At 32.3% G+C, this 144179-nt stretch overlaps 8 protein-coding genes, 1 long non-coding RNA gene, 1 other non-coding gene and 2 pseudogenes across 18 annotated transcripts; 5 read left to right on the top strand and 7 right to left on the bottom strand.

The window, feature by feature from the left end:
* Positions 1-4281: 4281 nt before the first annotated feature.
* LOC124846186 (uncharacterized) lies at positions 4282-5969 on the bottom strand. The gene is made up of 2 exons (XM_047323401.2): positions 5106-5969; positions 4282-4687 (listed from the first exon to the last, which is right to left on the bottom strand). Exon 1 carries the CDS (start codon positions 5788-5790, stop codon positions 5110-5112), a length of 681 nt encoding a protein of 226 aa, XP_047179357.2. The 5' UTR covers positions 5791-5969; the 3' UTR covers positions 4282-4687; positions 5106-5109.
* Positions 5970-22238: 16269 nt separating this feature from the next.
* Positions 22239-22319, top strand: TRNAL-AAG (transfer RNA leucine (anticodon AAG)). The gene has a single exon. It is a non-coding gene; the product is annotated as a tRNA-Leu (tRNA).
* Positions 22320-23650: 1331 nt separating this feature from the next.
* On the bottom strand, positions 23651-27145 carry LOC124840804 (pentatricopeptide repeat-containing protein At1g74900, mitochondrial pseudogene; annotated as a pseudogene). Of its 2 annotated transcripts, XR_015784735.1 has the most exons (5): positions 25416-27145; positions 25136-25310; positions 24138-24193; positions 23863-23972; positions 23651-23755 (listed from the first exon to the last, which is right to left on the bottom strand). The product of XR_015784735.1 is annotated as a pentatricopeptide repeat-containing protein At1g74900, mitochondrial pseudogene, transcript variant X2 (transcript). The 2 variants fall into 2 exon arrangements; XR_015784734.1 differs by having other exon boundaries at positions 23863-24193.
* Positions 27146-40092: 12947 nt separating this feature from the next.
* LOC124840802 (arogenate dehydratase/prephenate dehydratase 6, chloroplastic pseudogene) lies at positions 40093-42022 on the bottom strand (annotated as a pseudogene).
* Positions 42023-48220: 6198 nt separating this feature from the next.
* Positions 48221-60116, bottom strand: LOC124840797 (nucleobase-ascorbate transporter 12-like). 2 transcript variants are annotated; one of them, XM_047316921.2, is made up of 10 exons: positions 59331-60115; positions 59124-59221; positions 58862-59032; positions 58365-58465; positions 55949-56084; positions 55751-55801; positions 55366-55653; positions 54194-54428; positions 48999-49285; positions 48221-48619 (listed from the first exon to the last, which is right to left on the bottom strand). In XM_047316921.2, the coding sequence occupies exons 1-10, from the start codon at positions 59806-59808 to the stop codon at positions 48398-48400; spliced, it is 2067 nt and encodes a 688-aa protein (XP_047172877.1). In that variant the 5' UTR covers positions 59809-60115; the 3' UTR covers positions 48221-48397. The 2 variants fall into 2 exon arrangements, with proteins under 2 accessions (XP_047172877.1, XP_047172878.1); XM_047316922.2 differs by lacking the exon at positions 55751-55801 and having other exon boundaries at positions 59331-60116.
* A 9505-nt stretch (positions 60117-69621) lies between these two features.
* Positions 69622-71857, top strand: LOC148201706 (uncharacterized). The gene is made up of 2 exons (XR_015784826.1): positions 69622-71377; positions 71491-71857. It is a non-coding gene; the product is annotated as an uncharacterized LOC148201706 (long non-coding RNA).
* Positions 71858-74472: 2615 nt separating this feature from the next.
* Positions 74473-78612, top strand: LOC124840803 (putative 2-carboxy-D-arabinitol-1-phosphatase). Its single transcript, XM_047316928.2, has 9 exons — positions 74473-74889; positions 75022-75127; positions 75706-75922; positions 76030-76148; positions 76344-76442; positions 77008-77061; positions 77131-77229; positions 77452-77559; positions 77944-78612. The coding sequence occupies exons 1-9, from the start codon at positions 74537-74539 to the stop codon at positions 78316-78318; spliced, it is 1530 nt and encodes a 509-aa protein (XP_047172884.2). The 5' UTR covers positions 74473-74536; the 3' UTR covers positions 78319-78612.
* A 12648-nt stretch (positions 78613-91260) lies between these two features.
* Positions 91261-92883, top strand: LOC124840794 (uncharacterized). Its single transcript, XM_047316915.2, has one exon. It carries the CDS (start codon positions 91558-91560, stop codon positions 92518-92520), a length of 963 nt encoding a protein of 320 aa, XP_047172871.1. The 5' UTR covers positions 91261-91557; the 3' UTR covers positions 92521-92883.
* A 7083-nt stretch (positions 92884-99966) lies between these two features.
* LOC124840795 (uncharacterized) lies at positions 99967-110506 on the bottom strand. Of its 5 annotated transcripts, none has more exons than XR_015784932.1 (7): positions 110337-110506; positions 110084-110221; positions 108983-109076; positions 108187-108252; positions 100909-106133; positions 100674-100823; positions 99967-100208 (listed from the first exon to the last, which is right to left on the bottom strand). XR_015784932.1 is itself a non-coding variant. In XM_088109210.1 (5 exons), exon 5 carries the CDS (start codon positions 106115-106117, stop codon positions 103460-103462), a length of 2658 nt encoding a protein of 885 aa, XP_087965336.1. In that variant the 5' UTR covers positions 106118-106133; positions 108187-108252; positions 108983-109076; positions 110084-110221; positions 110337-110506; the 3' UTR covers positions 100458-103459. The 5 variants fall into 5 exon arrangements, 1 of the variants encoding a protein (XP_087965336.1); XR_015784933.1 differs by lacking the exon at positions 99967-100208 and having other exon boundaries at positions 100458-100823; positions 100909-101067; positions 101968-106133; XR_015784931.1 differs by lacking the exon at positions 99967-100208 and having other exon boundaries at positions 100458-100823.
* Positions 110507-116255: 5749 nt separating this feature from the next.
* Positions 116256-119426, bottom strand: LOC124840798 (protein kinase G11A). Its single transcript, XM_047316923.2, has 2 exons — positions 118747-119426; positions 116256-117075 (listed from the first exon to the last, which is right to left on the bottom strand). Exons 1-2 carry the CDS (start codon positions 119286-119288, stop codon positions 116277-116279), a joined length of 1341 nt encoding a protein of 446 aa, XP_047172879.1. The 5' UTR covers positions 119289-119426; the 3' UTR covers positions 116256-116276.
* A 6339-nt stretch (positions 119427-125765) lies between these two features.
* LOC148201705 (uncharacterized) lies at positions 125766-127509 on the top strand. 2 transcript variants are annotated; one of them, XR_015785125.1, is made up of 3 exons: positions 126009-126149; positions 126260-126302; positions 126741-127509. XR_015785125.1 is itself a non-coding variant. In XM_088110372.1 (2 exons), the coding sequence occupies exons 1-2, from the start codon at positions 125814-125816 to the stop codon at positions 126756-126758; spliced, it is 507 nt and encodes a 168-aa protein (XP_087966498.1). In that variant the 5' UTR covers positions 125766-125813; the 3' UTR covers positions 126759-127509. The 2 variants fall into 2 exon arrangements, 1 of the variants encoding a protein (XP_087966498.1); XM_088110372.1 differs by having other exon boundaries at positions 125766-126302.
* A 1724-nt stretch (positions 127510-129233) lies between these two features.
* Positions 129234-138438, bottom strand: HDA9 (histone deacetylase 9). The gene is made up of 14 exons (XM_047316918.2): positions 138244-138438; positions 137071-137183; positions 136840-136957; positions 136298-136372; positions 135992-136211; positions 135804-135867; positions 135493-135585; positions 135245-135353; positions 135028-135077; positions 134860-134950; positions 134091-134161; positions 133795-133893; positions 133178-133244; positions 129234-129513 (listed from the first exon to the last, which is right to left on the bottom strand). The coding sequence occupies exons 1-14, from the start codon at positions 138278-138280 to the stop codon at positions 129431-129433; spliced, it is 1290 nt and encodes a 429-aa protein (XP_047172874.1). The 5' UTR covers positions 138281-138438; the 3' UTR covers positions 129234-129430.
* Between the last annotated feature and the right edge of the window lie 5741 nt (positions 138439-144179).

The following is a 144179-nucleotide window of genomic DNA, read 5'->3' as shown; positions in this document are numbered from 1 at the left end:
CCAACATCAGAATACTGATGAACATCAGCTTAAGTAGACACTTTGGAAATACCCATGATGTTAATCCTTGGCCTGCCCCTCCGCATGACCTGTTCATGCAGAAGTTGCATGATTTGATTCAGAACAAAACCCAAGATAAGCTAACTTGCAGTGACTTTTGGAACATTTGATATACAATGCTGAATTACAATAACAAGCATTAAACATGACAAACAAATCTTAAAATGAGGGTTAAAGATGAAGTTACCCATCATGATATAAAGGAAAAAGGGGAGCAAGTACCTTGACTGCGGAGGACTCACTGACATAAGTTATGGACAACCCACTGTGGAGTACCTTGGATACTGAAAGAGAAGAATGAACGGAAAAGGGAGAGAAGGAAGAAGAAAAACTCAAACGGAAATGAAAAGAGAATAGAGAATTTGTGAAAGATGTGACGGTGGGGTGCAGTCTGCGCAAGTGAATAAGTGAGGTAAAATTAGAATTTTGAAATATTTTAAAAAATCTTAAATGATAAAAGTAAATAAATTTTAACAAAAGAATAGTTTTGAAAATTAAATAAATCTGGGAGATGGAGGGAGAAAAGGGTGGTGGTGCGGAGTTTATTGGGCCGACCGGTGTGCTTGTGGTTCGAATCAGAAAATCAAAGGGTGTTGCTCCCTCCACCACCACACCTTTCTCCCTTCATCTCCTCAATTTTTTTTAATTCCAATTATATCCTCAAATTAAAATTTTTTACTTATACTATTTTAATTTATTTCAAACCTAGTTCTCCTACTTTACTCCCTGCACTCAATCTTTCCATCTTTCAATTCCGTTTAACAATTTGTCTTTAGTTTTACTCTACAACTCCATTTGTCTTCTTCGTTTCACTTCTCCTCATCTGTTTCTTTCTTCTTCATTTTCCTTACATTATTAAAATACATTAAAAATATATTCAAAAATAATAAATCAAAACATTTAAATTAAATTATTAAAATATTTCTAAAATAAAGAATAAACTAATAAAACAAACCCTAAAATTAAAAATGACATCCTTGATGTCGATATCCGTTTAAGGAAAAAACGGATGTCAACATATGTTTAAGGAAAAAACGGATGTCAACATCCGTTTAAGGAAAAAACGGATGTCAACATCCGTTTAAGGAAAAAATGGATCCATTTTTTCTTTAAACGGATGTTGACATCCGTTTTTTCCTTAAACGGATGTTGACATCCGTTGAAGGATGTTGACATCCGTTGAAGGATGTCACCTCTGTTTGAAGGTTACGTTTTTTATTTTAGGGTTTTATTTGAAGGTTTATTCGAATATGCACCTTGAGGAAGTAACACACGCACTGCACCACTCCACACATTGCACCACGAGAGCGACGCTGCACCACGAGAGGGAGACTGCTTGATAATTCTTTCCACCACCATCAACCTTTACAACTTGTAGTATCTCACACCGACAAAAGAAAGAGAGGAAGAAATATAATGTTAAAATAAAAGAAAAATATTTTACTCATATACAAAGGACTGGAATAAGTTATTAGTGGAATAGGTTGTGAATGGGTAAAATTAAAAAATAATCCTAAAAAAGATTTTACTTAGGGGCAAAATAGTAAATGGGAGGTGGAGGGAGAAAGGTGTGGTGGTGGAGGGAGCAACTCCCAAAATCAAATTAATAGGTCCAGCACAAATTCGTGTAACAAAGAGTCTCAATTTCTATCTTTACAATTTCATGATGGAAAGAACTGTACATCCAATTAACTCATACTGTAGTCAAAATTTTTATCAAAAAGATTATTTCAATCGTCTTGAAATATTTTAACTACAAGTCAATTATTATTTAATATTTGGACAGTTATTGTTTAGAAAAACAAATTCAAAATAACAAATTGTCTCAACTTTTATAGCTAAAACATAAAATTAAGAGAAATAACAGTCATATAATTCTTTCTATAGTAGATTCTATTTTTATAATATTTATAGAAAAATTATAAACCCTAATTTTGAATCCAAGGCTAAAAATGTCTTATTTAAAAAAAATACTTATTTAATCAATATTAAACCTAACTCCATGTTTATAAATACAAAAGTTATTTTTTTATGACTGTTGTTTTTTTATACGAAACAATTTTTTTCCTGTGTTCTTGATGCAAAAGGTCCTACATTCCATAATTCTTGTTGAATCTACAAAAAATAGGGCTCGATGGTCATTTACTTTTATAAAGTAGAGGAAGGTGAACAACGAAAATGACATTGTTAAAAAGATTCCTGTGAGTGGTCTACCATGTGGGTTTTAATGTGAATCTTTGGCTTGTCTTATGTTTTTTTTTTATTGCATGTAGTGACTAAATTGACCAAAAATCTTTAATACAAGAGACAATTTCAAAAACTAAAGTTATAATGATGTGTATATTCAAGAACTACATAAAATTTCACAAAATTTCACCAATTGTCAGCAATAGATCAATACGTGTGTGTCAATAGGGCATTTAAGAAATCAAACCTATGTATCCAACATTGTTACTCTTAAATTTCAAGAACTATATTTAAATTCATGTAATTTCGGAAACTAAATTTGAATAAGGCTCAAAATCTTTTCTATTATCATATTACTTTTAAAATGCGTGTTTCATTTCTAAAACAAATCATATAACTATTTCATTTCTATAATTTATAAAAAGTATATAAAATATTTTTCTCGTTTAATTAAAAAACAAAATATAATATTTTACATAATTTAGATATAAAAAAATATATTTTTTTTCCAAATTACATGTTTTAAATACTCTATGTTTTGTAAGTTGATGGATGTGAACGAATTTATAATTAAAAAACATAAAATTATTGATTTTTAACGAATACAGTATGAAGGTTAACACACATATATCTTCATAGTAAAATATTGTTTGTTTTAAGTTAAATCTTTATAAATTTGCTTTCGATATAAGATCTCTTATTAATAAATAAACCATATAAAAGAAAGAGTATTATTTTATATAACCATAAATATAAATGGAGGATGGAATAAATTTATGTAAACATTTAAAAAATAAAGACAAAGCACATGGTATTGAAGAGTATAGTAATATATGCAAATGCAGAGAAGATAACGTGGTGGCTGCCACAGTGATTAATGCATAACAAAAATTTGCTGAAAAGAGTGAGTCATGATGAGCTAAGCCATGAATGGTGACAGAGAAAAGGAAAAATATGCGTTGATAGTGTAAATGATGGTGGCATGACAAAAGATAAGGATGGAAGGAATGGAAAAGAAATAGAAATTTCAAAGTGTTTGCTTCTCAACACACAAAAGGGAAAGTTGCCATGAATGGGTATCAGAAAAACATAGCAAAAAATTCAGCATGCATGCTTCTATGATGTAGTTTATTTACCTTAAAATATCTTCTCCTGTTTAGAACGTTGTCAACAATCTTTTCGCTATCATTTACATTTCCATGTTTATTATATCTCACAGTGTTTGCCTTCAGAATCATCATTAAATCATCCACATAAAACACATCGCTAATTTTCATTAATTTATCCAATTAAAAGTTTAAGTCACCAATCAATCATTATTATATTTCAAATTATATTTTAGGTTTGATATATATTTTTTTTATTAAATTTATGTGATGTTATTATCAAAATTAAAAATATTTTAAAGTATAAAATAATTCAATTTTCTTTTGGCACACGATAGATTTATATTATATTTTGATTTATGACATATTTAGATTTTGGAATGCGATATTTTTTAAATAAAATTAATGTCATTTTAAATATTTTTTAAAAATAAAAACTCAATTGAATTATAATTAAATATATTTTGTCATAAATTTTTACACAAAATTAAAATTCATATATATTCTAAATTTTGATATAATTTAATTCTCAAAACTTTATAAATAAATAAATATAATCATCTTAATTCAACCACAATAAATAATTTTAATATATTAAATTAAGTTATTTTAACTAATATTTAAATAGTTTACATTATTTATGTTATTTTGAAATGTTATCCAATAATTAAAAAAGAATAACATTACTAAATTAAAAAATATATATTTATTTTATTTAAAATTTAAAATTTATCCAAAGTTAAAATAATAATAAATTTTAATTTTGCATTTAAATTTAAAAATTACGACCATATTTAATTAAAAAATAAAAAAAGAATAAAATAAACGAAATAGCAAAAGATAAAAATTACTATTTATAAGGTTATGATTTTTATGGGAGAAAGACAGAAGAAGAAAATGTAAATCGAAGCAACACCCACCAGCCAAAGAGAGAAATAAATCATAGCCCCATTTTTCTGTCACATCACATCACATGCAGATACCATTGAATCGAATTCAATTCCCTAAACTACACAGTTCGCAGTGTTCATAATCAGAAGTTATGGCAGCTTGAAAGATCGTACCTTGTAAGTTCTAACACAGTAACCCAAAACAATAAAAACCTTTCTACCTTACTTTCTTTACATGTGTGAACTTTGAACCCGACAACATACATTGTTCTCGCAGATCAAATAAATACAACTATAAAATTCCAATGACTTAAACACATGCATTTTCCCACCACTGTTTCTCTGTCTCCCCTGTTTTTATCAGATTTCCAAAATCACTTCCATATCGTAGCTGCAAACGGGCTTCCGGAAGAACCATCACCGAAACATAACCATCCATTCATGCTTCAAAACAAACACACTAACGTTATTTTTTTCTTCTTCGTGTTTATCATTGTCCTTTACAATGTAATGTCGTGTCGTGAGAAATAATATCACGATGAGATGTGATGATGTACAATTATTTATAATCTGCAACTCTTTTAGTACCATAAGTTGGCTCTACGAAGCATCACGACAACATGCGAAGCCTATGCCTACCATTTTCCACTTTAGCAACTCTTTCATTCCTATTTTCGATGCAGAGTAAGCATGGCTTAATTTTTTTAATAATAAAAGAAAACCTCAAAACGATGTGTCGTTTTCGCCAGAAGCACTTTTTTTTACCTTACGTAACGCAGACTTTTCCGACGATAACCTAGCTATTATAATAATAATACAGTGATAAATAAATAAATAATAAAAAAAGAATAATGAGGTTTACCGTTTTACGTTGTGGATGACGACCTAAGAAGTCGTTTTGTAAGGTGTGAGGTTGACGACGGTCTCTGAGAACGAGTGGCGCGTTTCAACGGTTCGACCACCGAGTCTCTGAACCGGTACGGCAACGCTTGGTTCCTCCCTCGCTTGGACCGGACCACCGGTTCTCTCTCCTCCAAAACGTCGCCGTATATATCAACAACCACCCACCTTTCTTTCCGTTTCTCTTGATTTCCTTTCCGAGTCGTTGACTCGGTACCGCGTCCCCTCTCTTCCTCCGAGTCGGACTCGTCTTTTCCAGAGACGACTCTCGCCGCTTCTATAAGCAAATCGAGAAAATTACTATCGCATCCCTGAAACGACGCTGTTTGAACGTCGTTAACTTCGTTGTTAAGATTTTGGTTGTGGTCAAGTTTCTCTGAAAGTTGAAAGCTCTTATCTGGAAACCCTTCTTCTTGCTCTTCTTCGATGCTGTTTTGAAGCGTGGCGGAGGCGCTGTCGGTTCTAGAAGATTCTGATTCCGTGAGGGAAGAGAATCTGAGATTCAAATCGATGCCAACCCCTTTGCTGGGAAAGGATTCTTGTTGTTCTTGCCGTTGTTCTGTAGAGGGTGGAGTGGAAGAAATTATGTGGAGAATTTTGAAGAAGCACATTTGGGTCTTCGAATAGCCGCGGCACAAGGAAGCCATGAAGAAACTTTTATTTTTTTCTCAGCGAACGGTTTTATCGATAGAGTTGTGGGTGAAATCTAAGCTTTGATGACGCTGATGTGAGTCTTTTGCAGGGAAAGAGAATTGGAAGAAGATTCTGGGCAATAAAACCTTTATTTGTTATGTTTTTTCAAAATTATTAAAATTATTACCTTTTGTTGGAGAGAGAAGGTGACAACAGGGATGCTTTTTCTTCTTCTCCTTCCCAATCTTATTTTATTTGGTTCATAATTTTTTAAAAATAATATATATATATTTTAAAAACAATAACACAAATAATTATTTAAAGATCATAATTTGAAGACAACAATTATTTAAATATGACGCAAAACATTCGTTTTAGAGCTTAAAAAAATAAAAGTCTAAAAAATTAGTATTAATATTTATTATTAAATTAATTATAAAATTATGTTTAAGAAAAAAATTCAACACATATTATTTAGTATTAATATACTCTATTAAATTAGTGATAAAATTATATTTTAGAAAAAAACTTAACTTTTATAGTATTAATATACTTTTATAGTATTAATTATATTTTATCTTTGGAAATGAAATTTAATTAAATTATTATTAATGTCTAATTTTTTTATATCAAAAATAATATTTAATGAGTTAATTTTTAAAATAAATTGTAATTTTGTAAAGAAGAAAAAACTCATTGGTTATTTATTAAGTTATAATCAATTTCTTTTTTATTTTTTCTTTTATTTTTAAGTGGTTTTTCATATACTAATATACTCATTACATTTCTTTTATTTTCTTTTATTTTAGAGTATTTAAGTTTTAACTTATTACATTTCTCAAATATTTCAAGATATTTTTGTTTCTTATTTATGATTAATATATATATTTTAATTTGTATTAATATTATTTTTATTTTATTGTTTGATGTAAAGAAATAAAAAATGTTATTTTAGAAATAATAATAGTTTAAAAATAACGAGAATCATTTATTTTAATATTAGATGATTTTGATATGAATAATTTTGTAAAGAATAATTTCATTATTTTAAAACATCCAATATTTCAAAAAACTACTTTCTTATATCTTTCTAACTTTTATTTAGTAGATCTCATCTCTTATTCATTTACTTGAAGAAGTGAATACCTAACTGATTATCGTAATCTTTAAGTCTAACAAATCATATTTTCAAAGTAAGTTGATTTTCTATTCCTTTATTTGGTCAGTTTTGTTTTTCTTATATGCTAGCTACCTTTGTTTTCGTGAAGTTTGAGTTTTATATAAGACTCTATGCTAATTAGTGGTTCTAACGGAAAACTCTGATTGTGTTTTTGCGGTTCGTAGGAGTAAATAGATTTTTTTGTAAGTTGAAATTGTTTTAGGATTTTTAAAACAGTTTGGTCTTTTGTCATATAAAGGAAGTTAATACTTGTTTTATTTTATGTTAAAAAATATGAAATTATGTTTGCTAGGTTGGGAGAATGATGTTTGATTGAATGTTATTATTTGAGACGATTATTTGGTAATAATTGTATATGATGCGTGAAGTTGGATTATTGATGAATGATTGTGAATTGGTACTCCCTTGAACCTTGAATGATGTTGTTTTAGAGTCTTGAGAGGTCTAAATCTGTTACAATGTTGATGATAGTAAATATAGAGTGTTGATGAGTTGGTTTCCGATTTAAATTGGAATTTTGGTAGGTGAAGTTTTATAAAAATGATTTTGGAGCTATAATTGATGTTTGTGAGCTATTTTTAGGTTATTTCAAACTTGTCTATAACTTCAAATAACCATAAATTTGATGTTGGGTTGGTAAATAGTTAATAAGTTGAGTTTGAATTGTTTTTGGTTCATTGTTAAGAGTTTTAATAGATAAAAATCTAGAAGAACAAATGTTTTAAGTGAAGATTTAAGGTTTGTTTATAACTCAATTGTAATTTGTTTAAATTTTGATTTATAATGTGTAGAAATTGTTTCAAGTGTTTTAAGTTTATCTAATGCATATATTAAATAATATTTAAAATCATAAATTTAAACAAAATTATAAAATTAAAAAATAGTGACTTTTTTGCGTGAGATAAAACAGATCATATAATAATTGTAAATGGTGTGAGCATATTAAAACTAAAAATAAAAGTAAAAGAGCATTATTTATTGCTGCCATGTGTATTGTGTGATTGAACCTTACAAAGCATTAGGGTTTATTTTATTTTATTTTGTGATTGAAAATGTTGTTTGGGATGTAATGTAATGAGTGTCCCTTTGTGCAGTTGAGGAAGGTTGTCGGAGGGTAATTGGGTTGAGACAAACATGTCATGAGATGCGACACGTGGCAAACTGGGATTACTGAAATAAAAAACAGAAAAAGAGTCTGCAACTGGCCTTGGCCCCCCTCCACGCAGTGTGCAAATATACTTCTTTTCTCTCTCTCTTTTCTGAACTCTTATGTTATGCCTCAATCTCAACCACATTCACCACCATCCCCATAACTTCATCCTTCTATTTACTCTATTTATTTAGGGCAATAATGCTTTGATTTTTTCCAATATTTTAATGAAATACATATATTATTTTCTTATATTAAATTTAGAGTATGTTAATGAGATAATAAATAAACGGTTAAATACGTTTTTAGTCCCTAAATTTGGTCCTCATTCTTTTTGAAACTCTATTTTAGTCCTCGAAAATTACCACATTTTTTAACGGTGTTAGTTTTCAAGGACTAAAACCAAAATTTTGAAAAACGGTCAATAGTTTAGGGACTAAAAATATATTTAACCCATAAATAAATAATAACTTGTTTCGCTATTAGTCAAGAATCACACCTTCACAATTTTATCTCACATGTTTATCAATTTGGTTTTTCTCTCTTTTTTAGTATGTTTGTTTCCTCCTAGTTCAGTTCAAATCGGAACAGTTGTTATAGACACTTTAATACTTAAGTTAAATTTACATTACCAAATCGACTATCACAATTAAATGTTAAATGTTCAATAAATATTATCATCTACCTCTTTTCTTTACCTTTATATATATAAGCTTCCAAGTGGATCTTTTCGATTAAGACTTATCCAATTACCACCCAATATCTTTTTAAACGTGATTTTATTTGCTAATCATAAAATAAGATCATTGTATCATACGGTTGTAGCTTTAAAATTTCACCATTCAATGTAAATAAGAATTGACTTTTCTGTATCGATCAATCCTTACATTACATAAACTAATAAAACATAATACGTACAATATATTAAAGTATTATTAAAAGATTTATATTAAAATATCTTTTTTACTAACTAATAAATAATGATAATAATATGATGAAAAATATTTATATTTATTTGGCACATACTTTTAAGATAAAATAATCATGACAAATTAAATTTTTATACTTTAAAAATAAAATATAAAATATAGAAAATATTAATATCAAATAAATATAAAAAATTTATATATTAGCATATAATTTCTTATTAAAAAATTTATGAAGAGATTGGTACGATGCAAAAAGATGTTTCAATTCAATCTAATGTCTAGAGATTGAACAATGAAAAAGTGAAATATTTAAATTTTTTATTTGATACACAAATTAAATTTCACTTATAATCTTTTTAGTTATTAAAAAGAAGACATCCAAAAACATACAGTGATGTTGGAGAAAAGAATTGAAGAGAGGATAGAGAGGGTGGTTAGAGTAGGGAACATAACGCAACTGTGGTGGAGCCTACTTTCTTTATGCCAGAGAATAACCTTTTTATTTCACTTAATTTTAGAAAAAAATCATTTAGTACAAAATTAGTAAAACTAATTATTCTTATTATTTTATACCAGTAAAAACATATCCTATATGTGTAGTTATGTATATGTATATTTCCTTTTTTATAACAAAATATAATAAAATAATAATTATAAAAATAAATATAAATAACTTTTACAATTTAATTATAAATAATTTTTATTTATTTAATTTAGAAAAATAATTAAATTAAAAAATACTTAGTTTAAATAAAACGATCATTTAGAAAAATGAAAAAATGTACACAAAATAAATTCCCTTCAAGGTATAAATAATATATATGTATGTGAAAATGATTAAAAAAAAGACAAATTAAAAAGTAGAAAAAATGGTCATACACGATATGCTATTTTACTTTTTCTATTTTTTAAATAATAAAATTCTCACTTTCATATTTTTCTGCATTGGGATTACTATTCTCACCGGACTATCTAATAACAGAGGCTGTGTAATTTCTTTATACAAAATATAAAAAAAAAAACTAAATACATATATTATTGGAAGTATAATGATACAGAAAGATCTTCATTTTATATTTTTCTCTTTTTATCACATCATATAATCATACATATCATTTTTATTCTGTGTTAAAATACCTATTTAATATCCGTGAATATTTTTGTTATAAGAACGTGACAGTTAATTTTGTTATACTTAAAAATAACATTTTAATATATATATATATATATATATATATATATATATATATATATATATATATTTTAAAATGTATATATTATATTTGATGTTACTGTTTTGTAAGATGTTTTTGTTTATACTGTTTTTGATATGACATGTTATGGACTGGAATCGGATGAGTGGTGGTTGGCAAACAAAGTTCATCATAGCTTACAAGGAATCAAGGTAGAAGGTAGTTGAACTTTTACTTTCCACCTTTAATTTCTCAAGTACTACTATTTCATAGACTCATAGCTGCTAAATGTTGAGTATCAAGTCCAACTTTGTTAAAACTGTTGGGTTTTACCCGTTAACTTTTCTTATTACTCTGTTATTTCGTTTTTGTCTGTTGGATTATATGTTGCATTGTATAAAAAGCTGCATTGGCTTTTTATCTAATATACGAAGTATTCCTTTCAATCTTTCTCTGCTGTTAGAAGTTCTCTTCCAATTCTCCAACAGAATTGGTATCCAGAGCCAGGTTGTGTATAGACCTGTGGTGCTTCAAGAATATCATAACACAGTGCGGTGTGTCTGTGTGTGGCTGAAGCAAGAAGAGAAAAGGTGACTGTCAAGAATTGAGTTCTTGCAGAGTAGGTGTTTGAAGAATGGCCGGAAGCGATATCTCCACAGCAAATCTTCCAATACTCACGGAGAAGAACTGGACAAGGTGGAGCACACAGATGAGAGTATTGTTCAAGTTTCAAGATGTGAGTGAAGTGATTGAAGGTGGTAATCGTGAGCTTGGTGTTGGTGCAACTGAAGAGCAGAAGTCTGTGTTCAAGAAGAAGGATAACAAAGCTCTCTTCATCATCCATCAATGTGTTGATGATGCCCATTTCGAGAAGATTCAGAATGTTAGTACTGCCAGAGAAGCCTGGGAAATCCTTGTACGTTGTCATACAGGAGGGGAGAGGATCAAGAAAGTGAAGCTTCAGACTCTTCGAAGGCAGTATGAATTACTGCAAATGGAGGACAATGACAAGGTTGGTGAATATTTCAATAAGATACTCACCATTACGAATCAGATGAAAGGGTGCGGGGAAGTCATCAACGATCTTGTTATCATGGAGAAGATCATGAGATCACTCCCACGAAAGTTCGACTACATAGTAGTTGCGATAGAAGAATCAAAAGACCTCTCCAAGATGAAGATTGAAGAGCTTCAGAGTTCGCTGGAAGCTCATGAAATGAGGATGATGGAGTGGAACCCAGCCAAGAACAACGAACAGGCTCTAAAAGTGCACCATTTCAAACATGATGAGAAGAAAAATTCAAAGAAATGGAAAGGGAAACGATCAAAGGGAAATTGGAAGTCTGACAAAAACAAGACTGAGAATGGGTCTGTGTCAATGGAGAAAGATGAAAAGGCAGAGAAGAGTTATCCAAAGAAGGATAAAAGAAACATAAAGTGTTTCAACTGCAACAGGTATGGGCATTATGCATCAGAGTGTTATGCAGATGAAGGGAAACAGAAGCGACCTCAGATTAAAGAAGCAAACGTCGCTCAAGAAGATTCAGATTCAGAGCCTCTAACTCTGATGGTGACTACTTCAGGTGAAAGCTCCAACTCTCAAAGCGATATGTGGTATCTTGATTCAGGGTGCTCGAATCATATGACATATCATCGGGACTGGCTAATCAACTTTGATGAGACAAAGAAGAGTAGAGTCAAGTTTGGCGATGACAGCACTTTGAGAGTTGAAGGCGTGGGAGATGTCATGATTCGGAGGAAGAATGGGTCGCATGCTGTAATCATGGGTGTGATGTATGTTCCAGATATGAAGTGTAACCTTTTGAGTATTGGACAACTGACCAAAAAGGGGTTTAAGGTGGTGATGGAGAGTAATAATGTTGAGCTTTTTGACAATGATAAGAACCTGATCTTGAGAAACAAGATCTCCAAGAACAATACCTTTCAGGTTAGCCTGGAAGCTGTAGAACACTCCGAGTGCTTGGCTACTGTAAAGAACGATGATGAGAGTTGGCTGTGGCATTTTAGATATGGCCACCTTAACTTTAGAAGTCTGCAACAACTTAGTGCAAAGAAAATGGTCCATGGCTTGCCTGAGATTGCCCCACCAGAAACAGTGTGCGGAAACTGTATGGTGGGGAAACAAACGAGAAAACCGTTTAAGAATGAATTGAGAATGAGAGCAAAAGCTTGCTTAGGTGTGGTACATTCGGACATATGTGGTCCAGTTGAGGTGCCAACAATTGCTGGAAACAGATACTTCATCTCTTTTGTCGATGAGTTCAGTAGAATGATTTGGGTGTATCTGATTAAGGCAAAGAGCGACGCACTGGAGACATTTGTTCGATTCAAAACACATGTCGAAAGAGAAAGTGGAAATCAACTGAAGATACTCAGGACAGACGGAGGAGGAGAATACACCTCTGTGGCTTTTGAAGATCACTGTCGGTTGCATGGGATTGTACATGAAGTCACTGCCCCATACACTCCTCAGCATAACGGACTGGCAGAGAGGAGGAATCGCATGATTTTTGATTTGGCCAGAAGTATGCTGAAGGGGAAGGATCTACCACGAAAGCTGTGGGGCGAGGCAGTGTCCACAGCTGTTCACATACTTAATAGGTGTCCCACGAAGAGGTTAGAAGGAAAAGTTCCACTTGAGGCGTGGACAGGAGAAAAACCGACAGTTGGCCACCTGAGAGTATTTGGCTCACTAGCACACATGCATGTTCCAGACCAGAGACGATCGAAATTGGATGATAAAAGTAAAGTGATGGTGTTCATTGGTTATCATCCAACTGGGGCGTACAAACTCTTCGACCCAGTTGAAGAAAGGGTTACGTTGAGTAGGGATGTGGTGATCATGGAAGACAAATGCTGGGACTGGAATCGAAAGAGTATCAGTTTAATGAAACCCAGGGTGATGGAAGATGAGAATAACCCTATCACAGCAGAGTCGACATCGACTATGGAAGATAGGGGTCATGTCCAGGGTGATGAACCTGACAGACCAAGAAGACTGCGAACACAACCGCAGAAGTTTGGCGATTGTGTGGTTTATTCAGACTCACAGATAGGTGATGAAGGGGATTTGGTACACATGGCTCTGCTGGCTGGGGCAGAGCCCATAAACGAATCTGATGCACTAAAGGAACCCGTGTGGCAGAGCGCAATGAAGGAAGAAATCGAATCCATAGAGAAGAATCAAACTTGGCAACTTGTTAATCTTCCTGCTGGGAAGAAAAGTATTGGAGTGAAATGGGTGTTCAAACGGAAGTTGAAGCCTGATGGATCGGTTTCGAAGTATAAAGCCAGACTAGTGGCAAAGGGCTTTCTCCAGAAGCAAGGACTGGACTTCACTGAAGTGTTTGCACCGGTGGCACGAATGGAAACCATTCGACTAGTGATAGCAGTGGCATGTGCATTGAGTTGGTCGCTGTTTCAGCTAGACGTGAAGTCCGCCTTCCTGCATGGTCCTTTGGAGGAAGAAGTGTATATCCAGCAACCACCGGGATTCATCTGCAAAGGTAAAGAACAATATGTGTATAAGCTGAAGAAAGCTTTATACGGGTTGAGACAAGCTCCTAGAGCTTGGAACAAACGCATAGATGCGTTCTTGCTTAAACTTGGTTTCACAAGATGTGTTGTGGAGCACGGTGTATACGTAAGGAAAGGTGAGGAAGATGAGTTGCTGATCATTTGTCTATATGTAGATGACCTACTCATTACAGGCTCAAATCCAGTGAAAATAAGCGAATTGAAAAAACTGATGCACTCGGAGTTTGAAATGACAGACCTTGGAAAGCTGAGTTATTTTTTTGGGTATGGAGTTCACCTACACTAAAGCAGGTTTGATCTTGCATCAGAAGAAGTACGTAAAGGAGCTGCTTGCAAGATTTAACATGTCTGAATGTAACCCAGCAAAGAGTCCGTTGGAGGTGAATCTAAGATTGACAAATGATGAGAATGAAGCAGAGGCTGAAGAAACCAAGTTTAAGCAGATTGTAGGTTCACTGCGTTTTCTGTGCAATAGTAGACCAGATCTCTCATTCAGTGTGGGGCTGATAAGCAGGTTTATGGGAAAACCAAAGAAGACACATATGCTTGCAGCCAAGAGGGTGCTAAGGTACGTGAAAGGCACTTCAGATTTTGGCATTCTGTTCCCGGTTGGAAGACGCAAAGCTGATGAGGAATTTCTAGAACTTGTTGGGTTCACAGATTCTGACCATGGTGGAGACTGTGTTGACAGAAAAAGCACGTCAGGTTACTTGTTCATGTTAAATGGGTCTCCCATTTCTTGGTGTTCCAAAAAGCAACCAGTGGTGGCTCTGTCCAGCTGCGAAGCGGAGTATATAGCAGGCAGTTATGCAGCCTGTCAGGCGGTATGGCTGAAGGAGGTGCTGAGAGAGATGATGATTCCTACGAAAACACCATTACAGTTGTTGATAGATAATGTGTCTGCAATAAACCTCTCCAAAAATCCGGTAAGCCACGGCAGAAGTAAACATATAGAAGTACGGTATCACTTCCTCAGAGATTTGGTGAATAGAGGAAGAATCGGGCTTGTGTATTGTAACACTGAAACCCAGCTGGCTGATGCATTTACGAAGGCTATGAACATTGAGAGGTTCTGTTGGCTTAGGAAAGAAATTGGAATAAGATCTCTGTGTGAGTGTTAGACTTGAGGTGGTGTGTTGAGTATCAAGTCAAACTCTGTTAAAACTGTTGGGTTTTACCCGTTAACTTTTCTTATTACTCTGTTATTTCGTTTTTGTCTGTTGGATTATATGTTGCATTGTATAAAAAGCTGCATTGGCTTTTTATCTAATATACGAAGTATTCCTTTCAATCTTTCTCTGCTGTTAGAAGTTCTCTTCCAATTCTCCAACACTAAATACTATACTTATTTTAAGGGAAATAATAATTTCACATACAAATTTTTACTTTGATATTATTTTTTATTGCTTTTTTTAATGAGTCACATACATAGAAATATATACATTATTTTTATTCTAAATGATTAAGATTACTATTTGAAATGGGAGAATATATTATTTTTAGGTTTTTTATTGTAATATCCCAATATACACTGTAAACTATAATAAAGAGAAGCAACATGAATAATAAAGTAGTACAATGATCCATTTAAAATATAAAGTGATATCTTTACAGTCATCCAAAAACAACTATAAATTTAAAATTTTATATACAAACTGAAAACTATTCCAAAACTATATACCAGGCTCTAACTAACAAAAACAACTACTCAGCAGCATCACTTCCATCCAATGCTTGCTCCAAAGAGACCTCTTCTTCTGCTCACATCCAAAGGATGATCATCGCAAAAGAAGAACAACAGAACATACAAAACATAAGCACACAACAGGGTAAGCTAGTTTAAACAAAGATTAATCATACAAAAATTTATTTAACTTCATACAAACATATTATACATTCCCATCATTTAAACTTTTCACACCTAACACACACTGACTCTGACTGTCCGGACTTAGAATGATTGCCGAGCTATGGCGGGTCGTGCACTCGTGGTGGCTTCTACTGCTTTGCAAAGCCGTTGCCAATGGGTTTCACCCTACCACACTCACGAGGTTAGTCCGTTATCACTCACCTTGGGCCATACTGGAAGCACCCAAGACTAGGACCTCATGCTACTCCTCATGACATGGATCAATCCTCTCTACTTGAGAATGAAAGACCATTGGAGTTTCAGGATAACCCCCAGTACTAAGCTCCTGCATCCATTCTAAACTTACTTGAATCTCAATTAGAGATTTCACTTTGAATCACAACATAGGGCACCACCATGTCTCCTCTCCTTGAGGATCATGGAATTACGTCCATACCATACTTGAACTTTACACTTTTGATTACAACATACCACAATCACCACAGATAATACATGATACAACTTCAACTTGCTTCATACAACATTCATTGATGCATATCAAACAACATAAGAATACACAAGACTGGAACTATAACGTCTCGCACAGCGCACACCTTCGCATAGCGAAACCATAAGCCTCTCGCACAACGACCTAACTCGCCTTGCGAAAGCCCTAGACAGAGACCAACTACTCTGGATCTCTCGCATAGCGACTAAACTTGTTATGTGAATAAAATTGTAAAATACAACAGACCCCAACCCCTCGCATAGCGACCCAATTCGCTACGCAAGAACCTCATCCAGAGACTTGCCCCCCAAACACTCGCAGAGCGAGACCCACTCGCTGATCGAATAAACTCAATAATGGTTCTAGACCCCAACCAGTCGCATAGCGACTAGACTCGCTATGCGGATTGACAAACAGAGAGCAACCCTCTCAATTCACTCGCACAGCGCACCCATTCACTATGCGATTACATTGGCAGAGAGCACCTCGCCAAGATAACTCGCTATGAGAATCCATTCGCACAGCGAGTTTGCATAATCTGCAGAACAAAATTCTGCAGAACAAAATTCTGCAGAATTATACAACTCAACCACTCCTTACCAATTCTACTCAACTTGGCCAACTTCTAACACTCCTAATTCGATGTATATACTAAATTAGACTTGACTAAAGGATTCTAAACATTCCTAACACCAATCTAAAGTGTTTATGTACCAAACTCTACTCTAAAACCTCCAATTCATCAACTTAGAGACTCAAAACCAATTCTACCACTTTGAACCTATTTTTGACCATTTTGATGACTCAAACCAGTCACATATGACCTATCTACACTACCCCAACAGTCACCAACAACCTTTGCCCACTAATCCTCAATTTCACTATCTCACTTCCTCTAAAATACACTAAACTAGCCCAATTCACTTTACACTTTACTTCCTCATCCCCCACAACAGATCTCATACAGCAACAACATCCAATTTACACAATCACAGCACATAGATTCATCCAAACCAGTTCATCAACAACATATTATAGTTTCATAATTTCATCCTTTCAACACATTCAATTCACATTACTCTAGAACTAACAATTTAGTCTCAAGCAGTCAAATACTGTCAAATTTAACACATATACAGTTCATACAACCATTCAATACAGTGGCTAGCTCCCCTTACCTCAGAGACAGACAATCAGCTCACAGAAACGCTTCAACCGTACCTTGCACAGCAAGGAAACTCAACAGAAACCTACAACTCACAAATTGGTGATAGAGAACCACACTTAGAACCTAAATTGAGCTAGAAATGGAAGGAATAACTACTAATCACATGCAACCCGAAACATTGCATGCTCACAGTACATAGAGGAACAGGCAGAAAAGAGAGACCACTTACCCAGTTGAAGAACAAGAAATTGATCGGTCCAAAATCAAGCCCTCAACGTCAGGATCGCTTAGACACCTCCTGATCGTTGAACAGATAACTCAGCAAGAAGAAATTGTAGAGAGAATTCAGAGAACTCTGAGGAATAGAGTTCTAGAGAGATGAAATGTTCTTAGAATAATGAGAAGTGTTATAAAAATTCTATTTATATTATAAGATTATTTTAAAGTAAAATAATCTATCTCATTATTCTAATACACCAATCTGCTCTATAACACTCTATTTTTCAGATCTTTACATTTATTCTCTTCTAGACGTCACATATCTCTAGTTACATCAAATTTAAGAATATTCTCTAGGTTCTAATTAATTTTAAATGGTTTTTTTTGCCATTTTTCATTTAAAAAATATCTACATTTTAGCTAACATAAATTTTTTTTTTTTCAAAAACATGATAAAAAGAACCAGTTATTTCGATAGTTTATTCCAGTTACTTAAATTTAAAAATAAACCAAAAAAAAAATTCAATTGTATTGTGTAATAAATGTGGTTGTACGTGTGAACTGTGACATTGTGGATAATCTGCGAAACTTCCTCTCTGCGTAAGGTCTTTTTTTGGATAACTTAAATATTAATTCCTTATCCTAAGATACAATTTTAATTTTAATTGCGAAGCTTTTATTTTCCGAACTTTGAGGATAGTATATGTCTCATGAAACCACCTAACTCTTGTCATTTTCTGTACTGGTGGAGCATCTAATTGCAGATGATCTAGTAGTAATAATAATAATTTATCAGTTAGTTAAGATTTTACAGAAACTTTAATTTATTTTTCTTATTTTAAAAGGTGACATATATGCATTATTTATTTATGATACTATAATATGATTATGTCACTAAAATTTATTCAATCTATGTTTCTACTTTCTAATATGAGATTTGTTTTTTATTTTTTTAATATATGTTATTTGTTCTTTCATTTTATACTTTTCCTTTTTTATTGTCTAATAAATCGTATTAAGAATTTAGATTTATTCATATTTCCAACATGGAATAGAAGTCAACATTATGTTATTTTATAGGTTGAAAAATGTTTTACTGTTAGGCAGTAAAAAGTAGTCTGATGTGAAAATCTATAAATATATAATATTTCAAACAATTAATATATATTAAATATCATTACCTATTCTTTTATCATATTCATATTTTGTGTTAAGTTAATTAGTTTATAAAGATAATTTCTTGGTAGTTTGATTGTTTGACTATTGATCTAGCCACACAATCATAAAAATGACTCAATGACTACGTTTGTAGCATATTTTTACATGCATGACGACATGATTCATTATTCCACCCATTAAATCATTAATACTTCAATTTGTAGTAGTATTAAAAGTTCCGTGTAGATAATATTTCCCCTTTTACAACCACAATATATATTATTTATTCTAATAATAAAAGAGACTCAATGCACAATTTTTCTTTTCATATTTATTCTTTCAATAATGAATTTTTAAAATTTAAATAATTATGTATAATAAAAATATTATTTTTCAACTTTACCTTTTTAATAACTATCATTTTAATTAATCATTATTCTTAATAAAATTTATAAAAATTAGTTTACAGTTTATTAATATTTTTATTTTAATAATTAAAAATCATTTTATATTTTAATAAAAAAATTATATAATAAAAAAAATATTCGAAACACTTAGTACATATAAAGAATATAAATTTTAAATATTAACCATTTTTTTTCAATTTGATTAACATGGTAAAACTTAAAATTCATAAGCTCAAGACCTTACCGGTCCAAGCCCAACCCGCTGTCCACAAAGTCAGTTTCTTCCTCCGTATATTTCTTTCTGCACTCCTATCTAAACAAATTTTCTTCTTGCATTCTTTTGAATAATGCAATTTAGAATTAAAAAATATTTCTACATTATACAATCCGAAAAATAAAAATAATTTTCAAATCGCATAATTAATTTTTTTTTCTAAAAAGACTTTTTGAATTGTTTAATTCGAAAATATTTTAACTTTCAAATTAGATGCTCTCATGCCAAGTCTAATAACTTTCAAATTGTGAAATTCAAAATCAAATAATTTGAAATTGTATAATCTCTTTTTTAATCTTCCTTAATTTTTAGAATCTATTCTTATTTTTTAATTGTACATTCCAAAAATAGTCTTGACTTCAAGATTAACCTAGAAAGTATTGATAATATTTACTTGATATTTTTTTTTAAATTAGTTCTTAGGAAACATTTCAGTTTTAATAATATGTTCCTTCTTAGAAATTATTTATTATTTTAGATTAAGATCAAAATATTATAAATATTTTATATTTCATGTTCAGTTACATTTTTCTTTATATATATATATATATATATATATATATATTTCAAAATAAAAATATCTTCTACAACATATATTATTTTTAAAGACATATCACTGTACCAAATGCAAGCATAATCGTAACCTTAATTACAAAACATATTTACTTAACAAACTTTTTACAATTTAAAACCATTTTTATGATGGAATCAAATTTTGTTAGAAATTACTAATTTTAATAACCCTTACTCCTAAGGAGGAGAAAGACTAAAATGATACTCGTTAAAATAGTCCATTTTCAATATATCTCACCCAATCATAAAATAAGTTTTGAGAACGAACAATTAAAGAGAGGATAATTCTATTAGTAAGTTGATAAATTAAGTAGTAAACGTATTTATTGTACATAAATACTTCCAAATCATGATGTATTACTATCTTACTTATATTTAATTCAGAAATATAATTATGAATTGAAATTCTTATATTAAACATATAGTCGCTAAAAAAATCATAAAGATTAATCATTGAAAATAACATTAAATATTTTGTATAAACAACTCGTAATTTAAAAACATTAATCTCTCTCATGTATAGTTTTAAAAACTTCGCAACATATGTAATATAAAGTTAACCATGATTGATGCATTTGAAATAGAAGATATTCCATTTTTCATACAGCTCATGGTTTTGTAAAAGATAAAGAAATTGTTGCTCCACTTTTGAACTTAGAGTCAACGAGTCCCGTTTTCTTTTCCATGTAATTAATGGATTATAGACTAAAAGAGTAAATCATATGCTTCTTTCAAATTTTGGTGTTTCTGAATTTAATGTAGTTAGATGATGGTCACATTTGTCATTTCTATGTAATTAGTGGAGTGTTAGTTAGAATGCTAAATCATGCTTCCACTTTTAAGGATTTAATACATTTTCAAAGGATGTTTTGATTTATATATTTAGTTTGTCTTCGTCTCAAATCCAACCTAACAAATTATTGTATTTATCACTTTTGTTTTTTTTTTATTTTGATTACAGTATTATATAATTGTTCAATCAGTTATAGATTGGACAGTTAATTTGTCATTGAAACGTACAAATAAACAACTATCCGAATTGAAAAGTCAAATCGATTAATTAATGGTCAAGACTATTAACTTTAATACTAAATTACTTAAAGATAAAGTGTGATTATTAACCATCAAACTATAATAGGTCGTTATTAATTAAAAATGCATTTACCATGCTATTAATATTTCAACTATCAAATATTAAGCTAAATTTGACATTTAAGTGCGTTCGTATCCTCCCAAATGTTTAAACAAATGATTACAAAAAAATTTGAAATTAAAAACAACATTGAACGTTATTTTGGACCATAAATCCCAAAACAATTACATTATTAATTAATATTTATTATTATTTATTCTTGCATTCAACATTATGTATTTTAAACCATTATTAGGATATCTTGAACCTTATTAAAATTTAAATTAGTATTTAATTTATCCCAAAAAAAATAATCATAAACCAAAAGTGATACAATTCTCCCTGTGAATTTGAATGAGTAAAGGGAGTTTGTTTTACCGGCATTCAAATTTGAATGAATTTTAATTCTTAGATCTTTCTTCAGTTATGAATTGACAAGGTAACCTAATGATATTTTAAACAGATTTGTAGTAAGTGATTACACAAAAATAAAAGAAAACAATAAAACTGTGAAAGTGTTTATAACTACTAATTTGAATTATGATTACATTTTTAAGGATGAAATATAGTTTGAGTTTGCAATATCATAGAATGATGAATTTTCTCAAATCCTAATCATAATACCACTTCTAAAAAAAACTCTTAATTTATGAAATGAAAAAAATGGATGGAAGTATCACCATTTCCAAACATATTTGAGAAAAGGAAAAAAAAAAGGTTAGAAAATTATAAACCTAATATTTACAATTAGAACAATGTACCATAAATAATTAATTATTATTACTAACTTGATTTGTTAACAACATTGGATGCTGGATTAAACAAGACCGAAAAGACACACCTAAATTTGTTGAATTATTTGTCCAACTTGGATTCAAGATATTTTCCTCTTATAAGCTTCACTTTCTTTCATCATCAAAGAAGAATAAAATTATTGTATGAACTAAATCAACCGATACCTATTATGCGCAAAAGAAAATCCTACAATATAATTAAAATCTCATTTTGGAAAATCATATATCAATAAATATTGAAATGTTAAATCTTTTTCATTGTTTTCGTCTATCAATAAAGTAGACCCTGGTAAAGAAAGTATCATCATGGCTAATTGAAAACTAATTGAGTTTAATATATTATCTAAAGGATAGAAATAAATAATATCAAGTTGAGATGGCCGAGTTGGTCTAAGGCGCCAGATTAAGGTTCTGGTCCGAAAGGGCGTGGGTTCAAATCCCACTCTCAACAATTTCATATGGTTTTTTGATTTTCAGACTAACCTTGCGTTTTTTGTTGGGCCCTTTGTTTGTGACTGAAAAATTTCTATCTAAATCCAGCTTCTTAAACCCTACATTTTTAGGGGAATTTCATAAATTTCATTTTGAATTGAAAGTACAACGATATTTTAATCAATACATAATCAGTATTATTTTGGTGAAAAACGAAATTAAGAAAAAAGAAAAGTCTCATTTTTTTTTTCTCAAAACCGACACACCAGTAAAGTGTCATCTTGAACAACAATTTCTAGGACAAGTTGTGATGGTGTGTTTAGAATACAAAAATCTTCACTACTTCAATTAAATTCCCCATGTTTATGAGGCTTTTTATTTTAATAGAGTAATTAAATTAATTATATAGCACAATGCATCTATACAACCTAGAGAGAAATGAGGGAATGAGGATGGATACTAGGATGATTATCCCTTTTGTCTAAAAAATTTGTTATACATTTTTTTTAATTCAAATATTTTATTTATTTTTCTAATTTTAAATAAAATTGTTCAAAAAAAATTCTTTAAACTATAAATTAAAAAAATTAAGTATAATTAAAATTTTCATAATAAAATGTTAATGTAAATATATTTTATTAAATATATTTTATCTTAAAAAAACAAAATTTAATAAATTACACCATAAAATATAAATTATTTAAAATTAAGTATTTTGAAAGATAAATTCAATTTAAAAAGTATAAACACAAAATTAAACTCGAAACTAATTTTGGAATATTTCTCCTACCAATAAATGCAATCAATATCTTTTTAGCAACTTTATCCATGGAAAATAATAAATTTTGGTAAATCTTATCATCAAAATTGTAGAATTACCAGGTGAAAAATAGTAGAGGAAAAGAAGAAATACTTTAACATTATAAAAATAAATCTATCTAAGAATAATATCTTAAAACAATAGTTTCTTTTGCTAAATCCAATTACTTTCGCAATTAGCATAACAAACTTTACCTTCCATTATAAGGTTATTAGTGATTTGCTGTAAGACTTGTAGAATTGTAAAATCCTATATATTGTGGTAAAATAAATTTATAAATTTTATGGGTATTTGTTTCATGAGAAGAACATTTTCACATACATTAAAGTAAATGACTAATTTAGTTTTTAAACGTGTCAGAGGTTAATTTAGTGTCTAAAATAATAAGAGAGTCTAATTTAGTTAACAAATGTTGGTGATTAAATAATGAATAGTTTCGTCATCACCCACCACCCTCCACTTGAAGATTTGATCAAATACCACAATTTGATTTCCACACAATTACTTCTTCCTAACAAATAATACAGAGAGATTACAAAGAACTCTTAATTCAAAAATGGTTGAATTTACATCAGAGGCAAGGAAGATGAATCGTTGATTAAAGAGCTCCATCATTATCTTGCCCAACATCATCCCTGCAAAGGCAATTACGCAATATTAGATTGATGAAGCTTATTCCAAGTTACAATGGAGTACTGGCAAAAGAAAGTGACAATAACAGCTATTGTATTAAAGAATCCACCTATATTCTGAAGGATGGTGCAACTGGATCATCTGCAGAACTCTTATGAAAAGCAATTGGTGAATTCTGTGTATGCTTGAAGGAACCAAAACGGGCAACAAAATTGGCCCCTGTTAAGCATTGTTCATGCATAAACAAGTTTCCCAGAGTCAGGTTGAAAGCCGGCCGAACCGGCCGACCTATTCCGTTAAATTTGGCCGGGTCGGAGTCAACAAGACCCATATGCTCATCTTTTTCAACATGCTAGAGTGACCAAACTCAGAATTCATCCTTACCTCTTCATCCAGAAAATGTCAAGCCAATCTTGTAGCATCAACCCAATGCAGCAAAGCTGTTGCAGGCAATAGATTTCAATGTTTAGGCATCTTCAGGCCTCAAATAGGATCAAATTGTAGACACTAGCTTAGCACTCACTCATAGTTGGCTAACTTGTAGTAAAATTTAAAATTCGGGTAACTAGCAACCTATTGATTAATATGAATAATGGTGAATTTTGGCCTTCAATATCTTTTTTATATTGTAGAGCAAAAGGTATATAATCTTCTAAACAAGCAAGCTTATAACCAGATAGGTCCCTAAATGCACATTCATCTGGGCAATTTATCTCTTCTTCATTCAATTTATGTCCTCTAAAACAGAATTTCAAACTCAAAGTGGAGTTATTTGCATATCTAACATCTCTGATCTTCACACAAGCTCTTATATATGCAACTTTTTTCTTAAATAGTAACAACATTAACTATAAACCTTTCAACCTTCCAGCTTTCTTTAAATCTAAAACATGACTACCATGAAAGTTGAAAAAAAATCACGGTGACAACAAATGGTGCACCTATAACCTTCATCAGCTAAAATTTTAGTTTAAAAACAGTAACTCATGGCCACATGATAACTAACTACATTGTCAGCCACTTAAATTTGCAACCATTTTTGCCCATTTTGCAAGTGCCCTCTAACCACTGACAATCGTCTAGGTTTTCACATATCGATTTTGTTAAAAAATATCTACGTAATCTCTGTCAATTAACCAAGTCCATACCCTTGTATTATATATGCAGATCTTGGGATAACATGGGAGAAAAATGCTCATAAAATATAACTTTTTCAGCAACATGTCACATTGAAACTTGAAATATACCAAGGTTAGAAGAATCAATGAAACTGAAATTCAACATACAGTGTCAGAAACACATTGAGTTCGACACTTAAATTAATTATTTGTTCAAAAACAAAAATAGAAAAAAGGAAATCAAAATGGAATAATGAAACGAACCTGGATGAGAAGACCCTGAAAGCAAGATTTTCAGCAATGGTGGGTTCATCATCCACCAGTGAGTTCCCCACACTAGATCACAGAAACTTCGTCCAAATTACAGAATGAGGAACATGCTCTCCAATACCATGCACCATGCACTTTCAACTGCTGAAAAAACATGTGGGTTGTGTTCCTGCAAGTACATACATTACACATCAGCACAAATGAAGCAAATAAGCATAGATCAATATGATCTCAAGAACAAAAAACAATAACGCCAGAAAAGGAAACAACTTACCAAACCCAACTATTGAAAATCTCACAATTTCAAACGCCGAACAATACGGCCACACCTGCTCTGCATTCTCAGAATCTCCTTAGCAAAATCCTGATTCCCAGTAATAACAAGTCCATTCAACACCCTATTGAAAGTAAACTTCCGCGGCAAGAACCCTCTATCAACCATCTCCATCAACAATTTCCCAGCCACCACCAAATCCTCCGATTTCTTCCTCAAAAACATGGCACTGATCAGAACATTGTAAGTATCCAAATTGGGCAAGCAAGGCTCGTCCCTCATCTTCTCAAACATCTCCAAACCCTTCTCAATCTCCCCAGCATCACAAAAGTACCTAATCACAACATTATAAGTCTGAACAGAACACCTCAAACCATGTTCCCCCATTCTACTCATAAACCCTAATGCCCTCTCCATGTCCCCAACATGACAATAACCTCTGATAACAATGTTGTAAGTAACCACATTCGGCACACACAACCCCTTCCTCACAATCTCCTCAAAAACCACCACCGCATTCTCCACGCTATCCTTCTTACACAAAACCTGAATCAACGCATTACACGTGGCGACACTAGGATCCACACCCTCCTTCACCATCGCATCAAAAACCCTACGAGATTTCTTGACCTCACCCGCCACCCCAAACCCGTGAATCACAGTAGTGTAAGTCACAACATCAATCTCGCACTTCCTCTTCTTCATCTCCAAGTAAAACTCCCAAGCCTCCTTAATCTGATTACTCCGAAAATACCCTTTCAGCAATGTGTTGTAGGTGACCATCGTAGGGTTTATCCCTCGCTGCACCATATCCTTCAGAACCTGCAACGCCATCGGCGTGCGTTTAATTAAGCAATAACCGTTTGCGATTATGTTGTAGCTCACGCAATCGAGTTTGAATCTGGATCGGAACGTTTTGAGCAAGGTGTGCGCCATTTCCACGCGCTTCGATTTGCAGAGGATGTCGAGGACGGTGTTGAATTTGTTCAGGTCCTGGCGGCAACCGTGCTCGTGCATGGAAAGGAAGGTTCTGACGGCGCGGTGGGGTTTTCCGTTAGCGGCGTAGCGTTCGGCGAGGATGGCGAAGGTTCGGGGAGTTGGGCCGCGGCGGAGAGATCGCATGCGGCCTACTAAGGCCCATGCGGCGTTGTAGTCGTGCATGCGGGCCGCAATGTCGATGGCGTGGTCGAACGACGAGGCGCAGTGGATGTAGGCAGGGTGGCGGTCCAGGTGTTTGAAGAATTGAAGGGCCTTGGGCCCGTGGTTCCAGAGGCGCTTCAGGACCTTGTTCACGAGCTCGGGCGCCCATTGGATTGTGGGCTTGAATAGGGCCTCGGAGAGAGTGAGTGGGTCTGATTCGAGGACCAGATTGGCTATGGTGGCGTCTGAGGGCTGTTGAACTCCGTCACAGACGGTAACCACGTTACGTGGAAGAGGAAACTGACGATGCTTCTTCGACAGAGGGAGGAGGTGGAGACGAAAACGCTTCTGGAACATTTTAGGGGCTTTTTCGGATTTTCTCTCAAACGCACCTTTCGTTGAAGCCTTAGATAGTGCCTTCAGTTTTACATTGAGGTCATTGTGACCGCACGGTGATTGTATTAATCTGTCTTGTTTTTCAAAATTACATTTTAGTCCTTCTAATTATTTTATTTGTGAGTGTCCATGTGAAATTTTGAATGTGGTTCTTCCTTCAAAGTGTAGATCAAATTTAAACCAGGGAATTTTCTTTATCCATTTTAGAACTATATTTTATTCTTTTAGTTATTGTGAATATGTACTATAGTGTGTTATTAAATTTTAGTCCACGATGTATTTGGTTTTCCAAATATTTGTATTGGTATTCTAACATACGAATTATTAATCATATTTAAATTTAATAAAAAATAAATTTAATTTTGAAGAATATTTGATTTTTTTTTGTTTTAATTAATAAATTTATACTATATAAACGGTTGACTATCTTATAAAAAAATAATTTTTGATTGTAACATTCAAATATTTATCATATAAATAATATCTTATGTATTATGTATAATTGTAACATTTTCTTTTATGTTAATTATCTTTATTTTTTTAAAATTAATATTTTTTTATAAGTATATTGAGAAATAATTGAAAAGAGTTTTATAAAGAATTAAAAGAAGATTTTGAGGTGTTAACTATTTATTAATCATAATTTATTTAAGTAAAATTGTTATCACATCTTTATAAATCATTAGATTATATTGAATTTTTTATAAAGTATTATTAGAGTATTGTTCTCTCATATTACCAATGAGATTTACAAATAGAAGTTTATGTTAAGAAAAATAATTCTTGCGTTTTAGTGTAAAAGTTAGATCTCAACATGTTGTTTAGTTCTGAGTTATTTTAGTAAAAAATTTATTCTTACTTTGTTAATCATTAGATTGTGATGAAAATTTTATTCCAAGCTCATAAGATATAGTATTTCATTTTGACCGTGGAGATTTCTATCTAGAGATTTGTGGTTAAAGAAAAAAATTACAATTTAAATTAACGTTGCTTATTTTCTATTTTGAGTTATTTTGGTAATAATTCGTCTCCAAATGGTTGTATACAAATAAAAATTTTACGGCATGTTTTTAAAATGATGATTTAGATTTACATTTAAAGGTTAATAATAAGAAGTATTTGAGATAACAACAACTATTCTAAAGAGTCAACAAGTCAAATGTGAAATACTCTTATAACATTTAAATTGTGGTTTTACTATTACATACTTGTAAATGTATTGAAAATAAAATAATATCAAAATAATAACATAATTTTTTGTATATAACGTTAAGAAAAGAAGTGAAATTACATTGTTTTTGGTAGTTGTATCCACCAATATATTTTACTCATTCTTCACTATTTCTATTTTCTTTCTCTATTGATAAAAAAAGATTAAAGTAGTTTGAAGAAATTATTCAATCTAATTGAGAATTAGTATTACTTGAACAAGTTGTTTTAAGGGAAGAGAAGCAATAATTTATCATTTTATATTTTTCACTTATCAATATTTATTGATTTATTTATTTTATTTTGGTGTCATTGTTTTTATTTATTTATTATTATTATTTTATTAGTGAGATGTTTATAATTTCATTTGTATTTATTTATTATTACTATTTTATTCCTGAGGTGGTGTTATAATCTCATTTTTATTTACTTTATTTTATTTGCTTTATTTTATTAGTGAGGTGTTTATAACCTTATTTATTTATTATTATTATTTATTTGTGAGGTGTTGACCACTTATTTTTATTTAGTGATGTATTTATAACCTCATTTTTATTTATTTGTTATTATTATTATTTTATTAGTGAAGTATTTATAATTTCATTTTTATTTATTTATTGTCATTATTTTTATTTTATTAGTGAGGTATTTATATTCATTTATTTATTTATTTATTATTATCATTTTATTAAAGGGGGAATTTATAACTTCATTTTTATTTAATTTTTATTGTTATTTTATTAAGTGAGATATTCATAATTTTATTTTTATTTATTTATTATTTTTATTTTTATTTTTATTTTATTCGTGGTGTTTATAAATTCATTCACATTTTTTTATTGTCATTATTTTATTATGAAATGTTTATAATCACATTTTTATTTATCTATTCTTATTTTTTATTTATTTAGTGAGGTGTCATAATCTCATTTTTATTTATACTTATTTATTTAAGTGAGATGTTCTTAACCTCATTTTTATTTATTTATTAATATTATTGTAATTATTTGTATTATTTGCGGTATTAATAACCTCGTTCTATCTCACTTTTACATATGAAATACTTCAACAAAAAATGAACATTTTTCATTTGTAGAATAAATTAAGCGAAACTAATATATTGTTTGGAAAGTGAGGAACCTTCTAAATCAATGAGACTTATCCCATTCATTTGTAGAATAAATTAAGCAAAACTAGTATATTGTTTGGAAAGTGAGGAACCTTCGAAATCAATGAGACTTTTAAGCTTATCTCATGCACTTGCCATTCATAAGGCTAAGATGCAAAATGTCTTGTAATAGGTTTATAATGATAATAATTTTAATTCACAAAGAAAAAATTAGTTTGAGTTTTAATAATCAAAATAACATGGTTTAGAAGTCTTAAATCTGTTAGGTAAAATGAGTAACTGCTTTGAAATTGAAGTATGTCGTGTGACTGATAAATATATGGAATTATTGTATTAATATATGTTGGATGAATTGTATGAATATTATTTTTTATTTCTACGGAGAAATTATCATATTATAAAGTGTAGTGTATACATTTGTATAAAGTATTCTAGAATGAAATCATCGTGACTCTACTAAATTCTCATACTCACATAGAGAATGAGGTTTAGGCCGTGAGAGTTGAAGAATGTTTCTTGTCTGTGGAATCTTACAAAATAATACTGTGACTTAAAGGATAAAAAGGAACTAACCTTGTCATGGTTATTTTTTGTGATAAGAATGATGGTTTTGGAATAAGGAAAAATATTATTGTTAATGTTGAATCCATTGTATTAACAATTTATGACAGCTGCAAGACTTTACAGGAATATCGACACTATAGCATATGTCTCCAAAACCAAAGTCGTGTAGGTTTATTTATGTTTAGTGTTAAAACATGAATTGAATGATTAATATTTGTTGCAAGTTGACTAATATGATAATAATGACTTAAATTAAGTTGATGATAATAAAATTATATGTATTGATGTAATGTCAATTGATTACCCTTACCTATCGTGGTTAATTTTTACCATTGTTGATAGTATATGTATGTTTATATATATAAAGTAGATATTTCATAAATAGTAGCGAAAATCGACAACATTCTTGTAATGTTATTATAAACTGAAATGGACACAAATATGCAATTATGTGATCATATCTTCGACAATATTTCATTGTTAATATGAAATGTTAGGATTTGAAATAAATTATTTAATTTTTTTGGAAGAATATGAATACGTAATATATAAGATTTATAGTTCTGTACTAATATTATTATTTAAAAATAACATGTTTTGGATAGTTACACATAATATGTTAATGGTTTCAACTATTTAACAATTCAACCAAACTCAATGTAATTATATTATATTTATAATTCAAGTCAAATATGTTTTCTTATAAATTATTCTTATTGTTTGGTTAAATTATTATGTTCTAATTGCAATATTTTTTAATTAGTTCAATACTTAAAAATTATAATTTTCAATATAAAAGAATTAAGATTTTAATTCAATTAATTTAACTCAAACCAATTCACACCAAAAGTGAGTTTCATTACATTCTATTTATATATATATAAAAGTAAAATTTCAATCCAAAGTGGGCTGGATATTCAATTAGCAAACACTCTTATTCAGTATGGTTTTAATCTTTATTATTTAATTTAAAAATAAATGCATATGTTTAAAAATAAATAACTCATAAAATAATGTATTTTCTAAAAAAAACTCGAATTCAATTAAATAGTTTTTAAAAGCAAATGGAAATATATTATAATATATTAGTAATTAAGGAGGTGTAGATTTACTTATGCTACAATGATAATGAGCCACAAATCATACAACTAATGATGAATAGCAAAGCACATCCCTCACCTACCACACTACACACACAACCCTTTCATCTTCCTCACCAAACCCTCGTTCTCAACCCAACCTGCCGCCAACAAATTACAATATTACTTTCTTCTCTTTTTCTTTTCATTTCACTCTTTTACGGTTAATTAATTCGATAATAATACTTTAACAACATTTTAACATCTTTTACGTATCATTCTCTAATTGGTCTACGTTTTATTATGTTAATGTTTATGATTATTATTATTGATTCTGAAATAATTTTGAATCAATAACAAAATAATATGTAAATAGTATTAAAATATTATAAAAAAGAATGTTGTCAAAGTATTATTATCTTAATTAATTTATGTCTTCTTCACAAGAACACTAGAATCAACATGTTAGTTTACATAATATTTCATTCATTAAAGTTTATTCAAAGTAATAATCATTATTAAATTTTAATATTTTAATTAATAAAAATATAAGTTTAAAAAAGAATGAGCTTGAAAACGTGTTTCTAACATCTCCCTAAATTCATTATTGTTACATCATCATCTACCATTCAATTTATACATAATTTGATTATTTGAATCAACGTAACACGTAATCTATAACTGTTGTTTTATAAATGTACACATGATCACAAAAATTATGACAGTTAAAAAATGCCTTTTTCATACAATAACCAATGTTAAGGTTTAAATAGTTTTAGTGCTGGTTTATATATATATATATATATATATATATATATATATATATATATATATATAAATATATATATATATATATTATATATATATATATATTATATTTATTTATTTATTTTTTACTTTTTTATTCTTATAAAATTTGAAATCAGTTTTTAGTCTTTATTATAATCTTTTATCCATTCAAAATTTTAATAATTATCTTTTGTTTTTATTTAAGGATTTTTCCAATTTGCATTATATTATAATAGCACTAGTAAGTTTCCACTTTTTGTTTTCAACATATAAATAGTTAATTAATATCATATATAATACTAAGATTATAAAAATAACAATTCATAATTGTCTAGTAATCAAAAGTGAAATAAGAAAAAATTATAAAAGGATAAAAAATCAAAACTCATTCGTCTTTCTTATACTAAATTATATTTAGGTCTAAAATCTATAACTTTATATAAAGTGGATACAACTTAAATCTCTGAAATTGGTTACTTTGATAGATAATAAAAATATTTGTATAGAAACAGTAGTTATATATGTTTTAGGATCGGGATTACTTAATAGTTTAGTCATGATAAGTTTTTTACATGATTGATTACTTATTATGTTATACTTTAATAATTATTATAAAACTATAGAATTTTGGCTAACACAGCAATAAAACATTAGTGGTTGTCATAAAAGTTGTTTACTCTATTAATTTATATAATTCAGTGAAATAATTAATTAAAATGTTAAATATCAATACAAAAAAAAATGTAACAACTTGGAGGCTTGGAGTGCTTACATCGTAAATTTAAGACAGAATAAACAATCTATTCAGTTTTTATATTATAATAATTGATGTTAACTTAATTCTTCAAAGCCGTTAACATTAAAATTAATTTAATTAGTTCCACCATCACTTTCAAAAGTAGCATCAAAATCATTTCTTTTATATATATATATATATATATATATATATATATATATATATATATATATATATATATATATATATTATATAAAGATTATATAAAGATTGATGAACACGGTTGACTTTAGCTTTCACTGATTGATTAAAGGATTAAATTGATTTCATTTTTTTAGAAGAACGCTGTTGTTATGTGTCTTTCGATAGGAGCACAAGTTGAGAAATTAAAAAAAACAGAAACTACACATAACGAATACTATAAGTACTTTCTTGTATTAGTAAATAAGATACTTTAGTTAATAATTAATATCATTTATATTCCTTAATTAATACATACTCTTAACTATACATTTCCAAAATAAATATATGTAATAAAATAAATAAATATCATTTTCAAAGAATAATTTGGTGCCTAAAGTATTAAATTAACGTCATTTTCCTTAGGGGTATTTTTGTTTAGTATTTATCATTATTGTTAATTTTTTTTTTTTGTGTTTTCGAAATACTGTGATAACATAACTATTTTTCATACGAAGGTTGATGAGTTGAAACATGGCGGGTATTAAAATAGTTTCAAAGAGTGAATAAAAAAAAAATCAAATGATTGACTCAAAGACAAGAAACAAACAAGAAACAATCCATCAAAACACATAGGCTAAATAATATTAACTACACTGTGTTTAAAAAACATGGGATTAAGTTAAAAGTACCAACATTTCTCTATTTATTTTCAAAGAGGAACGAGAAGGAAGAACATTTTCGACTTGCCAGATTATTGTCCATATAATCCTAAGGATATTTCTCTTAGTTTTAAGAAAATAAGTTTTATAACATAAATAATATATATATTTTATTCATTTGCTTCACTATTTTTCATGTGTAAATAAGGATAATGTTCCATTTTCTTTCTTTTTTTTATTTATGTAAATAAAATTAATTTATTTTTATTTTTATCGCTTTTTTTTTTATGTCTCTCAATTCAAAAAGTGTCCTCGGACAATTTTAGCTTTTCCAAGTCTTGTCAAGAGCTGTTTATAAAAGTCTATTTGCTGTGTTAAAGATGGGTTGGATGTAAAAGGAAAAATATTAGAAAAAAAGGGTAGAAGTTTGATTGAATTTTGAATAACTACAAATAGGATGAAATTGATGTATTCCTAACTTGGATGGATATTTTCTTAAGTTAAAACGTGAGAAAGTTAAGACACATAACACAACTTTAACTGTATAATTGCTCCGAGATTATTTTTTTTCTCATCGTGGTTTTAAAGCTTTAAGTGCAATTTCTAGAGATAGATAACACGCAATTAAAGTGCATTAAAGTGTTTTTCATACAAGAGATGTGTGATTAATATTATACGAAGAATATTTAACGTGATAAGAATTTCTTTTTGTGTCAATGATTCTGAAAATTTGTAATGATTATTTCTTTTTCACATCTATATAAAGAAATTCTATCGAAGAAAAAACTTGGCAAAAACCTATCTATAAATCTTTCGTTATGTTTAGCAATCCTTAACTTTATGTTTGTAAAAAAAAAAATATATCGTGTTTATAATTATTTAGTATAATGTGTTTAAACTTCTAGTTCTTTTATAATGTTAATTTAGTGAGTAAATAAATAAAGAAAAAAACAAGGATAAGTTAGTGATATAAAACAAATCATAATATATAATAATATTTTACACATGAATTATATTTATCATAAAACAATCCACACATTTTAAATATGTCTAAGACCTAGGTTATACTATCCGGATTTAGTATGAATGTCGAACTGTGGTGGGTCGTACACTTGTGGTAGCTTCTACGGCTTTGCAGAGCCATTGCTAATGGGTTTCACCTTACCATACACACAAGGTTACATCTTAGACCATATTGAAAGTATCTAAACTAAGACCTTCTACTATTCTCACCACCATGTAACCTCTCCCCAAGGGTCATAAAGTTACGTCCATCAACTACTCACATTATCAACCACTTATTCATCATCATCATCATATATCCCATATAATCATATATATAACATATCAAAACACATATAAAACAATCTCACGTTCCTTAAGAAAACCAAAATAGTGCACCAAAGATCATAGGACAACACATAAAAAAAGGAAAACCAAAAACCTACAAGAAGGGCTCCTAAGCGGCAACTCACTATAATGGGACGCCTAGGGGGAGCTCAAGGCCAACCCCACTGGAGGGAGTCAGGGGGCACTCGAGCTCCATGATAGCAAACTGCACACTTCTAAAATTGGCCTTTGATGCACTTGAGCTTTGTTATAATGATCAAATGGATTCATTACACCCTATAATGGATGGAAAATTACATTTAGAATTATAGTAAAATACTCCTTTGATCATTAGACTCAAAACTAGGTGCACTCAACCATTTGACACCTCCATAAGTACCTAAACTCGGATTTACACCTTCTATACCTAGTTTTTGTAACCTAACAACTTACACAAGTCCTAATAGACTCAATGACATATTACAAACAATCACATTTAGCCCATACCTTCTAATTCAAAATCTAACTATTTCAAACCTCCAATTTTGCACTTAAATTTATCCAAAACACCACCAATGGAATATCCCTTACTTAGTTTTAAATCATATTTCAATTAATTCATACTTCTAACAAGTCTCAAATAACATATAATACAACCTGAAACATCAAGTTTCTCAATCAAAACCCTATGTCACAGACTTGCCATTAAAACCTTTATTTTCAACCATAAAACCTATGTATTTGACAACTTCTTACTCCTTACCCTAACATCCAATTCCAATAATCATATTCAACTTAATCACATACAATTCATATATTCAATAATCATCAAAATCACATTAGGTCAAACATTACATCAACATACCATCAACTAACATCATGCAAACACAATAAAATACTAGAACAAATATCACAATTTAAATTAAATCTTATTATCCATCCAAATAATCACAAATCATACTTATAAATTAACAGTTAATAAGAAATACTAGATTCCTTTACCTTTTTAGTAGCTCAAACCAATTCTAAAGAACCATACTCTGCTCTCTGAGCTAAAAGACACAAAAGAACACCTACAAACAACGAAAACATAATCAATGTATACACTAGAACCATTGATCAATAGAGAACTGAAGGGAAGACTCATATCATACATGCGATAGAGATAATGCGTTTTAAAATAATAAAACTCGTTTATAACAATTTTTTTTATATTAAAACTTTTTCCTATTAAAACAATAAAGTCTCATTATTTTTAATTCAATACCACTTTTAAATACAATTTTTCCAAGTCTTCACACATCAAGCATTTTTAATAAATATGATCAATACTAAAAGTTAAAAAAATAAAAATTAGTCAAATACACCTATGATTCAGAGTACAAATTATTCCTTATTAATATTTGGTATTTTATCTCCAAAATACATAATACATTGATTTTGATAACTTAAATTGTTATAGTATATTTTAAAATATTAAAATTAATATGTTTTAAAAACTAGTAAATAAATAACACAGTAAATCTAGTACACAATCAAATTCTATAATTAATCTATAGTAACTTAAAAAGGAAAATTAATTGAAATGATTATCACTTACAAATTAGAATATGATATACAAGTTAAAATCCATAAAAAAGTATATATATTTTTTATATAAAAAGCTTTTTATTTTTAAATTTGTTTTTGCTAAAATGGGACGAGGATCTCAGCCGAACGTCCTCCTGTCGCGTCTTGCTTCTTCTAGCTTCAGTTAACCGAACACTGAATGAGGGGTGACCTGCAGAAGACACTCTGACGCTCAAGTCAGAAATTTTCTGTGTAGGCTTTTTATAATTTAGTAGTGAGTAAAACGTGATTTTACCTCAAACCTAAACCCTTATTTATAGAGTTTAAAGGAATCTGACCAATTAATTTACCTCTTAATGGTCATTAATGCAAACCTTAACTATTTAACGGTAGCCGTTATCACATTTATTTGTGCATTAACTCTGCTAAACGGTTGTCGGAATCGAACGGCTGAGAGGCTCTACCCTGCACATTGACTGTTCGGTTCCTTAGGATTGTATGTCATCCTAACCGATTGGTAGTGTATGAGCCCAAAATAATGTAGAGGCTCTCCTACACCTTTACCGTTCGGTCCGCAATGAGCCCATAGTAACATAAGCCCCCTAAGCCCTAGCAAAATCTTTGATATTGCGTTGGGTTTGTCAAGTTATACCGATCGACACAGGATTTTACCCGAGTTTTCAAGGGTCATGACGATTCATACAATAAGATGCGTTCCTTACCAGCCGAGAGGTGTTTACACCAGGAGTTCATTTGGAGCGTTCCCTAAAATCAAGGGGAGAGTTCACGAAGAGTGTTGCTCACTATTCGGTTTAGATCTTAGGAGTTCACTTGGAGCATTCCCTAAGATCAAGGTGAGAGTTCGCAAAAAGCGTTCCTCACCGTTCGATTTAGATCTTAGGAGTTCACTTGGAACGTGCCCTAAGAACAGGGTGAGAGTTCACGAAGATCGTTCCTCACCGTTCAGTTTAGATCTTAGGAGTTCACTTGGAGTGTGCCCTAAGATATAGGTGAGAGTTCACGAAGAGCGTTCCTCACCGTTCGGTTTAGATCTTAGAAGTTTACTTGGAGCGTGCCCTAAGATCAGGGTGAGAGTTCACGAAGAGCGTTCCTCACCGTTTGGTTTAGATCTTAGGAGTTCATGAAGAGCGTTCCTCACTGTTCGATTTAAATCTTAGGAGTTCACTTGGAGCATTCCCTAAGATCAAGGTGAGAGTTCATGAAGAGCGGTCTTCACCGTTCGGTTTAGATCTTAGGAGTTCATTTGGAGCGTTCCCTAAGATCAAGGTGAGAGTTCACGAAGAGCGTTCCTCACCGTTCGGTTTAGATCTTAGGAGTTCACTTGGAGCGTGCCCCAAGATCAAGGTGAGAGTTCACGAAGAGTGTTCCTTACCGTTCAGTTTAAATCTTAGGAGTTCACTTGGTGGCGCGCCCTAAGATCAAGGTGAGAGTTCACGAAGAGCGTTCCTCACTGTTCGGTCGACTAGGAGTTCACTTGGAGCATTCCCTAGGTCGAAGATGCCAATGTGAGCAATTGATAAGAGTTCTCTTTAGAACTTAGTTCTTTTTAGAATCCTTTCTTTGAGTCGGGCGGTAGATTGAAGTTCTTTTTATAACTTTTTCCTTTGGTTGAACGGTTGACATAATTTGCTCAAAATTTTGATGGAAATCATTTGATACTAATATCAGATTTGCAAATTACATCACACTTTTTAAACTGGAAAAAAGCAAGTATAAAGCTTATCTCTATTCTTGCCACGACTATGCCGTTCGATCCCGCATGAACGCTTGCTTGTCGTCCTTTCGCTCCTGGCCTGCCGAGGGTGAATCATTCTCTTCGTGCTGCCTTTTTTGGACAGCCCGCATCTCCCTGATTCGAATGAACTCAGCGGCCCTCTCCTACACTTCTCCCATGGTTAAAGGTGGCCGAGCAAATAAGCTATCCGCAAAGGAGCACGACCTTAAGGCTGTTGACAGGGTGCTGATGATGAACTTCTTGCCAACACCCCTCACTTGTCGTGCGGTCCGGTTGAACCGGTCCATGAAGTCCTTCAGGTCTTCATCTTTTCCCTGTTTGATTTTAGTATGCTCCATGTAGGTAAGGTCTTGCGACTTACTCGAAGCGAACTGCCGTTCAAACATGTGTCTCAAAGTCGTAAAACTATTAATGGTCTTTGGACGAAGAGAGTGAAACCATTCTAAAGCTTCTCCTTTAACTGACAGGGAAAAAGCCATACACCAAACCCTTTTCGTGGGTGAGTAGATTGCCATGGCGTCAACAAATGACCTCAGGTGTTCCTCCGGTTCTCCCGATTCATCATACCTTTCCAGAACTAGGAGCGCCCTTTCCGACATTTTCTCTTCCATGACTGCAATTGTAAAGGGATGAAGTGCCCTAGCCCAAGCGGCATGAACCGGATGGTTAGGACTCCTCTGGGAACTATTTTTCCCCTGATCAGTGCCTTCCTGATCAGAGTCTGAGAATTCCACTGTGGGCGTCCTAGTAGCTGTAGCCAACCTTTGACTGGGCGGGCCCTCCGCCCTGCGCCGCGGTCCCTATGTGCTGCATCCCGCTCGACCCTTAGAGTTTCAATTTCAGCCTGCATGGCTTCCATCCTCCTTTTCATCTCCTGCATAAACGCCGCTAGGTCTTGAGCCATCCTTATGGTCTTGCTAGGGTGTCTTTGAAAATCCTCGGCCCCATGGTGGACGCCAAAATGTTTCTGCTAAAATGGACGAGGATCTCTGCTGAACGTCCTCCCGTCGCTGTCGAGCGTCTTGTTGTCGCTGCCGAGCGTCCTGCTTCTCCTAGCTCCAGTTAACCGAACACCGAATGGGGGGTGACCTGCAGAAGACACCCTGACGCTCAAGTCAGAAATTTTCTCTATAGGTCTTTTATAATTTAGTAGTGAGTAAAACATGAATTTCCCTCGAACCTAAACCCTTATTTATAGAGTTTTACAGGAATCTGACTAGTTAATTTACCTCTTAATGGTCATTAATGAAAATCTTAACTGTTTAACGGTAGCTGTTATCACATTTATTTGTGCATTAAGTCTCCTCAACGGTTGTCGAGACCGAACGACTGAGAGACTCTATCCTACTTGTTGAGTATTCGATATAAGCCTAAAGTAATGTAGAGACTCTCGTACACCTTTACCTCTACAGTGAGTCGATAGTAACAAAATCTTTTTACTCGTTTCATTTCAATCAAACTACCACTTTTTTTTCATTTATTTTTTAATATTTCTCTTTTAATTCTTTATTTATTTCCTTTCTATAGTCTTTTCAGTGTTTTAGTCAGGATGGATGTTATCCGTTAATTTTGTTTTACTGGATGTTACCTTTACAAACAAAAGTTACTTTAGTAATTATCATCAAGCTATTCAATCTTGACTGTAATTTATATATAACATAAACGTTCGAACTCAGTAGTAACCAGTTGAAAATACGTGTACTTCCCCTTCTATAAATCTAGTATTTAAATTTGAATATTGTAAATGATCGATGTTTACATAGTATATTTAATTTTTTAAAATATATAATTTATAAATTACACTTTTAATAAAATAATTAAATTTTGATATTAGAATACGTTTTTGACAAATAATTGAAATTCAATTTAGAAAAAAACAAAAAGAAGATTGAATACAGGAGTACCTAGTAAGATGCCAAATCGAATATTTGATACCCTTTACCGTACACGTGCAAAAACTTCTATGATAAAATAGTCATCACGCAATGGAAACATCAAACGCAAGAGACCATTTTAGTGATGCCAATTACTGAATATTTATCTAACCACGAAAATTGAACACCATTTCTTTTACCCAAAATATGCAAAAGTAAAAATAAAAATTGTGTAAAATAAATTTAATTTAAATAGAATATAAAATTAAAAAAATATAAACCTTAACCAGATAAAAATAGAAATACGAAAGATCTTAATTTTCACACATTGTAAACTAATTAGAAATAATTAAGTGACAGTATTTATACTGTCGACTGGATACTCCATACAGTATATACGGGATAGAAACAATTTGGTGTTTCCGTCACAAATGGAAGATGGAGAGTGGTGGATGTATGATAACATGTGGAATGCAGGAGAAAATTGCAATGTTAATATTCTCGGGGACAAGAAGGGTTCCAGGGAGTCATATCTATAGGGTAACTGCCCAAGACTCGGAGGAAAGAGGTGAATTCTTGAACCTCAGCGAGGGCGTTCTGAGCCCTAACTTCCGCCATAGAAGCCTCAAAATCGATGTAAAACAAATACTCGAAGTGTTTGGCGGTTCCTTCGCTCTCATCATCGACAACGCGAATCGGACGGCTACGGTGAGGCCTGGACTCGATCTTCGTCAAGCTAATGTTTCTAAACGCGAACGCGGAAAGCACTTTAAAAAGCACAGAGGTTCCCTTATCGTGAGCGAACACGATGCTCGTCTTGAACGGCCGATCCGTGCGCGGAATGATCGGTTCGCGCGCCAGCATCACGAACCGCGTCACGTTGTTTGGATCGTCCTGGATTCCGTCTGCGAGGACCTGCAAACCGTAGAGCTCTGCGGCGCGGGCACTCGCGATTGCCGCCGTGTCGCGGAGGCCGTTTGCCGCGACGAACTCCGCAGCGCCGGCAGTGTCGTCGACTGCCTCACGCGCCACGTTGAGGCCGAGTTTCGTGAGTGAGTGCTCGCACTGCGCTAAGGCCTGCGGATGCGAGATCACGCGCGTGAGGAACTCCTTGCGGACGCCGGGGAGTGCCAGGAGGCAGTGGTGCACCGGGAGCTGGACCTCGCCGACGATGTGGAGGCGGTGGCGGAGGAGGAGGTCGTAGTTCCGGTGTATAGAGCCGCCGAGGGAGTTTTCAACCGGCAACACCGCGCGATCCGCGATCCAGAGCTCCACCGCCTGGAAAGCCACCTCGAACTGGTCGCACGGTATGGCTTCCCCGTTCGGATACGCTTTTCCCGCTGCGGCCTCAGAGTACGCTCCGGGAACGCCTTGGTACGCCACGCGCAGCTGCGAGCCGTGCATCGGTGCCGGGGAGAGGTCGGTGATCGAGAGCGGCTTCGGAGGAAGCGGCTTGCTGTTGCCGCCGTCGTGTTTGACAGGTACGATATTTAGATTCGTTACGGCAGCGTTATTGCCGTTCACGGCGGCGGGGTTGTTGTCACCGGCGGGAGAATCCTCCTTCTGCGACATAATTTTACTGGCTAAGATGGCGTTCGAGCTTTGCCAATCGGCTCGAGTGGCGCCGAATCCTTGCGAGAAACCCGCGGTTTCGAAGCCGTAACCGCATTTGACCCTAAATCGGATCGGAGCGACCCGAATAAGCGAGTGAGATGGCCGATTGAGATAGTTGATGGGGTTAGCGCACGGCGGAGTGAGGGTCTGCATATTAAAGGGCTTAAAGTGAAATTATTATTAAGAAAAAATAAAGCTGAGGTTTGGTAATTGGAATGGGGAATTTTGTTGAAATTGCTTATTGGGGCTGTGTAGTGTGTAGCTTGGTGTTCTCTTGAGAAAGGAACGAACAAGCTGAGAGCAGAGAGGGAAGGGTTGGGGAGATTATATATTGGTTGGTGGTTTTATATTTTTAAGAGAAAATGGAACATGACATGTCTTGAGGGGATGGTGTATGCGTGAAGGAGGTTCGGTCAATCCCACACCTACCCCCTCCCTTTCTCTTTCAATCTCTCATTTTCCACACTCACACCGTTTTTTGTTTTTTATTTGTTTTTATTCTATCTGTAAATCTGTAAATTATGTTTTATCTTGCTGTTGAGTCATCTTGTCATTACAGAATTTCTGCCTTGCCATGATTGTTTTCTGTTTTTTTATAATCATTTTTAGTTTTCAATAATCACCAGAAATGCAAAAATAAAATATGTTTGGTGAACTGATTCTTTTCTGTTTTTAGCTAAAACTTACTATGAAGTTGGTTATAATTCTTGTATTTTATTAATGCTTTCTCTCCTATTATTTTAATTTCTTTTAATCTCCTAAAGACATTACAAATTATAAACATTTAGATTAAAAGATATTTTTTAACTACACAACTTAAGTAGTAAGTTCAAAACTTTCTTAAATTTTCTTAAAAATTAAGTTAATTTTTAATATAAATATTTTGTATACATAAATCTAAAGATTAAATCCTTAATTGTATATACCTAAAAAGTAAGATTATCTCTGAACGATTCCAAGTGATGACGGAAACAGAATTTTTTAAAATGTTATGAAAAGAGATCTGAGAAGGGTAAAAGGAAAGAAGAAAAGTGAAGAAAATTGTACATGTTTTAAATTGTGTTTCTGCAATGATACCTGCTACCTAGGGCCATGAAATTGGACCAAAGGTCCACTTGGCCCGATGACCTCGAAAAACATTTAAAATTTGATTTGTCTAATTTATAAGTTGGTCTTTCCGAGTTGAATTTGTAGTGGATTAAGCTGTCCACCTATCTGACCCAAGAAGAATTGTTTTATGGGTGTTGCTCTCTCCACCACCACCTCTTGCTTCCCCTACCTCTCTTTTCCTCTTTTATCCCTTATTCCATCTCTCTATTCCTATTTTATCCATCTCTCTAAAATTTTATTTTTAAGATTAATATTTTATAATTTCTATTAATAGCATCGTCACAGAACCTCTTCATAACGGATGTCAACATCACACAACCTTGCGGATGTCAACATCCGTTTAAGGCGAAACGGATGTCGACATCCGTTTTATCAAGCAACAGTAACAAACAGTATAATTTTTATCAAAATTGTTCTTTTTGAAGAAGCCTTTTCATTATCATAAATTTTGAGGAAGGTTAGTTGGAAGTTGTTTGATCTATGAAATTCTGGAGAGAAGTGTGAAAGTTGCATTGTGCAGAAGCTGGGCCCGCTCACACTGCTGCACAAATTGACTACCACCACCGTAACCTTTCCATTCCCATCATGCATTTACTTTACTCATCAAACCTGGTCACTTCATACTTCTTTTCAACCTTTTTTTCTTCTTAATTCACATTTCCCAACCTTTTCATTCCCATGCATTTATTTTACTCATCAAACCTGGTCACTTCACACTTCTTTTCAACCTTTTTTTTTTTAATTCACACTTCCCAGTTTTCTATCGGTGAACTCCTCCATCACCGGCTGAATCAAAGTTCCCTCCGGAAGACGTGATCAAAGCCAAGAGGCCACCCCTGCTTGCTCCGCACCGTCTCACCGCCGCACCGTCAAATGACCACCGCAAACACCCAGCACCATGAAACCCAAACAGACATGGAGGAAACGAACGAACGAATATGAAAGAGAAATAACGGATCTGAGAGTTGGAGGGGTGGGAACGGATCTTGGAGGAGATGGGAACGGATGTGAGAGTGAGAGTTGGAGGAGCTCTGGAAAGAGAGAAAAGAGAAAGTGAGATTTGCAAGAGAGGTGGGACTCCGAAGGACAAATGGATGAGAGAATATAAATAGAAATCAGAGTTTCAAAAAGGTAAATAAATAAAGTTAAAAAATAAAAAAGGTTAATTTTGTAATTAAAAAAAAATATAAAAAGTTGGGGAGGTGAAGGAAGAAAAGGTGGTGGTGGAGGGAACAATACCCTTGTTTTATTACTAAGAATATTCCCTTCTCACTTCCTTGGGTATTACTACGTTCAATCCACCTTAGCCCTCCCCATCCTCCTCAGGACTTCTCACCTCATACCACTCTCTTTTAGTGGAACTCCCACTTTCTCTCTCATATAAACAACAAATGAAATGGTAGTAATGGATACGACACAAATATTCTCTACTTCGATCCACAATAAAAGATACTGGTTTGCTTTGTTATTTATTGAATATTTATGTGTATTTTAAAACTTGTATATATAATAAATACTTGTAGATATTTTAAAAAATATATTTTATAAATTTTAAATTAAAATTAAAAATATGTAAAATATAATTTAAATTTTTAAATTTAATAAATATAAATTAATTTTAATTTTAAATCAGTTTAATTTAATAAAATATAAATTTAATCTTAATTTTAATTTTTTATATATATTTATTATTATGATATATATATATATATATATATATATATATATATATATATATATATATATATTATATCAATATTAAAATACTCATTATTTATTATTATTATATGTATATATTTATTATTTACGGATATCTTTTATCATCCCTAAAATGAATTTTTGGTGAGCAAATGATAGACATCAAAGTGCTGGTGGTAAGCAAATGAAGACATTTTTGATAGAAAACCTCACTTAGTTTTTTTAAAATATAATTTTCTCATCCAAAGACCTTTTTATTCATTCTATGACAGATAAAAACTCACTTGTTTTAAAAAAATAGTGATAAATAAGAATATTTATTTTTTTATTCTTTAATTTCATATGGGAACTTTTTCCATGGAAGCTATAATATAATCTCATATGACTTTTCATTCGATTAACGGGTTGAGTTCCTTTACTGAAAGAACTCTAATATGTCTTGAAGATTGAATAGATTTTTTAATGGTTCTTCTTAATCCAAGTTACGTTGTTCACTCATCTTACTTCTTATCTAAATCGTTTACTGTCAAATACATTATGACGCTCAAGTCAATAATATGACTGATCGTTTAACACAACAAGTGATGCATATTATGTGCATGATGGTCTGAAGTCATACTTAGGACCTTTCTTTATAGTAGTTGGGATGAACTTTTACCTTCTTTTGACCTTTACCTTTTGTTAGTCTAATGAAAATCCAATCATATCTTAATCTGCATTAAGAGCTTAATGGGTCATTACCACTGCTATTCTCACCATATTGTGTCTGATCAGTCACGTTGTTCAACCATACTAGGCAGAGTAGAGGAACTCGACACAAAGGAGCTCGACACAGAGGAGCTCGACCTTGAAGGAGGACGACTTGGATGGACCGTTTGGGTGGATGACCTAGTGGTCTAGGTGGTCAATCTGGGTGGTCGGTCTGAGTAGATGGGAGGGTGGTGCTAAATCATACGATATACATGGATGGATGGTGTGGGTGGATGACCTGGTGGACTATCAGGATGGTCTACTTTGGTGGGCAGTAGGGTGGTGCTAGAAACTTGAGTGGTCTGGTGGACCTTGGTTGACGACAGGGTGGGGCCATATCCTACTCCAATCCGATTTGTCAAATCTTGCCTAATTACTCGACACACTTTATCATTCTTACGATTAAACTTTAAAATCGTTAAGAGAATTTCATATCAAACTTATAGGCTATAAATATGTTATATAAAACTAAATTGATGGTTTTAACTGTTATAGAATTCAATTCATTGCCTTAGGTAACAACTAGAAAATGGAATTTATTATGATGAGAGACATCTATACTTGTTTTCCAAATGGCAATTGGTAAAACTTCCTCCTCATTACACACCTATGACAATTTGAGAATTGTTATTTTTCTTCCTTAAGTTGATATGGTTATTATTGTCTTTGATTAGGCATCATCAAGAAACTTAATCAAAAGGTACAAATCACATTTCATAGATCTTAGTCTTGAGGTACATTTCTCTCTCAAGCTAATTTGGTGTATACTACTTGTAAAGTTAATGTTAAATATTACTACTATCCTTTATTTTATCAATAACTTGTGGATAGTCTTAATTACTTAATGGGTTAAATATGTTTTTCCTTCCTTAAGTATCACACGATTTTGGTTTTAGTCCCTACTCGAAACTTTGATGGTTTTTAGTCCTTATAGTTTTGAAACTCTTACTATTAGTCCTTAAAATTGGATGACGTTAACTTTCAGTAGATGTGGCTAACGGCCAACCCACGTGTGATGCCACCTTTCCTGACTACTTTTAATTGACGTGGCAGTAAAGGTGTGGTGGTCGTCGGCCTGGTGGGTGGTCAGCCAAAATGTCTAGTGGTCGGTCGGCCTGGTGGGTATTGCGCAAAGACCAAACGGTGTTTGGTAAAGACCGAACGATTATTGTGACGTGTGGAGTGCAATATATGAAAGACCGAACGGTATTGGGAAAAGACCGAACGGTGTTGATCAAAGACCGAACGGTGTTCCGCAAAGACCGAACGGTGTTCCGCAAAGACTGAGCGTTGTTTGTCAAAGACCGAACGATTATGGTGACGGGTGGAGTGCAATGTATGAAAGACCGAACGATATTGGGCAAAGACCGAACGATTATGGTGACGGGTGGAGTGCAATATATGAAAGACCGAACGATATTGGGTAAAGACCGAACGATAATGGTGACGGGTGGAGTACAATACATGAAAGACCGAACGGTGTTGGGAAAAGGCCGAAGGGTTATGGGCAAAGACCACCATGCTGACCACCAGACTAAGTGGCCGACCACCCACCAGGCCGATCGACCACCACACATTTACTGCCACGTCAATTAAAAGTAGTCAGGTGACATCACACGTGGGCTGGCCGTTAGCCACGTCAAACAAAAGTTAAGGACTAATAGTAAGAGTTTGAAAACTATGAGGACTAAAAACCATCAAAGTTTTGAGTAGAAACTAAAACTAAAATCGTGTGATACTTAAGAGACGGAAAACATATTTAACCATTGTTTAATCAATATTCGACTTGACATATCTTTACTATTCAACAAGTGAGTGTGTTTACGTATTGTCGTCGCTATATACACGTGACAACCATCCATCATATAATTTGCTACTTTAAAAAATCTGTCAACAAGGTTTATTCTTTTTCATTGGAACAAGTCTTACATTCATTATTTATAGTAATATTGATTGAGTTGAATGTCTTGATATTCCATGATCCGTCATTGGTTGGTGTATAGTTCTTAGCTCCTCGTTGATCCCGGGGAAAAATAAGAAACATATACAAATCTATAGAGCATCTATTGAATCAAAATATTATCATGTCTGCTACTTATTTTGAAATAATAACATGATTTTTTTGCCTGAAATTGAATTTCCTCAATTAGATCGAATGCTTCTTCATGTTGCAATATAAGTTTTGTTCATATTGTTGCAATTTTAGTATAACATTAGCAAACGAAACATAGATGTAAATTTAAGTTGCGAATATTTTCAACTAAAGTTATTTCTAGTTTGCGTCATTACTTTCTAATTAACAAATTAACGCCCCCAAATAGCACCAATTTGAGAGGGGATGTAGGTCATAAATTATTTTCGTCTCCCTATGTATACTACTATGTTTTCCTAAGAAGATACGACAAATAGTTGATTAAATTGCTATCTTAGTTGTATAAAATAGTCTTCGTAAAATAGGCTAGACAAACTAGACAATAAAATGTATGATTTATTAATAATAATTACACGTAAAGACTTGTATCATTATTTCTATAAAAAAAATTAAAAATATTAAATCATTTTCACTGGCTGAGTTGGTGATGCTTTAATTGAAGCCACCAAAAAGATATCCTGACCAAACTTAACCTGAAAGTTCTAATGTTAGCCACAAATATATTGATTAAAGGCACAAACAAAAGAATACTCCGTCTAATACTCAGTTGAAGATTCTCATTCATGCATGACCTACATAAATATTTCCTTGTAGAGGATTAATCAATGATTCCTCAACAAAGTTCGGACCAAATATATCTTTATAGAGAAAGTAATATGGTTTCTCCCAAGACCAATACTTAAATATCTTATCTAAACTATGTCTACTCTACATTGAATTTGTCTTCTTTTTTTCAAATCGAAAACACAGTTTCAATCCATATCCAATTAAATGGTGAATTTAAAATAATAAAAATGACTTAAATATGAATTCAAAATATTAAAATGATTTGACTTCATTTGGTTATAAATTAATTTTAATTATTTGGAGCCGTACCTTTTAGCACAGCATTTTTCGTAATGAATTTAAATAACACTGTAAAATGAGCTGCCTTTATATTCATTCTTACAGATTGTTCACGCAATGAATATTACACTAGAGATATTGACAACAGCACAAACCTTTCATGACAATTATAATTATATATAGTTAGTCTCAACTAGGAATTGCAAATGAAGCTTGAGAGAGCTACAAAAAAAAGTATATATACATTGAAAATGATTTGTCAAATCTCTCGCCTCTATGAAAAAATAGACCTGGATATTTGGAATGAATAAAAAACTAGCTACAAGTTTAATCTAATAACTTACAACACAAAGATGCATTACCAATTACTAGTACACTCAAGAAACACATGCGTTCTACATTACAGGCCAACCCACTTGACCCATCGAAAAATCCGACCAATTCTGAAAGGCAACTCATAGTCATTAGCAACAGCAGGTTCTCTTCTAGCAATCTCAGCTTCGGACCAAACATATACCCCACGTTCCATCTTACTGCCAGGTACGGTATTATCCAGAATAACAGCCACAAGAAAGGCTATCACCATGTGTAGCGAAAAAAGCGTGTTCAACACATAGTTCAACTGCAAAAGGAGTAACAGTAATTTTTAACCAGCATTCAAGTGTTAAAATAAATTAATACCAATTCCAGAGACATAATGAATTGAATACTTTTTAGCTTAACAGTTTCACCACATAATGAATACTTGGTAAAAACTATGGAGTAACAGGCAATTTGACCTTACAATAAGAAACCAAATACATATTCCCTATTAAGCATGGGTAGTTTCAATGTCCATTCACAGTATCATGGAAATAAACATGTAATGAGAGTTTCATGAGCCACACACCCATCTAGAGAGATGAAAGTGGCCTTTGGATTACTTTCTATCTTTTCTGAAAATTTGACATAAATTCAAGCACCATATACATGCCAGTAAAACATAAAAGACACAGGCATACCCCTCCATATTTGCTGTGGATAGGACCGTGAGAAGCCACAATGTAGGGCTGAAAGTAATTTGGTACAGACAGGTTGGAATTTGGAGAGATGCCGTATTGTTGAAAGTAAGCAGGTATTGAAAGCGAGAAAAACAGTGATAGCCCAACTATGATGATATTGCGAGAGCTTCCAGCCTCACTGTAGCGTAGATTTGACAAGCCTAATGCAGTGAGCATTGCCCACATAAAGCAGAGGAGACCCGCAACCATAACTTCAGGTATTGAAGCAATGAATCCTCCAACCTTACCTGTTGTGCAGCATAAGCAAAATTAAACACATAATTTGTAAAAGAAGTTGTTTCACAGATGAGAGCATAAAACTACAAAAACTATATAAAATGGGCATAAGGCAGCAAAAAGAAGACTGAATAAATCACACATCCTAACTGTATTATGACTCATTTAGTCACAAAAATGGGTACAGACATCCGAGAAATCAACAACTTATTTATTGTTTCAATGTAAGTTGATGGACTTTGTGATGAACAGTGGTTAAATGGCATTGGTAACACTGGTTATCAATAACCACTCTTATATGCCAAAAATATGGATAGGAGAACAGAGAAAGTATCTCAGAGAAGCTTCAAAACCACTTTTTCGGTTAGAATTGAGATTTTATGCAATGCCAGTAGCTTCAAAGCACTACATGTTCAACAGACAAATTGAAAACAAGAAAGGTTCTTTCACTTGGAAGATACAAATCTCTCTAGATCATTATTCAAAAAGGGATAACTAGCATCCAGTTAAATAAAGCCCCATTGAAGCATTTAGCTGCAACGAAATATGAAGCAAGAATACCTCAGAAGTAGCTGGGTCAGTCAAATATGTATCAAATCCAACACAAATTTTAATATAATTGAGCATTTTCGAGTTATTTACATATCTCACGATGATGCTAAAATAATATTGCTATCATAAAATATTATGGTAGTTAGTAATTTGGAAATATGCAACTTAGGAAAAGCATTTGTAAATGCAGGGAAAACTGAATATTAAAGGTTGCAAAATTATCTAATCATATGTATGTAAACAATCTAAGCAATGTTGAGATTCTCTAACCTTTCATTTAGCACAGTTAACTTAAAAACCAGCTCCTCTGAGTGCATTATTTAGCACAGTTAAACACATAAAGCTGTTAGTGCCCTTAGGCATACCTTAAATGGCAACACAAAATCATGTAAGAAAATGAATCTCATGATTCATATTTCAAATGTATGAAATTAATACTGATGCGTATTACTGAAATGCTGAACAGATTCATGAAAAAGTTGACGAAAATTATCTACAGAGCTTGAGCAAGAAAATCTTTTCTTTCCAAAGATTGTAAGGGATGAGATCATGAAATCAATAAAAACAGTTTCAGATATTATAGAATCAAACTCTAAGTTCAAATTTTTAGAAAACATACCATATGCATCAAAGTATGAGTTCAAGAGAGAATAAAAGGAAAGAATATACAAAGACTTTTGTACTGGTTCATTCTTAACTCTAGGGAGCTATATCCAGTTTTTTAATCAGCTAAGTATGATTCTATTAAATTTTCAAACTTTGAAAACACCTCACATGCAAACTTAGAAAAGCTAACCAAGAATGTTTCTTGAACACTACCAGAACACTTTCAAACCCACTTGTGAAACTCTACTGTAAGCTATACACCTCAACACAACCCGTCTTAAGGATTTAGAAACCCACATTGCAAAAGAAAAAGTTCATAACAACATCATTTGGAAAAAAGTCTTGCCAAAAAACAATTGGCAATCTTGCATAGGATGTCAAACTTCTTTGCTCTTTATCCACAAATAATTCTTGATGATCTTCTGCAAAGAAGCTAGACCATTGTAGAAGAACTTGATTTCTCTCACAAAAACCTATTTGATCATTTGTTGGAATGATTTGATATATAGAAAAAAGAGTTTTCAAACCTTTATATTTGCTGCCCTTTGAGTTTTGAAGAAAAGACTTACACATTTTAATGGATTAAAATGATTTTAAGAGTGTCTTTTAAGACCAATAAATTACTAGCTTTAAGATAGTTTGACCAACATAAAAGTCTACTGTGAGTACCTCAAAATAACTTATTGAAGAGTTTCTAGCTTATAACTTACAACCTACTCCAGCTGGCTTCTAGTTTGCAATTTGTTTAATTTTCTTCCATTACTACTCCTTAGACAACTAATTATTGCACTATTTTTAGTATTTGATGGCTTGCTTTTTAATTTTTTTATCTAGTTCAAATTAAAAAAGATTTATTATAAATTGAAGTAACTAATGTTTTATTTCATGATGCAATGTGAAAATTAGAGATTGAAAATTGTTAAAAAAATCATGTTACAGGAGTTTAAATAGAGAAGGATGAAATTTTAAATTTAATTAATACTCATCACATCAACTTAAAAAAAAATTACTTTTTCAAATAAAAAAGTCTATACAACTTTAAAAAAAAGTACTAAAAAGATTAATAATAATTTAGTTAGTTGAAAAATGTAAATTATAATTACATAACATTATATTCTTGTTAAAAAACATAAATTTCATTTATATAATAAAACTTATGTAGTTATATCCTTTATTTTACATTTACCAACTAGTTTATCATCTAGTTTACCAAGCACTTGTAATCCAATAAGCTAGTTTCGAAACTTTTAGGTATGAGCTTAGCAACTAGTTTTGCCAAACATACTCTAAATAGATTAAATCAATTAAATCATATAACCTTCACATTTACATTCTCCATTTTATTATGTTAAATCCAATCATATAATCTCTTTGATAATAACTTTAATGGATTAAACTAGAAATTAACAAAAGAACATTTAAAATCTTTCTAAAGTGTATAAAACAAAAAATAAAAGGAAAAACACATCACCACTATATCTAAAAAGTCAAATACAAGGTTTGAATCTACAACACTTCTAAGAGGTATTGCATCACTTGCCAACAAACTCTTCATATGTGATAATGACAAACTTTCCTTTATCATTATATACTTTGGGTTGATCAAGTCATCAGGTTGTGTAAAACAATAAAATATTTTTCTCCCTTTCTAATATCATCAAATCTAATTATATGTTAATGAAAAAGAATGAAGCATTTAAAAAAATCACAAACATTTTCATTAATGAATGAGATTATAAAACATGACATTAAATAAATAAACTCACATTACATTGGAACCAAGATGACAAACTTTCCTTTATCATTATATACTTTGTGTCGATGAAGTCTTCAGGTTTTGTAAAGCAATAAAATATTTTTCTCCCTTTAGATATCACCAAATATAATTATATGCTAATGAAAAAGAATGAAGCAATGAAAAAATTACACAACATTGTCATTAATGAATGAGACTACAAAATACAACATTCAATAAATAAACTCATACATTACATTGAAAACTTCGAGAATAGACAAACTCAAATTGCATTGAAACCAAGGAAACATTAGAGCAATACATAGAACACACTTAAAGCATGGAAAACCAATTAACTCTGGTTCTCAAGAATTGTCTGTCTTGCTGAAGGACAATCGAAAACTCAAGAAGAATTAACTATCTTGTGCTGAAGGATAATGGAAAACACAAGAAGATTGCACTATTAGTTTTCAAAATCTTAGGCAGCAAATTGTTGAGATCAAGGAATAAATTGCACAACTTCAATTAGCAAGGAATAATTAGTTTTCCATGCTTTGAGTGAATTCAATGGGTTGCTCTAATGTCTAATCCACTAATGAATATGTTTTGTTTTGTGACAACTTTTTTTAAATGCTTCAATTTTTTCTCCTTCTTACATTTGATGATGATGTTAGAGGGAAGAAAAAGTTTCTCTTTTGTTAGATTTAACAGACTAAAAGACAGAAGGGTAACACGTGGGGGTTGTCTGGTTTAATCCATTAAATCAGCTTGATTAAATAATGAATGTATTAAAATTACTTTAATATATAAACATGCACGAGGCTTTGTTCCTTCAGAAGTCACATAGCATTTTAACATTAAATTCGACAGCCAACAACTATTAAAGGTTTGAAAACTCCCTTTTCTCCACATAAAATCGTTTTCAGATAAAGACCAACGAGATTTTTGAGAGAGAAATCAAGTTCATACACAGTGGTTTAACATCTTTTCAAAAGTATATCAGGAAATTTTTGTGGATCAAGATGAAAGAAGTTCAACATTCCTATGAAAGATTAGTGTTTTGCTTATGAAGGTTTACTCAGATGATATTCTAAACTTTTTTCTTTTGCATGATGGGTTTGTAAATCTTTCAGACAGGGGCTGTGTTAAAGTGTATAACTCATGTTAGATTTTCATAAGTGAATTTGAAAGTGTTCTTTTGGGGATCAAGAAACTTTCGTGGTTAAACTTTCTATCTAAGTTTGCATGTGAAGTGTGTTTATAATATAAACTTTTAAAAATTTGGTGGAATCCTAATCAATTGATTGAAAGACTAGATGGGTTAAAAGTGAACCAGTATACAAATCTCGTTATGTTACTTTCTCTTTACCCCTTGAACTCATAAGTTTGGGGCATATGACATGTTTTCTTAAAAATGTGAAGATTTTTAAACCTGATACAGCAATAGCTGAAAGTGCATATTGCTTTGAAGACCTCGTCGTACCTTACAATCTTATAAAAGAGAAATTCTTCCTTGATCATTGAAACCATTTGACTCAAAGGAAATAATACTCAGTAAATTTCAAACCCAATTGAGTTCAACCCCCTCCCCTCTTGCTGGACCATTTTTCTAACCCAACTCAAATTGATATATTTGGAAACTTTGCACTGGTCAAATTTTGCCCCAAAAGACATATTTCTTTATTCACATAATAGGAAATCATTGATCAAGTGAAAATAGAAGTAGACATTTGTTTGGACAAGAACTTACATAGGATTAGATTAATAATTCAGTTTGGACATCATAATGAACTACGATAAGGCAAATTTTTATTCTACACCCTGTAATTCTTCTGGAAGCTTGATTTCCAGAATGATGTTTACAAACATTATATGTTTCACATAAATAATTGTACTAATTGCTGGAGACCAGAAAAATGAATTTTGAGAATCACTGGGAAACCAAAGAAATTTCATGATAAAGAATAAGTGTACATCGGAAGAAGGTTAGACTAGATCCAAGCACAGAAAAATTACAGAAACTTACCCACAAGAGACAACACTATCAGAAAGCATGCACCCAGTTGAACTGCCCGGCGGCTTCCCATTTTAGTCACAGCAATTGTGTGAACATTTTCAGTTAAAGTTATAGATCCGGTTCCAGTTCCCCACAGACCAGCCAAGACACTAGAAAGACCTTCAACGCCAATTCCTCGACTAAGAACTCCTGTAGTCGGTGGTCTGGATGCAACCAATAACGAAGATGCATGGTATGTGCCAACCTGCAAAGATTAAAATAAATAAATATCAATGACACGGTACAATGATTTCTTATAATCCTGCATACAGAGAAAAATACAAGGAACATATCATTTTACTTGAGATATTACACCGTTGTTCTCAACTAGAGCAACACATATTTTTATTTGATAACCACCTTGCAGCATCAGAATTCTTAAAACTTTATCAATTAAATAGTTATTGTCATTGATGTAGTAAATTCGTAAGTCTTGAGATAGAACCAATGCAATATTACTCACCTTACACTTGGTGTTTACTTGATGTTAATAGATAATGGGCACAAGAAAAAACAGTGATCATATAAATTATAACAAGATGAAAATCATGAATTTTAAGTTTGGATCCCATAATGTGTAATTTCAATAGCAAAAGTTTTTCACCTTTATTGACGAAGTTTTCAGTTAAAAATTAACTTACAATAGTATATGCAAGGTTCATATTTTTCCCTCCAAAGGAGCATTTTTATTAAATGTATATCATAGTAGTAGGTGCAAATCCAAGAAAAAGAATGGTCTTGTAAATACAATACAACCAGAACAAAGTTATGAAGTTGGTAGTAGATACAAATCACAATTTCCCATCAAAGCCTGTACCACGTCAAAGAAAAAGAGAAGCCTTATTGTTAAAGGAAACAAGAGAAGAAAGGGAAAGAAAATACTTTCATAAAAGCTTACTGAAAATACAAAGAATACAAGCCTTATATAGACTGAAAAACAGAGGATAAAAGGTTAAACCTAACCGACTTTATATCTATCATTTACACTTATAAATACAATATTGCTAGAAATGGCTATGAAGATGCTATAAGGGCCCCGAAGATAACTAGGTTTTTTTTTTCTGAAATAGCATATATCAAGTGATCAACATATTCATAGTAAGATAAAATACAGCCCAGGAAGAGAAAGACAAGAAACTCACCGAATCTACTGATGAGATTAAGGAAACCACACACATTACAAGAGCCATTTTCCAATGGAAGACAGGGGTACCCCATTGTAATGGATAAGGAAACCTAAACCATGGAGAGGATAACAGTGCTTGAGATGTATCAACCCGACAACGCCTCATCCTTGAAAAATGTTTTCTGCAATGCTCTGAAACCATATTTGAGGCAGGTATATTTATATCGCACCCTTTGTAGCTGTAAGCTCCGGCTTCAGTCAGCAAGAAAGCAAATGCCCATGTAATTGCCAGTCCCAGAGGAACCTGGCAATTAGGCAAAGAAAACACAAATCATTTGCTACAGCCAGAATTTATTTCAACGACTAAAGAGTTACGTAAGATATTGTAGCAGTCAACTTACTGCATAAATTAGAAATATGCGATGCCCAAGAACAGATATCTTACGAAGATACTGTGGAAATAAAGAAATAACAGATTACAAATTCTAGTCCAGTGCACCAAGCAATACTATACACACTCCAGGATTTTTTAAATAAAGAATAAATGAGTGAATCCATATCAAAAGAAATAACACTCAAGGTCAATTAAACAAACTTACAAGAGAAAAAACAATAGCCACTAATATTTGAACTGCACCGATCTCAATACATGTACCAACTAATGGGAAACCATAACTGTAAAATGAAAGTCCAACAGCAGCAATAGTTGGGGCTACAACTACAGGATTTATCAACCTGTAAGGAAACACATAAAATGAGGCTCATTATCAACTACACTGAACAGAAAGTAAGACCGAAATTTGATGTTTTTATTTCAGTCAACTCAGGCAATGAAGTGACTTAATTTTAAATTGTGACGAAAGGATTGAAAATTTTAAGATGTGACTAAAGGCCAAAGACAGTTTTATATTGCATAAAACAACAACGGGGGGTATAGGTGGGAGGAATCATATTCATAGAAGGTATACGTAAAACTATTAAAAAAAAACATGTTTTGATGGTACAATTATCTCAGCATCTTAATTATGGGAACTGACGGTATCAATACCATAAACCAACAAAAAATACTCAAACTATTCTAAAAGTATATTGCTTATCTAGCAATTTTTGGTTAATATATTCACCAGTTCTATTATGGAAGAGGAGAAATTTTTTAGATCTACATAAATCATCATCTAATGATTGTTAGCATGAGAACACCATTATTAATATTATTATAGACCATATTTAAATTTTATATAACCTTCTGTAGTGTTGAATTTGGCAATTATTTATTATAAGAAATGCTGTCAGGAGTTAGCTCAACTAGTACGATGATTGCGTCAGGGATACAGAAACATTTTTAAAATATGAGGTACAACAGGGTCAGGATATGTTAACGCAAGCCTTGCATATACGTACACAAACACATGTATGTATATACATGTGTGTGTGTGTGTTTCACTGAAATGTCAGTGTAGTGTCTGGTCTAAATTAAATCATATAACTAATAACCAGTCAAAGAAAAAAAAAACTGGTCAAAACTCCTAAAATCATATAACTAATAACCAGTCAAAGAAAAAAAAAACTGGTCAAAACTTCCAAAGATTGATTTATAGTGGGTTATTGAAATTCTTGATATGAGGCCATTTTCATTTTTTTTTTTCATTAAAAGGTGGGGAGAAAAACAAAAGAAAAAAAATGATATTTCCCTTTTTATTTTACACGTAAACCTGCTATTTGTTAATGAACATTGTTGTGTACTTGTGTTTGTTAAAACTTAAATCTAAGTACGACTTTATACTTTTGAATGTTATTAAACTATAGAATGATATTGTCTTTGTATTTTTGGTGTCATAAGTTGTGATATTATATTTTTTTAATACTATTTTACATATTACTTTGTTAATACTGGTTCGATTATGAGTGAACAATTGATCCTTGAACTAGTGTCATGAGCAATTCAATGAATGGCTCAGTTTTAAAAACATTCATACTGTCATAAATATTCATGTATGAAGTCCATATGTAATATGGTCAATAATCTTGGATCTTCTATGTGTTTTTAACCAATTAAATATAATTAGGAGTGACAAACTTGATGAATCAGATAAAACTAAATTGTTAACTTATTTTTTTATTTATTTAAAAAAAATCTAATTCATTCCTTAACAATTTTCTCATGAATGGATATCCAATTCATCAACAAAAATAATGCTTTATATAATAAACAAATATTTATTTCATCGACAAAAGTAGTTAAAGTGGTTAGTTTTAATTAATATTAATGTCACGATTATAATTTTATTTCAGAAATATTCATAAAATTAAAAATTTTAAGGGGTGATTGATCTAACTACTCATACTCAACTCAATGAATTGTTTTTCAAAATGACTTATGTTATTCATGACCAATAATGCATCTGTTTTCATTAAAAAAAATGGGTGGATATCCCACTGATATAGTTCACAATAAATAGAGTATAAAAAAAATTAACAATTAATGTAATTGAAATTAGACGTATGTTTTTTAAAATATATATTTTTTAAAACAATTTTTTGAATATTTTAAAAAATAGTTTAAGAAAGATTTAAATATGAAAAAAATAGGTAAGTTAATTTTGATTCATTAAGAATTGATTAAATGGTCCATTATATTTTGAAAATAATAGATGAATCATTAGCCATTCATAAAATTAAATGGATCCATCCATTTTTTATTTTCATATTATATATTGTATTGAATGAATTGGATTGATCTGTCACCCCTAAACATAAAAAAAAAAAAAAAAAAAAAAAAAAAAAAAAAAAACAAAAAAACAAAACTAAGAAATGAAATCTTATGCGATAATATTTTTGCCTCTCCATAACTACACTTTTGTCTAAGTTCCACTTACGATTCGGGTAACGTGAATTTCTCAGCTTTTAGCACACCACTTGCATTAATGCACAATTATTTAGTTTGGTGAAAAGTTGAATTGTGCATATGTAAAATCAAATAAAAGCAACCAAGTAGAGAAAATCCCAAAATCATACCTTACTAACAGTGACATAAGTCCAGTATATCCAAGTAAAGCTTGAAAAGCTGAACCAATAATTATAGCCCCCTGGAGCTCCTTCATTATATGCTTGAATTTCTGCAAATAGAGAAATAAACCTCATCATCTTTTTTTTTTCAATCATTCCATCAGAAAATCTAAAATGTGACATAACTCCCCAATTATGAGTAACTAAACAAAATTAGAAACTGCTGCAACACCCGACAACTTTGTTATAGACAAAACCAATATACAGACAGCAATCAATATCTTCTGGGAGTCAGATTTCCTGTTGTTTGTTGAACGAAAATCAGACAGCTCATACTTGATCTTGTAAGTAAATATGTGAATCATATAAACTTCATCCCGCATCAACAATCGCAATTCATGTTTGCAGGGAATAAAATTCCTAGATTCTGAAAAATAAACGAAAGGAATTGCAGGGAATAAAATTCCTAGATTCTGAAAAATAAACGAAAGGGTAAAGATACAAACATTTCCATTCAATCCTTGAAACTCCGGGGAGTTGATTATGGCGAGCGCTGGCGCCAGATAGACAAAAGAAGGGCCCTGAATCAAGGGTAACCTGGAGCCAAAAGCAACATGCAAGAGAGTAGTCACCCCCGAGACAAAGAGCACGGTCGATACCACCATAGAAGTTTCCTCCTACACTCACTAACACATCAAGAACTTCGCCACCAAAACCAAACACCACACAACACGAAAACACAGACTAAGCCGGATGAAAACAACTCACATGAGTGCCTCCCATGGCAGGAACAATCACAAGCGGAATCAGAACCAACGAACCTAACATCGAAAGGTAGTGTTGAACACCGTATACGCCAATAGGAACTACAGTAACACATACGAAAATCGAAATCATAGTTTAATTCCAACCATAACCAAATCAAATCAACGAGCATTCAATTATTCAAATCCAAATTAAAAAATATTTCAATACCTAAACCAGGTGAATCTCTGAGCTCGTACTTCATATGCGCGTGCCTTGACACGAACTCGTCGACCTCCACCGGCAAGCCGTCCACCACTTCCTCGTGCCTCGCGTTTCTCCTCGGCGGCTGTTCCGCCGCCGCCGCCGCCGCCGCCGCCGCCTGTCCGTTGGTGCTAGGAATTGAATTCTTCGGCACGCCGTCGGAGTCTCCCCGCTTCTTTGCCATAGCAGGCCGAGGCGGAACCGGAACGGGAGGCTTGTCGCCTTGTGCGACGCCGTTAGCAGTTGCCGGAGTTCGAACGCGACCGGCCTCAATATCGCCGTTGGGCGTAGGGATGGTTATCGGGCCCGAATCGGTGGCATTGGTCTCGCCGGAGAATTTGGGCCTGAAACCTGTTTTCTTGGCCCAGGAAGAAGGCGGCATTGGCTTTGGCTCCGGCGGCGACGGAGCCAGGCTGTTACGGTTGTTAGAATCAGAATTGGACATGTTTGTTAGAAGCTATATGCTATGCGGTATGCGCAGTGGTGTGCATAGCTTAACGGTTGCAGATCTGGCACGTGGAGTTGCAGGAATGAAGAAGCGAAGGTGCTAGGGTTTTACACGCGAATGGAACTGAGAGCGAAAATGGAAAATGGAAAATGGAAAATGTGTGAGATTTGGAAAGGGAAGAGTAAGGAAAGAGTGTGAGAGTTGAGTGTGGAGTGAAGGTGAACGTTGGAATTTAAGAGAGATATTTTATCTATCCATTTCTCGTGTTTATTTTGTTCTTTCTTTCCTAGACAAACGGTGGAGTTCAAAATTCTATTACCTGGCTTACGAAGAAAAGACAGAAACAAACAAAACGGAAGGAACTTTGTTGCCCTGCTTAAACGGAGCATCGTCAGGGATTATTATTCCCCTTTTTCTTTTAGTAAGGCCTACTATTAATATTTTTTTTTACAATATCTATTCAAATATAATAAACTTAATAAATTATCAATCATAATAAATTTTAGAACTAAAAATATTATTAGATATAAAATTTGAATTTGCTTATTTAATTTTTTTATGCAATTTAATTTTTAGATTTTAAAGATAAATAAATCTAATCTTTTATTTTTATTAATTTTTTATATATTAAACAAAATTTTAAATTAGTATTTGAATTAAAATGTGTAAAGCAGTTGTGTAAACAATTACCCCCACCTACATTAACTATTCAGTGAGGAAACTCAATTTAATTCACTAATTATTTAGTGAAAAAAATTCAATTTGACAGGTCCACGTAGTTGATAGGTTAAACTTGACTCACTAAAATCACTTAATAATAAGTTTTCATTTTTCAATTTCAAAAAAAAATAACAAATATTTTTTAATTTAAATTTAAATAAATTTGAATGCAAAATAAATAAAAAATATAATATAATCCAAATCATTTTCTTGAAATATTCAAAATTAACCTTATCAAAATTTTAATTTTTTTTTACCCAATCTAATTTGAACTCTTAATGAATTAAACTGATTTATAAGTTTTAACTCATTGATAAGACTAATTTATATCAAATTTAAAACATATACAATTTTAATTTCATTTTAAAATTTATTATAGGTGAATATATATTTTTGTTAAGTAGATAATAATACTCACACCGTATTAATTATATGATTAAAAAAACTATGACCACTATTAAATATGAAATATTACATATTTATTATATGGCATATTTAATTATTATACTCACCCATGGAGTATTTTATTGTGTCGCATTAAGAGCGTTTCTGTTGTAGTGTGGTGTGTTATTATTTAATGTGTCATCTTCTTCAGATAATATAAGTGCTACTCCCCCACCCCATTGAAAATAGTTTAAAAAAAGAAGGTATGTTTTTAAATAATAAAGCTCATTTATAACAAATAATATACATAAACTATTTGATCCAATTTACACATTCTGTTCCTAGTTAAATATATATATATATATATATATATATATATATATATATATATATATATATATATATATATATATATTTAATAGCCCATTGTATAGATTAGAATTTATATAATATATTTTTTAAATATTGAAAAAATATTTATATTATTGTTATTTCATTCAAAAAGTAATATGCTTAGTCATGATGAAATGAAAATGTGATTTCGTAGTTAGATTGAAAACAAATTATAAAAATTTATTAATTGTATAATATTGATAAAATCGCATGATTAGATATTTCTTTATATATATATATATATATATATATATATATATATATATATATATATATATATATATATATATATATATATATGGCTTTAATAAACTATTTTTCTAGAGTTTTCTACTTTTTTTCTAAGAGTTTTATCTTTTGAGTAATCTTTTTGACAATCAGGAGGTGTCTAATCGATCACGGCGACGAGATCTAAATTTCTAGTCGATCAATTTATGTTATAGAGCAAGTAAGTTTCGACTCCATTTTCTTCTCCTGTCCCTAATCTGTTTTTGGAAGAAGCAAGTGTTGTTACATGTGTAATCTTGTTTCCTCTACTCATTCTTGGTTAATCTAAAGTCCCAAGGACTCTGTCCGCTTTCAATTTGATGTTTCATAGGTCTGTCTAAAAATTCCTTATGTTTCAAGTAATCGACGAGACGTTCTTTAGAGTTAGGAAATTCTTTGTGAGGTAAAGGAAGATAGAACTTGCCTATATTATGTTTGTCGTGCTAAAATAGTATCTATGAGAATAATATGATGAATTGAATGCAATCGTGATAATAATGTAGTATTTTCTATGTTTAAATAATGATATTGGTAGTTTGATGTGTGTATAAATAGAATGGTGTGAAATTGATGTTTTATGTTGTCATGAATGTGTGTGATGAATTTGTATTGTTGCTTGAAATTGAATTCAAAGTGTTTGGGATGAGTAGTGGTCAAATTCTTGAGTTTTAAGTCTAAAAAAGGGGGTTTGGATGGGTGAGTTTGAGAAAGAGAGGCTGAGGTAAGAAAGTAATTGTCTTGGTGTAGTCATGAGATACTTTGAGACTTGTTAGAGGTGTTGTTAGATTGAAATCTGTTATGAAACAAGATGGTAGTTCATTTATGAGTTTTGGTGTTTGGGGTTGTGTTAGAGTGTAAAAAAATTGAGGTTTGGAGTTGTGAGATTTTGAATTAGAAAGTATTGACTAAAGTGGACAATTTGAGATTTGTAATGGAGTCATTTAGGATTTCTCTAGGCCTTTAGTTGCTGTAATTGGTGTAAGAAGTGGTAGAAGTGAGTTTAGGTAGTCTAGAAAGGCTAGTTTGGGTTTGGAGTGGTCAATTTGAGTTAAAGGTGTGTTTTCCGAGGTGTTTTAGTGCCTAAGGGGTTGTAGGAAACATTTAAACTTGTATAGAGGGTCACCAAAGTTAGAATAAGAAAGTTCTCAATCAGGTGTGGTGCCGAGGCGCCCCCAAGCGCCCTCTTTATAGTGGTCTGGCACTCGAGCGCCCTTTTCGGGGGGTCTCACTGCCACTCACCAGTTTTAGGTTTTTCATGTTTGGAAATCTCAAATTTAGGGTTCTCGATATCACTTTTGGACATGTTTCCGTCGTTTTGGACCCTTTTGGAGCAGTTGGTGAGGGTTTCAAAGCTATTTTTCTTACCTAAGTGTGAGTATCAAGTTATTATGAAGAAAATTGTGTTATTGTGTGATTTCTGATAACTTGTATGAGTGTTTTTATTTCTTTAATGTATGATAAGTAGTCTCATGTATTGGTATACTATGTGAATGTGAAGTGATCTCATTGGTTTCAAGGTTGGAAAGGTTGGTTCCAAGGTGAAACTTCTTGGTGTGGTTAAAGTGTTTAGAATGAATGTAGGTAGCTCAATTTTGGGAGTTTTCCTGACACTCTAATGGTCATACATTCTCATATAGAGAGGTTTGACGCATGTGATGAAAGTAGCATGAGGTCTTAATATAGGTGCTTCTAGTATGGCATATGATGCGATACAGACTAACCTTGTAATGTGTGGTAGGGTAAAACCCAATTAGCAAAGGCTTTGCAAAGCAATCACCACAAGTGCATAACTCATCATATCTCGACATTCATTCTAGGTCCGGACAGTCAGTTTAGGTCTTTATTGCTAAGCTTTTGAGTTTATCTATATTATATATATGATTATTATGTATGTTTATTATGTGCATAATATAAATTATAATGGAATGTTTATTATATTATGAAGAAATGTTTTACCACTAGTTTATCCTTGTTTTTGTGTTGTTTGTCTTTGTTTATATTTTTTCTTTTGCGATGATCACCTAAGGGGTGTGAGCTTAGGAAAGACATCTCTCAGGGGATTCAACGTTTGGTTGAGAGAGAAAAGCAACATGATAGATAATCTTTGGTCCATCAAAGATAAGATCTCTTATTATAGTAGCTTCAAATTCTTTGTAAGTTCTCATCTTATTTTTGTAGTTTTATACTAATTGAGATTTACATTATGTTGATTAAAAAAATAAAATTAATATATAATTAATCTTCAAAACAATTGGCTTTTAATCTTAATTTCTCTTAAACACATGAAAACTATAAAAAAAACGAAATATATGTTAAATTCCCTTATAATCAGTGAAATTCAAAAGATAAAATTAACATAATTAAAAATTTTAGTGCTAACTAAAATTATAATTTTTTTCTAATTATTTTCAAAATAAAATATAGCAATACTTAATCTACTGTTTACTTATTTAATTTTATAAACAATTTAAATTGCGCAATAATATTATAATACGTGATAAAAAGAAGAAAAAGAAATTGTGGTGGGGTGCAAAGATTAAAGCATCACGAGAGATAATATCTGCACAAACTATCCCTTCGCTCCATCCCATTCATCAATGCCATCTTCTGTCAAGAAAAATTCACATTTCTCATGACTATTTCAAGTTTTGCAATAAATTCATAAATCTCAATATTTCCACAATTTTTTTTCCTGGTAATAAACTACAACATTTTTTGAATTTCAAATTATCCATTTTAAACATAGTTTTTAATTTAATTAAATCTTAAGTATTTATAAATTTGAATAATTTTAATTATTTTTTATCAAAAATATTACTCGGTTAAATGTTTAATTCTTTTTAATTTGATTTAAATATTTCCTCGTTAAATCTTTATATAATTAGATGACATAAATATTATTTTTATTTTTAACTTATAAACTTATTTATTTATTTCTTCTTCAATTTCCTCCAACTAATTAATAAGACTAATTTGACCTAAACTTTTACTCTTATAGTAAAACTTATATTTATTGATGGGCTTAACTAAAACATTTTTAAAAACATATTCAGTTTTATATATACTTATCATTTATTTTTTTTTATGAGAAACATTTTCTTTAACTTAAAACATATCCCCAACGGTATAGAATGTATCTTTTTCATTCTTTTACTGGATTCTTCCTTCAAATGTATGGTTACAAATTTCAAATGATAGATAATTTTTTATTATATTATTTTATGTGGTGATGAATTAAAAAATAGTATTACAGTAACATATACTTGACGTTGACGTGTAGATAATGTATATAAATAATATATTGGAGATATTTGAGAAAGTATTTTTAATAAATAATAATTATGTTTAACTCCAGTTTTTATTTTTAGAGAGTTTGAGTGTTTACATTATCGTAAGTCTTTCCATACGAGAGCAGTGGGTAACTCTGCATAACTGTATCATAAGTGAATTTCGCTGAAAAAACTTTTGAGGAAAGAATGATGAAAAGTAATACCATTATACTAACAGATAAAGCTCTCTAGAAAAGAGTGATGACAAGTAATACCTTTATACGGGAAAAATTATCAGTTCTGTTAAATAGATTTGGGGAGAGTGATTGAAATAATTTAAAATAAATTTTTTTATTGTTTATTTGAATAGATTTGGAGTCAAGTGAGACTGAATTTGGAAGTAAAGTTTGTAAGAATTAGTGTAAGATTTGATTGATGTGACAGATTAAAAAAATTTACTTCCATATTCACTCTCACTTACCTCCAAATCTACTCAAATAAACAACAATAAAATTTACCTTCAAATTTCCTTAATCACTATTCCCCAAACTCCTTTAAGTGAACAAAGCCTAAGAATGATGGAAAATGGAATTTGTTTAGAAAAACCTTGTGTTAAGTTGGATGAGTAACTTTTATAATGATGAGTGGTTGTTGATAGGTTACATGTGAGAGTTGCAAATTGATTCCTTATGCTGAGAGATTACTGGTGGTTGTATCATATGTTATAATGTTATGTTTTGAACAAGCGATGATATGTTGGAATAAGTGATGATATATATTGAATATGTGATGATATGTTTTGAATTATTGTTTAAGACAATTGATTTTGTAACTGGCTTGATAGAGTATAATGGTGTTGTGAGACACCATGGTTTGAAAAATTTTTTATATTATTATTAATATATATTATTGATTAAGATGTTTTATGTTTCTCTGTGCTCATTTTTCTTGGGTATTTGACTACGATGATCTTTTTTTATACACGAGCAAATATTAATGTAAATGTGGGTGAAAATACACAATTGTGAGAAGATGTGTCGAGATTTAGTGAAAAAAATGTTATTAAAAAATGCTATGGATTAATGTAATAAAATTTGTAAGGTTTTATAAACATTGAATTTATTTTATAGATTTTATGTAATGAAAAGTCAAATTAATTTTAAGTTTGAGAAATAAATAAATTTCAAAATTATAGTTTCATAGTAAATTAAGCAATTATTCAATATAGGAGTGTTACATCAATATTCATGTAAGTCTCGTATATATTTTGTGAATATATTTTTAAAATTTAAATGTATTTTTTAAATATGATCTAAAATAAAGTAAATGATATTAACAAATCTAGTTAATAAAATTATATTAGAAAATGTCTGTATAAATATTTTTTTTTCTAAAAAATAAATTTAAATAAATTAAAAAAATTGTATTGGTTAATGAAAAGATGGGTTGGTGTGAATAAGTGAGAAAAGACATAACGGTGGTGGGGTAGACTTCACAAGTTATCAAGAGGTATAATAATTATTGAGAAAAAAGATAAAGAAAATAAAAGTATAAAATATAAAATGCTAGCTGTGAACAATGGCTTCTTTTGAATATTAGATTGGTGAGTTTTCTCTACATTATCCAAACACCGAGTGAAAGCAACTAGGCAGCACGCCAACGAAGCTTTTATATATATATATATATATATATATATATATATATATATATATATATATATATATATATATATATATATATATATATAGGGTTTGCTAACGCGCGTACCAGGTTTTAGTAGACAAAAATATCCTTATATATTATGGATTCTAAGTTTTAAGGTTAAGGGTATTTTAATAATTTTCATTTTCAAAACTAAAAAAAAAAACCCAAAGTCTTACTCACCTCTCTCGTTCCTCTCAACCCTTTCTCTTTTCTCTTTCTCACTCCAATCTTTCTCTGTCATCCCTAACCCCAATTGAAAAAAATCAGAAACACTTGCCGTTAAATAATCTTATAATTTTTGTCTTATCTAATTTTATCCAATTTTCACAAGCAGAATTGGTAATTGACCTGGAAAAAAAATCAGAAATAGTCGCTGTTAAACAATTTCTTACAAAAAAATGATTTTATAATGAGTTTTTATTTTATAATTTTTGTCTTATCTAATTTTATCTAATTTTCACAAGCATAATGACATCAAAGGAATTGGTAATTGGCCTGGAAAAAAAATCAGAATCACTCAGTTGTTAAACAATTTCTTACAAAAAATGACTTTATAATGAGTTTTCATTTTATAATTTTTGTCGTATATAATTTTATCTAATTTTCACAAGCATAATGACATCCGAAAGAATTGGTAATTGGCCTGAAGGGTTTTTTTAGAGATGATGATTCAACATATGCAGATGATGAAATTAGAGAGGTTAGTGAAGATGGTGAAATTGAAGAGATCTTGAATGAACCTTTGCCTGAAGGTGAATATGTGAATGACTCAACTCTTTACAAAGACAAATTTTTTAAAGACAAGTGTTTCTGATTTTTTTCAATTGGGGCCAAAGTAGAATGACAGAGAAAAGGTTGAAGTGAGAGAGATGAAAGAGAAAGGATTGAGAGGAATGAAAGAGGTGAGTAAGGGTTTTGGGGGTTTCTTTTTTTTTTTTTTAAGTTTTGAAAATGGAAATTATTAAAATACCCTTAACCTTAAAATTTAGAATACATGATATATAAGGATATTTTTGTCTACTAAAATCCGGTACACATTGCTAAAATGTACCAACTGAAAAACAGGCGTACGCGCGTTAGTAAACCTATATATATATATATATATATATATATATATATATATAAACTAAAAAAAAATCTCAAATTATTATGAATTCTAAGTTTTAAGTTCAAGAATATTCGAATAATTTTCATTCTCAAAACTAAAAAGAAAAAAAAAATCCTGAAACCCTTGCTGACTTCTCTCGTTCCTCTCCACCATTTCTCTTTCATATTTTTCAATCCAACATTTTCTCTATCATCTTATGGTAGCCTTAACTGAAAAAAATTAGAAACACTCGCCTTTAAACAATTTGCCTTTGTAAAGAGTTGAGTCATTGACATATTCGACTTTAGGCAAAGGTTCATTCAAGATCTCTTCAAATTCATCATTTTCATTAACTTCTCTAATTTCATCATCTGCACATGTTGAATCATCATCTCCAAGAAAACCCTCTAGGCCAATTACTAATTCCATCTTATGTCATTATGCTTGTGAAAATTAGATAAAATTAGATAAGACAAAAATTATAAAATGAAAACTCATTATAAAATCATTTTTGTAAGAAATTGTTTAATAACGAGTATTTCTGATTTTTTTCCCAGCCAATTACCAATTTCTTTGATGTCATTATACTTGTGAAAATTAAATAAAATTAGATAAGAAAAAAATTATAAAATGAAAATTCATTATAAAATCATTTTTTGTAAGAAATTGTTTAACAACGAGTATTTCTGATTTTTTTCAGGCGAATTACCAATTTCTTCATATGTCATTATGCTTGTAAAAATTGGATAAGACAAAAATTATAAAATGAAAACTCATTATAAAATTATTTTTTGTGAGAATTTGTTTAACCGTCAGTGTTTCTGATTTTTTTTCAATTGGGACTACCATATGGTAGGATGACAGAGAAAATGTTGATATGAAAGAGAAATGGTTGAGAGGAATGAGAGAGGTCAGCAAGGGTTTCGAGGTTTTTTGTCTTTTTTTTAGTTTTGGATCAGGCGACTGACTGTCAACATTTATTGACAATTAATAGAAATAATGAGTCAGACCTAATAGTAAGCTCCCCCACGGCTAGGACAAGGAGTGTCTTTTGCAAGCACCCTTCCTCACGGCTAGGATAAGGAGATGAGTGATTCTCCTTGGACCTCACCTAGTTCATCCTGCACCTCCTAATTTTTTTTAAGGGTTAAATATATTTTTAGTCCCTAAACTATTGGCCGTTTCTGGTTTTCGTCCCTCTTCCAAAGTAAGGTACAATTTGGTCCTCATTCTTTATAAAAACGTTCGTTTTAGTCCTCAAAATTTTGTTTTTAGTCCTCGTTTTAGTCCTCAAAACGTTCGTTAGTTCGACTAAAACGAACGTTTTTTAAAGATTGAGGACTAAATTGTACCTTACTTTGGAAGAGGGACGAAAACCAGAAACGGTCAATAGTTTAGGGACTAAAAACATATTTAACCCTTTTTTTAATTCCAATTGTACCCCTACCCCTAACTCTACTTCTGTTGTGTCAGTGAGTATTGATTTTCTAAAAATGTTGACTCATCCACTCATAAAATTGAAACTTTTCCTTAGCTACATCTCACTTTAAACCCCACACCCCTGCTTCTTTCTCCCGTCTGCCGCATCTCATGTGAAACTCTACCCTTGAGTCTTTCTTCTTTCTCCTCTCTACCCTACTCCCTCGTTTTTCACAATTTTTTGAACGTGAGTGCTCTTCCTTCCCCTCTGTTCAGTTTTTTGCTCACTATTTTTCGTGTTTGTGCCTTAGCTCTCGTCTCTCATTTCTTCAATCGTCGGTGTCGTGGTTGTAGGGTGTCTTCTTCTCGTACATCAATGTCCAGGTTAGTTTGCAGGCCAAACCGCACATGGAACTGCAGTTAATGGCCGCCGCACTTAGAAGTGCGGATATGGTTGCACCGCAGTTGGATCTGTGTGAGACAATAACCGCAGGTGGATTTGCGTTTAGTTTTTGGAGGGCGCACTTGGAAGTGCGGATATGAGTTTTCCGCAGTTCGAGCTGCGCTAAGGCCAACCATTCGATTTGCGACTGTATTTTTCGATTTAGGGTCTCTACGGGGTCCTGGACTATGTTATTTTGTTATTAAGTTAGTATATTTTAGGTTTAATACCTCTTTTGGTCCCTCGAAAGGGGGCCAAAGTTCAATGTGGTCCTACCTTTTTTTAGAAGTTCAATGTGGTCCCACCTTTTGTAAAAAGTGTGCAATCAAGTCCTTTTTGAAAACGACGTTAAGTTTTTAACGGAGCAGCTGACAGGGTGGACTAAAGTTAGCTACGTGGCTGTGTGTGGGTAATACGTGGTTGTGAGAGGGGGTACGTGGCTGTGAGAGGGTAAATGTGATAAATGTGATAATATTACTCCTTCTCTTTTCCTCTTCAGAATCCCACAAACCCTAAGGAGAGCCTCTGCAGGAGTGCGGTCGGCGGGTGGCGGCGTTGATGGTAAGGAAGAGAAGAGGTTTCTCCCGACGGGAAGAGAGGAGGATAATGCAACTATGACCATTGGAAGTTGGGACTTGGAAGCGAGAAAATTTGAAAGTGTGTTATTCCAACCTCATTACTTTCTTAAAATATCTCAGTGAAGTGCTGCACCTCTCGCTTCTTACTGCACCTCTCAAAAGATCTTTTTGTCCTTTGAATGAAAACGAAAAATAAAACACAAAAATATAAATAAAAAAAACATAATTAATAAATAATCCTTTCTTTTTTATCGTATTTATTTTATATTATTTCATTTAATTTATTTTGATTCGATAGATTTTATTTGGTTTGATTTTTATTATATTTTTATTTTATTTTATTCCTTTTGAATTTATTTTGATTTGATTTGTTTTATGTGATTAGATTTTATTTTATGGATTTTATTTTTATTTTGTTTGAGTTGTTTTGATTTTATGTTATTCTATGGTGTTTTATTTCATTTTATTTTATTTTGTATGATTTTATTTTATTTTGTTTGATTTTACTTATTATGTTTGATTTGATTTCATTATTTTGTTTTATTTGATTTTAGTCTTTTTACGGTTTCTTTCTGCATTTTGGGAAAGAAGTAATGAACTCTTACTGTTTATTCCACTGTTCTTCCACTTTTACTTGATACCATTTCCAGCCAAATTTTCTTTCGCAAGAAGGAATTGAAGCAATCAAAACAGAAAGAGCCTAGAAGAAATGAAAGGGCCTAGAAGAAAAACAAAAAGAGTCTGGAACAGAGGGGAGAATTAGAGAAGGAAAGAGTGATGGTACAAGATAGAACGCGAACCCTCTCGCCAGCCACCCAATCGCGACCTTATCTCCTTCTCAGAACTGCAGAGCCACCACGAAGGCTGTTTCGCGAGAACGTCGCACCTCCGTTCAACTCCACCATCGCGCCACCTTCGGCCATCTCCTCCACATCTGTCCCCTCCTAACTCCAATGTTCACTCACGTCGATTTCGGTCGCCGTAACTTCCGTCATAACCGTCGTCTCCGTCCATGCGGCGCCGCTCTTGCTTCGGTCACGAAGAATGAAGGAGAGGCTCTCCTTAGGGTTTGTGGGATTCTGAAGAGGAAAAGAGAAGGCGTAATATTATCACATTTATCACATTTATCCTCTCACAGCCACGTATCACCCTCTCACAGCCACGTATTACCCACACACTGCCACGTAGCTAACTTCAGTCCACCCTGTCAGCTGCTCCGTTAAAAACTCAACGCCGTTTCCAAAAAGGACTTGATTGCATACTTTTTACAAAAGGTGGGACCACATTGAACTTCTAAAAAAAGGTAGGACCACATTGAACTTTGGCCCCCTTTCGAGGGACCAAAAGAGGTATTAAACCTATATTTTATTTTAAGAATTTTTTGTTTTGTTTGTAAAATTTGATTTTTTTTGTTAGGGTTTAATGTTAAATGAAGAACTGAAGAAAACAATATAACAGTGCATTGAAGAACTGAAGGAGTGAAAAATGAAAATTAGAAAAATAACAGTGAAGGGGTGCATGTACAATAACAATGATATTTAGGGTTGTTGAAGGTTAGGAAGATTGCTGGTGGTTGAGAAACCATTAAGTAAAGAGGGAAAAAGTGTAAAATGGGAGGTGTAGGGAGAAGGAGGTGAGGTGCAGGGAGAACTGCTATTGGATGATAGGACAGACAACTTTAAATACTTTGAATTAGAGATCTCAACCCTACCTCTCTATATATAATATGAAATAATATGCAAAAAAAATTGTAAGAGTTTTAATATATTTATAGTACAATGTCGATCTTGATTCCTTTAAGAATTGTCTCTAGTTAAAATGGAGACGTTTGGACAACTCACCTTAGTTGGTTTAAAAGCAATCTTCAATCTAGTTTGAGTGGTTTTAATGTTTTATACTATGAGGAAGAACAAATCTTAAAATATATCCATTATATTACTTAATTTATTTTAAATATCTATAGTTGCATTCTAAACTTGTAATAAAAGTACACTCCACTAGTTTCCGTAAAGTGTAGGAACTATTTATTGATAAATAATATATATATATATATATATATATATATATATATATATATATATATATATATAAAAGTTGAATTCAGTAACTCACAATACTTGAAAATATCTTAAGATTTAAAATATTTATAAATCATTTATTAATTAATTTTTTTAGTTAACAAGATTATTAAGATACTATTTTTGTTAAGTTTATACTTATTCGTATACTCTAAATTATCTTATTTTTTGGACTTCTAATATATCTTTTTTATGTTTAAATTTTAATTATAACTTTAATATTATGTTAATAAATGAAACTTAATATTATAAAATTTGTTTGTAAAATAAAATTTATATCTATTTATATATTCAAAATTGATATTATTTTTAATATACACGTAACTTTCAATCCATAGTTCTTATTATCTGTAAATTTTGTCAACATGTTAAAAGAGAATAACAATCTTTCATTGTTTCTTATAAAAAAGTGTTTCTCTTTGTGTATGACTTTGATGTTATATCACTAGAATGTATTCGACTTAATCAATCATTACTTTTGGTTTTTTTAGTTATGAACACATATGATTACTTTTAAATGTATTATAAGCGTCAATGATTTTGTATATACGATTATTCTGATTTTATTTATACTATTTTTTAATGCAACTCACATAAAATTATAATATTTCTGATTTCATTGTTTTATCATTTCACACTTTTATGTTTGTGACAGTGAAAATAATATCTTTACCTCATTGTTCATATTTCTCTTCCATCAAAATAACTTTCACATTGATCCTCATAACTTAAAATTGTTCTTGTCAATTTTTTATATTAAATTAAATAATTTAATTTTATCCGACTCAATAAAATCATTTAAAGTTGTTTGTGTTTAGTGTGTTCTGTTTTGAAATGGATTCATGGTGTGTTGTGTTTGAGAAAAGCAGAGCATGAAGCAGACAAGTAATGTGGTTGGCACTGAAAGAAGCAAATTATAAGAAAAAATCATAATAGTTTTATCTGGAGATTCAACACAGTCATCGATTGATTTTGAGTATTATAGCCGCGAATCAGGAAAGTTGAGTATCTTTAAACATGACACCATCCGCCACAGAGGTTTTCTTCCTAATAATTCAATTCACTCATCATTTTCTCATTTTTGCTTCTTTCTATTAAATTTCAAGCTTTTATATATTAAATACATAGATAACTAATAATAAAAAACTTAGTAATTAAATATAATATTTAATAGTTTAACATACTAATATATATAAGATTATGTCATATTAGAATAGTAGAATATAATCAAATGGAATGAAATCTTGAATTGATAGCTACCGAAACATTTTGGGATTTTGTGTGACCGAGACATTTATTTTTGACTTGTGTGATCCGCTTGTATGTTATCAGTTTAGACCGTTCGGTTATCTTTAGTATTGACTATTTGGTGGACTTCAGTTTTGATAGCTCGATTTACTTCATGGAAAAAAAGGGAAATACCTGTAAAAGACACCCTCAAGTTAGGAGCGATTTTTATGAACGGTTCATTAAAGTTAAATAACTGTTTATCAAGTGTGAGTTGAACGTGAGTTTACTTCGAACCTAAATCCTTATTTATAGAGTTTAAAATAATCTAACCAATTAATTTAATTCTTAATGGTCATTAATGCAAACCTTAACGATAACCATTATCACATTTATTTGTGCATTAATTTTGCTCAACATCGGGACCGAACAGCTGAGAAGCTTGTCGGGATCGAACGGTAGCATATAAGCCCAAAATAACGTAAAGGCTCTCTTGCATTTTTACCGATCGGTCGGCTATGAACCCATAGTAACATAGTTCAGCTTTTGTAGATGATGATGAGGATCTCTGTAAGTCCTTAGAGGAAGGAAGAAGATTGGGTCTTAAAAATCATGAGGAAGAGGTGTTGTAGCTCTTAAAAACCATGAGGAAGAGGTGTTGCGTTGTTTGCTACCTCAAAATCATAATAATGAGACTGATGGTCAAAACCCTACGGCTAGATGGAAGAATGTCTGGGGTATACTAATATCCATGTAAGCTTAGAAGTTGGATCCATAGTGTTCATCTATTCTGCTGCTGACTTCTGAAGATTTGCAGCTGAATTTATAGTGTTAATTTCCTTATTAAAACTTCATTTTCTTGAAAGATATATGTTCGTGGAAATTTATAGTTGTTTGAATTAAATTTGGTCTTTATCGGTAAATTTTTTATTAATCTTTAAAAGTTAGACTATCTTAAAAAATTATACATAATAAGATTTTTAAGATAGAGGCTTGGTTCTTGGACCACGTGTCTTTCCGCAGGCATCTCCCTCCACGCAGAGCGATATGGAAACAACTGCAACCAACCATATTATTACATAATAATAACTTAAAAAATTAAAAAGAAACAGAATATGAAGTTCCAACCCAATTAGAGTGGCAGCAGACACAGTACGATGTTTTTGGTGGTAAGACCATGTGGTTCTTCTTCTGCGGGTATTCATCGTCTTCACCCCACTCCCACATCGCACCGTAGCAGAAACGTCGTCATTCGATGCTCGCTCAGCAGCGTGCAGGAGAAGAAGGAGAAAGCTGAATTGGATTCGGAGCTGCAGCCTTCGCTGGCATTTCCACCGATCAGGGCGGCGAAGAGGGTGGTTCTGGTGAGGCACGGGCAAAGCACGTGGAACGCAGAGGGGAGAATCCAAGGAAGCTCTAATTTCTCTGTTCTGACGAAGAAGGGGGAGTCTCAGGCTGAGACCTCACGCCAAATGCTCATCGACGACCACTTCGATGCCTGCTTTGCCAGGTTTCTTCATCATCATCATCATCATTATCATCGTCTTCCATTGCTTAATGCAATTGTTAGTTATTATGATTATGGCTCTTCGTGACACTGGATTTTCTTCTTTGTGCTCTTTATTGTTCCAATAATGTGTAGTCCTTTGGCTCGATCCAAGAAAACCGCCGAAATCATTTGGGGATCTCGCCAGGACCCCATCATTACCGACTTTGATTTGAGGGAAATCGATTTGTACTCCTTTCAAGTATGCTATGCTCCACTCTCACACAATTATCATTTTTTTTAGTTCAATTTCTACTTAATGTCTGTTTAGCAACTTTTATAGTCAGTGTTGACCAATTGTAAATCATGCTCACTGTGATTGTTTATATTCTATTTTCTCTCTTTATGTTCCCTGGTAATTAAAAAAAGAACATAATTAGAGTGCACTGTGTTGACTTAATGGTCAGATACCTGCGCTCATACATGCTGGTGATAATTCATTTAGTGAAAAATTCATAAAGTGAAGGATTCTCCTTGTGCATGAAAGCACGTTGAGCCGACGATACTAGTGTATCCAATAGGCTGGAGAAAACCAGTTGTATGAAAAAATAGAATAACTGTTTAAGAAAACGTTTTGCTTTCATTCTTTTGTTGCTTTACATGTAGTCATAAAACGTGTCACGTTTTCGTGATGTCAAAGATTTATATACGAAATAGTTTTACTATTTGTTGCACAAATTAAATAAGCCTGTATCTTTTTAAGTACTACAATGGTGTTTGTATTGTACCGAGGTATAGCTTGTGACTTGGTGAGGTGTGACTGATATTGTGTTACTTTAGGGTCTGCTGAAGCATGAGGGGAAAGCAAAATTTGGTTCTGCTTATCGTCAATGGCAGGTGGATGCTGAGAATTTCATCATTGATGGTCATTATCCAGTTAGAGAATTGTGGGAACGTGCTAGAAGCTGCTGGACTAAAATCTTAGCTCATGATAGCAGGTCTGTTCTTGTGGTTGCTCACAATGCTGTTAATCAGGCTCTTGTTGCCACAGCAATTGGTACCGGTTTCTCCCTCTGAGGAAATTTTGATGATGAAAAGAAAAGATCAAATTTTTGTCAATTTGAATAGTATGCTCAGTTTTTTTCTTCCATTCCTAAAAATCAGGTCTGGGGTCTGAGTATTTCAGAACATTACTTCAGAGCAATTGTGGTGTTAGTGTGCTGGACTTCATCCCAAGATCTGATGATGGATCTCCGCATATTTGCCTTAACCGCTTAAATCAGGTATATGCCCCATTTACTTGGTACAATGCCACAAAGTGGACCATCTGAGGTTAAATGTGGAATTGGCTTTGCTATCCTCTGCCATAACTTCAAAGTTAATGTGAATGAAGAGTGTGTTATTCCCTCTTTATTAACAAAAAAAATGTTTTTTATTATAAAAAACTGTTCTACAAACAGAGTTGAACTTTAATGCAGACCCCTGGTTCACCTATTGCTGGTGGGAAATCTGGAGGTCGAGAGACAAGTAAGAGGATCGTACTTGTTTGTAATGGATCAACACAAGGAAATACAGAGGTATGAAACAATGGCTAAAATGTATTTGATAAATTTCTAAAAATTGAGTCTTTATTTAACTTACTTCTGTGAAGTTAAAACTGATATGCTGCTGCGGATACTCTACCCTTTTGAGCCATTTCTTTTCTAGTACTTGCAGCGAAGTACTTTCTTATGAACCAAGCAATGTCAGTTGAAACATTAAGTAATTACCGAGCGTTCTTATGACTCATTCTAATATCCAATGCAAGTTGCCTTGAAATGAAAATTGTGAGATATAAAACCATTTGTATGCTTTCACCCAAAAATCTTCATGTGAGATACAAAATCATTTTTGTTTTAATAAAATTTTCATGTGATGGCAGTGATGCATATCATGAACTTATTTGGGGATATTTTACCCAAAAAGCTTAAGGTTTTGGAGTAGATAGTTCATCTTTCAGGTTTTCATATAGTCAACCATGTGGTTTAGAGTTGTGCTTTCACCAAATAATTTAAGTTTTTGGGATGATCGATTGATCTGGTCTATGATCCCAAATGCATTTCTTCACATCCAGGTTCTAAACAAACTACCTTATGTTAACAGGATGGTTTTCCTTTGGGTGGTGATCAACCATTGAACATGCTTGGTGTCATACAGGTATTACATCCAATAATCAGAAATAGATGGGGAAAAGTTATTTCATCTGACCTTTTGCATGTATAACAGTCCCAGAAATCTGCAGAGCTACTACTTGATTTGAGAGTGAGTTCCATAATTAGCAGTCCTAATAAAGCCTGTGTTGGGACAGCCTCGGTAATCTCCCAGGTAGGCTCACTTTTGGTACTTTGTAGTTAGTTCCTTCACGCCAAATTCCTAGTTCTATCATGTCAAATTCCTATTTCCTAGTTTAATCTATTAATTGCAAGTACTTGCATCTACTTCTACACTGACTCTGGTTTTATACACACATTCTCCTCTGGAGAGTTTTGGTTTCTTTTTCTATTTATATTTGTTCTCTTCTGATTAAATTGTTAGATTTAAATTTAGGTACAAGAAGCTGCAGACTGCTTGGGAGCTGACTGTGTGCCTCGATATGTTGAGATGAAGCAGATGGGGGACCTTGATGTTGAAGCTATCTTCAAACAATCTGAAACGGCAAGTAATGTTTGAATGTGGAAACGTGGATCAATCATTTGTTCACATTTTCCTTTCACTGAAATGGATACCTTAGTCAATGTAGTATTTTCTGTACTGGGAGGATGTTTACAAAGGAATGATCACAAAAACTTGCTAAATACCAATTGAAGATATAGATAAAAAGCGTGATGACAAACAATGTTGAGAAGTAGAAGGAAATTGTGACCATCTCAATGTACCAAGAAATTCAACTAGAAAAAGGTTTTGCCAAGTGTTTGGTACCAATAGCTGCTTGTAATTTCAATATCCATCTTTTTAGTCTTCTTAAACAACAAGAATTGGCTAACAGTTTATGTGTGCATTATTAGTATTTTCTGTCTAATTTTCATTTATTTACTGCAGGATATATCCAATTTTCCGCCATTTCAACCTGGTTGGTTAAATAGAGTAGATGATGGACTGAGAACAACATTATGGAATCAATCTGGAAAAGCCTGGCTATCTTTGTTGGATGAAATATCTGGTGAATCTAAGCCAGGAGAAGTTATAGTGGCAGTTGGTCATCCTGCAATCAACATAGCACTAATGGGGCACTGCCTTAATTTGAGCAAAGAATGGTTGGGATCATTTCATCTTGATGCAGGTAGCGTTAGTGTTCTTGACTTCCCTGATGGAGCTAAGGGAAAAGGTGTCATCAGATGCATAAATTATACTGCACATTTGGGGAGATGGTCCATACCTATCACAAGATCAACAGAAGATGGTGAAGAGTTTTAAGTGTAAACATGTGATTCTAAAATGGAATTGAAATAACACCCATATCTGAATTGTAGAGTTTCAGAGGTTCAACATGGTCAAGATGGTTGAAATTTCAAGGCATGATATGATGACTGCAAAAGTGAAATCTTATAAGGTATTTCGCTTATAAGATCACTTCAAGATATAGATATTGCTTGATGTGATACGTACAGTTCATAACACCAATCATCCAAGATTACTTTCTCAATTGTGCTGCATTTTTCTTTTCATATAGCAATTTAGAATATAGAATTTTATGTTGATTCGTGACTATTTTTCTGTCTAGAAACAAAATCAATGAACTGTGCTCTTTGGCAGAATTCAAAAGATACAGCAAAAAATGCTACGACTCTGATGAAATTCGTTATTGGAGAGGCATTGAACATGTTATAGAACAAAAGTTGTTCTGTCTAGTATTTTTTATTCTCCTTTCTTCTACAGATAAGTAGTAAAAGAAAACGTGTTCTATATGTCGTTTTAATATAATGAATCCAGAGAAATATGAAAGGGAAAACAAGTTTCTTAATATTATATACTTTTAGATCCAACTATCAAGGGTGTTTTAAATTTCCATTGAACCAATCTTCAATTCTCGTTTAACAATGCTTTAACATGTTCAACACTCTTTTCTTTTTTTATGTATATATAGTAAGTCAAATTTACCTGAAATTTCACTTCACTTCCAACATTGAGTTTCTTTATTTTTTTTTTTTATGTTTTTTAACTTCAACTCAATTTAATTTCCTAAATAAAATAATAATTTTAATTGTGTTATGAATTTAAATTAAGTTTAGGCATAAATGCAATCCAGAAACAAAAGCATTTCAACCAAACACCACTCATAATTAAAGAAAAGTGATCAAATTCAGGAAGAAAAAAAAAGAAAAAACAATTTTTTTGAAAATTCAAATATAAATCTAAGTCTTGCATTAAATAAAAATTAAAAATTAAAAATCATTTAAAAAAATGTATATACTCATTATCTTGAAAATTGAAATAATTTTAATCTTTTATGTAAAGTAGGCTCATATATTGTATGTCTTTAATGAATAACGTAGAAAGATCCATACAAACATAAAAAGAAATAAACTTTTTTCTTAAGAAACTCCAATAAACTGTTAAATAAGTTTTCTCCCTTAAATAACTAGAAAGAAAAATTCACTGAATTATGACATTTATAAATCTTTGTATCATCATGATATATATACAATTATGTACATATTAAAGAGAATTATATTCCGAGTATTTCATTTCTTAAATGGTTTCAAGCAACTTTATTTATACATTACGAAATAAAAGTTTTAATGGTTAGAGAATAATATAAAAAAAATCATACATTACCGTTTTTCATTTCATTGGTAAAATAGTAAAAATATTACTTAAAACAACTATAAAAAGAACAGGTATGATTAAATTTATTGGATAAGATACACATGTTTTAAAACGTGAGAATAATAACGTTATGCGATATTTAACTATCACTCATTGTCACAAGAATAAGGTGAATAGTGTCAGAAACAGTGGTAATTGGGTATAGTTTTAAATAATGTAGTTGAGCATTAATCTATTCCTCTGTTTCTCTAGCTGCATAAATTTGTAGAATCTTGTTATAGCAAAATTTGTATAATTCTGCCATGAGATGGTGAATTTTTAGACTTAAGAAGATTGAATATGTAACATCCTTAATATTTGTACAAAACTGAATAAACACATTCTTTTTTTTTAATATGACTAATAACATGCTAATATATATATATATATATATATATATATATATATATATATATATATATATATATATATATATATATATATATATATATATTAACCAAATAAAAAACGCATTCACATTCAATTACATAACACGTGATTTTACCACATAATGTTTTATCAAAATCAATATTTTATTTCTTTCACTAATTCATGCATTATTTTAATTTCTTTCAAGAAAATTAGTATTTCTTTTAGTCATTATAACTTTAAATATTTAACTCTCCTTACTTCAATGAGAGTATTTTCACTGAATTTTATTTTGAGCACAATCAATTTTCTCTCAAATTTGTCTTATATATATACAATTAAACCTTAAAATAATCAATTTTTTAGATTATAAGGAAAAAATAAAATTAATCTTTAGAATGTTGCATGCATTAAAAAAACTAAAAACAAAAAACAACTCTAAAGACAGATTTCACCTATCTTATCTTAAATTATTTGGAGTAGATTAAAAGATTTCTCACATAAATTTCTTTTGTTGTGTCCAATATTTAAAAATGACGAAAAAATACTAAAGTTTTTAAAAGAAAAAATTTCTAAACTAGAAAGCAACCAATACATCAAATGGATGAACTCTAATAATGTACTTAAGTCAGAACAATATGATAATACAAATTGAACATATTCAACTATTTTACTTACCAAAGTAAAGAAGTTCCAAACTTAAAAAACAAATAATATCTAAAACGAGTAATTGACTTAATAATATTATCCCAATAAGATAATACAAATCGAACATATTGAAGCATTTTCAGTCACCAAAATTCTTCAATGGAAGCCGTTGTTTGTTCATTTTGAACTGAAAGAGATATAGAATTTCACAAATTGAAAACTGTGATTCATGTTTAAACTTGTTCAATGATTTAGTATACCATTTGATCCGTCCCATCACACGGAACTAGTCGTTGATTTTGCCGACACTGTCAGATATGATATTCTGATTATCTTTGAGAAAGAAAAGAAAAGGGTGTTCAGAGTTTTAAGTGTCACTTTCATCAATCAAGTTAATTAAAGCTTGTGTTGTTGGAAGTCCCACATCGACTAGAGATAAGGCCAATTTATAATATATAAGTGAGGTGCAAACCTCACCTTAAAAGCCGGTTTTGTGGGGTTGAGTTAGGCTTAAAACCCACTTTCTAATATGGTATCAGAGCCATGGTTAGTGCCTATGTCTATACCTCGGCGTGAAGGGGGTGTGTTGGAAGTCTCACATCGACTAGAGATAAGGCCAATTTATAATATATAAGTGAGGTGCAAACCTCACCTTAAAAGCCGGTTTTGTGGGGTTGAGTTAGGCTTAAAACCCACTTTCTAACATGTGTTAATGAGAAAATGAACCCTTAACCAAACTTCCCTAAAGCAACACAAAAATCCCATGTAAAGGAACATTTTTTTATTCCTAGTTGTCTTTGCAGCAAAGATTCATTTATTACTTTTAGGTATCTTATTTCCAGTTTTTTACTTATCTCTGGTGATATTGACATAGGACTAATTGCACAGGCTTATCAGAGAAAAAAAAAGTTATACAGAGCACTAACTGAAAAAATAAATGGTCACACTGCATCAAAATTTTAAACAATTAACTCATACATTGTGTTTATAATTAAGTTTCTTCTGTTAATAAAGGTTAGAAACTAACTTTGAATCCTCGATAATTTATAATCATGTTGGTGAATAGGATATGCATCGTAAAATCTTGTATATGCAATTGTTTATATACTTAAATACTTTATAGGGTTTCATCTCACTAGGTCTAAGTCCATTCATTTTTGTCAAATGTTTTGGATATTCTAAAAGAAACATGAATGTTAAGCGGTGAGTTATGTTCTACTCTTTTTCTAATTAACATAAATTCTCATAATAAAATAAAAAGTTATTTAGACAATTTCAACTTCTATTGCATATTGAAAGAAAAGTTGTTTTATATTATCAAGACTTATATTTTTTTTCAATTTATTAAGTTAATTTATGCAATCATTTACTAATTATATCATTATTGACCTTTGTAATATATCTTTAGGTATATGAAGTCTAGTCCTTCAGAAGGATTTTTCTTTGTTGTTGATTTCCATATTTAGATAAAGGCTTTCAGTGATTCAGATTGGACCACTTTCCCTAACACTAGAAGGTCCACCACAAGTTTCTGCATTTTTCCTAGGTTCATCTCTCATCTCATGAAAGTATAAGAAACATAACATTATTTTCAGGTCCTTCACTGAAGTCGAGTATCGTGCTCTAGCTGTTTCGTTTATGAGATACAATAGCTTCACTATCTCTTTCATGATCTCCACATCCAGACTGCTAGCTTTTTATCGTAACAATAAATCCGTCAAGCATATAGCTCACAACATGACTTGGAGTGTCATGTTGTACGCGAGAAGAACCAAGTCAATATCTTACATCTTCTCCCAATTCGTTCAAATGAACAATTTGTTGACATCTTCATCAAGTTTCTCACTGTGTTCACTTTCGATCTATCATCCTCAAGCTTGGATTAGTCAACATACATCATCCAATTCAATGGGAGGCTATCAAAACAGTTAGGTTAGTTGAGATTACTGCTTAGAGATAGTAATCGTTAGTTCCTTTTCTCCCATGTAAGAAAGTAATAGACAATTTCAATAAGAGATTCGTGTTTCCCTTACCTATTTCTAGCTTATCGCTCTACTTCTATGTCTTCCTCCTCTACTGTAGCCATGAGCGCCTCTCCCACTGTAGGTCTTCTTCCTTCATACCATCTCTGATACACAACTTGATGCTTTTAGGTTCTTGTAGGTGTTGGGTTATTGTGATTTGTGTGAGTAGTGCTAGTTAGTCTTGTCAGGTAGTTAGTGGTTGATACTTTTTCAAAATTTAGAGTGTGAAAGAGATGGATAATATATTCTTCTTTGAAGTTTCATATGCCTTGGGATTGCTTACAAGATCATGATCAGGGAAAACCATCTACCTTTAAATATTCTTCAAATGTGTGTACAAATGAAATAGTTAATTACTAGTTTTTTAATCTTCAAGGAAACTTACTTTTTTTTAAGAATTGTGAAAATGACTTTTAAATTGAATAATATGCTTGATAAAAGCATGATTATAATAACTAAGTATTATGAGTTTATTCATACTACAAATAAACTTAGTAGAGATAAGTGAAAGAAAATTAACTAAATCTATGAAAGTAAAGATTTCTAAAATGCAATAGTAAATTTTAAAGGTCTTTTAAAATATGAGAGAGATCAATAATGATAAATCTTGTAATATACTAATGAATTTGATTATTAAATTGTTTGGTGTTGTATTTGTTTACTATCTTTTATCAATATATTTACTTAATTTTTCTTTTCATAGAATTTTTGTGTGCATGGATATAATGTAATTTTATCATATTTAATATGATTCTTCGTATCTTTTTGTTCTTTTTTATTTTTAATAAATCTTTTATATAATTATCGTGATGCCTAACGTAATTCTATTTTGAAAAAAAAAACGGTAACACTTAAACATTAAAATGTATAATTAAATCTAAAATATGTTTTCAAAAGTTAAAACTAATAACATTATTTTATAACCCAAAAATTATATATATATATATATATATATATATATATATATATATATATATATATATATATATATATATATAGGTATAATACTTATTTTGGTTGGGAATATTCGTCCTAATTTTTTTAGTGTTCAATGTTGTCCTAAAGAATGTAATTTATGTTCAATTTAGTCATTTTTTGCAAACGACGTTTAAATCGTTAACAACCATGGAAATATTCGAAATGGTCCTAATTTTTTTTAGTGTTCAATGTTGTCCTAAAGAACGTAATTTATGTTCAATTTAGTCCTTTTTTGCAAACGGCGTTTAAATCGTTAACGGCCAGATGTTCAGATGTTCAATAAATGACACATCACCCTTGACACATCATCATCATCTCCTACCTCCAGAAGCCATAATTTCCCCTACATAGAAACGCTAGCCACCACTTAACCCTAACTGCCGCCGTCACGGTCACGGCCAACCACCATCTTTGCACCTCCATCATCTTCTCCACCACCTAAGCCCTAATTATTGAAAATATATTTCTGATTAGGGTCTCAGCTCGACAGACCACCATCTTCGCGCATCATCTTCCTCGCACTTCCAAAACTTTAGGCTGCCACCACCACTGCGCAGCAAAGCCCATTTTAGGTCGTCGTCGCTGTAACAATCGTGCCACTCAACGCGAGAACCTGCAACCACCACATCTCCATCTGCGACGCCATCCAACCTGCAGCAAATCACGAGTCTTCCTCCTCTAGCATCAACCTAAATCGCGATTTTCGTACAACATTCATATCCAACAGCGGAATCTCCATGGCCACCACTACTACTACCACTCTCCCTTCTTCAACGCGTCGCCGTGGCACACACCTCCATCATCCTTGCCAACCCCAAACCTGCAAACCACAAGAACCAGAAATTCGTCGCGGCACACACCTCCATCACCTCCACTGTTTGGTAGCCTCACCCCTTCAGCCGTTCGGTTCCCTTCTTCTTCTCCTTCACTGCTCGGCCATTCAACTCACAACGCCACAAAGGACTCCACATAAGTCAATACATGACATTTCACTCTGTAATTGCACATATGGACATCTGGCCATTAACGATTTAAACGGCGTTTGCAAAAAAGACCAAATTGAACACAAACTACATTCTTTAGACTACATTAAACAGCAAAAAAAAATTGGGACCATTTCGAATATTTTCAACCAAAATTGGGACAAAAATAGGTATTATATCATATATATATATATATATATATATATATATATATATATTATGTTTAAAAATTATAATTATTTTAACGTATACACTATATTAAAAAATATAATTAAAAAGTTCAGTACAACGCAACGGATCTAGACTAGGAACATCTGAACTCAAAATAAATAAAAAAAATGGGAAATTTAGTCCACAATCCTGGGCCATTGACTTTGTACTTAGCACATGATTTTTATACAATAGATAAAATATTTAATAAAAGAAATAAAATTGCCAAAAATAGTCATTTATTTCAATTGCTGGTTGGTCTGTTGTCGTTATCGCCAAAACCAATCGCTTAACTTAATTAGAATAAGAATAAAGTCAATTGTCTATTATTCTAAATAAAGAAATCATATAACCAAACCAAAACGAGTTAAATTCAATTTGTAAAAAAGCTCTCATTTTTTTATTAGTTTACAATCAATTCATTTTTTCTTTGCTTAAAAGCCTTTTTTTAATTTAAAAAGTATATATTAATACTTACCGACGGTTTGATTAAAAATTCGTTAAAAATTTATTTAAAATAAAAAATAAAAAATATTTAACCACGATTTTGCTTAGTAAATTATTGAAACATTATTTAAAAAAGGGCAAAACTTAATTGTGATTTTCTATCAAAATCGTAAAAAATTGATGAAGAGTTTTTTGAGAAAGTCCTTCTATATTACATTATTTTTTTTTAATTTTACTAGTGACATACAATTTATCATTTTAATTTTTTTAATTCACTTTAAACAAAATAAAGTATAATTAATGACATTTAAAATAGTAAGATTAAGTTAAAAAGATAAATAAAAAGAGTTATGAATTTTTTATTTTTTTTAAACTTTATTTCAGAGGTAAGCCCCAAATCATGTTTGAAGCACAAACTTGTAACCGAAGAAAGTGATGAAACAAAACTATTCTTTAATGTAACATAGACATTACATCAGCATATGCATTTATAATGTTTTGATGTACCCTTCTAATAATTCTCTCAATTTAACAAAAATATTAATCAAAGATTGCTCATTTAATAATTTTAAACGGATGTTTTAGTTAAACATTCACCTATATCATTGAATATCATATTTAAAGAACTGTACTCTAAAGTCCATTGGTTTTAAGACATTTAATAATCTGTGACTCATCGAATCCAACGTTAGACTACTCACTGTATTATTGTACAATCCAAGAAACAGATGGTTTATACAAGACAGCTACTTCAAAATATGTTACAATAAACATGTTTTTAATGAGAAGAACATTTACAAGTAGGTCAATATCATAAATTATGGTAATTATTTTTAGAATTAATAAGTTTTCATCCTCAAATTATTATAAAAACTTACATTTTATCTTTAAACGAAATTATAAAATATCTTTTTCTTTACACTTGATGAAAGTCGAGTATATACACGGAGGATTGTGTTTGTCTACTATCAAATGATACTTAACATTTTTTTTATAATATTTTAACATATTATGTGATTGATCCAAAATTACTGCACAATTAATAATAATAATCATAAATATTAATATAGACCAATCACAGAATGACACGTAAATAGTGTTAAAATGTTATTAAAAAATGTTGTGAAAGTATTATTATTCTTTAAATATTGATAGAGTGATGTAGATTGCGAGAGAATTTTTGGTATTAAAATATTGACATTTTTTAAGAAGTGGAATAAAAGTATAACCTTTTCAGGTTTATAAAAAGGATTCGTATAGGAGTGTTGTAAAATGGAATTTCCTTACCTTTAAATGTCAACTTATTAAAAAAGTTATATAATAATTGACTATAAATATACTTTTAAAAGAAGTTGGATAATAACTATACATATTTTTATGATTCTATAATTTCTTTCAGAAAGTTTATTCTTGGTATATTTTCATTTTTAAGCAAGTAATTTGAATTTCTTGTAACAAATGACTTCCAAGAATCGATAAAAAAACCAAAAAACTTAAATATCTCTGAAATTAGTTATACGAAGGGTTGTAAAATTAAAAGAAAAAAAAACCCAGAAATTGTTGTGTACTCCTTGGTTAACAGTGATTGTGCAGAATGTGTTCAATAATGGAGAGAACATGTTGGCTAGGGCAAGGAGAGTTTGCCTAGTCCACAGCCTCATCATTCTTATCAGTTTCAAATTGTTTGTCTGCATAATTCAGTTTCTGCATAATATTAATATTCGTTTTGGATTTGAAGTTTGAATTGCCCTTAGGAAAGAACCAAAGAAAAAGTTGAGAAAAAAGGTTAAGGCTGGCCCAATCTCTTTATTAAATTACCAATATTCCCGCAGATGGGTAACACCTTCCTTCAACTTTCATCAACACATAAAGTCTAACATCTATTGCTACCAAGTCTGCATTGCATTATTATCTGTCAAAAATTCAAATTCAAATTCATCAACAGATTTCATTGTTATTGTTTTTGTAGAATGAATTCTCATCTCAAAACTCTCATCATTGGTCACCATCACACTCACTTTGAGTTAAATTATATGTATCATCATAATCATGATCCTTTAGAATCTCAATCTAACTACTCTTTAGCATGAAAAGGGAAAGAAGAAAACAGTGAGGTTACTCTAGAAAAAGAGTAGAGTTTATGGGGTCGCATTACTAATTTATTGTTTTACAAAGTGTGTCTATATGACACATGGATTATAATTGGTTAATCATAACACATCGATTTGATTCATGAGTCCCTACCATGGATCTGTAGTCTCTGTTTCAGTTACCAGCTATCTGCTACAATGAACTTTTCAAAAGCTAATTAGATGGGATAGGATAAGTTAGCTTTGTGGCTTACTGCTTCTAAGCAAACAAAAAGACTCAAGAAATTTCAAGGTTTCTAAATTCAAATACGTACCTTTTCTCAGCTAGCTTCGTGCACAACCAACCTGAAAATGTTGTTTTAACAATTTTTTACGTAAGTGTGATCGATCCGTTTCAAATATTTGTAAAGAGTTAATAAAATAATGATAAATATAATATAATATATAATATGATATGATTATGTTATTTTACTTATGGATTTGCTTGCATTTGCATTGAGTGCAAGTTGTAGCTAGCTAATATTATGGTGAGAGAAACATATGGTTTGTGAGGAATATGGTTATTCCCCTTTGTTAGGGAAAAGTTGAAAATGTAGATGAAAAAGAAAAAGAAAAGTTAACATGGCTTCTTTATAAACGAGGAAAGTCACAAGAAGCATGCATTCTATTAACCTTTTTGTTGCTTCTCCTTTCCCCTCTTAAATAACAAGTAAAATTGTTGTTCGTATGAATTTGCCATGGCACTTTACAGAGTGATTTGTAGATGCAGTTTCACAGAAAGAATCCTTACGTTTACCATAAGCAAGTTTGAATGTTGGATTCATAATGAGGAAGGGAGAACATGCTCCCAACAGGACCAGAGTTTTTGGGGTCCATGGCCCAAAACAACATGCCCTTACACTTGTACCTCAACCAGAGAAAGTAATGATGCCCCTTATGCGCTGTTTCATATTGTTTGTGACAGAATCCACCATTCCCTTTTTTCACTTCTCTTTTACCTCTTCACACTTTCAACAATAATTCAACCATAACCTAACACACAAAACACCTATGTCAATTTACTTCTCTTTTTCACTTCAAACCAAATCAAATTTCAACTTTATGAAATTGGTTGTCACCTTTATGTAAAAAAAAAAAAATTTAAATTTTTTTTTACAAATCTCATTTGTTAAAAATGAAGTTTGTTCTCAATACATTCATGTGAGGAGGGTCACCGACATTTGAGACTAATAATATAAAGGATTAACCTACTCTCTACCCAAAACCTTAAAATAATGGATTAATAAATCTTTCATCTTTGTATAATGTTCTACTTTCTCATTTCTATCTAGTATGAGACTTAGACTCATACTTATATTTGTGATGATGATTTTAATATATAATTATCTGTTGGTCTAGTCTAGAAGCGGTGGTCAATCGATCGAAAAACAACTTTGCTTTGGATTTAAGAAATTTTCATTCTTTTTGGAGGAACAATTATACAATACAAAATAAGTTTTCTAAAAAAATAATTGAAACATAAACTTATCTCACAACCGTTTTTAATTCAAAACCTTAAAACAATAAATTTATAAATTTTCACAATTTTTATAAAATATTTAACTTTGTTATTTTTATTTATATTTAACGTGCACTTGTACTCCAACAGAGTACTTTATGTTTGGTTTGATAAAACTTCCGAAAAGTGTAACATGAGGGGATAGAAACTGGATGATCAGTTATGCTTTAATACTTCATGTGCTTGTGTTGATTGAAGTGCTCTTCTTTCCCAACCGAAACCACATGATGCTTTGTATTGTTCTGATGTAACGATTAGATCATAATGCTGATTAAGTTATTGGTACATAACTCCTTCATGCATCTATGGCTTCTTAAATATTTCTCATTGATGATGAGTTTATGTTGGGATGAGTTCAAAATCCAGATTTATTTTGTGGGACCAACATTCACTGTTGCATATTCATGCCACCTCTGTTCACTTTGCTGGTTTATTGCAAGAAACAGATATGGAGTTTTTGGTAGCAGAAAGAAAGAAAAAACAATGACATATTTATCCCAGCATACTTTTTCTCCCATGCTTTCCTAAGAAAACTTCTATTTAACGACTTTTTTTTTTTTCTTTTCTTAGTTTTTTCTTTTTACTGTATTAGATTAAATATGTTTTTAGTCCCTAAACTATTGGCCATTTCTAATGAGTTTCTAATGAGTTTTTTCTTAGATTAAATATGTTTTCGTCCCTCTTTCAAAGTAAGGTACAATTTGTTACTCATTCTTTTCGAAACGTTCGTTTTAGTCCTCAAAAACTAAACAATGTTTAAAAATTTGGTCCTCATTTAGCAACAAATGAGGACTAAAACTAAAATTCCGAAGACTAAAACGAACGTTTTGAAAAGAATGAGGACCAAATTGTACCTTACTTTAAAAGAGGGACAAAAACCAGAAACGACCAATAGTTTAGGGACTAAAAACATATTTAACCCTACTGTATTTTATAAAATATACTATTTTAGGTTATGTTGTTTTTTTAATATATTTTAAAACGTCAATATTTTTAAAATGTAACAGACAATATATATTAAAAAAAACTCATTAGAAAATTCAAATCTGTATTTAACAAAGTAAAAAATATTGTTTTTTTTTATTGAGTTATGTCTTTTATTTTTATATGGGAAGTGATAACCAATGTTGTAATAGTACTGATTAAAGAATTAAAAAAATTTATGGGGTATTTGGAAGAGTCCACAGATATTTAATAAATGGAATTAACGACACATTGGAGCTAAAACTTAATTAACATATAAGAGTTGACAAAGGAAACTTCCCAAAAAAAAAAAAAAAATAGTAAAATCCACTGCTGTCATCTCACGTTATTTCTCTGCTAAATATAAGGGTATAATGATTAACTACACATGATAAAACTGACTGATTTTTCAAATAAAGATATTCTTATAAGAAAGAATTAGTGAATTATCCTTTTTTTTATAAGGCTCAGTGATTATTGTTGAAACATAGTTGATATAATTAATTATATCACATTTTGTTCAATTTATATCTTTTTCAAAGTTATTCCTATCCTAACTAACACTAATGGGGGCATATTTTATTTTTTGAAATACTTATATTGATGTTAATTCTTGTAATCTCTTTCTTCATTAATAGATATTAAATTCAAAAAGCGGATCTTAATTAAATAAGTAATGCAAAGATTAATTTTAAATTAAGTTTTACAAAGTTATTGAAGTTAATTTCTAATGTGATTCTTGCAAAAATGAATGGAATGGAATGGAATGAAGGATGACTGAGTATGAGAATAAGTATGTAAGAAAAATATTAACAAGAGGAATTCATTTAAGTGTACTCTATTAATTTTTTAAAATAATATATATTTTAAATAAAGTAAAATAGAAAACAAAAAAACAGGTGAGAAAGGAACCAAAGGAGATTTCTCTCTTTTTTTTATTTTGACCAATATTTTAACAACTTATTATTTTAACCATAGATTATGTGTCATATTTGAAACGAATCCATCACGTTAATTATTATTAAAAAATTATTAAAAAAATTGTTAAAATTTTTTTTTTTATTAAGCTGATTCATTCTCATTTATGTCACTTTGATGTTTTCCATCTTTATCACTCATACCTGATGAGGCTAATAAATTGTTCATAACGTGTTTTATTTAATTGGAGTTATTTATTAATAATCATCAAACCCAAGACATGAACAATAAATAAACAGAAAAATAAAATAAAAAACCGGTGTTGAATTGAAACACACATGGTGAACTTTTTTTCTCTCATCTTTTTCTTTTCTTTTTAAATTGCAGTTTCAGCTGCTGGCAACTCAGATTAAAAAAGCACAGCACCAAGGTTTCTCTTTCCTCTCATTAGACGCACAATATTCTAAGAAGAGAGAGACATTGTGCCATGTTAAATGCAAAGTCTTCTTCCTCTGAATTTCCCCTTTCACAAACCCAAGACACATGAAAATGCAACCATAACCTCCATTTTTTCTCCGACCTCAGTTTCTCCAAAAACTTCAGATCTTTCTGTGAGAACTGAAAATCCCACATTGATCTTCGCTAGTTGAAACGTGAAAATGAGAGACTTTGTTACTTGCTTCAGCGAGAACGCTGTAGGCGTGTCTCATTCTTCAATCTCGTGTTCTTCTTATTCGAACAACGCATGCATCTCTCCCTCCAACGTTGCACCCTCCACCCAGAACTCTGTTTCCAGCGTCTACAAGCTTGTTCTCTCCACGTTAAAGCAAATTCTGGTCACAGTCTCATGGTGTAGGAGCCACTCCAACCAAGGACTCGCCATAACCTTCAACCACGAGGACCCTCCACCCTTTAGACTCAACACCACCAATTCACGTTTTTTCAGGAAGAAAAAGGGCACCAAAATCCTCGAACCCTTTTCTTCTGACTCGTCCAAGGTCGAAATTTTGTGGGATCTTTCAAACGCCAGGTACGAATCCGGCCCCGAACCCGTTCAAGGCTTTCACCTTGTGATCATCATTGACTCGGAAATTGGCCTGGTTCTCGGTGACACCGCTGAAGAAACAGTTCTTTCCAAGAAGCTCAATTTCAGAAGCAACAACATAAACACGGGTTTGGCTAAGGTTTCTCTTTTGTCACGAACAGAGCATTGTTCTGGGAGCACCCTTTACTCGACCAAGGCTCAGTTCTGCGACACCGGCACGTGCCACGATGTTATGATCAGATGCAGTATGGAGAAGGAGAATGAAGGGTTGTTCAAGTCACCGGTTTTGTGCGTGTGCATAGATAAGAAGACCGTGATTCGTGTGAAGAGGCTGCAGTGGAATTTCAGGGGGAATCAAACGATTTTCGTTGATGGGTTGCTGGTTGATTTGCTTTGGGATGTTCATGACTGGTTCTTCACCCCTTCTTCTTCTTCATCTTCTTCTGGGTATGCAGTGTTCATGTTCAGGACTAGGAGTGGCATGGATAGCAGGTTGTGGTTGGAGGAAAAGAATGCACAGAAAGATAAAGACAGGGTTGAATTCTCCTTGTTGATCTATGCATGTAAGACTACATAAAGGAACTCAAATTGTTCTTCTCATTCGCTTTTTCTTAACTTCTTTTTTCGTCTCTTTAGTTTTTCCTTGCCTTAACTCTTCTTTTCTTTCCTTTCCTCTCGTAAGGAAACATACCCTTTTTTTCTAAGAGAAACACAATAATTTTCAGCATCAGAAGTTTTAGTTATACAAGAAAAAATTGTATTTTTCTCCCTAGTTTAGTTTGGTGTCGAAACTGTCAAACTCTGGCAAACCATCTTTGATATATCTGTCATGTAATTTAGAATCCATAACCTTTGAACTCGAAATTTCCATCGGAATCATCCAATCCCCAAGACTAGGTCCACTCTATCAAATTAACAACTACAACTTATTATCTTATCAGTCATTGTAATTTGTAAAATGCTGTCGTTTTTCTGACCCGTTTGGAGCTGATTGTGTTATAATGTTGAATTGGTCTTCAACTGAACATGAGCATGAAGCAGTAGGAAAAAGGTCCAAGTTTTATTCTTTTCTGGTTTATGACTTGGACACAGACGAAATTCAGCTAAAAGGGTAATAATGGAAGAGTTTGATTGTCATGGTTAAATTGGCAAGCCTTTTATGGGAAACAAAGTTAAAAGAGTATTGTGAGTGGAAATGGAATGAAGCATATCTTGACCAGTCTTCTCTCCTTGGTCTTTACGATTCTGTTCCTCACTGTAATGTTTGGTTGAAAGATGAAAACTTGATTTTGATGATAACCGTTGAAGTATAATAAATAAAGGGGAAGATAGATGTTACACGACAGGGTACGATGTGGATCTTTCTTAGCATTTGGTTGCGATAGCACTTTATTTAAAACCTTAAAAGTGTAAGTGAAGTGTTTGCAAAGGATTTAAGCATGGATTAGTTCCGCGATAATGATACTTTCAAAATATTTTTTTTTACAATATGTACATATTATTTCGTGGGTGGTCCAAAATTATTATACAATCAATAATAATAATCACAAATATCAATATGAATCAATCAATAATACATAAATGATGTTAAAATATTGTAAAAAATTATTGTCAAATTATCATTATCTTGAAAGGAAAAAGAAGGTTTGGTTTGGTCGGGTCACTTTCATTCGAAAATGATTCAAAGGGAGGAAGCTACAAGATTTTAAATGTTGGGTTTGTCTTTACTGAGGTGGTGGAACCTTTGATTTTGCATCATGGTCTATTCCTCTGTCCTGAGATGCCTTGGCATGTGTTTATGGCTCTTGGTCCCTCCAAAGTTCCACTTCACTCTCTCAACCCAATCATCCTCATCACCTACTTTCTCTATGCATGCGTTATAAAAGAGATGCAAAGTGGGTGACAAATGATACAGTTCATTTGGATAAAACCAGTTTCAAATGAAACATTTATACTTTTATATGAAATTCCAATTTGAAGATTGAATATAATTTTAGTTTTTATATTTTTATGCAAAATTAAAATTTATTTTTTTCTCAAATTTTGATAGAGTTTAGTCTTCCAAACGTTAAAAATAAATAAACATGATTCTTCTAGCATGACATAGGTCATTTGAATTATTTATATCGTTAAATTAAAAAATATTAACTAGAAACATAGTTTAACATCTAATCAATTTAATATCATTAAATTAAAAAAATTATATTCATTTATTTTTAAAATTACAAATATAAGGTTAACTTCATATAATTCATAAAGGAAAATTTTATGTAAATCTTTCCTTTTATGAGTGATGAGTTTTGTTTGTTATATACCTTAGACTTTTCATATTAAAGTTTAAAAATTACAAATATAAGGTTAACTACGTATAATTTATAAAGGAAAATTTTATGTAAATCTTTCCTTTTATGTATGATGAGTTTTGTTTGTTATATACCTTAGACTTTTCATATTTTTCATATTTGAAGTATTATCGGTAAACTATATGTATTTTTATGGCTTTGTTTGTTTTTTAGAAAGTATAAATATGTGTTTGTGAAATTTAAACGGCTTTAATTTTTAAATAACTGTGACACTTGTAAATGAGATAACTAGTTAAATAAAAAAATGATTTTTAGTAATTTCTTTAAGAAAACCAAAGGAAATGATAAATATGTAACAAAAATGAATGAAAAAATGGGTTTGGAAAAGGTAAACAAGTGATATATATACCAAGATTTTTTATAATACATTTTGTTAGACCCATAAAAACCCCAACTTAGTGGAGTACATGTGTAAGCGAAAGGGATGTCTGAAATTCAGAAAGTAGAAGATAGGTGTGTGATGAAGTTTGGATGAACGGTTTTAACGGTAGGAGTAAAACTGAAACTTTCAAATTTTCGTGCCACTTCTCTGCATGCACCATTCATCTTCAACCTTCTGAATCTCCTCCTTCTCTCTACCATCTCCACCTTCTCTCTAAGAAAATCTCATCTTTTCTTCTTCCGATCACCTCTCAGGCACCGTTTGAACTCTCCCGGCGTTAAGGGCTTTCGTTTAAACCGATCGAGTTGTGGCTCTAAGCCAGTGAGTTACTTTCTCCTTAGCACGTTCGTTTCTTTTCGCATGAAAACCCAGATTTCTGGTTGCTTGAGCGGATCATCTTATTCTGAGTATTTCTGGTCTTCTGTTTGGTTCAGTTTCTTAAAGCGTGATTGTCAAACGTTAAGATCTTTGGTAGTGGTGAGCTATATTCTGCATCTGTGAGCGTTCGGTTACGTTTAGAGGTAAGGGAAGCTTATATAATTTGATTAAGATTCTGTTTTGAATGGTTGTATGTTTGTATGATACTTTGTTTGATTATTTGATGAATATGAAGTATTCGTGTTACTGCATGTTTGGATGTGTGGATGAATGATTGATAAATGGTGTGAACTGAGTTCAAATAGGTTTTGATATTCAAACTGCAGTATTATGAGTAAATGCTGTAAGTATGGTCGAGCGTCATTCGTGATCGTTCGATTCTTCATGGAAGTGTATGGTTTTAATTGATTTCTCATGTTTTAGGGATATTGTCTGAGAGTCATTCTGTAATACTCTGTAGAATTATGTAAACTGTAACCGAGAGTCAGTATTGGTCGTTCAGTTTTCCTTTCAGCGTCCATCTAAACTAAATTCTTCTTCTGGAGAGAATTTCGTTCATGAAGATCATTTTATAACATTAGATATATGTAAATGAGCGTTCGGCCTAGGTGTAGTTCTCCTTTAGGTTTCCTAAACAGTTTAGTTAATGTATTCTATACTACTTAAAATCGTAGATGATATCGTTATTTTTCATTAAAAATAAGGGTGGCGCAATTGTGTGTATATATATATATATATATATATATATATATATATATATATATATAAATTCATTCATTTTATTTAAAGTTTAGTAGTGCTTGGTCTTGGACCAAGCGTTCGGTCTCAATAACGCTCGTTCTTGATAAGTGTTTGGTCTTAAACCAGCGCTTGTTCAATAGTGTTCGGTTTCTACAGGGCTCGGTCTTAAACCAAGCGTTCGGTCTCGTTTCAGTAATCTATTATTACCGTTTTTAAAATAAGAGTCTTCAGTCAAACTCAATAGCGTTCGTTTCTTCATAATATCTCATCAGTTATTAGTATTTAGTGTCAAACAGTTTTGGTCTTTAAAAGGTGTTCGGCCTAGAGTCTTAGTACTCGGCCTAGGCTTCGTGGCGTCCGGTTTGAACTCTTAAGGGTTTGTTCATTGAAGTGGATAAATTCGTAAATAACGCTCGGTCATGTTAGTTTTTAAGAAGTGTTATTCCATTCGGACTTGTGCTATGATGAGAAAGTGTGATCTTATTTCAGTTGAATATATTGATGATGAAGTATAAGAGAATTTGAAATGTGATGCGAATGAAATAGTTTGGTTATGAAAGAGTATTCCACGGAGGAATATCTCAGAAAGTAGTTATTGATTGGTAAAGTATGAATGTGGGCAAAGCTTAGCGGGCGTTTATCCTGATATTCCGTGATTACTCATTCTCACGTAGAGAGGAGTAAGTCATGTGTGGGAATGGCAGGAGGTCCTAGTCCATAAGGTTAACTTGGACGGAACAGATTAACCTCGGGTGGCAGCTGTTGAGGGTATCCCAGTTACTACATCACCCGGGTGTACAAACGTCGTAGCTACACAGGATTCATGCAGTCCGGACAGTCAGAGTCAAGTGGTCGGTCTTTGCATGCCATGATGTATGAATTATGATTTGGTTGTTGTTTAATTTAATCACGAAAATTGTATGTTTTATTGAATTAATTAAATTACATAAGCTTACCCTATTTATCATTTTGTTTGTGTTGTACGTTCGGTTGTTGTCCTGTTGCAATGATCATTCGTGTGGATGTGAGCAGAAGGAAAAGAGTTGCTGGAAGAAGCACTGGAATAGGTGGAAGTGAAGGCCGAACCTTAGTAACGTTCGGTTAGTTGTTGACCTCTTCTTTTGTAGGATCGTTCGTTATAAGTTTATTTTGTAAACCGTTCGGTCTAGTTATAGCCATTGTACAGTTTTAAATTATGTAGGATTTTGTAAGGCCGTTCGGCCATAACTGTGTTTCCGATCTTTTGTAAGACTAATCTGTCATATTATTAATATGTGATTATTCTCATATATGGTTTATACTGTATTTTTGGGATGTTACACATTTAACAATATAACTTTGGAATTTTGTATCATAAGTTGGAAGACCACACCGACTAGAGATAAGGCCAATTCATAATTTAGAAATTGGTGCAAATCTCATCCTATAAGTTGGTTTTATGGGATTGAGTTAGGCTTAACCTCTACTTCTATCATGATATTAGAGTCATGATTAGAACCTATCCTAGTGATATTTATTATTTGTTGGACATATTGTTCCACCCGCTGCTACCCACCCATTAAAAATGTTTAATTCTACGTTGGAGATGTATGTACTTGACTTAGACTCACATCTATCAATATAAATTTTGTTGTGGTTTGAAGATATAACCTGCATCTCACTTTAACTGGTGAGATTGTGTACTGAAATTTATTGGAATGGAAGGGTTTGATTTCCTTTCTGGGTAGTATTCTGGCTTTTCCTTTGAACTTTGTTGAAAATAAAGTGCAAAGATGCGTTCAGTATTACTACTATTCAGTAACAGTGTCAGTCATCTTTCGAATTTATTTCCCTTTCTTTTTTCATTTACATGACAGAGTACGTTTCAATTATGCTTTCCATGTTACTTTGCTGTTTGGTGGATGTTACTTTCGCACTTCCTTCTTCTTCCTTCCCCATTTCTATTACACTTTATTCTTTTCTCCTATTAATTTATGTCCTTAAGCCTAACCTTCTCAATTAACATACTAACTCTAATCTATTCAAATTGTTTAATAGTTCCATAATATTATCTTAATACTGAGTTTATGTCCAACTAAACCAATTTATAAAGTGACTTATACTTTTCATTTATATATTATAATTTTATTTTATCTTTAATTGATACAAAATCTTTTAATAATTAAAATGAAATTAGTCAATAAAAAAAAGTGTTTAAAATAATTGTGGATTTGTACAAAATTACTTAATCAATATTTTTGTTCTAATATTTCTTATTAATTTGATGTGATCCTTTATGTTTTTTTTTCTTGAATTCAGTTCTCATTTATTTAAAATAATTTAGTGTCGTGTCTAATGTTAAATTAATGTTAACAATGTTAATCCTAATTTAAGGAAATGAACCACATTAAATCATTATAAATAAAATAGAAATTGAATTGAAGGCAAAACAAATTAGGAAATCATATTGAATCAATTTATCGAATATTATAACCAAACTACTAGCTAAACTAAAAATAAATATTAGAAAAAGTGAAGAATGTTATAAAGTATAAAACTAGATGATATTCAAAGTAAAATAGTGCATGAAACTAAATTTAAACACTAAAAAACAAATCTTAATTATTCAAATATTATGACTTGAATTATTAGAATTGTGTTTAATTTTATTATGAAATATACGAGTTGAGTATTTATCGATGAATATAATTGTGTATTGACTGAATTTTTGTTAAAGATTAATATATGTTAATCACAAACTTATAAGATGAACTACATAAAATATTGAATATGAAACTAAATAAATAGGTTTAAAATAAATATATAATACATGTGAGGTTTTTTCAATGGAAGATAGAAAGACTTGACACTATTATGATAGATATTAATAAAATGTAAACAAATTTACACAAAAAATCAAAATATTATTTCAAGCAAAAACTTTAAAACAATACGTTTATGGTCATTTTGCTTAGTCAACTTATTCTTTTTATTAATAACTTTGAAAACCCAAATTCCAAGCCATAGATGCATCTATGAGAAGTATGATGATAGATGTATAAAAAGAAAATAATGGAAAAGTTTCTAGCATTGAAAATAATAGGCTGGAATGAGATAATTGATGATTAGCATTGAGAATGGGGTAGGTATAGGTGGTGCTGAAGGCCAACAAGTTGGAAGGTTTAACATTAAAAAATGAGACATTGAAGCTTCTTGAATCTCGCCACCATTGCCCCCACCTAGTGCTTCTTCTAATATTTGGACTCCAGATAACAAAAATCTGTTAATAATCTCTTTTCTTCAACTTCATTGGTGATATGTTTCATTGGCAATGACCATACACACTAAGATGCATTGACTTTCGTGCTCTTTGTGTTAATTTAGTATTGGGAATGGAACAATCTTAGATGTTAATATGAGCTAGGTGAAGTGTTAGGCTTAAACTACTTTTGAAACGTTGAAGTCCAAATTACTCCTACAGTGTTTCTACGCCCTTTTATGTTAGTGAGATGAAAATTACTCATTCGTAAGGATGACTTTTATCGTCTCGCTGTTGTTTTTTTCTGCACTTTTTATATATTCCATTTTACCATTGAAATAGAAACAGTGACAAAAAAAATGGATAACTGTTTTTGAGTGGTTTCTGCCAAACAAAATTCTTGACCACATGTATATTGTGGAGTATTTAATTTGTTTTTTTACAGCATAGATTGATTTTCAATCTATTAAATCCTAGCTTACACTTGCTTTTACAAAGATGGGGATGATTTTACAAGTTCAATTTTTCTTATTTATATGTTTAATACAGTAGAATATGTTCCTTTGTCCTAAATGTGTTCTTCTAACTTTTGTTCCTTGGGCGGGTATGCATAAGATACTTTATATTCAATTTTTTTAAGATTGAGAACGAAGAATAAGTGTGTAATTAATGAAGGATTTATCATACTTATAGTCTCTTAATAAGCTTTTATCTTAATTGGTCCAAATTAAGTGTCCAAACAACTACCTTAATACATTATTAGTGTTTAAGTGGGTGATCATCATCTTAGTTGTAGATTATATTGATAGGGATAAGATGGTAATATCCTGTATTCTTATATCATCAAGGAATTATTAATATCTTAAATAAAGTTTTTCATACTTCAAAATTATTAATATACTAAGTGTAAGAAATTGAATATCTAAATATAAAATCGACATTTGAATATTGAGCTTGTAGAACTCAAGTAATCAAGATGAAGTGTGTTACGAGTAGCTAAACTTAATGGTAATTTCTTCTGATCAAGTGTATATACCCAAAAGAAGTGCATCACTTTCATTTACTGTTACAAATAGTGTAGCATTAACTTGTACTGAATTTGATTACCCCATGTAAATTTACATGTGTGCTGCAAGAAGATTCTGCTAAGGATTTCAATGTATCTACAAGTAACAAAAGATTGGTGATCACTACAAAATTATGGTTGTCAAATCATGTTGCAATGCCACAAAATTAAATGCAAGAAATTATGCCATTCAAGTGAGACATTGCAAGCGAGACAATCAAGTGAAAGGATACAAATACGAATTATACAGAAGGTTGTGCACTGCTAGACATAAAAGCATTGTTCGTAACCACTGTTTCATGGTTATACGAGGTATAAAGACATCATTTATCACTGGAGTGTATAATGACCATGTTCAACGACAAACCATGTCATACATTTCCATATAAATATATGCTTGAAAAGTGTATACAATTAAAGACAGTGATATTGGATTGTAGGGCTAAACCTTGGACCACAAAAATGAAAGAAAAAGTAAAAAATTTAACCTGTAATAATCTAATTACGAAATTTGGACATCCAAATAATCACGAAGGGGCAAGTATATACATCAAAACAATACCTTTCTTTCACTCTTTGCTTGTATCCAAAAATAAGGTCTATCCAGTGATGCAAATTTTCTGAGAAAGTCTGGATCACGAGCTTCCCAATGCTTACTGATGAACTCTCGAGGGCTACCTTTGGCCCATGGAGGTAGGGCAGCATCCCCAGCCTGAAGAAACACCATAATAATTAAATTTACTATTCAACTCACCAGCATATTTGGCTCTTAGAATTTAAAAATAGAAAATGGATACATTTTCAACATGATGGCCTTCTTGCCGGACTGTTTTCTCTACAAATTCAAGAGTTGATTGATTCTCCAAGAACTGGGGAGTGTATAAAATTATAGAATCAATTCCTTCACATAAGAGGTGTTTCCCTTCCCAGCAACACCGGGCCAAGAATTCCTCATGCTATTGAAAAAGACAATCGGTAAGTCAAACTAGGCACCCTAATACTTTTTATTCTCCATACTAAATGAGGGCAGGTGGAGAAGATAGAATAGATCAATTCCAGAACTAGAATAATTAGATCCATACTGAAAACTTTGGGACCTCCGGATCATCCCAGCTCGTATCTAATAAAGCATGATTATGTTAATGTGCATCGTAAGGAAAAGAAACTAGCTTCTATCCTCAGGTTCATGGTCAAGTTTCTCAGTTTTTTATGATTTAATTCCTATAACATCTTAGTTCCAGATAAGTGTAAAAATTTGTTGTCTCCTTGGATGTTACAATTTGTTACGTACTGAGTACGTAAACTAGCCAAATACAACCTTTCACGCTCTCACACGTAATAGAACAATAAACGAATAACAATGGATGAATGGATCTCTTTTATTGATGGTAATATCTGAATAAACAAGGGTAAACAATAATTGGGAGCATAACCTCCTTCAATTACTTTGAGAGCATAACCTCCCTCACAAGATAATAATGTCGGTTACAAAACTCAATAATCAAAAGCATCTCTTTAACCCTAGACTCTAACTTTATTTATACTAATTATTTCCTGCCCATCTCTTGTTAAATATTTCTCTAGAATATATCTGCATTTAATATAAATATCCTTATATTTAATATTTAATATAAATATCCCTATATTTAATATAAATATCCCTATATTTAATATAAATATCTCTCCCTATATTATCCTAGCATATATCCTTAATTATAAATATCTTATATTGAATATTTCCCTAAATATATATTTATTTACTCTAATTAACTTATACTATATTTATTTACTCTAATTAACTTATACTAAATATTCTCTCTGCTCATATACTTTCCAACCCTTATTATTATCCCTACCTTATATCGTAACATTACACCCCGCTGCAAAACAACCTTGTCCTCAAGGTTGGAAACGGGGAACTTGATCTCATGGCTCCTCATCAATTCATGTCTGGAGGTTCGGGTGGTGGTAAAACCTTCTCTAATGTCTTCCATTCTTCGTCCAGCATTCTGGTTACCACTTCTCCTGAATCATAAGCCCTGAGGGAATGGTTTTCAATGTCTTTCAGTACTTCACGTCGCTTTCTTCCTTCTGCCAATGTACCAAACACTGCAAGCCCCCTGTTCTTTTTGTCGCCCCATCTCTTCACAGACTCCATTGTTCTCTCCAGGGTATTGATTCTTCCATCTGCCCTTCCTTCCAAAGCCTTCATTCTTCCTTCCAATACTAGACCGTTTGGTTCAGGTAGTTTTCTCACGTTCGGTTCTGGCTGTCTCCTCCCGTTCGGCTCGGTAAGTCCTCTCTCTGTAGGTTCCGTTCGTTCTTTCACGTTCGGATCCAGCAGTCTGCTATCGTTCGGTTCTGGCAGTTCGCTCACGTTCGGATCCGTTAGTCCACTATCATTCGATTCCAGCAGTCCCTTCCTGTTTGGAGCTTGGACTTCATGGCGTATTCCACTCAACTCTGCCTTCAACCTCCTTAGGGACAACTCCATGTTCTTTAGTCTCTGCCCCATGCTCTCCAGTTTCCCTTCAACTGCCTTCAACCATTTTCTAAACTGATCTTCACCCTCAGGAGTCTGGCAGTGCACTGGTTAATAAAGCCTGTGAATTGTTTTTGGGTTGGACAAAACAAGATTTCCACTCTCATAATCAGCAAGGACTCATGGAAAGACTAGATAGACATTGGGGAAGATCACTGTATCCACGTCCTGAAAAGGTGTTTAGATGCATAAATCACTGGATATTGCTTATTTCTTTCTCCCTTATGACACCTTTTAGAAAAGGATTTGATGTTATCTTGAAAGATGGGTACCCCGTTGCTTTCTTGTTTTAATGAGCCTTGTATCACGAAGAGTGGATATCAGATTCACCCAGACAGGATTTAAAATCTATACCGATGTTGCTTAGACAGAATATCATTCTTGTACGAGCAATAAATAATTGATAGACTGTACTTCTGTCAATTCCTGAATCATCTTGAGGGGAAGCAGAGGATAAACTCCTTTTAGGTTCACTAAGTAAACCAGCCACAAAAGAAGATCATCTTCCCCTATACAGACTAAGAATGATGGGAGGAAGCAGTATAAAATCGGCCAAATAGATTAGAGTTTTTGAGAACTAGCTGCCTACTTCCTCTTCAAATTGACAAGAGACTCTTTTCACCAGGAGCATCTTCTTCAACTCTACCATCTTTAATTGTCAATTACTTACATAAAATTACACCAACCATACCTGTCTCCAAGAATCAACCAAAAGCAACATATAGGAAGAGGAGGGGATCCATTTGCTTCTAAGATATCCACGTTTTAAGGGGAAGACGATGAACAAAGGAGGGATCACCCGTTAACTATTTTTTTTCAAATCTAGATTGAATACAAAATTCCTTATACGAATCAAAACTTTGTTGCCATTTAGACATCTGTCTCTTCAATAGATTATATGCCTTTAAACCTAGAGGTTCGAGCTTCTTCGCAGGAGCATCAAATCTCAATTCAACAGGGGAAAGATCATCAAATATCTCTTGGCCAACAGATTCAGTCTGCTCAGTGGACTTCTTCTCTGGGATATGAGAAATGAATGTATCATAATTTGCGTCACTATAAACAGACTTTTCACGTACATGGTCGGCTGCAGACAAGTTGAATGAAACTGGACGGTATAACAAAAAAGACTTTGGTTTCGAATATCCAGCCCAGGTTTCGTCTCTATCCTCAGCAAGGGAGACTGCATGATCATCAAGGTGTGTAGGCCCATAAGCTGAGACAGCAATCTCGCCAGCCACCTGCATAACTTCTTTGTATTTGAGGCTAAGCTCTGTTTCTACTGAAATTTCACCTTCTTCCAAGTTTGAGCACCCATTGCGATATTTATTAAGCACAAGAAGAACAGGAAAAGGAATAACTGGACCCACAATGTCATTATTGCCGTGCGGTGATGATTTCCTTGAAAAGAATGGAGGCAATTGAGGAAGTTCGGGAACAGCTAAAGATTCCAATGCCACCCTATTGTGATCCAGGTTTCCAATAACTTTATGGCATTCAGCACGACTCAAAAACGCCAACTGCAACAGTTCCATAGGTAAGTCAGCCCACATTCTTCTCCAAGCAACCTCATGTAAGCTTGCTGGTAGCTTGACATCATTAAAAACAGAAGTAACTTCAGGACAGGATCTTAGTTGACCAAATCCACAAGCATTTAATTTCTCACACAATAACTCATGCACTTCTGCGCTAAAAGGTTCTCTGTCATGAGCATCCTTAAAGTTTCTTTTTAGTTTTCTAACCAGGAATCGAGTGAGTCCACCACTTGCATATGAGTCAAGGTAATCCAATTTTAGGTAGTTATAATTTTTTGGAAATTTGTAATCCTCATCACTCATGGGATACAATAAGTGTCTATTTAAACACAATACTTGATCAGGGCAATCTTCTAAGTTTCTGGTTGGAGCCCAAGAGGCATGATATCTCTGCAATTCAAACTTTCCCGATGAAGTAAGCCTTATCAGTGTAAAACCCCCATTTTCATCAGGTTCAGTGAGTAATGCAGCAAGTTTATTCCTTAAAATGCCAAATCCCAAAACTATCTCTTTCTTTTGCTGCCAATCAGTCCACTCAGGAAGTGCATCCTTCGATAACTCTTTCCTTAAGAGACAACTTCCGCAGTGACACTCATGACCAGACAAATTAATCTCAAGTGGAAGCTCCCAAGCGCAAATGGCTGGGTTAATCGTTGAAGTAACAGACCCTTTGCGAAATGGTAATATAGACCCATAGCAGAAGATATTGAAATCACAATTCCAAACGGATCCCAACATAATACAAAACCCAGATTCAGAAGCCACCTTAAAATCATCCTCCTTCGAGTGGGACCTCAAATCTGACAACCTTAATACAGACATGAAGCTAGGCCCTTCAATCCCATGCACCCATTGCAAAATCGGCACCAAAGGCTTCCTCACATCACATAGAAGCAAAACACTAGTAGAAGCCACAGCAAAGTAAAAATTGTCCGGAGCAGCCCTTGACAACGCAAGAAACCGCTCATTCTCATCCGGAGCATACATTCGCAGTGTCTCGATATTCATCAAACAACTCACACTACACTCGTTCAGCCTCAAATCAACCAAGAAAACAGCATCCGAACGCGCAACAACCAAAATCCTGGGGTGCCAACTAAATTCACAACTCAGCCACACTTTACCCTCTGAAGAATCATTCCAGGGCACCTTCAACCTAGACCCCTTGAAACCAGCACCGGAGCCAAAACACTCCAAATCAAACAAAAACAAATGGCCACTCTCCAACAAAACCAAGCTCTCCTCCAATATATGAGGACTCCAACAAGCATGCGCCACAGGGCATGACTTAAACATTTTATCACCCAAACAGAGCACACTAGGTCTATCCAAAATTTGATTGTGCCTCACAGCGAACCAATGAACGGAATACAGAGTAGTAGCCAGAAAATACCCGATAACTCCATCAACCTCGTCATAATCAGTAACAGGGTTAACAGAAATGTTCAAGATACGGTGCGAGGAGCCAGTAGACGCATAAAAAATGTCGCCGTTAGTATCAAGCTGAGTATGGAAGCGAGAGTCCTCAAAGCGGAGCGTGAAAAATGCGAGCTTGTGGTCGTTGTCGCCGGTGGGAAATAAAATGAGGGCATAAGGGCGATGGGGGTAGGTGAGGAGGTGGAGGCGGTTGCAGAGGAAGGGGGAAGCGGCGTCGTTTTGTTGGGTGGAGAAGAGGGAGGCGATGGAAGAAGCGGTGGATGGGAGAATGGAAGGGTGGGAAGAGAAAAGGAATCGTGAAGGTAAGAGGTATGGAGTGTAGTGAAGAGAGGGTTGCAGAGAGGTGGAAGAGAAGATAAGGGAGAGCGAATTAGGGTTAGGGTTGAAGAGAAGAGGACCCAAAGGGAGAGAAGGGGAACCGGAGAGAAGAAGAGGAGCTACTGTAGAGGAACCCACAGGGAAGAATGATTTCCATTCTTCTGAGAGCTCCATTGCAATTGCACAATCCCTGTAACAGAATCATAAAAATAAGATTTTCAAAAAGAGTAAATTAATATTTTCGAAATTATTAATTCTAACTTGCATTAGGCTACATACAGAACCATTAAAAGTAAATTAATATTTTCAAAAAGAGTAAATTAATATTTTCGAAACATGTGTGTATTTTTTTATTTTAGCAACAATTTATTAAGTTATAAAAGTAAATAATTTGTATAACATTTTATAATTAAATAAGTTTTCATTAATAATTATTCAAAATTTAAAAAAGTATATATTAAGAGAATAAAATAATTAAATTTAGATTAGTGATTATTTGAAGGTAAAAATAAAAACATGACTATTTTAATTTAAGATAATAGTTAAAAAAAATTTATACAACAAAAAAAGCTCCCCAATATACAATATAAATTACGTTAGCAAAAAATTGTAATATTCTAATTTTTTTTTTAACAACTACTAATAAAATAAGACGTTATAAAATTGATAAACAAAATAGATTTGTCTCCGCTTAGCTATAGTATTAATAACATTATCTAAAATAAAATAACCATAATAATAATTATATTTATAAGCACTAAACTTAATCACTAGACAATCAAGAAGACATATGCAACATCATCATCCTCTACCCACAATACTTTAACACTTATCCCTCATATGCTTCCACCATAAAGTGATCATCATAAAAGAAACAAACAACACACCAAGAACAACAAAAGAGACAACAGGATAAGCTAGTGTTTAAAAGAAAACGTCATAAACAATTTAATACATCACATATTAGTTCAACATTAAAACATTCTATAACTTATATAAACATATAATCATTTGACCCTAGACTCAATTATCCGGATACAATGTTTTGACATAAACTTCAATAAAGGCTTGCACTCATAATAGTATTTATACTCTGCAGAGTTATAAAAAAAGATGATTCAACCTATTACTCACGAGGTTAATATTTCACTCATAAGACTCAAAAGTTTAGGTAAAGACCTCATGTCATTCTCTTTGTTACTACATTCATCTCTACATGAGTTGAATGATTGGTAAAATATCATGATACCTCATTTCATAAATTTGTCTCTCAAACATTCACAACAAGTGTCTCAAACACAGAACTTCTCATTGAGATTGTTCTCACATTACATATAATCCATACTCACAATCACATTTATATAATTCATAAAACATCAATAATTGTAAATTTAAATACACTTTAAATTAATCAGAAAAACATAGAAAAAATAAACAAGCTAGAAATAAAAGGCGTCTAGCACCAGTTATATAGTGAAATTACAAAAAAGTAATATAAATGATTAAGTTGACTAGAAAATAATGGGACATCTTATATGATAAGAAGAGAAAACTTTTAATAGAAAAACCTATTTTATAACCATTGATGATTTTACCAAACATCAATTCAAGGATATAGCAGAAAGAAAAAACATCCATAGAAAGAAAAGAAATCTACTTACAAGAGCTTTTCCCATATCCGTGTAGATTTGACAAAGACACTATACTTAAGAAAAAGTACTTCCATTTTGACATGTTAACTTTACACTTAATCTTACAGTTCTAGTTTATGATAAGAAATGAAAACAATATTCCAAAATTTATAGACAATATCACAGTACTATCCTGCAAATAAAAACAAGTAAAACATGTTGTATATCCAATGAGAAGAGTAATATGGACAGCCAATAGGAAACTTGAATTCCCAAGATAGTCTTGACATTTTAATAAGTTAGTCGAAATAAATCATCAAGATATTTATCCTTCCTAATATTTCATCATCCCACTTAGGTGCTAGAAAACAGGGCAGATAGCATGGCAAGTTCCTTTGGCTTGGGATTTTTAATTTTATTTGACAAGGACACACAGGTGAAGGGGGAGTGATCTAGATTAGGAATTATTGGCCAATTGGAGTAGTAATGATGATGACAAAAACAAATAAACACTTGGAAGTGGTTGCTTATTTTAAACTAAATAATATTGATATGACTACTATAGAAACAATATCTCTTCTATCAGTAAAAGCATTCAAAAACTTTACTGACCTTAATCAGAAGCTGATTTACTATGCTGTCGTGAACTCCAGTACCATCCCGAGTTGAACCCCTTGACTGCACATGACATGAAAAGAAACAGAGTGATTATAGTACCACACAAATCATCATATACAATACTCATGAACATGACTACTCAAGAAACTACATATAAAATGCATTGAGATTATTCTGAGATGTTTGCATTGAGAACAAGCCAGCCAGTTCCAGATCCAGATATATTCAAACTCCAAAAGATTTCCACACAAAATCAGCTGAATTATGGACTCTATTCTTGGCTTATCCTCAATAGAAAAGGTAAAAAAAGGTGAAGTTATTCAGAAAAGGCTCCCACGTGCTATACATCGCTTTCTAAACACAAAAGATTAGCTTTACTGCAAATTTCTATAACAGTTTCTTGTGTTTTTCAACTTTCTTCTCTTTTACTGCAAATTTTTTTCTGCTTTTTAAATTAAGTTTATCTTATGAAAACTGTTAACAAATAATTATTTTACTAAGGAAATATTATTTTTTTAGTTTGAAGCAAATACATCAAAAGCCTTGAAGTGGATGTAACTTCCAAGACATTATTCATAATCATTGTTAAAAGTTTGATGCTGTTGAGAATGTCTGAATTAGTATTCGAAGGGGCTTAGCTATTGAACTTAAACTATTAAGAGGAACTGGATCTCATTACATTGTAAATTTGCTGAAGACTCAGAGATTATTTTGAACCCAAAATTCAAGATCTGCATGAATTCTAGAAAAACCATAAATTCATCTATGAATGGTTCAATGTGTTAAGTACCTGTTGGCACAGCGCCACTAATCTCTGGCTTATAAATATTGGTTATAATTGCTCCTGGATGAAGAGAATTTGCTGTAATATCTACCCTATTTTCCTGACCAATATGCAACGAGTAATATTAGATATAGCATAGACAATAATGAGGAAAAATCAAAAAGCTTTGCTTACAAACAGAAAAACATTAAAAAAAACAGAAAATAACAGTGAGCAAAGTAAACAATGGTATGTTAGGATCAAAAATGGTCTTTGATTATCAGACCAACATTTCTGGTTATCATTAGAGCACTGTGCACAAGACAAATACAGCAAAAATTAGATCCAAGTAGTTACATAAATAGTTTGTCAGCTCATGATAACATGCTAGAATTCCTTTGAGCACTAATGAACATAGTAAGATATAAGAACAAAGTTGGTGCAATGCAAATTTCATATATGCAAGCATCCTAACAGTGCAAAACAGCAAAATTGGAAACCAGAAAGTTCAATTTAGACTTGGTTCTGCATTGGAAATCTCACATTGAATAGAAATAGAATTAATTTATAATATCCTTAAAAATAATATAATTTTCTGTTCAAAGTAAACCAATAAAATATAGGATAAGAAAACAGAAAAACATATATAAAAGAACAGTTTGATTGAAAAATAAAGCTATCAAAACATTTGTGAAAACCCAAAAATCAATATGAAAGTTCAGAATCTGTTCCTAAAAAGTTTAGAGAAATTAATTGAAGATAATAATGCCAAGCCAAACCTTAATGCCCATCAATAACATAATCAGCTACAAGATAGCATTATGGTAAAAACAATACTCCATATTAATCATTTTACAAAAAATATTTTATGTAATGTGGGGATACCACGGTCACTATAAGCTTCAAAAGTTTGCTTTCATTATCTGATACGACCAGAATAATCCACAACCTCTACTTAGCTACCCAATTTGATGTTTCATTTAGCATTCCCTTAACCAAATATAACAGTATCAACAGGAGAATTAATGCAAAACACTAATCTGTGCCTCTCTGTGTATAAATGAAGTGTGTATACACATTGCTATTAAGAAGACATCAAAGTTATTGGCAGAAGAAGTTGTTGCCTACCTCAGAGAGTAATTACGAAACAAAAACCCTTACTTCGAAAGGGGAACGAACACGCAGCTACACTTGCAGCATCAACCACATCTACCTCGGTTAGCTCCTACCTCCACGGGTCGAATCACTGCTTGACCGGAACAAAAACTGAGGAAACCGATTTCAATCGGTGAAAAATGAAGAAAAAGGTAAACAATCGGTCAAAAGGTGAGAAGATGAAGATACGAAGAAACCCTAGCAGTTGAGGGTGAAAGATGCTTACTGCTTGAACTGTGGCGAGAGCCTTTAATGATGGAGACGAGAGAAACCCTCTTGTGAGGGTACGCGAATGAGAAAATTTTTAAAGTGAGTGCAATGCAAGTGAACGGAAACGACAGTGAATGTTTCAGTGAACGGCGGATGATGGAGAGTGAAGAAGAGAGGAAGAGAGGAAGAATCATTCAAAATTAAAATATAATTATTTTATTTTAAAAATAACAGTTACTTAAAGAAAATAGAAAAAAATATATGTATACGAAAAGCAAATTTTCTACATATATAAATATAAAGTATAGATTTTGAAATTGTGATTTCAAACTTGATTTCTATTTTATTTTAAATTATGTGTGGAAACACGTTTTTCTCTCCTTTTTTTCTTTTAAATATGATTTATGTTTTTTTAACTTTTTTTGTTTAATTTCATTTTTTAATGTGTTAGTTGATTTTTAAAAATGGTTTTAACCGGCATTGGAAATTAAATTTGTGTTTTTGGTTTTTTTAATTAACTTATAATAGTTATAACTGTAAATAAAGGTAGTATGTTTTATTCTTTTTTTTTCAAGGTTTAATTATGTTTTGAATATGATAAATTTGAAAAATTTTAAATTGAGTTTCTATTAAACTTTTGTAACATATTGAATCTTTAAAATTTTAATTTTTTTAATTAAATCTTTCTAGATAAATATTCATAGTAATTATTTGATGTAAACCCTCTTGCTTGATCATATTATTTAGAAGTAGTCACATATTATTTAATTAAAAGATATTATGAAGATAAGATATCCATTAAAATTTGTTATATTTAACAAGACAATTTAAAATTTAATTAAAATTATAGTTTATGAAATTATAAAATATAATATAAAAAACTAAAAATAGAAAATATTTAATTATAAAATATAAACAGTAATGTCAAATTTGTGTGTTTATTGTTCATGAATCTGTCTTTTATATACGAGAGTCAAGAGACTTTAACTTCACCACAACTCATACTCTATTATCACAAATTCACACAAGTCCTTTAAATTTTAATATCGCATTGTGGAGGATTGAAGCAAGATTGACATGATGAACGATCCAACAATCAAACTTGGAAGATTGCTCTTATTTGGCTAACTTTTGATCTAGTGTATGTGTTATTTGGGGGTCAAAACTCACAAGATCGTGTAATCTTGTCATCTTACTCGCGATCTTAACAACATTGTTCTCGGTAATACATTGATCAATTTCAAGTATTTTACCAATACAATACAAGTTACACATAATTATGCATACTACACAATTTCAAAACTCAAATCAACAATTCACACATATAGTTCCATGTAATTCATCATAATAGAGCATATAAATGATAATTCACAACTTAAAACATCAATATCACGTTTTAACAACATCAATTTATTAACTTAACATGAAAGTACTAATTTACCTCCTCTCACCTTTAAAAGATAACCCAACAATTCTAATAATCTAAAATTCTTCTAATTTCACATAACATTCTCTGTACATATAGAAATATCACAAGAACTATCAGCACATATGCAAAAAAATAAAAAATTAAAAAGACACATGCAACATAAATAAGAAATAAATCAAGAAAATGACTTAAATTAAACCTAAAAAATTAATCGATCCAAAGTAAAAAAACATGAGAATCAATCATACAATCTTGATTTTACAATCAGATATGAAAAAAGGAAAGTATACTTGAAAAGAGCCATAAAATTCTAAAAAAATATTTATAAAGATTGTATTTTAAAATAATAAAACATATATAACAAAACTATTTATATTTAATTATTTTAATATTAAAATTATCAAGTCTAACTTTTTTTAAATTATATCAATTTTAAAATATTATTTTCTATATCTTTATAATTATAACAATAATTAAGTTTTATTATAAAATGATATTATTGTATATGAAATCAAATGTTTACAGTTTATAGAATCCTATTAAATGATAATAAAAATTCACAATATTGTTATTATAGTTATTATCAATATTATATTTTATTAATATTGGTATTATTAATATTAATTATAATTATAATAATTGTTTTGGTCATGGAGCTGAGTCACCAAAGTCCTTCACAATTTTTCCTTTTTGCCGTCCAGTCTCGTTTCAAGCTCCGTTGCCTTGCTCTTCCGTCCGGGAGGGAACCTGTCAAAGATTATCCGATGCCAAACTCAGTATTCGAACCGTTCGGCAATTCATTAGAACAGTAATAAATGTTCACTAAATGCAACCTATCTCCACTTACCTTTCACCTATATTTATAGTTTTCGTCATAGGCTTGGAATTAGTGAAGAGTTAATCACGGTCCAATTTTAACCCAATGGCTCTAATCGTTGTTTACCTTAATCATGGTCTTAATGATTCAGAGAACCTACCGGCCAGTCTTAGTATATCCGTCCGGTTAGGTTGATTCAGCGTTGCCTTTTTTGGACCGTCCGGTCTGTATGTTACAATAATAATAATAATTATTATTATTATTATAATTTCAACTAAGCCAATGTACAAACAAGAAAAATCCTTTTATTAATGTTATAAGAAAATCCTCGAAACTGTTATGCATACAACCAGCACAAGGGCTACCTCTAATACTAGGACGAGTGCACGTGAAAACTACCACTGCACACCATTTTGCTTTCAAAAGATCATCGGTTAAATTTTCTCATCTTATCCAAAACTCTTCAAATTTTGACACAATGAACCGCAAGCAAACAATATAACAATATAAGATATCTAGATATTACATTAACTCAAAATTTTAAAATAAATAATTTGTAGGTCTTATATATTACTGATCTCATTTATTTTTATTCAATATTATACTCAAACACACTTGAATCCTAACCATAGTTAATATTTTTGAAAGTTTAAGCATTGTTATATGATTGATATCATAAATTGATCTCAATCCCAAGGCTTCCTTGTGGAGTATGTTCAGAAATATCTGTATGTTTTTTTCATATGCAAAAAATATAAGTGTACCGTACGGTCCCCTAGTACTATCGGGTCGAGTGACCAACCACCCAGGCCGACCACTCTCTAGGCCGATCACTCCATGACGACCACTCAGGGCGACCATCTAGACCAACCACATGGTTAGATTATAAACGATAATAACTCATTAAGCGCCTAATGTCCTTAATGTAGATTAAGGTGTAATTGGATCGTCATTAGGTCAGCGAAAGGTAAATGTCCATCACAACTAGTATAAATAAAGGTCTTAGGTATGACTTTACGATCACGATGCACAATATATGCATTACTTGTTGTGCCAATCGCTCGGTTACATTATTAACTTGAGCGTCAGAGTGCCTTTAACAGGTATCTGTCCACCCGGCTTGGACAAAGAGAAGGGAGAATGAGCAACATAACTTGGGGGATGGAGGACAACTAGGGAGTCCGTACGGTCTTCAAGACAACTTAAAGTGTTTTGAGCAAGGTCCGTCCGATCTTCAAGACAACCTGGAGTGTTTTGAGTAAGGGACTTCAACCCTATACCCGAAAGAATAAGTAATATCATAAGTCAGAATAGCATTTGTGGATATGCACTCAAATATGTAGATGGAATTTCTTCTTGTGTGAGACCATACTACATAATTACCTCAAATACATAATATCACTCAAATATATAATATCAGTGGGATCGAGATTAAGTCTTTCAGTATCAAGTGTCTTTATACTCTTAGTTTAGCTCACAACTTAGTTTTATAGATGTCTTTACAACGTTCGGTGTGTTCAGATATCACGTTCGGTGTGTTTAGATATCACATTCGGTGTGTTCAGATATGAGGTGAAGAAAATATTCTGACGTTCAAGTTAATATTTATCCAAATAATTTTGAAATAAATATGTAATGAAAGTGATTAACTATTTGAATATAAAACCTTATTTATAAACTTTTGTAATGAATTCTAATTAGAGTTAACGTAATTAGGATCTATATATCCATAACTTGTTTTAGAATTAACTTAATTAATGATCGACTGTTTTGTTGCTTGTCGTCCTACAGTGGTACAATCAGTATTATACTAGTGTTCAGTAACGTCAACACACTAAGGAAAACAAGTAGAAATATGATAACAACTCACTACTTAACATATATTACCATTCCATTATTTAGAAGAAAATATTTGTTGCTGGTTTACGTTTCCATAGGATATACATGAACTGAGAAACGATGAAACAAAATGGTCCTGCAGAAAGCCATAACATGAATAACTCAGACATCAACAGTGCAAATCAGTCCTTGCATTAGATGAAACCATTAAAATCTAAAATCTGTTAAATTAATCCTCACATAGTAAAAGCTCATTTCCTTCAACACATATCAAGCTAATTATTCTTAATAGGTAACCTAGATTTTGCTTTTTCGGCAATGTTCCAGCTCCATGCAGTCACTACTCGAGATTCCCATTTGTAGCTTCATCACATTTGCTGGTATCATTTCCAAGTACGATTACATAATATTGATTACATAATATTATTATAGTTTTGAAATATTGTTCGCTTTAGAATTAAAAATTTCATTATAATTTTATCTTTAAATATTTTAAAAATTTAAAGAAGAAAGAAATATTTAAATTTTTTATTAATTTTGAGTGTTAAATATTGGGTATATCCGAATAGCTTGTATTCCATCATAGTGGTAGTAATAAGTACATTAATGACTGCAATTTATTAATTACATGATGCTTGGAGTAAAGTGTGGACAAGTGAAATGAAAGCAAAATTAAATACATTTGAATGAACATTGAAATACATTAAATTTCTTCAGTTGTATAGTTAAAAGTAATGTTGAGAGGTAATTATGACAAACCTGTGACAAGTAGGAAAAATAGCTTGGTTTGATTTTAAATTCTGTGGCAGTTAGAATTTACTTCTGCATAAATAGTTGGAGATGTTATTATTCAGGACCATTCTCATATCAAAATCATAAATGTGCTTGGTTGAGGACCATTTTCATGTGTGATGCTCCAAGAACATGCAATAATTATTTTTCATTGTGTTTGGTAAGAATGAAATGAAAAAAAGTATTGCAGTGTAACTTTTTTTATTAAGATTTTTGGAGGGAAAAGAGGGATTGTGGCAAACCAAAATCCCACACAATCAGCCCATAATCAAGCCGCCAAACACTGGCCCCAAGCCATCAACCACCAGTTATTCAGATAACTTAACGAGGCTTTTACTTTAAAAGGTTTAAGTAATTGATTAATTAATTATATTGGATAATCATCTTTATTACATGATGATCTAATAGTTACTTAAATCTGCCATGGTGAATGATTATAACCAGTATCTGTTGTTGACTGATGTCATGTTTTCATAGTTTCCTTTTTTCTTTTCTGAATGATAGAAAAAACCCTGCAATAGCAGACCAATGTGTTCAAAGTACATAATTATTTCCTATAAATAATGAAAAAGAAGCTTCAAAATATATGGTTGAAAGTAAACTAGATTAATTTAAAATAAAAAAGTTGAGTATCTGTTGACCAAAATAAAATAATAAGTTTTCAAATTAATGTGTAAAGATCTTTGTATTCATTAATATTATAAGTGGATTTCTTTTACAGTCTTTCTATTGTTAAAAATAATGTAAAACCAATTAAAAAGTATATAAAAAAAATCACTGCTCACTTTAATTTGGATATGAAAACTCAATTTTCACTCACCAAACGGTTGTGACTTAAAATACGGAGCCGAAAACTAAGTACATCTGCATTTGCTTGACATATGCTTATGAATTGCACAGAAAAGATGAGATGATAAGTAGATTAAGATTTCATTATTTGTAGGATTGAGTATGGTTGTGAATATACATATTTATATTATTAGTAGTAGTAGTAGAATTACATATAAAAGGCGATTTGATGGTATTAGTTGGAAAAAAATGGAAAGAAGAGAGGAACGTGGAAAATGGAGGTGTCTCCATTAATAAGAATCAACGAAAATGTCAGGTGAAGTGTGATGATCATCATCATATACAGCTTTAGCATTAGGTGAGGGAAGAAAGGGTGGAGTGGTACACCTCAGCAACGCCCAATTAACGCCGTCAAAAAAAGAGTGTTGCTTGATCGCAGAAGCACCCATCAGGGACCCTAGCCGCTTGCCGGGGTCCTTAACCAGCAGCTGCGATATAAGGTCCTTCATGGCCCCTGAACACGCCGGTTCCTTCGGGAACTCAAGGGCTCGAGCCACGATGTTCGCCAGGGTCAGCTCGTGGTCCATGCCCTTGAACGGTGTCACGCCGTAAAACAGTTCGAACATAAATATCCCCAAAGTCCACCAGTCCACCGGACTACCGTGGCCCTCACCGGACACGATCTCCGGTGCCAAGTACTCGTGGGTCCCGACGAATGACATCGACCGAACGTTCATGGGCTCCGCCACGAACGCAGGCCCGCTACGGAGCTTCTGCTTCTTCTTTCGCTTGCGTTTTGGCTGGAAACACGACGCCGTCGGGACTATGCAGTTCGGGATTATGCACGAGGAGGGCGACGCCACGCGCGCGCCTTCCACGTGGCAATCGTTGCGCGTGGGAAGGGGGTTTTGGTCGGAGATGATCTGGGCCGTTGATGTGGAATCGTCGCATTTTAGTGAGAGATCGAAGTCGGTGAGCATGATGTGGCCGTCTGATCTTATCAAGACGTTTTCGGGCTTCAGGTCGCGGTAGATTATCCCCAACATGTGGAGATATTCAAGTGCCAACAACACTTCCGATGCATAGAACCTGTGATTAACACCATAATTATTGAACAAGGTTGGTTAAAATGACTAATCACAACTTTTGTTTGTTTGCAAGACAGGAAATGTGGCTTGGTTTTCAACTTGCCATGTGTTGTGCGACATTTTTGGGACAACATCGATAATCTCCATGCAAATGGAAGAAAATAAGAGAAGTCAACGACAGAACCATATGCATGTTTAAGAAAAAAAGTCTTAATGTTTCATGTGAGAGGGAGACGTGCACATAATGACAAGAGAACAAAAGCAGTTAGTAAAGTGACTCTTCATGCAAAGGAAACATTTTCTTGTAATTTCACCCACAATAAAAATCAGGGGTAGTTGAACATGTCTCTGAAAGTTTCAGCTTTGTTTCCATTGATCTATGCTGTGCTGTTTTCTAACACGTAAAAGCCTGCTCAATCAAAAGCAGAGAAGGAAGAACGAAGAAAATGAAAGAAACATTTTGACATGCATTGGAATCTTTTGAATCCTTGCCTAACAGACATCCTGTTACCATCATTTTTTTTTCTTTTTCTTTATCTCACCATATGGGAACATATGAGGGAACATTCAAAAAGCAAATTCCATTACATCACACAAAGATTAACAAACTAATTCATTGATTAATTAATTAATTAATTATTTAATTATACTCTGCATAGTATTTAATCAGGAAAATCCCATATCCCCTGGCCAAGGGGATTTATTTCCATAACAGGGACCACTGCAAGATTTTGCTCTCAATCAGTTCACTAATTTTAAGAAATAAAACGCAGAAATCCCGCAGAAATTATGAATCAAGTTTAAAATGTTTTATCTTATCCCCTAGATAGAGAAAAAAGCACGAAGATTCGTCAACAGGGGAAGATTCTCCCGTAAGAAAAAAGCTATGAACTTTTTCAGGTTAAAAAACTCTGCGTAGTCCCCACAAACCTGTAAAATTTACATTAAGAAAATAAAAGATGGAGTAAAATTTATCCACGACTTCGAAGGGTGATCATGCGCACCTTATGGGTACCACAAAGTTTATGACAAAAAATTTGAACTACCAGCGTGCTTTGTCGTTTTGACTTTGAAAGTAATTTTACATAGAATGCATAGGCAATCACACCATCACGTGCCGCCATTTTCAAATCACTTCTCCAAAACGTCGTCATCATCACATTCTTAATTTCCTAAACCTACTCTAATATTACTCTAAGTGTTCTTTGTTTAAAATTAATCCACACTTCTTAACAAAACAGTTTTTGTAATAACTGTTTGGTTTGGTTGGTTAAGTTGTAAAAGTGAGACTTTAATATTTTTAATAAATGAAAAAAACACTAGATTAAAAATTAAAATGCATAATCAATTCCCTAATTCCGTGTTAATTCCTTGTGTGTCGATTGGGAAAGAAAAATTCTAATTTCACCTGAAAGCTTCCTACCATTTTCAAATGTGGTGGCCTTTTAGGAAAAGCACGTAATTTTGCTTAATTGAAGGTGGAAACCCATAATAATACTTTAATTGTATTTAGAATTTAGAATTATAATTTATATTAAATAATATTATAACTATTAATTGATATGATTGGTGAATGAATATTTTAACCCGAGGATTCTTCCCTCCAGAACAAAAAACCAAAAAAATAAACAGAGATTGCAATGATTTCACTGGAAGGAAACGGCGGGCGCACCTGACGGCGGATTCGAGGAAGCGTTTGTTGGGGAACCGCTGGCGGAGGACGTGCAAGTCACCGCCGGGACAGAAGGGCGTTAGGAAGCAGAGCCATTTGGGCGCGTGGATGGACGCGTACAGCGTGGGCAAGAAAGGGTGGTCCAACATTTCGAGAATTTCCCTTTCTGTCTTCGCTCTGCCTTCCTTGTTCCTCCTCGCCAAGTCCTCCTTCTCCATCACCTTCGCCGCGAACACGGCGCCGCCACCTTCTTCTTTGGGCTCCGCCAAATAGACGGCGCTCATGTCGCCGGAGCCGAGGCGGCGCGTGAAGCGGAGGTGGGAGAGGGCGAGGGGCCTCGTGCGGTGGATGAAAGAGGCGCAGGGGTCGGAGGAGGGCGCGTGAGGCTTGGCGTTCGGGATTGGCGCGTGAAGGAAGTGGGAGGAGGTGGAGGGCGTGACGGTGGTTGTTTCTGAGCTGAAACTTGTGCTGCGTTTGGTAGTGGTGGTGGTGGAAGCGAAGCTGAGACTGTGAAGGTCGTCGGCTAGATCCTCTGCGTCCATGGTTTGTGTTTGGGAATAGAAATGAAGATGAGAATGGAAGAAGAAGACGAAGTTGAAGTGTACGTGAGTGTGCGTGTGTGAGAGAGAGAGAGAGGTTGTGATCAGAGAAAGAGGGTAATTGTCGGTTAGATCCTTTCCTTTTTTTTTTCCAGAGCCACACGCGGCTTTCTATCTCGAAAGGGTTGGGCCGAGAATCTGGGCTTGGCCCACCTTCAAACATTATAACAAAAATACCTAAATTTTGAAAAAAGTCAAAATAAATTTCTCAAATATCAAATTTTTTTTCTTTTTACTTCAGATATTATTATGACAGTGTATTCTCCTTGTAGAAATGTCTCCTTTAAAAGTTTAAATACGTTTCTAATTTTATTTTAAATCATTGATTTAGAATTTTGATTTAAAAAAATACTTTTATTTTTCATTTTCAAAAGAAAATCAAATTTTATTTGTTGGTTCATGTTATTGCGTAACATATGTTAATGATTTTTGTGTTTATTTAGCAGAAGTTTAGTCAGTAGTGTTTGTGGTATAATCTTAATATATGTTTTTTTAAATCCTAATCAGAAGTTGTTTATTCACCTCGAAATCAATTTAAAGAAATGAAAATGGTAATTTTAAATTTTAAAATTTTTACAAACAAAACAAAATGGAAATTAAATTTTGTTCATTTTTAGGAACTTAGCCATTTTAGAGTTGTAGACATAAAATAAAATAAAAATACATTCATTTTATGAAAATAAAACAGAAAATCTTAAAATAAAAATTAAAAAAGATAATCTCAGTACAAGGTAATTAAAAAAAGAAGTACCTTCCTATTCTCTAACATTTAGTCCATGTTTTCAGTAAACCTCTATACATGTTTATATAAAAGAATCATATATTAAAGTGAACTGTATATAATTTAAAATCCTATAATTTTAACTTAAGGATACGATAATAGTTCTTAACTAGAGTAAGAAGGAGAAGCAGTTAAGCAATTGCATAATATTAAGGTTTAATGTCTTAATAGGTCCCTATTTTTGTTCAGAATTTGAAATAGGTCCCTTTATTTGTTGGCGTCTCAATTGGGTCCTTATTTTTGTTAATTTGATGCAAATAAATCCTTTCCGTCAATTTCATCAAACGACGTTAATGAATGTGTGACGTGGCCTTACACGTGTCAATACTGTCCTCAGGCCACGTCACACATTCATTAACGCCGTTTGATGAAATTGACGGAAAGGATTTATTTGCATCAAATTAACAAAAATAAGGACCCAATTGAGACGCCAAAAAATAAAGGGACCTATTTCAAATTCTGAACAAAAATAGGGACCTATTGAGACATTAAACCTAATATTAATTTACCGAGGAAGAAAAGAATGTTGTTTGTAATTAGCATAGAGGGTATATGGAGCAACAAAATAACAAATAAAACTACATGATTTAATTTGAGTTTCACTTACAACATTTAGGTGTCTTTTCTTTTTTGTAGGAATGATTTTGGGAAGAGTGAGTAGATGCATTTGAATATGAATTAATTATTATTTGAGACAAGTGAGAGTCAACTTAGAAATATTGTGAGAATTATGGTAGAATTTGTAAAAATTGAAAATTACCAAATACTCTTAGTTATTAAAGTAATATAAAATGATAATTGTTATTGTTATATTTAATTGTAAAAAGGTTTATAAAGAGAAAAAAAATTAAAATTAATTATTAAAATTAATTTTAGAAATGTAAAAAAAATGTAATTTAGTAAAATGAAATAATTTTTTATTTTAAAAATGTATATATATTATTCTTCAATACAATACAAGGTTCATAAATTATTTTGACATTCATAAAATTCTTTGCAATCTGCATGACTAATAACAAAGAAAACGAGATTGTATTGTCATCTAGTATATCGTTAGATAATATTCAAGCACTTGGGCTATGTATAACATCACACTCTTACCAAACTTTATAGTTAGCAAAATACATGTTATTTATATAGTCATCCAACAACACTGGAAAGTTGGAACTGAATAAGCCACGCGGAACCGAATACAACCACACACCATGGTGAACGAAAGGCTATAACCGAAGAGAGAGGGCGCCAAAGCCGAATACAAGTTGGTGTTCAATTCCTTCTATGTGCTGGAACCAAATACAAAAGCTCTGGATGAACCAAAATCACGCTTCTTCAACCCCTACTTTTCTTCTTCATGTTCTCCATCTTCAACACATGTTCCTGGCAGCAGCCACATATGTACGAAGGGCAAAAGTGACTTTCACTCTCAGTTCACTCCAAATCGCACCATATCAACGAGTGATAGAAAAAGCGTTCATCTAACAAATCCAGTCAATTATGTCTTTGCAAAACTCCTAAAGCGAACACAAAAAATCTCTTAAATCAGTTTTCGCTTTTCGTCTTGAACAATAGAATATGTTCAAGTGAATAAAGTGTTAAGAATCACGCAAAACATCTTATATGAAAGATAAATAAATATAAAAAAAATATTAAGTATAATTAAAAATAAAAATGTCAAAAAATGAGTTTAAATTTGATTTAAACACACAGATTTTGAGTGTTAAACCGTGTTAAGTTGTAAAAGGTTAATGTTTTTATTAATATGAGTCAAACTCAATTTAGTTCATTTAATTCATCAATTAAATAGAGTTTAGTGTTTGAAAGTAGACTAACCTTTAACTTATCTATCAACAATAACAATTTTATTATTTTAAATACTAGAATATGATTCAATAATATTTGAATTTATTTGTCAATTAAATTATTTATTTTTAAAAATTGAGTTTATTCAATCCATTCTAAATGTAATGTAATAATTATATAAGATAAATTTGAAAAATAAAACATGATTAAGTAATTTAAGTTACCAAATAAAAAAAATTCATTAAAAATAAGTTAAAATATTATTTTTAAATATTTTTTTAGTTAACCGGAGATGAATCAACCTATATATGAATTAGATTATTTCACTTTGACACTCTTAAATAAATCAACATATATAAACTATATTATTTCTCTTTGACACTCTTAACTAAAAAGTTTCACATTAAAAACAATGTCTTAATTTTTCTTTTATAAATTTATTCATGAGTAAGTTATTAGTATCAAGTTACATAACATGTATTTTTTTTTTCTCACTTTGTTTCTCTCATTGTTATCATAAAATCTTTTCAATAAGTTTGTTAGAAAATCTCCAACATATATGCCATCAAATTTATTTATGTTATCAAAAGTCCGGTTATATTATAATATTACAGTATTATAATATTATAGCATACCGTATAATTGTCTAGTTAGTAACAGATCAGACAATCAACTAGTTAGTAACAGATCAGACAATCAACTATGAGTAAAGTGTTTGAACAAATCATCATCAAGTTCAAATGATGGTGAATCAGAACAATTAATCAAAAACAATTAATTCTAATACAAAATAACTTAAAATAAAATATAATTACTAACAATTGGACCGTTAGGTTTATTAATAATTAAACTGTAATTAAGTCTTGATTAAAAACCTATTTTAAAACCTATAGATATAAATATAAAATAAAAAGGTGTTATATTTAATTCACCATTAATATTTATAACATGTCTTTTGCATATACTTTCGAAATTGTTTTTGACAAACAACGACTTTGAACAAAAGACCATCTTTGAACTACTTTAGACTTCGAACTAATCTCTAAAAACATAATGTTATGAAAATGAAAAAAAATAAAGAACATTGATGTTGGATATTTCATACAACTGTAAAGGTTAGGTGAGCGTTAAAACATGGAGTAAATAAGCTCTGCATTGTCATTTACTGTTCTCACGTGCATGAAGAAGCACCAGTATCTTCAGATTTAGGGTTCATTTATATTTTGTCTTTATAAGAGTTTTAATGTTAGTAACACTTAATTTTAAACTTTTTTTTAACTCTTATTTTAAGTTTCACATCTCTAACATGCAAAAGTAACTGTATATGATAGTGAACACAATGGAAGAAAAAAAAATGGCATTATTGCATTTTCATTCACAAAGCAAAATGTATATTTAATTCATTTTACTTTGTATATTATAAAATTTTATAAATAATATATATATATATATATATATATATATATATATATATATATATATATACCTGTATCATTTATTTATTATTGTGTTTTTATGTTGTTTATTTATTAATCATTTATAATGCATTTGTTATGGTTTGCTAACTTTATTTTTTTGAGTGTCTTTGGAGACACGTCACGCTATGACGATAAATAAATGAAATGCAGAAAAAACATCACAAATTACTATGAACATAAGTAGAAATCAAAGTTAAAGAGTACATGATCATATATGTAAAGGAATAAATTTTAAGAATGGATTAAAATGTACGTTTGAAAACTTATATTTTTAAAATGATAAAATATAATGACTTATGGGAACGAAGTATAAATTTAGAGTGCATGTTCATGCAAAAAATAAATTTAAGGATTAATTAAGACAAAAAAAATTGGTGTTTATTGTTAAAGAGGTTTTGTTTCCTAATTAAATTAGAATGACTAAGAAGGCTTAACATTTTTTTTTCCGGAATTTGAAATTAAGAATGTTTTCTTTTATGTTTAGTTTATATCTTCAAAATTAATATTATCATAAAACTATTGATAATGTTTTGTAGTTAGATTTTCTCAAAATTATATGAAAATTGGAGTTAAAAAAATTTCATTGCAAAAAAACATCGTATTATTTTATTACCAAATTTAATATGGTAAGTAATAAAATGTTTTTCGTCAAAATATTATGTTATATATATATCATAATTTTATATTTAGTGAAAAAAACATTTTATTAATGAGTTCCTAGTAATTTTTGTCTTTTTATTTGTTTTATTAATATTGTTTTCTAATTTTTCATTTTCATGATTCTTAAAAATAGTTTTATGATCCGTTTGAAAATAGATTGTATATTTGCTTTATTTATGTGACTTGTATACATTTACATTAGTAAAATATTAAATACAACACAACAAAATTTATAATTTAATTTTGATTCATAAATTTAGTTTGATAGATCTTAAATTCACAAACTCCTTTACAGTCTATATCATAAATGAATGGACAAAAAAAGTAAAACAAAGTGAAGAAAAAAGGTTGCTTAGGTGAAATAATATAATTAAAGTGAATCGAAAATAAAAATAAAAGAGATAAATCTTATTTGGTGTGAAAGAAAATAAAAGGTAATTTTTTATGCCATTTCCACAATAGCATTTTATGAGTTATGATATAACATCAATATAATTGTGAAGGTAATTTTTTTAAATAACCTTTCTTATTTTTAATCCTACAATATTACAAAAGTCTACTAAAATAATAAGAAACACTTATATTTCAATTGTAATTTTAGTGTTTCTTTCATTTTGACTTTAATTTTTATTATCAAGTGGGAGGGATTATTTCAAACGCTTTTCTGTTATTAAAGTGCATGATTTAAAAGGAATTTGAAATTAAAAGATTTCACTGAGTAAGATGATTTAATTTATATTTTTGTGTTTTTCAATATATTCTAACTATTATACATATTACTGATATTTTTTATTACTCATAAAAAAAATATAATTGTTCTTGTGGTTCGTTGTTCCTTTCTTCTTCTAGCTTCTTTAAACTTTCATATGTATAAAATGAACCATCTAATTAATTTTTGTATTGTCTTTTGGGTAAAAATACTTTCAACATATTTATCCAATAATAATATAAATACATTTCCTTTATAGTAATTTTCTTACCATTATTCCTTCATTCTTTCTATTATCAATATTAAAAGGCATTTTTTTTCATACATTATTATTTAACCACTATCATTTTGGTTAATTTTATCCTCAAAATTATTTTCCACACTTTTTTTTCAAGTGTTTAACGTGTTAAATTTATAATAAAGTGATTATATGTTAAAATTAAGAATACTAAATCGACATTATTGGTTGAATCTTATAACCACAAATATTAATCTAAAATACAATTTACCACGTAAACAAAAATTAATATAATTGAATTAAAAGAATTATATTTATATACATAAATACTTTATTATAAACTTAATTTATAAATAATTTTTTTGAAAATGAAAAATATTGATGATAAAAGATGAAAAAACAAATTCAAATGTTAAAATTCACCGATCAATAACATAACATTACACTAAAATTGCACTAAAGCTAAAAAATTTATTCTAAGAAAAAGTAGAACTAAACAGGCAAAGATATTGCAGGAAACAAATGTTCTACCACAATTAAGCATGTTTTTACATATTAAACATCTCAGATTGTTATAATAAGAAAATAGCAAAATAGCAAAATAGAAAAAAAAAATAGAAAATAGATGTAGTTAGTTAAACATATCAAAAAGTTAATATAATAAGAAAATAGAAAATAGCACACTATAAAAGAAATTAATGAAAAAATATATAATTTTTATTGGAAGTTTTTTCTTTCTTGGTCTCATAAAAAAACGTCCTAGGAGAAAAAAAAATTGAAAACACTGTCATCAGGAAGAACGATGAATGTTATTAATTTACAGTTTTGCCACTCTTCCCAACTCCTCCATTCACCAAATCTCTTATGCATTGTTCCTTCTTTGCAAATCCCAAACTTCACTCTGAGAAACCCAACAACCCCATTTGCTATGTCCTTTCAAAAATCGTTTATTTTCTCCAATTTGTGCGTCGTGGCCTCCTCGGAGAACGAAACAAAGCCATTTTCCGTTCTCTTGGTGTGCCTAAGCAACATCTGCAGAAGCCCCGTTACGGAAGGAGTCTTCACTGACTTAGTCAACAAAAAGAACCTCAATTTGATGTCCAAAGGTGATTCTGCTGGCAACATCAATTACCACGAGGTGGGTTTGTGTTGTGTTTATAACAAACACCTAATGTCATTTCATCCAAAAAGATTTTCATACTACGTGGTATTTAAACTCTATAGATTGTTTAAAAAGGTTTTTAACAGATGGAAAGGAAAGCATTCCTTACAGGATGATGCACATAAAAAGGTTAGTGTAAGGTCTTGCTCTTCTTTGGGGCTTTTGTTTGGTATGCATTTTGGTCTAACCAGGATTGTGATGATGCCGGTAAGTTGATGTGTTCATATTGTAAGAAGCCTGATAAAAGTGAAACGCAAGAGTTTGAGAAGGTAATTATATTCATGTTGGTTATGGTAGTACTTGGTTAGCTTTGTATGTTGGAGTGGAGTGTTAATTCCTAGTGCTACGATAGTTTTGAATGATGGTACTACATGGTTCAATAAACTGTTATATGAATATTGCATGCTGGATCTTGTCTCAAATTTTTGATGATTCAATAAATGCATCTATTTTCAAAGATAACAAACACTAACGAACGAACTTCAGTAGAACTATTTACTCTTGGTTGATGCTTTGCTTATTGTACTGTCTGGTCATCCTGACCCATAAACTGAGCGTCACTCCCAGAGACTGACTGAATGCTGAACGACTCCCAAAGCGACTCTTCCAAGATCGACCGAGCGGTTCCATAAGGCCAACTCTTCCAAGGTTGACCGGGTGGCTCCCCCGCGACATACTCTTTTAAGGTCGTTCCAGAACCGACCATTCATAAACCGAACGGTCTTCGCAAGGCCACCCATCCAGGCAACAACCTTGGCCGACCACCCTACTGACCATCATTAGGTCGACGGTACGATTAAGCACTAATGACTCATTAAAGTCCCTAATGGAGATTAAGATATGATTGGGCCAACGTCAGGCCCACAACATGTAAAAGCCCATAACAACCAGTATAAATAAAGGTCTCAGGTATGATTTTTGGACAGATTGCTTACGGTGCAATATATACATGCATTACATACCACTCGGTCATGTTACTGACTTAAGCGTCAGAGTGCCTTTGACAGGTACCCGACCGCCTGGCTTGGAGAACGAGGAGAGAGAACGAATACTACAACCAGGACTTGAAGACGAGAGAGCCCGTTCGGCCCTTCCCAGTGCATCCACCCGGTCTTCGACAAACTCTTGAGTATTTTAACAGGGTTAGATCAGATCCGACCGAAACACTTATCATCATCAAGTTGGCACTGGGAGGTGTTCAACTTGCTAGAAATGATTGCGGATCAACTGAAAACCATTTTGGCATAAAAGAAAAACATGTATAAGAATCCTAAAAACATGTACAGAAGATTCAATCTTGTGATGAAGTTATAGATCCATTTCATTTATTTCTTTATATTTTTTTTATAATAGGTATAGTTTATCTATGTTAGAATTTCTTATAATGGATTTGGTGTGGTCCCTGTACTTTTTGTATTCTCTTATTTTTATTTTTAATAATATTTTTTATGTGATGACAAATGGTAGATGGACTATAAGGTATTATCATAGTTGAGATGTGAAAGTGTATAGTGATACCTAACAAGAGTTTATTTGAAACGTTATAAATCCATTGATTGTTGGAAAAGCACTTGTCATAATATCTTCTTGTTTCAGTGGTTCATTGTCCTAAAGGCAACTATTTGTTATATATTGTTGGAAACTTGTTGCCATATTCATATAACAATCTGAGTCATAAGTTCGATTCTCTTTGTTTTTCTTCTGGTAGTCACCTTCAATGCCGAAATTCAGCAGAATATAGCAGAGGTATGTAATGATATTGGTGGCTATTATGTTGAGGTACATGTTCTTGAATTCTTGCATGGGTGAGGACTGATTTGTGGCATGTTTGGTTGTGTGTTTACTGGTGTGCTTTGCACGTCTTTTCAGAAGCTATACTTTTGAGGCAAACACAGGTTAGTTGTGTAGGCCTTTCAAATGATGAATATTGTTATTAGCTGTTAGATGCAACCACTGAATGGAACCTAAAATTCAGATTCATTTAACTTGGTTGTTTAGTGGCATGTTATGTTACACATCTTTTCAGAAGCTATGGATCAAAACTTGTACATTTTTCACATACTGAACGTGATTTTATACGTTTAAGAAGAGTGTCCAAACAAATATTAGTTGTGTAAGCCTTTCAAACGAGTCACATTATTAGTTGTAACATGTTACAACATTCAACCCAAAAGTTCAGATTCATTTAACTTGGTTTGTCAAGGTTTACCTACTACCATTGATTGGGAGCAATGAGGTGGTGAATGCATTTAAAAGTTCAATTGAATATCATGCAGTAGGCACCAAGTTGATTTACTTTGAAGAAAATTGCAAAAATGCATTTTCAAAAATTGTCAAGGCTGTCTGCTTCGGAGGAGGGAAGATTTTATTGGTGGGTGATATTGATTAGATGTTTTGGTTGGTGTAGAGGATAAGAGTTTCCAGGGAAACATTTTCAATATTCTCATTTCTTTATTACAAGAGTTTATTTAAAATTAAAATTTGTTCACTTTTTAATACTTATTCATAATGTATTTTATATTATTTATTCTGTTAATTAAGTTATACATCTCTCATAATTTATATATCTTTAATTAATTTTTTTACTTTATTTATTTATTTGATAGTAAAAGAAAAAATTATATTTTTTAATTGATTTTTCGTCATTAATTTTCTTTTAATTAAGTGATGTAACATTACCTTATTGTTTGTGTTCTCGTTTTCACATATTAAAATACGAAATATTTTGTTGTTAATGGAGGGGAAAGACTAAATAAGCGAAAATTAGACTCTCCCCCATTTCTGTGTTCTTCCCTTCAATAAATTGAGTCAAATATCACAGCCCCTTTCTTCCCTTCCGTTTCTAGTTGATGATACGATCAGTTCTGTAATTAGACAAGTGCAACAATAGTGCCAACATTGTTCATGAAATGCCACCTTGTTTGAAAAAAGTACAAATAAATAATGCCATTCAGCTCGTATCAGAGTTGCTCTCATTCTATTATCATTCCACACACAAAAAAATACATCCCGTAATACCAAGAAAGAAATCAAGAATAATCAAACTTTCGAGCAAATATATAAAACTTTGAAACTAAAAATTCCATTAAATATACAAGGAAGAGGGTGTACAAGGAAGATTATGTTAAAAAGAGAGATTCTGGCATTGAATAGTCATATCATGACTAAAAATAAGATAAAAAGAAAATAGTCATTATATCATGACTGCACCCCTTGACTCTGAAATGTGACTGCAGTGAATCAAGGTCCAGCTAATTTCATGAAACATCCATTTGATCATTGTCATTGTCAGCTTCATAATATTCATCATCGCGCTGGATGTGCTTGTCTTGAGTGTGCTCTGAAAAGAGAATTGTCATATCCATAAACCAAGATTTGGCACAGGTAAAGAGAGGAAGGAAAATGCCGCTTTTTTACTTAATCACACTTTTAAAGTCTAAATTCAATTTTCATAATTACGGATATTTAGTCCTTATGATTTTTTAATTAAGTTATTTGTCCCAAAAGTTTATCCACACTGATTAATATAATAAATAAATAAATAACAATGGAATTTTGACGCATAATAAAAAAGTGATATGTGACAATATATACAAGTTGTATACAAAATCAAATTACTCCTAGAGTAATTTTAGAGTTACTAAGGTATAAGGTAGGGATAATAATAAGGTTTGGAAAGGATATGACAAAGAGAAGGAAGGTAGGAGGGAAATGAGGCCGAACGGTATTGACCGTAAAAGCCAAATGGTAGTCGAACGGTATTGACCGTAAAGGTCGAACGGTAGCAGAACGGTGGAAGGCGTGGAGAAGTCTAGCGAAACAGTGGAAGGTGGTGAAGATGGTGAAGAGCTGGAGCCGAACGGTAAGGGGCAAGTGGAAGCAAGCCAAACAGAGGAAGGTGAGGAGCGACCAGACCGAACGGAGGAAGGCAAGGAGCAACCAGGCCGAACGGTGGAAGGTGAGAAGCGACCAGATCGAATGGTGGAAGGCAGATAGCGAGCAGGCCGAATGGTGGAAGGCAGGAAACGAGCAGGCCAAAGGATAGACAAAGGAGAGTGACCAAGCCAAACGGTGGAAAGCAGCGAATGACCTAAGCCGATCGGTTGAAGAATGACTATCCTAACTGGGACAACAGTTAGGATAGGCGGAAAATATTTAGAAATAATTATAATAAATAAGAATATATCTTAGGGAAATATTTTATTTAGCACAATATTAAGATTTTATTCTAGGGAAATATTTTATTTAGAACAATATTCATATTTTATTTTAGGAAAATATTTTATTTAGAAAATAATTAATTAGTATAAATAAAGGGAGAGTATAAGATTAAAGGTATGCTTTTGATTATTAAGTTTTGTGACAGACATTATTATCTTGTGAGGGAGGTTATGCTCTCAATTATTGTTTACTTTTGTTTATTCAGCTATTACCATCAATAAAAGAAATTCATTCGTTCAAGTCCATTCTTTCATTATTCTTTTGCTTGTTGTGAGTGTGTGAGAGGGTGATTTCGTTACATCACCTACTCAGGTACGTAACAATTGGTCCGACCTGTCGGATCGTTAGAGAGGAGAAAAGGATGTGAGGGAGTTATTTGTCGGATTGAAGGAGAGGAGTGTGTGGCCAGCCAAAGTAACAGAGAGGAATGAGAGACATCATGGAGGGAAGGATGAATGCAGTTGAAGGGAAACTGGAGAGCATGGGGCAGAGACTAGAGAGCATGGAGTTGTCTATAAGGAGGTTGAGGGCAGAGTTGGGCGGAATACACCATGAAGCACAACCCAGCTGGAAGAAATGGGTAGAGTTACCCATTTTTGACGGGGTTGATCCATTGAATTGGATCAATAAAGCTGATAAATTTTTTGAACTACAAGGGGGTGTCGGAGGAAGAGAAGGTGTGCCTAGCCTACATCAGTATGGAGGAAAAGGTCGAATACTGGTTCAAATTTTGGAAGGGGAAAGCCAAGACTTGTTCTTGGAAAGGTTTAAAGGAGGCGATGGTGATCCGATTTTGGGTTAGTCTTCGAAAGACTCGCGGCCAGTAAGCAGTTGGGGACCGCGGAAGAATACGTCCAAACTCCAAATAGGAAAGGACGTCTGGAATCGAACGCGAAAGGACTGCCAGAACCGAATGGTAGCAGACTGCTAGATCCGATCGTAAGAGAACGGGCGGAACCTAAAGAGGAAGGACTTATCGAGCCGAACGGAAAGGGGCTGCTGAAACCGAACGGTAGCAGATTGCTGGATTCGACCGTGAGAGAACGGGCAGAACCTAAAGAGAGAGGACTTACCAAGCCGAATGGGAAGGGACTGCTGGAACCGAACGGTAGTTGACTGACGGATTCGAACGTGAAAGGACGACCAGAATCGAACGTGAAAGGACGACCAGAATCGAACGTGAGCAAACTGTCGGAATCAAACAGGCTAGTACTGGAAGGAAGAATGGAGGCTTTGGAAGGAAGGACAGATGGAAGAATCAATACCTTGGACTGAACAATGGATTCTGTAAGAAGGTGGGCCAACGAAAAGAACAGGGGGTTTGTAGTTTTTGATACACCAGCCAAAGGGAGAGAGCGACGTGAAGTATTAAAAGACATCAAAGACCAATTCCTCAGGGTTTATGATTCTGGAAAAGTGGTGACCAGAATGTTGGATGAAGAATGGAAGACATTGGAGGGGGTTTTACCACCACCCAACCCAAACCTCCAGACCTCAATTGGAGGGCAACAACCAGTGAGTACCCTTCATATGGTAACACGATGATGAAGAGAAGTCAGGAGATCAAGTTTCACAATTCCAACCTTGAGGGCAAGGTTGTTTTGCAGCGGGGTGTAATGTTACGATATAAGGTAGGGGAATAATAATAAGGTTTGGAAAGAATATGAGAAGGAGAAGGAAGGTAGGAGGGAAGTGAGGCCGAACGATATTGACTGTAAAGGCCGAATGGTAGCCGAACGGTGGAAGACGTGGAGAGGTCTAGCCGAACGGTGGAAGGTGGTGAAGACCTGGAGCCGAACGGTAGAAGACAAGTGGAAGCAAGCCGAACGGAGAAAGACAAGGAGCAACCAGGCCGAACAGTGGAAGTCGAGGAACGACCAAGCCGAACGATGGAAGGCAAATAGCGAGCAAGCCGAATGGTGGAAGGCAGGGAGCGAGTAGGCCGAACGATGGACAAGGGAGAGTGACCAGGCCGAACGGTGAGAAGCAATAAATGACCTGAGCCGATCAATTGAAGAGTGATTGAAAAGTGACTATCTTAACTGGGACAACAGTTAGGATAGGCAAAAAATATTTAGAAATAATTATAGTAAATAAGAATATATCTTAGGGAAATATTTTATTTAAAACAATATTCATATTTTATCCTAGGTAAAGATTTTATTCTAGGAAAATATTTTATTTAGGAAATAATTAGTATAAAATAAAAAGAGAGTTTAGGATTAAAGGTATGCTTTTAATTATTGAGTTTTGTGACAGACATTATTGTCTTGAGGGAGGTTATGCTCTCAAATAATTAATGAAGGTTATGCTCTCAATTATTGTTTACTTTTGTTTATTCAGCTGTTACTATCAATAAAAGAAATTCATTCTTTCAAGTCTATTATTTCATTATTCTTTTGCTTGTTGTGAGTGTGAGAGGTTGATTTCGTTACGTCTCTTATTCAGGTACGTAACAGTTACTCTCCATTTTAACCCTCCTCTTTAATTTTATTTCAATCTAACTGATAAAATTAGTTGCTTGCAGAAAATAAAGGATTGAGATGGACAGTATCTCCTCTGCTACTCTCTCAAACTTTTTACACATTTTTGTTGGTTAATTTATATAACCCAGTGATATGTTGCATCTCTGTTATTGAAGGGGAAAATTGTGGTTTACGACTTATTTGAACAATTAGAGAAATATCAAGACTAGATATGAGCAATCCAAATTAGACATTCCAAAATCACAGATCAATATAGAGATCAGAAAGGCAATTAATAATTATTTTCTTTTTCCTTACGATCAATACGCTCATCAGGGTTCTGCTCATCTTCATCGAAATCTGGAATGTAGAAGTCAGGAGGGACCTGTGATCCACAAAACATTAGTTGATGCATTACTAAAAGTAGTTGGATCCGACATCATGAAATGGGTTTGAACCCAAGTCCAAAACAATTCAACAAAGAATGGAGAGCGACAAGAAACATTTTGAAGAATTAATTATTAGCGAGATTCCAAGTTTACTAACAAGGATAGCCTAAATAATAGATTTCAATAGTCCCAATGCCCAACTTCAATGGCTACCATCCTTCAGTTTAACAATTTTACAGAATCAGTTGATAAATAGTTCCTGAAATTCCACCCAACTTTAGAAACCTTCACTCTCCACAATCTACCAATGATTCTCGTCTTAATTTAGAAGCATCATAGGAAGGAATATTTTTCACTTAAAATGCTTAAAGGTCCAAGAATTGATTAGTAACCATTGCCAACAGATTATTAATACAAGAAAGTTAAAGAGCTTCTAACACAACACCTCTAAAAACAAAACATTCACAAGAAACAATTTTATGATAAAGTAATTGAGTCTGCTCACAAGATGGGGTCCTCCTATTTCAAGGATGAACTCACACTCACCTCCTGCATTTGAACACTTGGAGCATGTTGGATGCAACGAAGATTTTCCAAGACTTGCATTTTAATAGTGCTAAGATATGATTTACTATTTAGGTTTTCCTGATCAATTTAAAGGAAAGATTAGTACAAGCAATATTGTAAAGAGGAAAGATACCACTAGATGAAAATTAAACATTCTAATGAGTATTTTTTAATCCTATCCAATGAAATCAGAGACATTAAATGTCAAAAAGAAATCCAAATCATCAAAGAAATTAAACTCAATAGAAGAGAAACCCCAACAAATAAATACATACTATCTGCCCATTTGGAATCTTCAAAGAGAATTCTGGTGCAAAATATTTAATATAATCATTTTCCGGAATCTCTGCAAGACAGAACAAAGCAAGTAAGAAACATTTCCAATCTGAAAACAATAGGACAGAATTTAAATCTGGAATGCGGAATCGACTATATTGGACAACACATGTATGGTATTGTTTAGGGACTCGTAGGGTTAAGGACAAACTTATAACTAAGATAGAAAGCATTTTGGGGATAAATTACTCTCCGGGCAAATGTTGCAAAACAAATATAATGCAACAGTTACTAAATGTAAAGCAAACTCTACTATGCTCCTGAGGGAAAATCGGTATTGCGTATTTTTTTCACCCATTCCAAGTGTTGTATGCAATTACTGAAATCCTATGCTCATAGAGATTATGAGAAAGGAGCAGAGCAGGGGTTTTGGTCATAACAATAAACAACCTTGCCTATGAGACAAAGAGGGTAGAAAGGAAGGGGAAACCATTTGAAGTAACAAAGATAATAAAAGGGTGGGAAGCGCAACATAGAGGAGATTCAGTATTCGGTGAATTTGAGGGGTGGCTTTACTCAGTTAAGTTTACAGAGCCTCAAAGGTCTGTAGTGTTTAAATAACCATCACTTGACAATTCACATGACAATAGTGTTTTAGTTTCACTTTGAAGCATGAACAAAATAAATATCCAATCCCATTAACAAAAGAAAATAAAATCTTGGTATAACATTTCATAATTCAAGACTTGAAAAGAGGCTGACTAATACCATTAGGAAGCTCTGTATCTAGAAGAACTCCTGTTTCAACAGTCCAACACCGAGCAACATTTTCTTTTGTGTATCCTCCACCTCCAGTGACCTGTGACAAGTCCATTTTAGTAAAATCATCCATTGTGCATGTGAGTGGAAGGCAAACATAAACTAATATAAACTCACCAGCAATGGCAAATTGAATCTTTTTACAAAGCTAACACATTCGGAGTGACCTATTAAAGAAACATCGAAAAATTAAATTTTCTAATCAAGCTAAACCATCCACTAAGCAATAGAGACCAATATTTGAGAAGACAGACTGAGAACATAATCAAGCTTTATCCCTAACATTGAATGGTGATATTTTCATCAGAAAGGAAATTTACAGGGAGATAAGCACCATCAATAGAGAGATTGAAGCAACCCAAGCGATCTCCAGCAAGCGAATCTGCTCCACACTGGAGAACTATTGCACCAGGTTGATATGTTTCAACTACTTTGGAAATAATCTATGGCACAAGTATTTAAAAAAGTTCAGACAAATTACCACCAAGCAGAAATAATGAAATGAGTATTGAAATGAGAAAGCTTTATAATTTAGGTTGAAGTTTGGCAAAAAAAGAAAAGGAAAAAAAAAATTGAACTTACAGTCTTGAAAAGTCGTGTGAAGCTAAGGTCATCTATTCCATCCTTCAGTGGGACATTTATCGCATAAAACTTTCCTTCTCTTTCTCCTATTTCCTTTAATATGGTAAAATCAGTTCAAATCATTCCAATCTATAGAATATTTAAAAAGCTTTTCAGAAAGCACAGAGCATTCCATTCAGCAGATTACAACATGGGCAACAGTGAAATCCAGATTTAGAATATTAATATTAATGTAATAATAAGGTTGTGATAGTCTGATAGAATAGACTGATTGGCACAACCAAAGATACAAACAGAATAAAGAAAATCACCTTAGCATCACCAGTACCCGGGAAGAACAGGTCTCCATACTTATGAAAACTGACAGTCATCACCCTGTAATGAGAAAGTTTACCATTTAAAAAGGTAGAGAAGTCACAAGTATGGCTAAACTCCCTATATTCTCAATCATTAATAGCTTCACCTCATAAGCCAAACATGATATTAAACACCAACTGACCTATCAGTGAAGTAGAAGGCTTCTTCTACGCCATCACCATGGTGCACATCTATATCAATATACAAAACACGGGCATGATATTTAAGAAGCTCCAAGATTCCTAAAACCAAGTCATTGATATAACAAAACCCAGATGCCTCGCATTTCTTTGCATGGTGAAGTCCACCAGCCCAGTTTATAGCGATATCACAAAGTTGGTTGTTCAATCGACGAGCAGCATCTGCAGGCACATGAGTCAATCAGCATACATATGACAAACTAGGCATAACAAAAATTCAGAGAAGCACTATTATAAACATATCATACCTATAGTTCCGCCAGCATAAATCTGACAAAATTCAAACAAGTTGTCAAATACAGGGCAGTCTTCTCCAAGATTATCTGACACATGATTAAAAAAATAAGAGAAACCTGATATTAGTCGGAAGCTAGACGACAAGTTAATAATATATAAGAAAAATAATTATATAACCATTGTGGTTGGAAAACATTAATTTCAAAAGTCAAATATCAATAATTTATAGAAGGGACTAGGGAGGAAACCACATATTTGATCAAAAGTAACAGGAATTATAGGTAAAACATTTACTATATTCTTCAGTACTTTCAAAATCCCTCCCTTTCCCCCTATACTTATCTGCCATGAACATTAGGGTTAGATAATGTTAATCCAAAACATTTATGGAACTATCCTCCTCTGCCCCCTCCCCCTCCTCAGGCAAATGTTTTTGGACATGGAACCCTAATTTAGTGACAGCTGCATCTAGGACAAAACACGTTCAGTATTTGGGTTTCATCGTAACTCTCTCAAAATTACATCTGAATGCATTTAAAAATGAATAGCATACATTTCGTCAGTTCATTTAAGAACAAGTGTTGAGTGTCAGGCGTAATCCTGTGCAAAAACTCAACATAATCAGCCGAGTGAAACTGGGCAAGCTCAACAGGATAAGCCTTATGTGGACGCTGGATCATACATAAAATAGAAACCATCAGAACAAAATTATGCAATCAACAACTTCGCAACCAAAAAAAAAAAACATAAATAAAATGCAGAACAGCCTATATATGTAACTAACATAAATCTCCATTTTCTTATGAAGGTCATATGAGAGAACAAGATGATGAGTCATGCAAAGCCGGTGTGGCTTCATTGGATGCTTTGCACCAAAGTAAACACTACCAACATCGCCTGCAATATGAACATTGAAATACATGAGTAGATAAAAAACATGCAAAGAAACAAAACCTAGCAGATAACGTAAATATCAATCCCGCTGTCATGACTGTTAAGGACCCAAAAATAAACAGACAGTAAATGGAAATAAGCAAAGCTTTTCTAAGTTCTCAATGAACTAAATATTGCACTTTCATTAAATAATTTCACTTTTCAATTTATACTTTCCTAAAAAATGTGGTAAAGGAACTTCTTGACATGAGCCAAGGTTTTATACTTTTCAATTTATACTTTTCAATTTATACCTTCAATTTATACCTTCAATTCGTCATATTGCAAATAAACGCGGCTGGTGTCCTCATTTGTGAAAACCACAAAAACCTTGATGTTGCAGCCACAATTGCAAATGTGCACCAAAATTTAAAACCTAGAACCCGAAAACTAATTGGTATTCAAGATCGAACAGCTCCTCACAGAACTCGACTGTCATTGCACGTGCTGATTTTCTTACTGAACAGCATGAGTAATAATAAAAAGAAATGTAAAACTAAACTCCATAGTGACCGCCAAATAGAGTTTTTTATAGTGCAGCTATCCAAAATCCTCTACATTGAATCTTTCAGAAAAAATACCGAGCAAAGCATGGAGCAGAATCAGAAACCTAAAACAGTTCTAAAGACAGATTCATATCCTTATTGCACAGGCGACTTCTTTGGAATTTAAGGTGAGTTGAAACTTCCACGTTGATAAAATCAAGTAAAATGAATAATATATAAGTAGAAAGAACTATAATCCCATATTCTTGATTTTAGGTTGAAAATAGTTCCTGTACTTTTTATATAGTATTGCTCACAACTCGTTGTTACCGGTTAACGAATCTTCGGTATCTCGCCATGAAAAACCTCACATGGCTAGGGTTTCGATATTCAAGAACGAACTGAGCTAGGAATTTGAAAATCGCGTGATACGAAGAGCGTTGACGAACATCACGAGTTCAATTTCGTGAAAGAAGAATCGGACAAGAAAACAAAGAAACGAAGGAACGCAATTAGAAGAATATGAGGAAAAAACGTACCGTCATAGAAGTAAGCGATTCTGTCCTTGGAGCGCATGTTTTGGAGAGAGCGTTGAAAAGTAGTGGCGGGAATTGATGAAAGAGAATATGGCTACCATGGCAGTGTCAATGGCATTAGCTTTCCCTGTTGTGACATTTCGCCTCTTCTTTTCGGTATCTCTTCTCTCTGTCACTGAATGACCGTGTTTTTGTCTGGTTTTTTATTCTCAGATAAATAATTTAACCTTTGCTTTTAGTTTACCTTTAATAACTTGTTTTTTACAACTCCTGTTTTTTTCGTTAGATATATTTTTTCTTAAACTATTATAAAAAGTGTATTTTGTTTTTAAATTAAATTTTGTTTAGTCGAAAAAGATATTTTATGAGTTTTATAAAATTCTGAGACTGAATATTTTATAATTTAGTTTAAAATGAAATATAGTTTTTTTATAATATTTAGAGACGAAAAATAGTTCTTGTTTTTATAATTCATATTTTGGCAAACTTTAACATGAATATGATTAAGAAACATAAATTTTAATTTTTATTGTGTTACAAAAATATTTTTAACTGATTGTATGTAAGAATAATTTAATCATACTTTTATTTAAATGTTTTAGCGAAATTTCTAATTTTTAAATAGTAAAAATATAATTTTTATGGTGACAGAGTGTGTGAATATAAAAATCAAATGATAAACTAAAAATATTAACGTAGGTGTTTGAAGTTATCAAGCTTCAAATGAAGGTAAATCGATTTATCATCTTGAAAAAAAAAACTTATCCCTTGAATAATGGTGTAACATGATAACGATAATGTAAGAAATAACTCAGTATCCTTGAAATATTATAGATTAATAAAAATATTATAGATTAATAGAAGTAGAGATGGGGATCGGTCCGGCGCGGATAATACGTACATATATTATAAATTTTAAAATAAAATCTAACATAGATTACAAAAAATATAAGATAAAATATAAATCTAATTAAATATAAATTAAAATTTAATTTTAAATAAATAAATTATAAATTAAATTTAAGTTAATAAAATATAATTTTAATCTTAATTTTTTGTGAAAAATGGTATTCGTAAATATGAATAGGATGATAGACACCAAACGTTTTAATAAACAAATATTAAAATATTTACTATGCGTGAGTAATAGATAGTCATGGTATTAACTATTGAGTGTAGATTTTATTCCCGTATATCCACATATACAAGTAAGTTCGTTATTCCTATATGAAATAAACGGTGACAAATAAAGAAGATTTAAAAAAAATTGTCCACAATCAAATATTGTTTCTACAGACATTTTATGTCAATTTGCATTCGATCTTGTTGAAATTATCCTCTTATCATGGATCACCTTTGAACACCTTGCCCATGACGAGCCTCGTGACCTCAAATTATTGGTTAAAGGTCTTCGTTAACTTTTTGTAATTCTTCTGGTGACTTGATTGTTGTTGGGTACAAACAAAGTTCCATATTAGATAAAATAAGAGATGGAATTGGGTTTATATACACATAAGATACCTCCATTAGGGAGAGGCCTTTTGAAGTGGTACCAAAAACAAATTCGTGAGGACTTAGCCCAAAGCGAACAATATCTTACCAGTGTGGAGATCTATGTGTGTGTTGTGACCATGGATCGTGAAAGAGGGCAAGGAGATGCTCAATGTTGACTATGGTGTAATCGAGGATAAGAAAAAGACTTCCGATGTGGGGGAGGTGAAGAACTATAATCCTTTGTTTGAGGGGAGGATTTGGAGTGGTACCAAAAACAAATTCGTGAGGGCTTGGCCCAAGTGTTGTGACCATGGATCGTGAAAGAGGGCAAAGAGATGCTCAGTGTTGACCATGGTGTACTCGAGGATAAGAAAAAGACTTCTGTTGTAGAGGAGGTGGAGAACCATGGTCCTTTATCTAAGGAGACGATTTGGAGTGGTACCAAAAGCAAATCCGTGAGGGATTGGCGATATGAGGTAGTTTTTGTTTCTCTTCATAATATTTATTGTTTGGTCTGAGCTTCTCTTGATCGAATATGTGAAAGAGGTGATCATTCCATTTGGAATTATATTTAAGCATTGTAAAATAGTTAATGTGAAAGTTTTTACAAACATCTTGCATCGATTTGCATTCAATTTTGTCAAGATCATCTTCTTGATCATGGATCAGCCTTTGAAAGCCTTACCCTAACGAGCCTCATGACGTCACATTTTCGGTTAAAGGTCCTCGTTGGCTTTTTGTAGCTCTTCTTGTGACTTGATTACTTTCTCCATTTGATATGAAGTAGTCTTTGTTTCTCTTCATAGTATTTCTTGTTTGGTTTCAGATCGAATATGGTTTTTTTTATGGGTTTTTTATTTTTAGGTTTCAAATCTTGGATAATCCTTAGGATTTGTTATAAAGTTGATGCATTTTCATCCTCATCTAACTACACCATATTGTAAATGTTTCTCGTAGCGATATATGATAATTTGTAGAGGTAAGATTACTTTTACTTACTTTGCAATTTATGTATTATGATTAGTATAGGGTAGATTATAAATCGAAGTAGGCCTGTGACCATTGCTTTTAGTTATGATCTATAAACATTATGTAAGTGCATAAAGTCATACAATCCATCATTTAGCTGATTGTACCTATGGGAGGTTGCCCAAAATCATGACGACACAATTATAAATTAAACAAACAAATAGATGATAAATTTATCATTCATTACTTACATAAATTAACATTTTATCACTCTTTAACACCCATTTTAAGATTTGTTTCTTAACTTGTTTCAATTTTCTTTTCTATTGAAAGTGTGGACATCCCATGTCCATATTAATAACAAGAATTATTATAATTGCCTTCTATTTTTTAATTTAAACTTTGATTTTGTAATTTAATTTCAAATAAAATGTTAGTTTTGATGGATAGTATAAGATGATAAATCATTTAAGATAAGTTGTAAGGAAATCATTTTTTTCAATCTCTATAAATACACTTAAAAGGGTGCTAATGGAAGAGAGAGAAAAAAATTAATCAATTAATCAAATTTATATTTTACGTTAAACTTGTCATGTTATAAACAATAACTAAGGGTAAATAAATCTTAGTTTTTTGTTTGCGTTTAAGGGTTTACAATACACAATTTTTCTATTTAACTTGTAGAAATCGTAGACCATCTTATACCAATTTAATTGAGTTTAAACCCATGTATAACCTCCTTCAAATACATGGTCAAATTAATTTTATATAAACATATTTGGCTCATAAGAATATTAATGTTTGTTTTATGCAAGCTTTAGCTCATTCCACATAAATTGTCTAATTTCATTACAAATCTTTTCAATTTCTTAAACAAAGTTGTGAATTCGTCTTTCCTTTAGATTTTGTTAGATGAAGCGTGTTAGAGGAAATCGTGAACTCGTTTTGTTCTCATAGTCCATCAAGTGAAGAGTGTTTAGCTTTTTGTCTTTTTTATTCTGTTAGATAAAGCACGACAAACAAAGTTATGAGCTTCTTTTTGTACTTCAAAGAGCATTATGATGGGGAAAGGGCCAAAAAATATAACAACTTAGGAAAGAGTAATAACGCAGTGGAAATTCAATCCCCCTTCTTGCGAGAATCTGTGAGGAGCACCAAACAAATAGAACAAAAATAGAATCCAAAAGCACAAAGAGACACCAACAATTTTTAACACCAAATAGTGTGTTTAATAAGGGTGAAAACCACGAGTCGTCCAGACCAAAGAAAAATCTATGATCAATAATAGGGTACAAAAGAGTCTCCAATAATAACACCAAATAGTGTGTTTAATAAGCCAATTTAAATAAGCACAAATGCTTACCAATGAGAACAAAGAAGATGACAATTCTCCAAAACAGGATTGCTGGTGCTGGACCGATTTCTCCCAATCTAGACCTCCGATTGACGATCTGAACGGTCAGAATGAAGAACCATATGTCTGGAACCTACTGTCCAAAAATCAGCTCGATCCAACGGTGAATGACTTCACATCGACGAAAACACCAGTGCAGGTTTAGGGTTATGCGGGAATGACTTTTTCTCTTTCTTTTTCTCTCACTTGGCTTTTGTCTCTCTTCAAATGACTTTTATCTGTCCTACTAATCTGACTCATCTCAATTTAACCTAGTGAGACCTAAAGGTTCACATTATTTGGGCCTATTCTCCACATAGGAAGGGAGCCCAATAACCCAACAAATCTCCCTCTCACGACTATGTGGAGATATTCGCCAAACCGGCGTTCTCACAACAAACTTCAAACTTTCCTCTTGGCAATGCCTTGGTCATCATATCAGCACCATTATCATCTGTATGAACCTTTGCTAATTCCAACAACTTAGCATCCAAAACATCACGTATCCAATGATACCTCACATCAATATGTTTGAATTTATAATGAAAAGTTGGATTCTTACCTAGATGAATAACACTTTTACTGTCACAATACAACAAGTATTTCCCTTGCACAAAACCAAGCTCCTGCAAGAATTTCTTCACCCAAACAACTCCTTACATGCTTCAGTAAGTGCAATGAATTCGACCTCAGTAGTAGATAATGGTACACACTTTTGCAACTTTGATGTCAAGCCAAGGCTCCCTACAAACTGAATCAAATAGCTTGAAGTAGACTTTCTGGAATCAATGTCTCCAGGCATATCTGAATCTGAGTAACCCACCAAAGTAGGCTTATCACCTCCAAAACAAAGCCTCAAACCACTAGTGCCACGAAGATACCTCAAAATCCATTTCACAACATTCCAATGCTCTCTACCTGGATTTGACAAAAATCTACTGACTATACCAACAACATGTGCAATATCAGACCTTGTACATACCATTTCATACATCAAACTACCCACCGCAGAAGCATAAGGAACTTTGCTCATCTCTATCTTCTCAACTTCATTTGAAGGACTTTGTTTAACACTCAACTTAAAATGAGTAGCAAGAGGAGTACTTACAAATTTAGCATTTTCCATTTGAAATCTTTGCAATACCTTCTGAACGTAGTGCTCCTATGATAGCCAAAGTTTCTTCTCTTTTTTATCACGAGTGATACTTATACCAAGAATCTTCTTAGCAGCTCCCATGTCTTTCATGGCAAATGACTTGCCGAGTTGCTTCTTCAACCTGTCAATTTTGGATACATCTTTCCCAACAATAAGCATGTCATCAACATATAACAACAATATAATGAAATCATTCTCAGAAAATTTCCTGACAAAAACACAGTGGTCAGAAGTAGTCTTCTTGTAGCCTTGCTCACACATAACAGACTCAAACTTCTTATACCACTGCCTCAGAGCTTGCTTTAAACCATATAGGCTTTTTCGTAGCCTACACACATAGTCTTCCTTGCCTTTAACAAGAAAAACATCTGGTTGCTTCATGTAAATCTCTTCCTCCAAATCACCATGAAGGAAAGTTGTCTTCACATCCATCTACTCAACCTCCAAATCAAGAGTAGCAACTAAACTTAACACAGTTCTGATGGATGTCATCCTCACTACAGATGAGAAAAATCTCATTGAAGTCAACACCCTTTCTTTGTCTGAAGCCTTTCACCACTAATCTGGCTTTATATCTGGTAGATGTAGAATTGCTTTCATGCTTCACCCTGAAAATTCACCTGTTCTCTAAGGCTCTCTTACCCTTAGGCAACTGCACCAAGTCATAAGTGTGATTATCATGCAGAGATTTCATCTCATCCTGCATTGCATCCAACCACTTTTACTTTTCTTCACTTTCAATGGCCTCCTCATAACATTCAGGTTCTCCCTCATGAGTCAACATCACATACTCATTGGTAGAGTACTTCTTAGAAGGTTGTTTTGACTTGTCAGATCTTCTGGGTTGAGCTTCAGGTAGCTCAGGTACATCACCAAGACTCTCATCTTGTGACAAATCATGTTCCTCTTCATCAATATTATCAATAG

This window comes from Vigna umbellata, chromosome 3, assembly GCF_029865625.1.
Source record: "Vigna umbellata cultivar VRB3 chromosome 3, Vumbellata_1.0, whole genome shotgun sequence".
Lineage (NCBI taxonomy): Eukaryota > Viridiplantae > Streptophyta > Magnoliopsida > Fabales > Fabaceae > Vigna > Vigna umbellata.
The sequence above is the reverse complement of the archived record's forward strand: the minus strand, read 5'-3'. Positions and strand labels throughout refer to the sequence as shown.

Excerpts from the sequence above, each read along its gene's own strand:
- LOC124846186 (XM_047323401.2), bottom strand. The coding sequence starts at position 5,790 with ATGGCTTCCTTGTGCCGCGGCTATTCGAAGACCCAAATGTGCTTCTTC.
- LOC124840797 (XM_047316921.2), bottom strand. The coding sequence starts at position 59,808 with ATGTCCAATTCTGATTCTAACAACCGTAACAGCCTGGCTCCGTCGCCG. Across the intron at positions 58,466-58,861 it reads TTCAAGGATTGAATGGAAAT|AAATTCAAGCATATAATGAA; the intron begins GTTTGTATCTTT and ends CTCTATTTGCAG. Across the intron at positions 54,429-55,365 it reads TAATCTCATCAGTAGATTCG|GTTGGCACATACCATGCATC; the intron begins GTGAGTTTCTTG and ends TAATCTTTGCAG.
- LOC124840803 (XM_047316928.2), top strand. The coding sequence starts at position 74,537 with ATGTTTTTGGTGGTAAGACCATGTGGTTCTTCTTCTGCGGGTATTCAT. Across the intron at positions 75,128-75,705 it reads TCGATTTGTACTCCTTTCAA|GGTCTGCTGAAGCATGAGGG; the intron begins GTATGCTATGCT and ends GTGTTACTTTAG. Across the intron at positions 77,230-77,451 it reads CAGCCTCGGTAATCTCCCAG|GTACAAGAAGCTGCAGACTG; the intron begins GTAGGCTCACTT and ends ATTTAAATTTAG.
- LOC124840794 (XM_047316915.2), top strand. The coding sequence starts at position 91,558 with ATGAGAGACTTTGTTACTTGCTTCAGCGAGAACGCTGTAGGCGTGTCT.
- LOC124840795 (XM_088109210.1), bottom strand. The coding sequence starts at position 106,117 with ATGGAGCTCTCAGAAGAATGGAAATCATTCTTCCCTGTGGGTTCCTCT.
- LOC124840798 (XM_047316923.2), bottom strand. The coding sequence starts at position 119,288 with ATGGACGCAGAGGATCTAGCCGACGACCTTCACAGTCTCAGCTTCGCT. Across the intron at positions 117,076-118,746 it reads TTCCTCGAATCCGCCGTCAG|GTTCTATGCATCGGAAGTGT; the intron begins GTGCGCCCGCCG and ends TGTTAATCACAG.
- LOC148201705 (XM_088110372.1), top strand. The coding sequence starts at position 125,814 with ATGAATGTTATTAATTTACAGTTTTGCCACTCTTCCCAACTCCTCCAT.
- HDA9 (XM_047316918.2), bottom strand. The coding sequence starts at position 138,280 with ATGCGCTCCAAGGACAGAATCGCTTACTTCTATGACG. Across the intron at positions 137,184-138,243 it reads AATCGCTTACTTCTATGACG|GCGATGTTGGTAGTGTTTAC; the intron begins GTACGTTTTTTC and ends TTCATATTGCAG. Across the intron at positions 135,354-135,492 it reads TCACACGACTTTTCAAGACT|ATTATTTCCAAAGTAGTTGA; the intron begins GTAAGTTCAATT and ends CTTGTGCCATAG.